General features: G+C 40.8%; 3 protein-coding genes and 2 long non-coding RNA genes across 14 annotated transcripts in view; 3 read left to right on the plus strand and 2 right to left on the minus strand.

The window, feature by feature from the left end:
- Positions 1-6089: 6089 nt before the first annotated feature.
- On the plus strand, positions 6090-13992 carry LOC306809311. Of its 4 annotated transcripts, XR_013776209.1 has the most exons (4): positions 6090-6325; positions 6428-8534; positions 11243-11386; positions 11753-13992. It is a non-coding gene; the product is annotated as an uncharacterized lncRNA (long non-coding RNA). The 4 variants fall into 4 exon arrangements; XR_013776210.1 differs by lacking the exon at positions 6090-6325 and having other exon boundaries at positions 6333-8534; XR_013776211.1 differs by lacking the exon at positions 6090-6325 and having other exon boundaries at positions 6333-8534; positions 12081-13992.
- A 4719-nt stretch (positions 13993-18711) lies between these two features.
- LOC306810540 lies at positions 18712-23958 on the minus strand. The gene is made up of 3 exons (XR_013776479.1): positions 23848-23958; positions 22323-22413; positions 18712-21461 (listed from the first exon to the last, which is right to left on the minus strand). It is a non-coding gene; the product is annotated as an uncharacterized lncRNA (long non-coding RNA).
- Positions 23959-24458: 500 nt separating this feature from the next.
- Positions 24459-75115, plus strand: PDK3 (pyruvate dehydrogenase kinase 3). The gene is made up of 11 exons (XM_079323242.1): positions 24459-24676; positions 43159-43300; positions 49909-49980; positions 57432-57616; positions 59712-59801; positions 63079-63156; positions 65256-65332; positions 66539-66640; positions 67246-67356; positions 72331-72444; positions 73484-75115. The coding sequence occupies exons 1-11, from the start codon at positions 24571-24573 to the stop codon at positions 73625-73627; spliced, it is 1221 nt and encodes a 406-aa protein (XP_079179368.1). The 5' UTR covers positions 24459-24570; the 3' UTR covers positions 73628-75115.
- Positions 75116-86389: 11274 nt separating this feature from the next.
- PCYT1B (phosphate cytidylyltransferase 1B, choline) lies at positions 86390-115064 on the minus strand. 5 transcript variants are annotated; one of them, XR_013775490.1, is made up of 9 exons: positions 114856-115063; positions 102525-102624; positions 101109-101225; positions 97845-97996; positions 96872-96950; positions 93925-94067; positions 91630-91818; positions 88457-88610; positions 87373-87496 (listed from the first exon to the last, which is right to left on the minus strand). XR_013775490.1 is itself a non-coding variant. In XM_079315361.1 (8 exons), the coding sequence occupies exons 1-8, from the start codon at positions 114955-114957 to the stop codon at positions 86413-86415; spliced, it is 1089 nt and encodes a 362-aa protein (XP_079171487.1). In that variant the 5' UTR covers positions 114958-115061; the 3' UTR covers positions 86390-86412. The 5 variants fall into 5 exon arrangements, 3 of the variants coding, with proteins under 3 accessions (XP_079171487.1, XP_079171488.1, XP_079171489.1); XR_013775491.1 differs by lacking the exon at positions 87373-87496 and adding an exon at positions 87591-87726; XM_079315361.1 differs by lacking the exons at positions 87373-87496; positions 88457-88610 and adding an exon at positions 86390-86619 and having other exon boundaries at positions 114856-115061.
- Positions 115065-127456: 12392 nt separating this feature from the next.
- The window catches only part of POLA1 (DNA polymerase alpha 1, catalytic subunit), a 187448-nt gene continuing 171697 nt past the window's right edge, over positions 127457-143207 (plus strand). Inside the window, exons 1-12 of one of the 3 annotated variants that reach the window (XM_079311094.1) lie at positions 127457-127661; positions 129079-129203; positions 130172-130268; positions 130707-130787; positions 131554-131669; positions 131920-131982; positions 133414-133512; positions 134310-134505; positions 134718-134907; positions 135810-135985; positions 139342-139454; positions 139907-140023. In XM_079311094.1, the coding sequence (XP_079167220.1) occupies positions 127631-127661; positions 129079-129203; positions 130172-130268; positions 130707-130787; positions 131554-131669; positions 131920-131982; positions 133414-133512; positions 134310-134505; positions 134718-134907; positions 135810-135985; positions 139342-139454; positions 139907-140023 (1404 nt within the window). In that variant the 5' untranslated portion in view covers positions 127457-127630. The remainder of the gene's footprint in view (positions 127662-129078; positions 129204-130171; positions 130269-130706; positions 130788-131553; positions 131670-131919; positions 131983-133413; positions 133513-134309; positions 134506-134717; positions 134908-135809; positions 135986-139341; positions 139455-139906; positions 140024-143207) is intronic. The other 2 variants (XM_079311095.1, XM_079311096.1) reach the window with 2 other exon arrangements.

Consider the following 143207-nt stretch of genomic DNA (forward strand, 5'->3'; position numbering starts at 1 on the left):
GCTTGATGCGATTTTTATATTTAATCTTTTTTTCTAAGTAGGCAGTCTGGGAAATTAATACAGACTCTTGAACTGCAGTAATTTGAGAGAATCTGCACTTTTCCCTTGAAAAATAATATATATGAAAATTTTTACTCTGCATTAGAGTGCATTAGAATTAACTGGGATCAGCTAACTTATTCTCAACATGAGAATTCTTCTTAATGTATTTTAACATTATGACTATTAGCATATTCCTGATGTTGCTTTATATCAGTGTAATCTAGGTCACAGGTACATACACAGGTTTGAAGAGCAATACTGAATTTCATGTAACAGCTTTGGGGTGGTTGTCTGCTAGTTAAATCAACTTCAAAATTGGAAAATAAAATATTTTGCATTAATAAAGCATCTTTGTGTTTTCTGTAGCAGTTCTGCAAGGGAATGCTTTGATGGGTGGGATCTGTGGCATGGAAAAGCAGATCCATGTGCTGTAGCATGGGGAGTGCCTGTGAAAACAGATGGAGTGTGTAAGAAGTGGTGTCTGAAGGTCCAGAGGAGGCTGCTGGGGCACAGCAAGTCTTCACTCATCTCTGCTGGGCTGGTACCTGTCATGTCTCTGCAGTACCCTTTAAATATCTCTTGTGAATATCAGTGTGGGTCTGATTTAGCCACAGGTATCACTAGCTGTTGTGTTTTGGATAGTTATTTAATACTTGTTGTGACCTTCATCTGACATATTTCAGCAATAAGGTGCTGTGGTGATTGTCAGGCAGACTTTGGTTTTGGGAGCAAATCTGTTTACTGAGACCACTTACTTACACAGAAGCCTTTTCAGAGCAAAATTAGACATACATTTTCTTAAATACATGCCTGAGAGCTTTCATGAGTAACAGTTTATGTGACTGTAGCATAATGTGTGGGCCTTATTGTTGCAAATTTTGTTTTTTCTTTTCATTTTTTTCCTAATTATTTTTTTTTTAATTTAATTAAGACTTTCTCTGTCTCAGACCAATAGCTGTGTCCTGGCTGGACAGGACAGAGGCAGGTGGCCTGCATTGCAGAGCCTTCATTCATTCAGGTACTGTTGAAATGAAAACAATCCACCTCTGAGCTGGACCTTAATCAGTCTGGGGATGGAAAAACAAAACAGAGCCGGAAATTCCTCTAGTCTCAGTTCTGATAACCATCCCTTTCAGGTCACTTTCAACTCTGTGTTTGTGGTTGAAGTATTTGAAAACAGTTGACAAGAGCTAGAAGATAAATTTCACAACTTGTTTTATACATCCGTAATAAAGTAATAAATGTTCGGGTGAGTGCATAACCTTTATGCTGTGTTTGCCTGGGATTATTGTGTGAGGAAGGGTAAAGGTAATATTATCAGTGTTTTCTGTGGTTAACACATGAAACAGAGATAAGCATACACAGAGGCGTGTGATTGAGGTTGAGAGACTTCAAGCACGTGGAAGTAATTCATTGGAACATGGGAAAGGATGAGTCATATTCTTTGGGTGTCCATGTGCTAAAGATGCAGGCAGGAGGGTGAACAATGGCCATAAAGTCTCCTGGAGGGTCATGTAGGGGCACACAGCCCACACTCAAGGGGGGAAGTCTCTGACACCTTGTAATGCTGCAGGGGTGGGCTGGTGAACAGAATCTGCTCCGTGCTCTGCTTTTCCACCTGTCCTTCAAGCTGTTAATTCTAAAGCAGTGCTGAATCCCTCCTGTTTCAGAAGACTGGGCTCCTGTTGGCTGCAGCACAGGCAGTGCTGGAACCTCTCAAGGGTTCCCTCAGCAGACCTCCTTAAATGGCAACGTTTGCCATGACTTAATACCCCAAGGATGTGTTTCAGGAGTTAAGAGGGTGCTCTGCTGGCTATAGATCTTCTCATCCCTACCCTGCAATTGTCCTGTCTGCTCCTTCACACTTGCCTCTGCCTTGTTCTCCCCGGCTTGAGAAACAATCCTGTGGGTACCCATCAGGAAGGATGTGCAAGGGTGTAGGTTTGTGCCAGGACAGCTAGAGCCTATTTCCTATGCAATGTGTTTCCAAAGAAAAGCCAAGGAAAAATACCCACAGCAATAGTTGTGATCCTATGGATCCCAGAACTGGAGCAGGAGGAATTTGGGTAACAACATTAAGGTGTTAGAGAGAGTCCAAAGGAGGCCATGGGAGTGGTGAAGGGCCTTGAGGGGAAGCTGTGAGGAGGGGCTGAGGGTGCTGGGTTTGTTCAGCCTGGAGGAGACTGAGGGGAGACTTCACTGCAGTCACAAATTCCTTGCAAGGAGAGGAAGAGGAGCAGACAGTAATGTCTTCTTCTGGTGACAGTGACAGACCAAGGGAATGCCTGAAGTGTGTTAGGAGAGGCTTTTTGGATATCAGGAAAAGGTTCTTGACCCAGAGGGTGGCTGAGCACTGGAACAGCCCCCAGGGAAGTGGTCACAGCACCAGCCTGACAGAGCTCAAGCAGCTTTTGGACAATGCTCTCAGCACAGGATGTAATTTTGGGGATGTCCTGTCCAGGGCCAGGAGTTGGACTTGATTGTGGGTAGATAGGTTGAAAGGACAGTACAGGAGGGAATCTTTGCCAATTGCAGCTGAACTGATTACCAAGGAGTGAAAACATCTGTACCTGCCCAATCAGTTTGGGGGCTATAAAAGAGTGGGTTAGATAGTCACCACTTACAGGCACTTGCAGTTGAAGTTTGGGACTCAGAGTCTGCTGGAGTAAGAGCAGGAGGCTGCTGGCTATGCTGAGAGCAGGTAAGGGATATGGGGTTGTGCAAGGGGCAGATATGGTGAGAAGATGCTGTGTGAGGGACAGACAGGGTTAGGCAGCTGGGAAAGGGACAGCTTGGGTTTAACCAGCTGGGCAGAATGAAAGAAGGAATCAGTACTGTGTGAAGCTGCCTATAAGAAAAGGAGTTAGTTACCTGAGAGAGGTCTATGAAAGAAGGAGTGAGAGTTCAAAGGAAAGAAGTTTGTTAAGAGAAGGCATATAGTGATGCCTTAGTAGAGTTTGCTACTGAAGGACTGGTGGTGATACCAGCCATGTCCATCTCAACATAATTGCAACACTTGATGATCCCTTCCACCCCAGCCTATTCTGTGATTCTGTTGGAATACAACCAATGGCAAATAGGACAAGTTAGGGCATAGGTAGATTTAGTGTAAGTGGTAGAGAGGCCCTGAAGCCTCACAGATAACACAGGAGACAGCAGGCACTTGCTACACACCTAAGGCAAATGCTAGAATAGGTCTGTTGCAACAACTCCACTTATTCAATAATTTGAATAATTTGAGGCATTTGGCTTCCTTACCCTTTCAAAAAAAGTCTGCTGCTTTTGCTGACAGCTGTTCACATGTTCCTTCAGGATAGCTCATGAATCTACTTGCACCTCCTTAGCTCTCAGGTAAAATGGATGACTATTTTTAAGACTCAGTTTTTGGGGGAAGAGGATTATATAATAATACTGACCTCTTAACTGCTTTAGATCCCTTACAAAGTGTTAGCTAAGTAATTCTAATAATTGTCTGAACCAGCACGATCATCCCTGTTTTGGCAACAGGGAACCAAAACAAGGAAATCTAGAGGACTATGTCTCTACATTGTGCTGTTTGACAATATGAAGACAATCAAAGCAGTAGATTGAAAGGGCTCAAAACCTATTTTTGCAAAATTTTCTTTCCCTTTCTCCCCATTTCTCTATTTGTTGCCATTTCTTTGCATGTAAAAGAAGTTCGTTGTACCTATACTGATACCACTTCCTGAGAAATAATTGAGCAGTTGGTGTGCTGCTTAAGTCTCAGAATAGCCTTTGTCCTTCAAACAAGGAGAAGAAATCCCTGCTGTGGAAAGTGAACTGAAAATCAGGAAGGTTTTATTCAATAGCCTTTATATTTTCGTAGGAGAAATCAGACAAAGTTTTGCAATATTTTGAAGAGTTTTGAGCAGGTCTGAGGAAAGAGAATCATCCAAAGGCAACTTCCTTTTCATTTGCAGGTGTCTTTTCCCTTCACAACTACACCTTGGCCCCAATCTCTAAGACCTAACTGCCCAACATCCCTTGTCCAGGTAGGATCACAGCACATGTAGAGAACTGGTGGCAGGATAAGATTACTTTTGTTTCCTTCCATACAATTTAGCAGCTGAGAAGTGTCAGCTCTAGAGATTCAGGCATCAGGTCACAGATGCTATCTGGGACTAAGGAACAGTTTCCAGACAAGCTGAAGCTGGTGCAGACACCTTGGAGAACTGCTAAGCTCTGAGAGAGTGCTGCCAGACATTCTGCAGAGCCATAGGGAGAAAGGGAAGGCTGCAGCCAAGGGGCAGAGTATTGACACAGAGACAGTCAGCAGCTCAAGGGCTCTCAATGAGGAAAAAACAACGCAAAAAGCACTCAAAATTCTGTAGAAGCAAAACCAGGTAGCCCAATAATAGCAGCTGAGCAATATCAAGGCTCAGCCCTTCCCAAGCAGCTACAGAACCAGCCCTTACCCTGTTGGCTGAAGCAGCCCAGGCTACTCCTGCCTTATCAAGGGTGGCAAGCACCTTAGCTTGTTAGCTCCACCCACGTGTTGTGCATATTGACTGATAAATCAGGAGTTTAACTCTCTTAAGCTGTGAAATCCATTTTGCTGAGGCTTGGTACCTAGCAAATGGGAGAGCTGCTCAGTACAGGCAGCACCTCCTCATCTATCCCCCTTGGCACATCCCTGCCTTAAGAGCCAAAGCAGGAACTAGAAGAAGCATGGTAACAGTTTTTTAATTTATATTAATTCTGTATTGCCAGTTACTGAAAAATGTGAGTTTTTCGGTGTCTTCTTGCAACCTTGTCATACCCAGCCAGCAAAGGGTGTGAGCTAATTGTTAAATTCAGTTCAACAAGTTCCTCATTAGGGTGAAATTACCTGAGTTTGAAATCTGCTAATTTTCCAATCAGGGTGAGTGTTTGCACTTGTGTTTTGGAAATAATTAACACATGGTACAACATCAGAACCTATGTAAAGGCTAATGGTAGGAGAACTAATTTCCTTGGCATGAAAGTGACCTGTTTGGTTTCCCCAGAATTCTATTACTCTTCTTTCAGCATTAATATTTACTGTGTAAGGTATTCTTTTATTTACTTAGACTGTTTCTTCCCAGAGTTATACTTTTCAATGATAACTTTGAAAAATTAAACCATTATCTTCCAGGATCGTGGATATTTTTAAAAATTTGAAATGTGTTATATTTCTTTCTTCCTCCTGTTAAATGCAGACTTTTCTACAATGAGATGTTGCTGTTTTCCCTAAAAGAAGACAATAAGCTGATTAGGACTTCAGTCTTAGTTCTGCAAACTTTCAGATGCACCTTCTTAGGACACCCATGTTCTGATCCTTCAGAGCATTCCTAGGAGTGTAAATACCCTGTAGTATTTAGAAATAAAGAATGTCTAGGTAGGACAATTAATTAGAAAAGCAGATGTGTACATGGATGAAACAAATGTAGTTGGAAAACACAAATTTTCCGCCTTTTTTCCACAACCCTGAATTCTAACATCTTGACATAACTCAGTTGTTTAGAGCATGGTGCTAATAATGCCAAGGTTGTGGCTTTGATCCCTGTGTGGGCTGTTCACATAAGAGTTGGACTTGATGTTTGTGGATCCTTTTCAACTCAATATATTCTGTGGTTCTGTATTATTGGATAACAGTAGCTGATATAAACCAGGTATTATTTTCTGGCAAGTGATGCTACCCTTGTAGCTCAGAGGATGGCACTAGGACAACATTAGTGACCTTGTCAGCACAGGGCTTGAAAAGGAGAGGAACGGCTTTAATCTCTGGTAGCCAACTCCACCCAAGTGTTAGTCCTGCTGTTAGCATGCTGTGGCATTTGACAAGCAGGGTGTGACCTGGCAGGTACTGACAAGGACAAGAGCGCTCTCCGTGTGAGCAGGCAGCGGCAGAGGTGCAGTGTCAGCCAGGGCAGCAGTGGCACAGAGCGTGGTGTGTAAGCTCTGCTTGCCTGCGACTGCCACGTGGGCCTTTTCTTGGCTTTTTCTCACAGCATTGCCTTTACACTCCTAAGACTTCCAAGCAGAGCCTTCTGCAAAAAGGGAAAGCCATCGAAGCTTTAAAAGGCATCTGATTTCCCAAAGCTTTGTCAAGCAGTTTGCTTTAGCAGAAGGGCTGCCTTGAGAAGCCCTGGGATAGAAATGTGGTTCTTTCTGGGCAGCTCTGTCTTCTTGCTTGTCCACAGATATCTATGGCAACTGTTTGTCCTGAGATAGGAATTGTGTTCCAGGTACTTGTGAGTCAGTTCTTGGGAATTCCCTAACTGGCATACTGTCGCTGACTTAGGTAACGTATTTTGAACATTTCCAGTACCATAATTGTTTGGAGCATTCTCTTCTCAATGCATTTTTTAATTAATGTAAATAGTTTGCTTTTCTTCTTTCACAGAGGAAGCATTTGTGATTTGTGCCCAATCCCATTCACACTGCCAGAACTGACACACAGAGGTGGTAGGGATTTGCATTTTCATGCAAGCAGACGACTCCTTTTCTTGGTCAGTTTTGTTTTTATAGCTCATTGCTTATGAACTACTATTGCTTGTGAAATTCTGGGCTGCAAGTCCCTTTTTCTATTGCTCTGTTTCTGTTCAGCTGCCTAATTTTGTTCATGACATCAGCTGCTGTGGCTTCTGTGCTTCAAAAGAAATTGTTCACCTCTGATCTGGTTGCTTTGGTTATGGGCAATATCTCCTAAATCAAACATCCAGAGCAGTGAGATCACCTTCTTTTCCCCCCTCTTGTGTGGAGCATCCCCCCAACACTGCTTATATTTAATGTGGTAAAAAGAGCATGGTTAACTGAGTGAGAGGGGCTAATATGTTAACACTCATGATTTAGATAGGAAATGATTGCTTATTTTCCTGAAGCTATTTGTTTTCCCTATGTACCTTAGCTTCTACTTTTAAAAAAGATTGAATTTCAAGTTCTGGTGAAGTAATGTTGGCCATTTCACTCTGGTTCCTACTGTACAGCTACTGTCTTACAAAAGACACACCTGGCAACTTGGGGATAATTTTTCCTGCAGTGCCAGCTGCCTTGGGAGTTGCTGAAGAACCCACACTGCACAACTAAGGAAGATCAAAGCCTTTAGATCACCTGGCAGAATAAGTCCTGCCTGTTGTCTGCCTGGGAATGATATTAAGCAGATAAAACTCAACCAATAGTTTTCTTTTTCTCATCCTTTTGGTTACATGCTGCTTTCTACTAGGCAACGTCTTCTTTCATGCTTCTTCCTCCCTTTGAAGTTCTCTTATGGGAGGCCCAAATATCTGGGCAGTCTCCTGCCCCAGACTACCTGGGGAAAATGGCCCTTACTGAAATGAGGGATGTATGACAAAGTGCCCTTGTGAGATGCTACCTTGTTTGTCTGCCTGCAGCTCTGGGCCCCCAGGTAAGTGGCTGTGAGTTTATGATGGTCTTTGCTATCAGTATAATTATATGTAAGAATACCAAATGGCTTCTGGAAGCTGATAGTGGTCTCAAGCTTTTCATATAAACAGCCCTGTTGTTTAGTGCTGGCCCAGCAGACAGCATCCCCTGGAAGAACACAGAGAGGTGTATGCTTTGTTCAGACCCTGAACAGCCCAAGAGGCTCGTTGTGTTGCAAGGCAGCAACCAGGTGCCACAAAGAAGCAGCTCTCAGGTGAGCCTCACTTTTGTCTTGTGCTAGAACTTCTTTAGCAAAGCTGCATTCATGAATCCATTTCAAAGGAATGAATTAAAATTGTTCTTGTAGTGATTTTAGTGGGATTTTTGAATTGCTTTTGTAACATTAAAAGAGACAATGCTAGTCTTTGCCAGGAACCCCTCAAAAGTTTTAGCCCGTCTCTCACTGAAGGAAAATAGTGCTAATAAATGGAGAGAGATTAAAGGACTTATTTTGGATTTATCGTTCTTATTTTTCTAGAATTAAACCTTCTCTTTGAATGGCTCTTTTTGAGGAAATGGTCTTGGTCCTTCATTAGTTTAATTGGATTTGGCTAATATTACTGACCTTATCCCATCCTCAAACAGGATTTCCACTATCAGACTAAACAGATTTCCCTGACACTACAGCAAATCCTCTCTGTAAACAGTTGTAGCTGAGACTTGCTATCAGTGCTTTTCCTCCACATGACTCAGCAATCCTGTTGAAACTCTCTCCTAAAGAGACGTGAGACAATGTGATTAAGTGTCAGCTGGCTGCTTGTTTCTTTAAAATCATGTGATTAATTACTTTCAAGTTTTCTTATCTTCTTTTTGTACTCTTCTGCTACCTGAAGCTGGATGAAGAAACCCCTTCAATTGTGCTACACTAAAAAATTGCAGTGAGAGATGATTAGTATCATTAGCCTCTGAGGTTCCAGCACACTGTCACCAGGATAGCAAAAGAAGCTGAACTTTGTTTGTGCCATGATGGAAAATACAGTTCATCCCCATTTAACTTCTTTTTATTCCACAGTCTCCAGGGGGTTTCAGTACCATACCATGAAAAGAAACTTAATTCTGATAATGAGGTAAAAATCGCTGTATTTGAGAATTCCCTGCTCCTGTTGGTGGGGAGCTGGGGACGGAAAGAATACGATCAGGTAATTTTGTCACATTTCTACCCAGCGTCTCTTTGTTTCCACATTTCAGGTGAGAAATTCACTGTAGCAGCCTATGTTAGTTATGTCCCAGGTTGGAGTGACTCTCCCCGCAGAATGCTCAGGGGCTCCACCCAAGGATAAGTGGTCTCTACAGGCTGAACCCCCTCCCTTTTAGCTTCTCCAACAGCAGATTGCCAGCAGCTCGGGCTGGCGCGCCCGGCCGCACATCTGGGGCGCAGCTGGCGAGGGATGCGCGCCCGCAGTCCCTGCATCACTAGATGGCACACTGAGAGCGCTCCACGGGACAGGCTCCTCCTCAGCCGCCTGCCTCTGGCCCTGCTGGGCTCCTCTTGCTGCTCCCTGCCTCCACTGGCAGCCTCACAGCTTATTATTAGCATGCAACGCTCAGCTTCTTTGCCTTTGGTTAGAATGAAGTAATATTGCTGTCCTGGATTTTGGAGGAATGTCTGCAAGAGTGATACGACCCTGGCTGCCACTCCTGCAGCATCATATCTGGAAGGTTAGGGGAATCTGTGACTTATCTGGGGGGAAATAATGTGTGGTGCAGCCCCTCCTGAGTACTGATTTGAAAGAACAGTTTTTATAGAATATTTTTACTACTTCCATCCTTTCACTTGCAATACCCAATAGGACTTAAGTTTGCTGTCAGCAATACTATAATCAGTAAGAATTAAGGCTTATTTGCCTCTTAACCATCCCTGTAGATGAAAAATGTAAATCAAAGCAGGCAAGAGGGTGCCATTCTCAGTTCTTGCTCAGATCCTACTCTACTAGTCCTGCCAGGTGGACTCTGCATCTCCTCCAGCACACAGTCCTCCTGGGTGTTGCAATAATCACAAATTCGGTGAAATTACTCCTATTATACCTTTTGCTTTGAATTTTATCCTTATCAGCACAAGAAAGTTAATGGCATGTGAGGCTATACACAGGCAGCTCTTGAACCCTGCCCTCCACATGGAGACACCGTGCCAGGACCTTGGGCTGGCTCTCCAGCTTGTGTTCAAGTCCACTCCCTGCCTGGTACAAAGCAAACAGCTCCTCAGGGATGCATTTTTACAGCTTGTCAGGCTGATTGTGTCTACAGTAACGGTTTAATTGGATTAGTGGGTGTGAAGCAAATCTCCTAATCTTGTTTCTAATGATGCCTTGGGCTGCCCAGGGGGGCTGACCTCCAAGCAGGATGCCTGCTGTGGGAAACTACAGGGGGAGAAGGGTCTAGGAGAACACCTACAGCTTACCCCAGCTGCCAGCAGGCTGTTCCTGCCCACTGAATTTGTCTAGAGCTGGTCCAAAATATGAACAACTAGAAATATCACCCCCAAAGCAAATCCCTGCACTCTACAGGCATAGCCCTATGGTGCAACCCAAGTGGTCAAATGCATGTGGAGATGCTGTTTCTGATATTTATTGTGAAATTTATCTCAGTCTTCATGTAGGAGCAGCTCTTGAATTTGTCTGTCGGTGATATCTATACTGTATGTTGTTTCCTTTAAATTAAAGCTTGTGGAGAATTTTGCCACTGATCAGTAAGAACATGCCTGCTGTATGATACTTTTCTTCCCTCCTTTCTCCTTGTGTCTCTATGAAGTACCAGTCAGGACTGCCCCATGGATTTGTTCTGCACTGTTGATGGACAGGGTACCAGACCCAAGGGAAATTCTATTTCACAGAGAGAAGCAACATAACCCCCTAACCTACCCTATAGTCTATGATGCTAAGGGGATGAAGCATTTTAAAGGCATGTTGCAATTTGGCTTTAGGAGAATTCAGTCACACAGGGTAGCTGTTTTCAACCTTGCTGGTTTTCATCTGTCCCCTTATTTTAATTTGAAACAGGATGTATAAAATCCAAGCTCAATGTGCCCTCTAGTGAGAGCTGATTCCTTCATTCTGATTAAAGAACCACTGTTAGAATTAATGCCCTGGTTTAATCTCTCTTTGAATTTGGATATAAGGCCTGTTGATACCACTTAGTCATGGAAAAAGGTTCTTCACAGCAACCCCTTCTGTTAGACAGCAATACAAGTGATGCATGTTATCCATCTCTGTTTTAGTTGGTGGTATCTGGCATCTTTAGCCCTTGCAGTGTGACTGTGTGGCAAGAAGTGAAGCAGGGGCAGAGTGAGAGGAGGGAGAGAGCCAGGATTAGTGCTCACACCTGCAATCTTTCCAGATCTTTTCAATGAATCATTTTTTTCCAGGGCACCTTCTTCTATGCTAAAAGACTTCAAGGTTTAGAAACACACAGCAAGTATTTATATCAACTAAGGCATACATTTCACAGGTCCAACTAAGAGGCTACTCAGCTAAGCAGTACTCAGATATTAACTATGACTTAAGTTCTTAATACAGACTACTTCAGGTACTTATTACAAGCATTACCAAACAAGGAGGAAGCTGTTAGGGGGGAGTTTTCATCTCAGTGACTCTTTGGAGAGGACCATGATCCCTTGTCTGGCCAAGCTGCTGTATGTTGAGTCTCTGCCTTCTTTCTGAGGATATTGCACTTTTTGCCCCTCCTTAGTATTTTCCAGTTAACTGTTACTGCCTTTACAATTTCACTTCTGCCTGTGAACTTACTTTCATGTGGCATTAGCTTACATTCTTTCTTGCAGCTGGACAAGAATATTCTAAGCAAGACTCAGCCAAGTCATCACAGCTGTGCTACAGCACAAGCAAGCCTTGGATCGCAGGCAGCTGAACATCTGGGCTGCTGTTCAGCATCTGAAAGTTAGCTGCACATTCACAGCAGAACAAAGGTAAAGGCATAATATTGCTCTTTGTTGTGGCACCTAGACTGGTGTCATACTGACCCTCAACATGGTGGGGGGGGATGTGTTAAATTATGATTAGGGCAAGTTAGAACACAGTTCTGGACATTTTGGTATGATCACAAAGTTCAGGCAGGACAGCTCATCATGACACCAGCAGCAGAGTCCTTGAAGTAACTACTGACTGTATCATAGGTGGTCTATCAGATAAACATGCTGTTTTGATTTCTGAAAAAAGTCTAGTGATAAAGTTTCCCACCAGCTCAGACATATTGTCTTGCTGGTTGTGTTAACACCTTAAGAAGGAGCAAATGCACCAGAATGCTTTCAGCAAGACCACTGGTTTTGAAACAGGCTGTAACAGATCTGAACAACAAATTTTGTGGTAGGATCTTTTGAGGAGAACAAAGTAGATATTAGAATCTACCTCTTGAAAGTTCAGACAGAAAGGAAGAAAACCATGCTGTTTGGACAGCAGAGCAGAAAATCCCTCGGATAATCTGATAACTGAGAGAATCACTTATATACCAGAAGCTACACATGCAGAGAAGGAAGAGTGTGATCTTTATGGAGCAGCTGGAAAAAAAAGTCTTTGATTTGCTGGTTAATCAGAGTATACTGCAGAGAAATCAATTTAAGGATAATCTCGTTTGCTATTTATTTCTGGCTCATATTTCCACAGGCCTGGATATATGCATTTCATCAGTCATCTACTCTGGAGAGGAATGGCATAAATTTCAACACATCTGCTATTTTTGCCTGCAAAATATTCAAAATTGTTTCTGCAGAAGTTATGAGCAGCAGTGGGGGACATTTATTTAAAGAAACTTGGAACAATGGATCACTAGCGATTAAAATAAAAATGGAAATTACATTCTGGATGCAGGAGGCAAATGAGTATTGCATTTACAATACTCTGGCATTTAGCATGTATGAACCATTGTTGAATAGTTGCATTTTGGAAATTTTGAAATCTGGTTGTCTTTTGAAAAATGCAGATTCAAGCTTCTCATTTTATGCTAATGTGAAGAGGTGAAGTAGAATACCAGTTTGTTGAAACAAGTGAATTAGCATGTGAATGGGGCATATTGGACATGTCCCTCTTGAAACTGCAGTTTTCAAAGTACAAAGTAGGATTTAAATCTCATACTGTGATTTTTCTCTTTTCAGATCCCCAAATCATGTTACTTTTAGTGCATTAATAGGCTTTGAGCCTGTACCTCATTGACTAGAGGTGCTGTCATTTTTACTAATAGCCATAATCTACAAATCTTGCAATCAATGAAACAACCTGTTTTCTCTCCCCTTTCGTAATTCTTCTTTTGGATCTCACTTTCAGTTTTCAGGACTGATGGTTATGTAAACATTTGCAAAGTAAGAATGTGAATGGCAGACCAGCCTGGACTGTCTTCTTGCTCATCAAATCCTTTTTTTCAGAGGACTGCACTGTCAGACTTGTCAGAGAGGTTAGCCTTTAGTGCTGATGTACACCTTGCAAATAAGACAGGCTTGCAGCAGTGTATTGCATCTAGAGGATGCTAGACTGCAGTGACAGAGGAGAATTAGTGCTGTTAGAGGGAGGAGACTTGGTGAGCTAGTTTCAGGAATGTTTCCAGCACGTGGGTGACTAAAATCTCATAGCTCAAACAGCCTAACCCCATTCTGTAACAAGCCACTTTCAGCAGACTGATATTTTTTGCTCACGTGAAGCAAAAACTCAGGAATCTCTGCTGTGAATGAAATTCCTCAAAGTAAGCAAATTTTTGCCTTCCAAAGTCCTCTCCTCCCTCTTCCCTACCTCCATTCCCCCGAATTAGTCATGGTAACCTGCCCTGCTTTTCAAATACCTGCTTGTATTTGTGCGACGGAGTGCATGTTTGCTTTCCTTCATGCATTTTACTTGCCTCTAATTAATGATTACAGCAAAGCAAAACCATTGTAGCTGGTTCTAAGTGCCTCTGTTAGCAAAGAAGGATGCTTGCATTAAGTCTGGACCACTCTGGGCTGCTCTCAAGCCAAGTCCTGCAAACATCACTTGGCAAGATATTCCCTGCCTCACCCAGCCTTCTTTTATCTGCAATTGCATTCACATTATTTTTAATACAATATCATATTTGACAATAAGATGGAGATGCTTTGTTTTTAGTTCTCTTAGTTTTGGGGGGTAATTGCTATTTTCCTCTTATGAAGTAACACTAGTTCAAGCTCTGTAGCAACTGGATGTGCCCACTGCAATATCTGAGAGTAGTGGCCAACATCCACTTGTGCTGCACTGCCACTTGGAAAGGCAGCAGGAGGTGCAGTTATATCAGGCCTGCTTTAAAGACTGTAAAACTGTTCTTTCTCTTGGCAATGCCAGTGTTTGCCTTTCTGACTAAATGACTGACTCTTTGATGCAATAGCTGCTTTGGTCCATAGGGGAAGATAAGTCACTCAGTAAAACAAGCGTCTAAGTCATAAGATTACAAAGGTTGTTTAATTTTTGTTTGTTTGTTTTTAAAATGGACATGTACTTGTCTTATTGCTCTACTGGTCAGTAAAGGTTTTCTAATCAGTTCAGTGAAAACCTTGATTCATACAGGATTGGTGTTGGTGCTGCCATGTATTGAGATGTAGTGACTCCCAAAAGGATTTATTATAAGACACCTGTAATCTTCTCAAGAGAAGACAATTTAGGTGGCAGCTGGTGGAAAAGATCATGCCATTTTTCAGTTGAAGTCACCCTCACTGTCCTTCGATAGTAACTGGTGTCACACTGCTAAACCTGCTTTACAGCTTGCTGATTTCAATGAACTCAATGTCTGCAATGAAGAATCGCAGAGTTTCTGCTGCATTTACAGTAGATGAGATCCTATAACATGGCTGAACATGTCTCATGCTGAAAGGAGTGGCTCTACAACCCCTCTGGTTCCTTTGCAGCTCAAGAGGATCTGTAATTTAATGAGCAGGAAGTAGGACCACTTCTCTGCTTCTGCAGATTAACTCCCTGAGGTGGCACAGCCTGAGGCTGGGCTTGTGCCCTCAGCTGGGCAAGGAAACAGTGCCTGGAAAAAGGATGGGGGGAGGTTGAGCTGCCCCTTGCTGCAGCTGAAGTGCTTGTGGCAGGGTGTGAGCCTGATAGAGACATCAGGTGTACTTTCCACTTGCTGGACTAGAGGTTCAAAATTAGCCAGCATTGCAAAGTCCAGCCATTGCAGACAACACACCATAAAAACTCAGGATTGGCTTATCCAGAGCCATTAACTGCTGGGTGCCCTTCAATTTTTAAACGTGAGCATTAGCAAGACAGCTGAGTGATCTTTTGGCTAGGATCAGGATGCAGACTCTTCATCAGAGCTGTCTCAGCTTCTTAGCTTCCTTGACATAGCGTCCCAAGAGATGTATTAATCTGTTTTTATATACCATGAATGCTATTCTTAGGAGTTACCTTTGATTTTTTTTCAGTGTGGCAAAGCAGGATACAGAGCTGTATTGAGCCAAAAGTTTTATTCCTCCACACACTGCAAGCACACATCCTTATACAGACATGCCTCACATTTCTCTTTGTCTCCATAAGAACTTACATCAAGTCATAAAGATTGAATGGAATGTCTGTGTTTTACTAAAACAAAAAGAAGCCTCAGTGATATTGTATACATGGTCAGTGTATTGGGTTTACATGGTGAGAATTTTGTATTGGGAGGGCTACTGTGATCTTCTGTGAAAGGCTATGAGAAGTTTTCCCCATGTCCAGCAGAGCCAAGGCCAACTGGCTCCAGGATGGACCTGCTGCTGGCCAAGGCTGAGCCCATCAGCAGTGCTGCTAGTGTCACTGAGGTAACATTTTTAAAAACAGGAAAAAACCTGCTCTGGGAGCAGCAGCAATTGCAGATGGAGGAAGCAGTGAGAGTGTATGAGAGAAACAGCCCTGCACACACACCAAGGTCAGTGAAGGAGGGAAAGCAGGTGCTCTGCAGACCATGGTGGGTCAGCTATCCTATAGATAGCCCAAGGAACACCACGGTGGAACAGAGATCCACCTGCAGGATCCCTTGCTGGAGCAGGTGGGTGCCAAAGAAGGCTGTGACCCTGTGGAAAGCTGGCCCTGGAGCAGGCTCCTGGCAGGACCTGTGAAGAGCAAAACCCACACTGGAGCAGGTTTGCTGTCAGGATTTCTGACCCCATGGGACCCACACTGGAGCAGCCTGTTCCTGAGGGACTGCACCTTGTGGAAGGGACTCATGCTGGAGCAGCTGGTGAGGCACTGGAACCCATAGGAAAGACTCACATTGGAGAAATTAATGGAGAATTGTTTCCTATGGGAGTGACCCCAAAGTGGAGAAGGGGAAGAGTGTGAGGAGCAAGGAGTGACAGAGATAAGGTGTGATGAACTGACTGCAGCCCCCGTCACTGACTCTGCAATTTGGAGAGGAGAGTAGAGAATTTGGGAGTAAAGATAATATCAACAAGAGGAGAGTGTTTGTGGGGTGCAGGAGTTTCAAGTCCAGCTCAAATTTGATCTTATCTTACGAGGAAATGTGAGGCTCAATAGTTGTGCGCCAACATGGGTACAGCCGTAGCACACACAGGACAGAGTCCCTTTGAGCTATAGGGTAGAGATATCTGGGCTTGATTATGATGCAAGTTCAGCCATGAGTGTACCTGCAGGGGAATCTCTGCACTCCTTTCCTCTCACTTAGAAAAGTTATCTAGTATTTAATTGCCATTCATTTTGCATGTGTAAGATCAAACTACCAGAAGTCAATACTTGTCAAGTGGTTAAGAGCTGGCAAACTTCTCCTGAACACAACTGGAAATTGCTTCTAAAGGCAAACATTCAGCAGTCTTAATAATGAAAATGATCTGTGTCCTTCATTCTGCTTTTCAGTGTGTCCATCACACACCACTCCAAGCTTCAGCTGAGATAAAAGGCATTGAACTACACAAATGTGGTAATGTTGTTGCTCATTCGAGTGTGACAACCTCTTGTTTAGCATTCAGTTGCTTAATGAAGTGTAAAGATGACTTTGGATCATCAGTATTCCATTCTTATCCACATCTATGTCCATATCCTTATCTAATCTTTCAAAGCTAATCCATTTTACCACCAACTTGTAGGCCTGAGTAATGTTGCAACATGGAGAAAGTAAAACTTCCAGGTTGTCAGGAATCTGCCTGGAATCCATTTTACACCTAAGAAGGGCGTTTTATTACTCCTGTTATCTCAAAGCAGTCATCTGCAAGCAAACACCACAGAAAAAGTTTTCTTCCCATCCATGAAACTGTTGCACATGCTTTCACAGGGATCATCAAAATAATTTGCATAAAATTTGCATAATAAGATGCATGTTATGTTTTGTAGGTAGAACAGTTGAAAAAACTATTTATTTGTTTATCTTGCTAAATTACAGTATTTTCCAGTCAGCACCTTCAAGGAGTCTCTGTATAGAGACACAGGATATATTTCCAAATGGTGCTTCTGGAGAAGTCACCAGCTGTTGGCAGAGGGTCTTCAAGGATACTTGAAAAAGCCTGAATGGAGGCTACTACATTTACCAGGATCTGGTGCATGGAAATGGCACAAGAACATGATGTATGTAACTCTCCCTTGGACTGTGTACTTGAAGACAAATTAAAATAGATTTTTGTTTGGCATCAGTATTGAGCTGCACTATATGCACGGATTTGAGCAATTCCAATTGCATCCTGATGGGATTCCACCTATTATGAGGAATTGGATGGGTCATGACACAAGAACTCCTGTACAATACCTGCCAGAAAAGCTTATCTCTAACCCCAAACTAGTGCTATTATAACTCTGACAAGTTTTCTGTTTAGCTTAGAGCCAATTTCCTATATCAGTGTACATAGACATAATGCTGTGTTTACCTATTTTCTCATCTAGAGCAGTCTATGAGCTAGTCTGTACACTATTACAGAAAATCAAGCAAAATATATATTGCTATTTACAGGCAAGAGAAACTCCAGAATCCAGCAAAAAACAGTATCAGCAAGACGTATATATTTGAAGTCCAGGATGTCACAAAAAGGTTAAATACAATGTTTAACTTGAGTTATGTAAACTAGTTCAGTTTCCTTACTGTACATTTTCAAATCAGTGTCAAATAAAAGGTGTACGTGAAAATGGGAATAATAAAAGTTTATTGGCTGAACAAGTGCAGAAAAATGTTTTTAACAGAAAAAAAATGGAGAATTTATAATAATTTGTTTAAACTTTACATGATCTTAAATAAAGACTAAAATACCCACCAATTCATGTGTAAATCTATAGGATGGAAAAGCCCAATGGACAGTAACATCTGTAGGTTAACAAAACATAACAGGTCAGACAACTGTGATACCCAAACCCACTGCAATTGCATATGTGTTTATATAAAAGTATTCTAGTGCATGTATTCCTTATTTATTTCAGAAAGGCACTTGATATGAATTATAAATGAATTATATATGAATTATATACTGAATTATAAAACTTCTAGCATTTGGTGCATGAGATGCAAGGAAATGTAATGGGGTAAAAAGGAGGTTGATCAATGCAGAGGAACAAAGTGATGCATCACTGTTCTCTAAAGGAAGAGTTGCTATTGGAACAGGGACTCTTCTCAACACGTTTTCTACTGCCAAGATTTGGAAGAGGAGGCAATCTGAAAATGCACTTATGCTTCCCTAATATTGTTTGGTTGGTTGATTTTTGAGAGGAAAATGGCTGATGTTTCATTACAAAGTGTGTATTTGGGCTCAGATTCTTTTTTTATTAACTTGTCTCTTGGCACAGAGGCTCCTCTAGAAAGTGCAGCTCAGGAGCAGGAATGACACTCTGAAAGATTTTTGACATTCAGAAAGCTCCACAATGACAAGCATGACAGCTCTTCTTCCTGGTTTTTATGGGAGTTGAATTTTTATGCTGTTTTACTTAAGTAATCCAATGAAATTTGTGGATTCTCAAAGAAGAATGTTTTGATGCTTCTATAAAAACTGTGGTGTTTCCTGGAGGCTTTAATTCTCACCTCATGGGTTGCAGTGAAATAAAAAAAAACTCGGTTTCAGGACAGTTTATATGGCAGAGCTGTGAAAGTCCTGAAAAACCTGCTTATCCAAGCTTTCAGCCGGCTAGATAGAGTGTCAAGTACCAGCAGAGATGGGAACAACTTTCTGTGAGATTATGGTGTTTTTCAAACAAAAAGGGCAGTATCTTCTTGAAGATTTGAGTGCATGGAAAACAAATCTGCTATGCAAAATTAACAAAAAGTGCATTTCTATTTCCATGTTAAAATTTTCAGAGCCAAGGCAATTCAACTGTGCTCCCCTAGATATCTATTTAGCTGAGGATATGAGAACTCCTCCTCCTGCATGGTAAACTTCATGGACCAAGATACCTGCTTTACAGCTTTTTCCTCACAAGACTACTACAGGTTTCGATTCTGCAAACAAAAAGGTGCTGAGATTATATCTGTCAAAGATAAAGGCATGGCAGGGAGTGGTTACAGCAACTCAATCTGAAATAAATTTTTGAGTTTCCTCCTGGGAGACTCCCTAGCAAGGGAAGAGAAACCATTTACTTCAGAGGCACTCCTCTCCAACTACTGCCAAACTGTCTTCCTTCTCAAAGTATGTTGTCAATCCCATTCTACAGGATCTAGTACAATATCCAAAGTTGTATTTCTTATGTACTAGTGACTCTTCCTCAGCTGGTGTTTTTCAAGCTGTTTCTGGAAAAGAAGATTAAATGTAAATCCTTAGTACAAATGCAGTGACTGCTGGTTAGATTCAGTTTTGCACATTTTAGGTGCAAGTTAGGACCTTTCTGTGGGGTTTTTGGTATATTTGAATGGCAAAAGAAGCACCAAGACAGTTTTATAGGGAAGGGGCTATTCTGGTGTGGTTCTGTGCCACTCAGTCATAGCTCTGTCTCACTGGTTCCAGTTGTTCCTTTATGGCAAAGGCAGGATAAAATACCATGGCAGTAAGGATACAAATGAATTCTTTTTCTCTGCATTTACTCTCAGTTATCTCAATGGCAAGAATTCTCTCTTCTGTGTGTATTAAATATTTCAAAAGAATATTTTTTTTTTCCTTTAGACATGAAATGGTTTTTTGCTATTAAAGAGTAATGTAGGTCTGTCCATTAATGCTGGACACACAGATGGTGTCTGACAGATCTGACAGAGCCAATATCACCTCCATGGTGGCACCAGCTTTACTTTAAAGCAAGTTACAGAGCACAGCTCTGTAATTGAAGAAATTGTGGAGTGCATCTCTAAAAAACCCTAACACATCTGAATCAGGAATTATAAACAATTTGACAAGTCATGGCAGTTTAGGTTGCAAAGAGAGTAAAGACTTTCTCCAACTTCCCAGCTCTTAGATTTGCAAAGTGCAATCTTTGATAGTGCCAGATGGTTCCTTTAGAAAAACTGCAAGTAAGGAACACTAAGAGCAGTAACTATCAGTATTTTCTGGCAAAAAAACACTTGGTAAAACCACCTTTTTTCTTTGGTATCAGACAAGAATGGCTGAAAATGTAGACTGTGGTAGCAACAAGAGATAATACTACATGCCCATTCCCAATGCAGTAACTATCAATCTTCTGAACATTGTGGGTAACACTTCTTCCAAAGTTACCCACTGGAGTGCACAAATACTAGGAAGTAAAAAATTATTAAACATAAAACCAGTCTTTTTTGAAGTTCAGGAAAGCTTCAGTAAGGAACCTTATCCCTTTCTCACTCTGTGTGTTCCCAGTGTGGCTTTGATCCACTGCTTGAAACTACCCTTGAGTGCATATAATGGCAGGTAGGAAAATACAGTGGGGTTATTGACAAATATTAGTACCATGAAGAGCAGGAATTTGTGTGAAACATCACCCTATACTAGTATTTGTGCTGATTTTTCTGTCATCTTGTAAGAATTACTTTGGGGCTATAATTTTCTGTGTAAATTTTCTCCAAATAGCTGTTATCAATTATTTTTATTGTTCATGTTTCAATTATATTATCCCCATTCTCAATGAGTGCTTCTGAACTTTAAGAATTAGGGGTTATATTAACTTCAATACAGGTTTCTTTTTTTGGCAAAAAAAGAATTACTATGAATTCCACAAAGTTAATGTGTCTAGAAAACACTAATACTGTGTTTTCTTGGTTTATAGTTTAGCATTCCTTTTCCCTTCCTCTGACATTCACACAAAGAAGTTCATTATGCTGAATCCCCTGCAGCTAGTTTATAGACTTACTACAGTGTATCCTGCAGTGAAATAAATCAAGCTTTGTTAAGGAGATTATGGCTCTAGTGTTTCAAAGGTCTGAAATTTTTACTGTGAATAAATGTTAATTGGGTGAAATACTACATGCAAAAGGCTTTGATCCCTGAAAACAAGTGCATGTAATATAAAGGTCCAGAAAGAACAAGATCTGAAAATGTAACAAAAATGCAACTTTTAAAATCTCCATGCCAAGTTTGGCTACAAATTTCTGTAGGAGTGATTTCTAATTTTAACTAATCACTAAGAAACTTACGGTGAATTTTATTTTCTGGTAACTTAATTTTCTGGTTACTAGTCATAGAAGGATCTCTTATTTATCGCCCTGGCTCCACTGAATTAACATATGATGACAAGTTCCATAGAAGGAGCATTAAAGGCTCTTCATTTACACTCTATTATTAGGTACACAGTCCCTCCCTCCCATCATAGCTAAAACACAAACCCAGGGGAGGCCAATTTTTAAGTACTGGCACTGAATCCAGTGGCCAACAGTCAGTGCTTGAAATTTCTGAGGCTAGGAAATACCAAAAAGCAGGTCATCTTTGACCTTTTGGTTAATTCTAGTTATCCCAGATTTAAATCTAACTGGAAAATATGAAAATAATACCCTCAGTAAAAGAGAGATGAGAAAAACAGCAGAGAAATTCAGCAGTGTTAGGCATTATCAATGGTAAAATTAAATTTTCTTAAGGGGTAAATAATTTTTTTCCTGTACACCTGTAGAAGCTTTTTAGCATATAAACAAAGACACAGGGGGTCTCACACAATGAGTTCAGGAAGCTTTTCTGCACCAGATATGTTCTGAGATACATAAAGAAGGCAGGTATTAGGTATGAGAAATCCGACTGGCCCAAAAAGCAAAACTCAGCTTATCATTTAAACCAACTGAACCCAGTGACATTTTGTATTTTGCATGGTTTATGCCACCAACTTCTCTTTATTTAGGCAGAATCTTTAAGAACTAGGTTTATGGGTGTGTTTGCTGCTGCCTTGCATTGGTAAAACCATATCCTTTCCCATAGGCATTTTATATTCTCTCAAGCAAATCTTGCAGTCTTAAGCCATGAAGAGCTGCTGGGTGGGTCTGGAATTTGAATGTCTCTAAAGTGTGTGTTTGAACAGTTTTTGGAGAATTCTGTTGGTCATCAGTTTCTCCAGAGTTGAGAGAAGCTATTGGGAGTGTGTTTGATGAGAAGAGCACACCTCTGTTTTGCAGAGACTTTGTGCATGTCCTCATTGTGGTTTTAGTCTGTATCACTATAGACAAAAACAATTCAAATTTTTTACATGGGTTGGCTAACATAGGTTTAAGAAATTTCCAAAAAAGAGACGCTGTGATGCTTTATACTGCGAAAATTATTTTGTGTTTAGAAAGATAACTCAATAGTTAACTCTTGTCTTACTACTTATTGAAGCTGAAATCACACTAGAATTACTTAGAATGTGAAAGATACATAAGATAAAGAGGCTTAAGTGTTGATAATGAATCATCCTTTTAAGTTGCTAATTTAATCTTAATTTGGGAAATGTTCTGTCTTTAAAAAAAAAGGATATTGTTTTCTGCCAGATAATTCTGCAGATGATTTCAGAGTTATGCTGTAAATGAATCACAATCAAATCCTGATGAGTATATAACAAAAGTTTTAAAACATTTTTCCTCACCTGCCAAAAAAGCTTCAGAATTACAGTGAACATTTCATTTTGTCAGTCTTGATTACATGGCATGCCTCTTCAAGCTAGTCATTCCTATAAGCTGCAGTTGAAGTGATTTTAAAATGCTTTCCTGTTATTTTGTACATTAGGTCAGGATTTCTCTGTCTCAAATTCTGTAAGGGCAATCACGATAGAAAGGATGGAGAGAGACTTCCAGTAACTGAAGAGTACTGGTTTCCTTAGCAAGTCAGTTATAAAATTAGAGTAATACTATCTTGTATCTGCTGAAGTTTGTATTGAATTCACTTGAGAAAAATAAGGAATTGGTCACCAGTTATTTGTCTAAAAATGTACCTAAACCACATCACAGCAAAAAACAGTCAGTGACCATTTTGATTCCTCAATACCTGGCTTCACTTTTTACTCTAGTCATCAAAATTAATTTAATTGCATTCAGATGCTTTCTCAGATAAAAATGGGACTTTTAAAGAAAATTTCAACTATTATCAGACGCAGTGAACTTTGTTCTGCCAGCCTCACACCTGCAGGATACCCCAGGGCTGTATTTTGGCTGGAAGCCAGCTGGGCAGATGCTGTCTTATGGACCAGCTGAGATATGCAAACTGCTCCATATGAGACCTGAGCAGAGGGTGCAGCCAGGACAGGATCGAGCTCTTCTGGCAGCCAGCAACAGGACATAGTCTTAAACTGCCAGGGGAGGGTTAGGTTGGGCATCAGGAGGAATTTTTTCACAGAAGGAGTGATTAGATAATGGAGTAGACTGCAAAAGGTGTCACAAAATGTGTCATATTAAAAATTTGCTCAAGAAAGGATGTTCTTTGATGTTTGGTCTTGGTATGTGTTCAAGCTTAATCAACAAGAGGGAGATTCAATCTGTGAAATAGATAGCAGCAAGCAAGCAAGCTCTAAGCGATGTCCGGCTGTCAGAAAAACAACTTATTGCTAGAATTGCCTTGTTAAAGGTTTAGGGTTTGCCTGCCCATGCTGTCACGATCTCAGATGCAGAGGGAGGTTAACAAGGCTTGCGGAAGAAGGATGCCCCCTGACAGTGGACACAAAAAATGCAGAATTATGGGCCACAAGGACATCTGGCAGCACTCCCAACATTAAGAAGAAACTAATAAAACCAACTATTGGGCTGAAATCAGCTCCTGCTGGGTCAGAGGTAATTCTGGCCAGGGAAGATTGGGACCCTGACCACCGAGCCAGGAAACCCAGAGTACTAAGGAGAGCTAATTAGCATGACAGGCAAGAGAATCATTAACCAATAGAATACTGATTCATAAGGGAGATATGTAACTTGTAGCCAATGACCACTAATTCTTTTGTTCGCTAAAATCTATCATTAGTAAAAAGTTTTGATAGTTGGTGTGTGATTCATGGAATATAACCTAGCACTCAAGCTTGTGCGACCCTGAAATAAAATAACATCTCCTTCGGCAGTATTATTATTGGCATGTCACACAGCAGGTCATGAATCCCATTTTTGTGGACAACACAGCGGTGGAGTCACCGTCCTTGGAGGCGTTTAAGGAAAGACTGGACGTGCCACTCAGCGCCGGAGGTGACACGGTGGTGTTCGGTCACAGGCTGGACTCTTTGAGCCCAGAGACCCTTTCCAACCCGGCCGAAGGCAGCGATTGTGACCCCTCGGCGGGTGACCCCATGACGGGTGACCCCTCGGCGGGTGACCCCATGACGGGTGATCCCCATGACGGGTGATCCCCATGACGGGTGACCCCATGACGGTGACCCTTCGGCGGATGACCCCATGACGGGTGACCCCCATGACGGGTGACCCCTCGGCAGGTGACCCCATGACGGGTGACCCCATGACGGGTGATCCCCATGACGGGTGACCCCTCGGCGGGTGACCCCATGACGGGTGACCCCCATGACGGGTGACCCCCATGACGGGTGACCCCTCGGCGGGTGATCCCCATGACGGGTGACCCCATGACGGTGACCCCCATGACGGGTGACCCCCATGACGGGTGACCCCATGACGGGTGACCCCTCGGCGTCCCCGGCGCTGCCCTCACGGACCGCACTCCCCTCACGCGCCCGCCCCGCCCCGTCCCCCTCGCGCCGACGTGCGCGTGCGCGGCGCGGGCGCGGCGCTCGCCCCTCCCGCCGGGCCGGGCCGGGCCGCGGAGCGCGACGGGCAGCGCGGAGCGGCCGCGCCCGGGAGGAGCCGCCGCCGGCGGGAGCGCAGCGGAGGCGGGCGGGCCGCGCCATGCGGCTGTGCGGGGCGCTGCTCAAGAACCCCATCCCCAAGCAGATCGAGTACTACTCGCGCTTCTCCCCCTCTCCCCTCTCCATCAAGCAGTTCCTCGACTTCGGTGAGTGCCGGGGCCGCGGGGTGAGGTGTGTGGGGGTCGCCGCGGCTCTCCCGGGGAGCGGCGGCAGGGCGGGCGCGTAGGCCCCGGTGCTCGGGCGCGGCTCCTGGGCCCGCACGGGGAGCGCGGCCGGGCCCGGCCCGCAGGCCCGCGCCGGCAGCCCCGGGCCCGGCGCCGTGCGGGAGCCGGTACCCGGCAAACAGCCGCCGCTCGCCTCGCCGGGGGCCGGGGCGGCGGGCTTGCCTCTCCTTGCCTCATCCCCTGACACGGGTACCATGCGGATGGGGTTCAAAATGAGGGTTCCTGACCTGACGTTTTATGAGCTTAGTGAGTGAAGGGAAGAGTAAGTTAATGGTCGTGAGCGTGAAAATTTAAATCTGCCGTGCCGAGATCGGCTTACTTAAAGCTCGGGCATGAATTCCTAATCGCACTTGTATGGGAGACCTGTTTGTGTAAAATTCAGGAGTACTTCAGGAAATGCTGCTGGTGGTAAATAGCATTTTTCTTTTCAGAAGCCCTGGAAGGAAATCCAGGAGTGGCTCGTGTTGCTGTTAAAAAACATGCTTCCATCTAGATAACGATAAACCCATATCTGTGTTGGAGGTTATTTGCCTCTTGCTCTCTGACACGAGAGTTGTTGAGATTTTATTATCATACAAATATTGCTGGTAGAATGATTTTAAAGGCCGTGTGTAATATCGTGAAGCTTAACAGTGTGTTCCTTCATTCCACTCTTACTGCAGGGGTACAAAAGGACAAAAATGAGGCAGTGTTCAGCTATAAAGTGATTAAATGTGGATACAATTGCACAATTATAGCAATGGTATTAGTGAAAGAATGCTGGAAGTGCAGAAAGCCAGTAGTGGGCTTGATATGTTGTCTCAGTGAAGCAGGATTTTGTACCATTAAAAAAACCCAACAAAACTCCTTGTTTCCACTTAAAGGAGAGCCTGACTAGAAGCTGTGCTTTCTTTTTCTGGTCTCCACTCACCCGAGTTTGTTACCTCTTCTCCACCCCTCTGTGTTTTGCTGGGCTTCTTTAGCATCGGTGCTTCTTACATTGTGTCTTTCTGTAATGGCAAGAGCAATGGCCTAAAATTTAGAATATCTTTATTTTAGCCCCGGCACTGAACAAATTGTGTCGCCTTTGCCTATTTGGAAGTTGGATTTGTAAATTGCTGCTGGGGAAGTGCTGGTGTTTGTGAGCCTTTTCTGTTATGACTAAAGATGTGTAAAGGTTTCAGAATTTGCTTTAATGCCTTGGATGTTTGGACAAAGCTTTGCTTTTTGGTAAGGATTTCTACAGTTCCATGTTGCCCTGCATTACTATTTGCCTTTGGACATCTTCTTTGCCAGTCTTTTCATAATGCTGCGTTTATTTTAACATTATTGTTCCTGTATTAGTTTATTTTCTTGTGATTCTCCAGAAGAAGTAGTTTTATTTTGCAATTCTAAACGTGGCTTATGTTACTGGAAACGAACAGAGTGAGAACAGGATGTCACAGCCTGGCCAGCCTTATTCTTTAGACGTGCTCCTGTTGTCACTGGATGTGTCATTGGAATCTCCTCTGCATATGGCTGTGTATTTAAGAGTCTTCATGTCTTAAGACTGATGGGAAGCTATCTAGTCGTTGACATTTAAAACCTCTGAAGAAAAAAAAAGTCCATGGTTTAGTCTTGGAAGGTCACCAGGAGTTTCTAAAATTAGTAGGTTTATGTTGTATCAACTTTGCTAAACCTATCACTTTGATCTTAATAAGTTTTATGGGCCACTTAACATCTCAACTTACTCTTTAGTGCCTGTATTTATTTGAGAAAACTCAAGTAGGAAGATTACAGCAGTTTAAGGAAATAGATTAAACCTGATGTAGTTACTTAACTTATGTGATCATAAATGTTTACAGCTTTGGGTAATTTCAAGTTCAGATGAAGTCTTCATAGGCCTAGAGGAAAAATTTACACAAAAATAAAAGTGGTAGTGCAAAAGTTTTCCCACTTGAGGTGTGGAAGGGCTAGACAGTATGCACCATGTCAGGAAGCTTTGTTACTTATATCTGAGTTAGCCAAAAAGGAATTTGCTGGTGCCACAGGACACAAGTATTCAAGAGAGTAAATATGCCAAACATAAAGAGCACAATACTCAAGGTGCAGTTGTGTTTGCTTATTTGTAAGAATATTTGATGGGAAGAAGACACTGTTTTGTGGTCACTTACAGTTTATTTAGTGTCTCACTTCAAAAGAAATGGTTTTTTAAATTGAGCTACGTGAATGTAGTACTTGTTTTACAAAAGCGTGATTGAATTTTCAACAAATGTTGAAGAAGAGTAAGCCCAAAGAAATTTGTCAATAAGCCTCTTGTGGCTATCTGATTTTGTTGTCTGATGTACATTTCTCATATGGAATTTGCACTTACTGTGGTTTGGATTTATGTAAAGAAAGTTTTTTGGCTTAATTTCTGACAATAGTGAAGCTACAATGTGTTCCTTATCTAGTTTTTTTATATTGGTTTTATTGGTTTAGACTAAGTTGATTTGCCAGTTTGTAAAGTTCTGGTGAGCTGGGGAAGAGAAACTTTGTATTTCTTGTGAGCTGAAGAGTCTCTTCAAAGATAGTTGGCGGCAATCTATATTGAGGTACAGCTTGGTCTTTTTTTAATTACTGACTAGCAGTGTGGGTTGTATGGAACACAATTGTGTGCATAGTGAGGTTGTACAGTCTCTATTCCTTTCCAGTGATATAAATTAATGATGTTTATTTTAAAACTTTCTGTGCTTAATTCAGCTGTTTTAACCACTAAGAGAGATAGTTTGTTTAAAGTAGCTTGCAAGTACTAAAAACCGGTGAAGCAAACCAGAAGGCAGCAGTGAAAGCAGGGACACTCGCTTGTTTTTGTGGCTGAGTCCTGTTTGTGTCCGTGTTCTGTTGAGCTTGCAGCTGTCTTTGTAGCTGCCGTGAGTGTGTCAGAGGTGACTGTGCCGTGTGCTTGGGACCTCTGTGTCAGATAGTCTGAGCATTCACTCTGTGCAGCTTTTCTCTTTCTTTCTGTGTGTACACTTTCTATTTGCACACTCCTGAACTCTGTCCAGGCAGTTTCTTTTGTTGCGAAGTGCATTTCCCAAGGTTCTTGTGCAATCTCATTCCTTTGCAAAAGAGTGACCTTCTGTAAGTGAGTTTCAATATAAACAAATTTTGACCTTGTTTATTGCTAGCATGTCACTCCAGGTTTATCCAGGCCTCCATAATTATTCTGCTCTGGAAAAAAAATACAAAATCTACCAACTGGATACACCTATGTGGTTCCTCTGGAAGTTGTTTTGGTAGATTTCCAAGTGCCGGTATACCTTAATGACCCAGGCTAAAATAATTACTAAAATATCTTTTCTGAAATGAATTTGTAAGTAGAGATGTCATCTAACATTCAGGTCCATGGATCTTTGTACATTTTGGGAGTAGACTGTTTGAGAAAAAAAAAGCCCATTGTGGAGATTCATGTTGATGGAGCATCTCTATTTTGTCTTGTTTCAGCATGTAAGGTGAGCCTTAGACAGTGACAGGTTAATCCAAAATAGCCAATACCTAATCAGCACCCACACACGAGTAACCTATCAGTCAGTCCTTTGCCTGAGGAAATAATAAGCTGTCTGTTTGAGGAAACTAGAGTTGCTTTTCTAGGAGTGTGTCAGCATTTTAAAAAGACACCCAGAGACGTGAGCTCCTGGTTCCTGCACTGCAGCCTGTTCTTGGCATGAGCCAGCCTGGGAGAGCTGCACGAGTGCTGAACTCTGCCCCAGCTGGCAAACTCCACACAGCTGCTTGCTCACGTCGGGGTGCTTCAGTTGTAAAGTTACTGACAAACGTTTTGTCAAATGAATGGTTGTACTGCAAAGTTACATATAATTAAGCACAAATGATGAGATGGGTGAAGTATAAATGGTGTAATCCTTTGATGGTGCGTGGAAGAGTCATTTGAAGCTGTGCTGGTGCTGTGTTGTGAACGTGTACTGTACTCATGTAATCCTCTCATTGCTGCTGCTCAGCTGAACAAGTGTCTGAGCCCTGAGTCTGAGGTGTGTTTTGTCAGAAACACAAACCATCTGCTTTTGGGGCTTGTTTACTACTGAAGCTGTCTTGGCCAATTTTACCTATCTGTATTTTAGCCCTTTTTGTTTTATGTTTCAAATGAAATGCTTTGGATGAATTGTGTACCTAAAGGGTTAAACTTGTTTTATGTTAACTCTTTGAACATGTCATATATTAGTGTTCATGTACTAGAGTCACTGATGAGTTTGGATTAAAAAAGCTAAGCTTGTGCTGAAGACAAAAGATTGTGAATCACAGTGAATTCTTGTGGAATGTGGCTTAGGAGACCCTGATTTTGTAGGTTATAATCAAAATATTTGTGGTGAGTGCTGCAGTTTGTGGCATTGAAAAATATCATGAAGGTTGTAATTTAGTAATTTTACTGTACTGAGAACAGCTGAGCATGCAGCAGATAATCATAATGAGTGCATGGAACTGTTGTGCCCTGGGGCATATCTGGAGGAAAAAATGATCAATAGATCCTTCTCATTTTTAAATATAGTTTTTGGTATGAAATTGTTTGGTTTATGTAGTACCTATTAAACTTACAAGTCTTGGGGAAACATGTAGGCTTCTCCCAAAATGATTTGAAGAGCAAACCAGGTATCAGTACTGCTGTTGTTGGTTGCTGCCATTTGTACAAGACTGGGGTTTTGCAAGTGTGTTTATGTTTCATGTTGCCTTGTTGGTAGAGGCATGGATCTGAGCTGAAAGGCTGCCACTGGAGAGGTAGCTGGCAGATACAATTTGAACAACATGTGGGGGTAGGAAAGCAGAGATCAAAACCTGCTTTATGTCTCCAAATATAATTATTAATCTTCTTATAGAATATGATTGTTGGAGGATCTTTCTACACAAAAAGATACTGGAAGATTTCTATTTTTTTTTTTAAATAGAACATTAGTGGGAGACTGTGCATCTACAGCACTTGCAAAGTTAAGGGCTAAAAGGTATTGTATAATTACCTGCTATTTATTGGTTGCAGCTGTGCTTTTTTTGCTTGTCTCTGTGCATTTTTCATGCATCTTCAAATGAAAAATGTCCTCTTAGCACGAATGTTAACCATTGGTATGCTGACCATTGAGTGGAATCAGGAAGATGAATCCTAGTCAGACATTACTGTCTTTTATCTTCATCTAACTGGCTTCAGCTTCCATCCAGCAGTTTCATTAGAGCTTTTGTTGGTGGATTGAAATCCTTTGATGCCTGGAATATTTTCACTATGTGGTATATGTACATTGTGGTGGAGTTATCTTCCTTGATTTTGTAAAAATCAGTACATGAAATGAACTATTTACAGCCTGTTATGGGTTGATGATACCATGGAATTAACTTTTGTGGCTTTTCCAGAATTTTTGGTATAGTTCTTCAAATATGTTGTTTAAAGCTTTAAATAGAATCCCTTTAGGAATTTTGTGGAATATTGGAATAAAATTGGTTTGCTGCTGTTTAGTTTTACCTTGAAAGGCTACCAGTGACAGCTGGGTTTGCAAGCTGGATTGTTTTGTTCTTGAATTCTTTTGCAGTTATCACTTTTCCATGTCCAGTCCTTCATTCTCTAGGTCTGGGCATGAATAAAGTTTGCATTTCAGAACATTGAAAAGGTTTTTCTTTGATTGGGCTGTAGCACAGCAAGTAAGCTGGAAGCGTTTTTGATGCAAGTATTATTTATAACCTGTTCCTGTTGACAACTGCCAGTTGCTGGCAGGCAGTGATGTTCCAATACTATATATAATATTGAAGGGGTTTACAAGGCCTAATATTGATTGTTTTGAAGGTCTGGAAGAGTCATTGTGGTTAGGTAACTTTGTTCAGCTGTCACTCTTGAACTGTGATATTTGTGTGTGGGAGTGCTGTGTAATACTAGAATGTGATGCATTTCATTTACAGAATTATCTGTTACTTTACCAGGCTGTTTATTCAATAAAGGAATATGTAATTTCTGTGAATAATTGATACTTTATATATTCCAAATTCAGCATTTAGTATAGTTATAGTACAAATTCCATAAATTGCTGTGGATGATCAAACTGGATCACCAAGGTAATTTTTTTTTCTTCCTCATAAAGTCTGAGCATTGAAAATTCTGCCTTCACTAGGTGGTTTGGCTGATCACTCCTGCCTGTAAGCACAGGCTGGTAGTCTACAAGTGAACATCCTTCAGCTGATGGAATTGTGTGAGTTTTGTTTCCCAAAACAGCAGAAAATGTCTCAGTCTGTGTTGTGTTTATCTGTGGACTAAGCAGAGGAGCTGTGCAGTCCTCTACCTTGAGGTGCTGGGAAGGGATGGTCTTTCCCCACAAATGGACATATCTGCATGCTTGAGCCTTGTTTTGTATTCCCTAAAGATGGTATGGTGTGTAAGCACACAGCTGAATGTCTTGGGTGAAAGAGAGAGAACAAGAACTCCCTATCTGCATGAAGCAATAAACAATGTCTTTGGGTTTGGTTTTTTTCTTTTTAGTAAGTAGCAGAAGCAATGGAGAATGCTGCTTGACAGAATTTGAGCACTTGGGAAGCTTCTTTCTAGAGGGACAAAAAGATAGGATTTGTAGCTCTCAAAGATCTGAGAATGTTTGGGACAGTTTTTTTCCAGTAACTGGTGGAAATGGTTGAAATGCCTTCTTCAGAATACATTTAAGCTAATAAGGAGGCGCTTGAAAATCTGAAATTAAATTTTGATTAAAATGAATGTGAATTTGGTAACATTCCTTCTCTGGAATAGAAGCCAGTGAATTAAAAACAGCATAACTTCTACAAGCCAATAAAACAGGCTGTTAGGGTCTCTCATAAGACATAAGGAGGAGTATAAGATGATCTGTCAATTTGAGAAAGAGCAATTCTGATGCAGACAAAAGATAGGAAAGCAGTAGAGCAGCGTTAGAATTTTCAGAAATACTGTTGATTAAAAAACATATGAAAGCTGGAAGCAAGGACATCTCTCTTGGGTTGCAGTACAAATAACAGCCAAGGTGAAAAGTCATGGGATAGAAAAGCAGATAAAAAGATGTTGAGATAATTTATAGTAATTGGGGAGAATGCTGAAACATTTACTTGATGAAAGTTAAGTACCTAATGATAAAGACTGTTGAATTCATCTTTGCTTTGGTCTTCAGAAAAAGATGAATTGTGTCCAGAAACATAAAACAAATCACAACTCTCCCTGACCCAAGTTTTAGATAAGCTGCAATATGTCTTGATCATCTTGGCTTACTGGGTTCCAGTGGAAGTAAATCAGTTCTGTGTGTTGTGAGTAGCTGAACACTTCCTTCTGCAAATGTGTGTGGCCTGGTGCAGCACAGCTCATGCTTATGGGCTCAAATGGAAATAACAAATGGTGATGGCCCTGGGGTTTTGGAAGTGGGAAAATACACTGCTTGTCTTTCAGAGAAAAGGAAGAGGAGGATTTCAGAGTTAAATCAGATTGACTGAAGTAGCTGAAAAAGAGATGGAGCTAATAATGAAGTAATACATAGATAAGCACCAGGAGATAATAAGGTAGTAAAGAGACAATAGATTGTGTTATCCTGGTCTAATTACCAAGTTAATTTGGTGTGTGCTAAGGCAATAGCAATAGGTGCTGTACGAAGTTCGGCACAGCTGCATGTGACATTCTTAATTACAAACAAACAAAACTCAATGTACAAAATAACAGAATAACTTCGAAGTGAGGTTGTTATATCAGATGTTCAGTGTTATGGTGGGTTGACCCAATCCAGCAGCTGAGTACCCACTCAGCTGCTTGTTCCCTTCCTTCTATTCCCCACTGGCATGGAAAGTGAAATGGGAGGGCAAAAATGGGAAAACTTATGGGTTGAGAGCAAGACAGTTTAAGAAATAAAGCAAAGAGGAAGAGAAACAAGTGGGGCACAGGCAGTTACTCACCACCTGCCAGAAGCAGAGCAGTGCCCACCCAGTCACTGTGTGATGGACATCTTGGGGGACAAGGCCAACCAGTTTGTTATTGCTGGGCATGGTGTCATGTTGAATAGAACATCCCTTTGTCCAGGTCTATCTCCATCCAGTCTGTTACCCATCCCCAGCCCTGTTTGCTGGGGTAGGGACTGAGTGCAGGAGAGAGGGAGCCCCTTGATGCTATGCAGGTGCTGTGCAGCCAAACACGGCTGTGTCACCAACACTTGCAGTGGCAGCTCCAAGACACAGCCCCTTTGGGGCACTGTGAGCAGAACTGGCTCCAGCCAGCCCACACCAGTGTGGTTGAAGAACAATCCATAAATACTCTACATTGCACTAGCAGTCATTGATCTTCACAAGACTGTGTTGTGAAGAGTGAATGCTAAGTCCCCAGTCCCCTTGAACTCAAATCAACATAATCCATCATAAAATCAGATTTAGGAATTGGTTTGTCTGATTCCACAGTTACTATATTAGAACAGCTTTTCTTGTTGCCAGTTATGCTCAATATAATGGCCTGTATTAAAAGTCACCTTTTTCTCAAAACTGCTGAAATATTTTACAGGCTGCTATTTATCCTTTTAAAAATGTTTGGATTTTTGTGTTTTTCTGCAGTCAGTTAAATGTGATTTTGCTTTTTGGAAATATTAGGTTGAAAGAATGAATTGGAGCACCGATCTGTGACTCTTGAGTTATAGTTCTCTTTTTTCTGATGCTTTGTGTGTTATAAGAGACAATTTATTGGCTCTTTTTTCCTTTCAACCTTTCTATGTAAATGTGACATTCTCTCATGTTTCTTTGTTCTGTGTAAAGTATTTTCTGTTAGTTTCAAGTCAACGTGAAAGAAGTTCACACTATTATAAATATTTTCACTGATTTAATCAATTAAATAGTAGGCTGGTGCAAATTACAATTGCTGTTTTTCAGAATTAGGCTTAAGACTGAATAGAGAGGCAAATTTTTTTTGCTAAAAATAATTTACATTTTTTCTGCTTTTTTTTTTGATTTAGTGCTCGCTTATGCTTTTCTGAAAAATTTTTATAGACTGCAAAAATACCTTTGAACTCTGATAACAATGACGTAGAGAAATCCTCTAATCTTTTTGTAATGTGGTTTGTTAATTATCAAAAGTGTTTTCAAACAAGATATTTGACAGGCTAATGCATTTCACTTCAGTGAGGCTGAAGGGAAACTGGAGCATGTGGTATTGGCAGTATTTTTATGTAATTGGTTTTAACTGTGTGAGTCTTTGCTCATAAACATTAATTTTATTTATGCTGGGGATTTGAAATAGCTTTTTCTTTGGCAGGTTGTCAGGAACTAGAGGATAAAACAGGGATTTGTATTTTTTTGGAATGGTTAGAGAATTATGGAAGTTTTTCGTAAGGGTTAGGAAGGAAGTTCTCAATTGTGAGAGCTTAGGGAAAGTGTTAAAAATTTGGAACATCTAATTACAATATTCAGTGTGAAAGAGATTTTTACCTCTTATGGGAGATAAAGGTGATTATACGACCCAAGAAACACAACTCAGTCTTTCCTAGTCAGTTTGTTGTAACAGAAACTGATCAGATCATCAAAAGGGGAATAAGGTTTCTTTACTGTGTGCTTTAAGCCTCATTCTACATCTACCAAAAAAAAAAAAAAAAGAAAAAAAAAAGTTTTAAATTTGTTTTAAAATTTTGTCTCACCTGAGCAAAACACAAAATTTGTTTTGTGCAGGGTCTCCTGTTTGAAAGGCCCAGAGCCCCTTGACAGAGGCCAGGGCTGCTGTGCCCCTCTGCTGCTCAGACTGGCTGCTCCCTGCTTGGGGCTGGGAGTGCTGCTGGAAGAGGAGCTGATACAGCCTGCAGAGCCACTTGGTTTGGTTTGGTTTGGTTTGTCTGCTTCAGAAGCCCCTGCCTGGCTCAGGAGTCTGGCTTGCACAGATCAGGGCCATGGTTTCTCCTGAGAGTGTTTTGGCTCTTGGCCTGTCATTTTCTGTGGGGAGTGCCTGTGATACTGGCGAGACAGAGCTTTGCTGCTGAAATGATTCACCTGACTTTCAGCCTACTCCCAAATTGCTCAAAGGAAATACAGCCTTAGGTCTGTATGTCTAAAAATAATACAGCCTTTGGGTAACTAGTTGATTACTTCTGCTTTAAACTTTATAGATACTTTTGATTACTGTGCTGTCTCTTGGCAAATGCATTAACATACTCAAAAAATTATTTTGTTAGAACTGAATGGTAAGCATCTAAACATTAGTTTTAGATCAAGGAAGCTTATTTTAAAATTCATGCTTTTATTTTAATTTGGGTTGTTCTGTTTAACAGTACACAGTGCTGGTTTACAGCTTTGACAAGTGGTTATCTGATAATCCATTCCTCTTGAGAGGGACAGACGTGTCTTCACTTGGGTCTTTTCTGTTACAGAAAGGCTGTGGCTGTAGGAGTTAAAATTAATGATTACAGAGTATTGTGCATCTGTTAATTCCTCCTGTTGATCTGTTCCAGATCAGCAGTAAGTTAAGCTGCTTTCCAGCACAATCATTTTCATACAGAGCACCATTTGCTTGAAATAGGCTTACTGGAGTTGACAAGTTATATATTATTGTTATTATTATTTATTATTAAATTAATTCATAGCTAATATGATAGTAAATGTAATGATTCAATGATTCAATGAGCTGTCCTGATGTGCTAAGGACAGCTAGCTGACATTTTTTCTCTAGCTGTGTTTATATGAAAATATGAGCTGACTTTTTCTCAGTGCCAGTGGTATTCCTTAACACAATAATTAATGCACATAAGACGTGACACCAGCTCACTATTAGGGGTTTTGGAGATAAGTATTTTTTCCTGTACACAAATTCAAGAGTAGTTGTATTTATTTTTAACTTCTGAAGTTCAAAGGTCTAGACCTTGATTATGAATGAGATTTAGTCTGGTCATTCAGACAATGGGATATAGGCTAATATATACTCCTGACTGTATGCTCTGCTGAAATTTTCCTTTGGAGCAGAAAGCAAGTATTGCAGCTGCCCTGCCAGTCAAAGAGTTCTTGAATGTTGTATTTGAATTGCATAAATTGGAAATGGTTTTTTCAGCTCAACTGTTTCAGTACTTCAGCCCTTATTTTATCCCAACGTGACTGTTGGAGATTTAACTGGAAAGCTAAATAACATGTGAGCTTCCTAGTTTGAATTGCACTTAGCAGTGAAATGGCACAGGGTGCAGATCAAAGGCCATAATCTGTGAACATAAACTGTGTAGATTAAGAAGACTCAAGCCCCCTGTTGGTGTGCTTTTCCCTAGGCTGAAAAGGCCCAGCTAATCATGGGATTTGTGCTGAAGAAGAGAAACAAGTATCTGGGCAAGATTACTTGCTGACTTCAGTTCCTCTGGCTTTAGGTTTCCTGGCAGTAGTTTTTGGACAGAACTTAATTGACTTCATAAAAGTGATATGTTTATTATAGTTCAGTAAGATCTAAAAATACTTTTTGTTTTTAATTCTTCTTCTGGAACTTTGGAATTTATCTGGTTTCCGTACTGACATAGAAACAATCTCTTAATGTGCCATGTGAAAACGTGCCCTTAAACAAGGACACTTGCATGAAACAATTACAAGGGTTGGTGGAAGTAGCCTTAGAGACCAGTAATGGAATTTGTGCTAAATCTTAATCCTGAGATGACTAAAAAGTCTGAGTACCTGAGGTTGTGTGGTTTGGATCCTTAAATTTCAGATCCTGCATCTGCAGGCTACCTATGTCAGAACAGCTGTGTAGGGTGTGGTTGCTATTCTGTAGCACAGCATGGTAGGTCCAGTTTCAAAATACAGGTTTTTTAGATGCAGTCTGTGGTAGGGAGTGAGGGTCAACAAGATTCAACATCTCTTGTTATATTCTATGGGTTCCTTTTCCACTTGCTTCATTATCTTCATTGGGTTTTTCAAAGCCCTGTCTGGTAGCAAGCAAACAAGCCCTGTATACTTTCTGTGGCATTGGTATTTTTAGTGCTGGGTAAGATAAATATCTAGAGAGTGTGCTGAAAATATAAGAATTCCCATTGGGAAAAGGAATGATTTTGAACTCGACTTGTTTTGCTGGGTTTTGTTTTGTAGCCACATTTATTGGGACTGTGCAAGCATAGCTTGTTTGTCTTTCAGTAAATAGCCCATGTTCCAGAAATGGTGTGTAATCACTGAAATTCAACTATTCTTCTTAAGTTCTGTTTACCTACCTTCAGCAGCAAGTTTTAGCTTTTGCTCAGTCTACTCTGATGCACTGTTATTTTTGCATATTCTTTTGAAGATTTATTCATACTTCACTTTGTTTTGTTTGCCTATACAGGAGCCATGAAATATTCTGGAAGTTCAAGAGAAGAGAGTTGATATGGTTGATCACTCCTGCTTTCCTGTCTTTCTTCCTTAATTTTGCCCTATCTGAAAGCTACAGTAGTAGTTTCCAATCTTGTTTTTGTGGGCCCTGGTTGAAGTCCCTTGTCTCTGGCATACAACAGGTGGGACTTCTCCTTTTGAGTCTTAAAGTAGTACACTGTTTGTCTCTGCTGTTCAGTACACAGTTAATGGAGAGAACTAGACCTCTGCCTGCAGTGCAAAGACTGAAAAGAGTGCTTTGTTTCTTCTTTTCCTGCCTCCTCTGACAGATGAGTTAATATTTAGAAACTACTGATGCTTTTATAATGTGACCTTGGCAGTCCAGTGACAGCCTGGGGATGTGGCAACTGTATTAGGTTTTTGAACTAGGTGACTTTGACCATCCTTGTGAAGGACTGTGGCTGGAGTCTGTTCTCAAGCAGGCACTCATGAATGTGGGAATCTGGCAGCTGAACGGAGAGTGCTGGAGCCAGAGTTCAGGGTCTCATTCTGCATTTCTGCCCTCTTCTGCAGCAAAGTGGAGGTTTGTGTTGAGCCTTCTGTGTGGAACTAACCCTTTTGTAATGTGAATCTTGGACAGTACAGTATTGCTCTGGCAGTTTGTAGAATTTGCCAGAATTGGATCAGGGCCTGCTGCATGTGTGTGAAAAGCCTCTGTATTGTTTGTGCCTCTTGTTGCAGGGACCAGAACAAAAGCTTTGTCTAAGTGAAGCTTTGCAAGAGTTGTCTGCTTTGTTTTCTATTTCTTAGCACTGTGGAATAAAAGGTAAAAGTGAGAAACAGAAGTGATGAGTAAATGTTCGAGAAGAGTTGAATCTGGAGAGGAGAAAGGAGAGCAGTAGAGAAAACTGAGAGTAGAATTCTGTTTCCTGAGTTGTCTTTGAATCAAAGGTCCATCAGTAATAACATAGATGTTATTCCCAAAACATTCCACTTTTAATCTTTTCCTTTCTGATGGCATTATATTGAGAAGTTCTAATACATTCAAGTCTGCTTTTGTGACCTGTGCTACCTCAAAGGTTTTGGGTCATGTTTTATTGAGATGTTTTTCTTAAGTTTTTTTCTCCCTCTGATATCTGTCTAGTTGAGTAAGTGGCATGATTCATTTTTGGTGGAAACATGTAGCACTTTTTTATGTCTGGAAAAACTGATTTAATATTAAATGTGATCTTCTGGGTGAACTTCTTTTTAAGTTTTGTAAAAAATTTAAAGTTTGTAAGTTTACTTATATTTTCAAGTTAAACTTGTTCTGTGGCAGTCACATCATTCTTCAGATATATTGTATTTCATTGCATGAGCAAGTCCATCAACATTCACTCTCATGAACAGTAACCATTCCAAGTGCAGCAGTGTTTGTACAGGTACCACTCCCACGGTATTTTTACAAACACTGTGTCTGTCATGTGTAAGGCTTTCTACACTGAAGGTTGTACATAGAATATTCTTCACTGACCTGAGTTTGATGTAAGGTCCAGGAGATTGCTGCTTAGATCTTTGACTGATGTATTTTCTTATTTTCACTATGTTGAAGGCTATATCTGTTGTCAGTCCATTACATTGACTTGTTTTTAAACAAAATAGTCTCAAGATTGGCATCACAGTTTGTCTTTGGTGCTAGTTTGGAGCTGAAGGTTTAAAAGTGGCAGAGAGGAGGCCACAAATACTATTTCCTGTGTGACTTTTATATTGGGTAACTGATGAGCCCAGACAGGTAAGATTGTTCAGAAGATTGAAGGTGATAGAACATTTATTTAAAACCTTTTTTTAAACCCATGGTGGTGCTTGGCATTTCTTTCAGTTTTTGTGCTAGCTATGCATGCAATAGTAATAACTTGAGGATTAGTTCCTTCACAAATACCTTGCTTTTCATTGTCATTTTTCTGTTAAGGTAGCTACTACTGTATAGCTTAATTTATGCAGTCTATGCTTTGCTTTTACAAACTTTGACTTGCTTCAGAATTTCCACTTTTTGCTTGCTTCCCTGTGCAAATTTGCACTTTTTTCTCTTTCCAAGTGGTTAACAAAATAAGAGGTGATCCTTTCTTCCTCTTGGGTCACGAGAGAATTAGACTTTCAAAGAATGTTAGGCTATGTTCAGCCTAATCTCATCTCAGAGACTGAATCAACTAATTTAGTGTAATTTTGGGCAGATATCTACCTTCACTAGTAAAAGACATGCCTAAAACAGATCAGATTGCACTCTTTTGCAGTGTTTACCATCAGGAAGTTTGTGCATATTAAGTGTTGAATCTTCTGCAGTTTGAGTCTAGTGCTTGTTCAGTTCTTGAGCACTGAGTTAGTGCTGCCTCCTCTGTAGTGAGCTGTGAGGCTGTGGAGAGCATTGCTGTGCTCTTTATTTATTTCTTCTTAGGTAAACCTATCAGTTTCACTCATTCCTGTGTCAGACACTTTTCTTGTTGTTATCTTGATTTCTGTTACATCCATCTACGCTTTTAGAAAATGTTCAAAAGTTCGTGTCATATCCAGTAGAGTAGGATATTTTATGTCTGCTTTTCCTTTATTCTGTTGGATCAAATTCTGGGTTAAGTTGCAGGCACTGTAGGTAGTAGCTAGGAGTTTTTTTAATCAGTTTGCAAGTGTAACATCACTAAGAGTAAAAATCTGAAGATAATCTGAGGGCCTCTTGATCTGAATTAACACCTAATCCCTTAGAAAATGTAATTACTTTATAGGGCTATTTTCTACGAGGAAGAATACTATGGGATCGCTTTGTTTCCTGCAGTAGGGGAGACCTGTAACAAAGAGATTGTATCCTGTCTGGTTTGTTCTTTTTGTTGCCTTAATGTGATACTTGTTGAAAGAAACTTGTTTCAGTGCCCGATTTACGAGTTTGGTCTGTGCTACTATTCCACTTTAAGCCACAAAGTTGAATTATTGTTCAATTGGAATCAAGAATCACTGTTTTGCAGATAGTGGGAAACAAATGACGGTGGTGGGTGTAACATTCTGTGCCCTATATACCATGAGATGCCTTAATTTGCTGTCTTCTTGGCTTTGTGGATAAGAAGTGTTTCACTTCGAGTCTTGTAGTATTTCCATTTTCAGTTTCTTAAAAGCATGCTTTTAAAGAGTTTGATTTTTTGTAAATAAAGCTAAGTACAGCCCTTGATGCCTAGTGCAGTGTAGTTTCCACTAGGGCGTAGAATGAGATTCTTTCAGCCATTTGAACAAAGTCAAGCATGTCATTGTTTCATATATTTGTGTTTTTGAGTAACTTGTTGAGGGTTCCAGTGTAAATCAAGGAGGGATTATTAAAAAACTTGCATTTTAACCCTGGGAGAATGATTTCAAATTCCTTTGAACTGAAACTGGTAGATTTAGACTGGCTTTAGCCTGTGCTGTTTAAGACAAAAGCCTGATGCTGGCAATGTGTGTTGACCCACCTGGAGTCAGAACAAAATCAAGAGAGATTGCTGTATATTTTGAAAAATAATTGGAATGACTAGATCAATATTAAAGCCAGGCTTTGAAAAAAAAAAATTAAACTGACTGTAGGCTAAACATGTAGAAGTGTCATTGTAGCTTATTAGAATGCTGTTTCTGGAAATATCTTTAGAACTTAAACTTACTTTATCATGCATGCAACTATCATATAATTGATAATAAATTACATTAAGAAAACACATAATATACAGATTAGGGGATTTTTTTTACTTAGTCTGATGACTCTTCTTTTGATGGAAGTGGTTGTACAGGTGTTGCTGTGAGGAAAGCAGCCAAGGAGCAGTGTTAGGACACAGTTTGCTTTTGCTTTGGAAGCTGGAGGGTATCTACTGCTGCTCCTAGTGGGCAGCCCTTCTCTCCTGCTGTCTGACAGCAGGTGACTGACCTGATGCCAAATTCTGAAGCAGCTCTGTGGAGGCTCTCAGATAAACTGCCTGCAGCTGAGGAGCTGATACAAGGACCATGTGCCACACACCAAACAGATGAGCTGAACTTATGCTGAAGCAAGTGTGTAAGCTGGGAAGCCTTAAACCTGAGCTTCCTTTCCTGCACTGAACATGCAAAGGGACCCCAAAGGGCTCTGTACCTAAAATGTAACTGTACAACAGGGCAAGGCAGCTCCTTCAAAAGAGATGGCTTAGAGCTGCTGGGGTGAGATAGGTTGAGCAGAGATGTGTCCTTTCATGTGGGAGGAGAGGATGTGGGTCACTTAAGCCAGCCCTGCTTGCCTGTAGCAGCTTTTTTTTGCCTCGAACAAACACATGAGCTGTAGGTTCTTGTTCCTAATTTTCTCTGTGGGCTGTCTTTCATTTCTTTTGCCTTTTTTTCACCTAGGGAATCACTGCACATGCTCTCAGTCACTCTTGGGACTAAGCAGTTGTTGTCTTTGTTTTGAGGGGTTTTTCAGCTCAGAAGGCTGAGCTGAGTCAGTCTTCCCTGCTGTCCAGCCTCAGTCTTTAAAGAGAACCTGTATTCAGTGACCTGTGAACAAACACATCTCTGTCCTCTGTTGTAGGTGCATCGGTATCTGATTTGCTTGAAGGATTGAACTCTGAAATCGTTGCTGTGCTTCACAGAAAACAATATGTCTCGTTTCCTTTGTCTAATTTTGACAGGATGTGTGTATTTGTAATTGAGATGTGAAAATGTGAGCAAGTAAAATAGGTCCAAATGTTTACTGGTAGAACTATAATGGAATTGGTAGCACTATCAGAATTTAATGAGCCCCAGATTGATGATACCTAAATGAGCAGGAAAGAAAGGAAATTCTAATCCTTCCTCCATATTCCCCAGGCTAATGTTAGGGTTTGGGAACTAATCCATCAATGCATGTTACCTATGCAAAGAGGGTGAAAACTCTGTGATTGTAATGGGACTGTCTTTAGAAGTATCTCCTTGATTGTGCTGGTTACATTGTACTTGAATCTTGCAAATTGCAAATCTCAGTGATTATGTGCCTAGCAGTGCTTTTAACACTTTCTGGTTTGCTTGAACATAATTTATAGCTCTTGTATTATGCCTTCACTCAGAAATTTTGCAGATGGTTGAGCTGGTTATCATCACAAAAGACAGGAAAGACCTGTCTTTCTAGATGAATGCAGAAACATGGCTGTTCATTACAAGTAAAACATGGGCTTTTAAAAAAAATTAATTTACCTGGATTCTTTAGAAATTAGTTATGATGAGACTTTCCCCACTTGTTTAATTATGCAAAATACAAAAAAACTAAGTTAAGTCTGATCTTCCATCTGAGCTACTTGGGCAAGTGGCTTAATATCTTGTGCTTTTAAATATTTGTAGTTAAAATTTTGTAGGTATCCTTAGTAACTACTTTAGCTTAAGTTTGCTGTTAGTCATGTCAGTGTTTCACTTTGTATAGGATGGCTTCAGAGAATGAATGCTGCTACCACTAGGTCTGCAGGAAGGTATTGTTATTTTGCTGGATCTGTTTATTTGCTTTCTGACTGGATGGTTGGGCAGTTTTTATGATTTATTTTTGAAATACTATCAGAGATAAAAATGTATTTTAAAAGTGGAAGTTAAAGATAATCTTAGCTGAGGCCTTTCCAGATGAGAATGTGCTGATAAGCACTGGACTGGTTCTTCCAGGTCTCTACTGAGAATCTTGTAGGCCAATCCTAGGAGGCACTGGCCTGTGCTGGTCTCACCAGATGCTGCTCCACTGTTAAAGTACTGAAGGTTGAAGAACTTGTGACATGAAACATCAGCAAACCATTGTCATTGTTTTGTACTTTTGTTTTCACTTCTTACCCTCTCTTGTGTGCAGCATTTACTTTTTAAAAGCTCACTTTAGTATAAAAGTTGTATGGATAAAAGCCAGCATCTTTGGGTCTTATTTCCAGGAAATATCAAATATTTGATATTTGATGGATTTTATTACTATGATGAGAGATTTTTGTCTATGGAGAGAAAATGAGATGGTGTGAAATGTGGAAGAATGTCAGACAAAAAGGGTTAAGCTCTAGGAAGGTAAAATGTATCTTGTGAGTGAGAGGAAAGTAAAGGCGAGTACTGAAATGGCTTTAAAACTTTATTTTCACAAGTTTTTTTATTTTAAAAGCTTCTAGCATTAGGAAGTCTAAAATTTGATCTGCTGCAATGGGAATCTGTTTTTTCCTTCCTTCTGACAGGTCGTGACAATGCCTGCGAGAAGACGTCGTACATGTTCCTGCGGAAGGAGCTTCCCGTGCGACTGGCCAACACCATGAGGGAAGTCAATTTGCTGCCTGATAATTTACTGAACAGGCCTTCGGTTGGGCTGGTACAGAGTTGGTAAGTGTAAAAAAAAAAAAAAAAAAAAAAAGTAGATTGACAGTTATTGTGAAACTGATATTGTATGTGTTGTTTTGCTTGCAGCAGAATTGCTGACTTTTTCTGACTCGATCAGTTTTCTACCTTGAATCATTTTATATTGTGTCTTTTCAAATGGAACCTCAACTTAATGTTGAGTGTATTCTCTAATCTGGATCCTAGCTAAGGATTTGTGAGTTAGTAAAAACATACTGTTGTCTCCCAGGTAATTAAAATGAGTCTATAACTTCCAAGGGCAAGTTTTTTAAGCATTCCTTTCTGTATTGCACTCGTGGCTTCTTGAAATGGCTGCTATTTCTCCTTATTCTTCCTTTATTAAAGATAATGAGAAAAAATTAAAACCTCATCTGTTTTTCTCACTGCTTAATCTTTAAAAGCATAACTTGTTATTCAGTGGAAGTTATGGAATGAGTCAAAAATTCAGTGTCATCCAGTAAACAACATTCTCCATTGTAATAAGTAGCATAGATCCAAAGTGATTCAAAGTCTTGCCAGCTTTTCCACAGTAATTAATTTCTAGCCTAGTTGCATGTACAGTGAGACTTAGAGACTGCTGCCTTGGCTGTATTAGCACCAAAAAAATCGTTGTTCCTGGGGTATTTATTGTCCATTTACCTGTCAGTACTTTTCCAAAGACTTCTTGTAAAAATATTTTTTGCAGCATACAACAGAAATCCCTTTGTGAGTAGCAGCTTATTTAACTGTAAAAGTAGCTAATGTTGTAGGCTTTGTTAAATTCAGTCATAGTCCTTGAGCCAAGAGCTTCTGTGCTGACTGTATGGTGACTGCTGGCTTTGGTCTCCTATTTATCAAGCTTCAGACTTGGAAAATATAAATTAAGATGTGTGGTATTGTGTTTGTCTTTGCAAGGTAACAGTGGATGTCTTGATGACCACTTCAAGTATAGTGAAGTGCTTCAAGTGAGTGTAAATGCTGTGGAGCCACAGTCACTTTGTGGCTAAGTGGCAGCTTGCAAGGTTTGAAGGCTTTTTGTGTCTGTCACAGGAAGTTGTTATGCTTGTAGAAAATCATTTGCAGGCCTTTTAGGCTTTTCTAATCTGGTTGACTTGTGAAGCTGTCTTTAATGAAATGGTGACTGAAAAAAAGGAAATAATTTTTATGTAGTGAGTGCAGCATAATACTTCCAGTCCAAATATCTGTGCTGTGGCTTGTGCTTTTGCCTTGCCTGTGCAGAGGTAAACAACATTTGGATCCTTCTGGCAAAGAAACTGAATGGGTGTTCAGAGTGGAGGGCTCCTTCAGAATTTTTGTTGAAGAGGTTGGGGGACTTGTGATGATTTCTATGGCTGCAATAGATACTACTGATTTAAAAAAGGAAAAAAAAAAAAACCAAAACTCCAAATGAAAAAAGCAGTATCAAGTGTTATATGACAACGTGATTCAAACTATCACAACTGTAGACCAATGGTTATCTGTTGGATAGGCTAAAATACCAGGTTGTAATGTGCTGATGGAAGTTTGATTTCAAAGTATTTTCCATAATTTTCTTGTAATTTTGATCCATAATTAACTAAGAGTTTTGTGGAAAGGAGTATCTTCATTATGTAAGAATGTTTTTATCTTATGTCAAAAGTAAGAAAAGTAATTGTAGCATTTTTTCCCTCTGATTATAGGTGTGGACTTCAAAGAGCTTAGTTCTGGTTTTTCTGTTCAGAGGTTTTTAATTGCTTAATTAAACATTTACAAAGTCCTGATGATGAACCTTGGGCAAAATTTACTTATAAATTTATCTTTCAAAAAGACCAAACCAAAGGTTTTATTGAGTATGAAAGACCTTGACTATAATGCAGTTATGGTCATAGCAGGTTTTGAAACATGTTTATAGTTTCTTAACCTATAACTGAGACACCCAGAATGAGATTCCTGAGTTTTATGTAGTAGAATAAACAAATACAAATTTAGTTGTTCAGCTGTTTTGTGAGCCTGTAAAATGAAAAAGCCTCTTCTTGATGCACTTCAAACCTACTTCAAGAAAATCTTTTTTTTGAGGGTCGAATTTCATGATCCTTTTTGTTATGCCATATGCCAAAAGCTTGGCAGTTCATTAATAGGCAAGCAGAAATCTGTTGTGCATTTGCCACAAGTGAGCAATTTAATAAAGCATTTAATGCTTTATTCATTTAAATATATTTATTTGCTAATATTCAATAATTTACATAGTCACAAGCATGTTTTGTTCACTTTTACTATGATTTTACACAGAAAACTTGTTTTTATGTGCTTTTGGTAAGACTCCAAATTAGCTGGAGCTTTAACATTTGAATTCCCAATCTATTCCTTAATGCCAGCATGCCAAAAATTAATACAAAAAGGTCCTAATCTTTAAGAAGGGTTTTGTTAGAATTTTAAATAAAAATAAAGGAAAAAAAAGAAATGTAAATATAGGAAAAAGAAATCAGCCTGTACTGTACTGCAGTACAGCATGGATCCTTTCCCATCAATCCTCTCTGCTTCCAGCCATCCAACATTGTGGATTGCCTGTGTTTCTCACCCCTTGTGGCTCCCTTGGGAGGCAGCCTGGTTTGTTGCTCCCTGCTGCAGGCAAGGCCTGTTCTCTCCTTCTCCAATCCATCTCCCTGGCCGTGCTGGAGGCACTTTGCTTCCTGTGCTTCACTGCCTATCAGATTTTACATCTGGTCGCTTGATTGCTCTTGGGAAAGGTGCTCTCTTGGTTTTTTCCTTTCTGGGCTCCTCAGCCTGATGTGTGCAGCACTGAGGAGAGGCAAGACCAATGTCCTTCCTTTGTACTGCTCAGATACACTTTACTGAAATGGTTTGCTGAGAGTTCACTCCCTGGGTAAAGCCAGCTTCATTCAGCAAAGGTAAAGCATCAGCTCTGTCCTAGTTTGAATTCATAGTTAAATTTATGTGTTATCTTTTGCAAAGGTTAGGGAAAGGAATAAAGTGACTCAAGACAGTTACACAGTTAATATGTTCTGGCTGGGAACTGCAATTGATTCCAAATAGCAGATAGATCAACAATCTTGTTTTCAACTGAAAACCTTGTTTTTAGCTTTTTGAAATCAATGGGCAACTTGCTTGATCCAAAGGAGTGGGCCTTTTCAAGGCCAGCTTTGAGAGGGCACTATAGCTAAAGTGCAGGTAGGATACTGAACATATGGCAGATTTGTTTAATAAGAGATATGGTCACTAATGTGATGAGGGAAAATAGTTACAATAAAACCTCACAATTGATAAGGTTAGAGCTTTTGAAATATCAAAAGTAAGCTTAAGGTTTGCATAGTATGTTACTCAGTTATATATGTAAAATTGACATTTTATTTAGCCCTGGACAAATTTTTGTATTTTTCTTTAGTGATTTTTCCTTACAAAATGCTATATATTTCCATTTCTCTCTTGGGAAAGACCCATTAGAGAAATATGTACAGTTTGGGGATTAATAATTGTTTTTTTCTCTATTTTCTTCATTGAGACTGTGTTAACAAGATTGTGTTACCATGGAGATTTGTTTTATCATTTTAGTGGTTTGGTATTAGAATGATTGTAAAGGAAAATCTAAATGAAATACACATCAGAGAAAAAGCAGAAGTATCTTGTATGAATTCTTTTAAGAAAACCCAGAGCTGGCATTATGGACTTTTGCAGTGCTTTCATATATGAAATGTGTCATTCTGAAATTATTGCATTTGGCAGACTAATGAGAATTCAGTCTATGTGGCAGTAATCAACAGAAAAACAAGGCAAAAAGGGTGCTTGAAAGCAAAGAGCTTGCCCAGTGAATTGTAGTGTATTGTGATAAAAAATTAAACACCAGAAAGACAATATGTTTGAAGGGCATAGACTTTGAGTTTTGCTTTTGATGACTCACCAAGTATAGCAAAATATAACTGGTGTTCTCTTTTTCTCATATGTGCTGGATTTTTTTTTTATTTATATTCTGTATAGTTGTATTGATTTATTAATGATACAGCAATTCATGCATTATTCTGGTACTTTTTTGTTCTTCCTGTCTGGTAATTATATGTGAATTATGTTTCAACATCACAAGGTCTTGCTTTTCATTGCTTGATAAATCCTGTAGTTACCACCTTCATTTATCCCTCTCAGCACCTACAATTTAAATTAAAAAAAAAAAAAAATGCAAGGAAGTAGATGGATTGTATGAAAAGGGAATGACTTTTTCACACACTCTTTCAGAGGAATGAACTGTATTGCTGGCTGTTCACTTGTCCTCAGAGTGTAATGGTGGTAGTCAGAGTTAAGACCAGAGTTAAGAATTTCCTTCTAAACACATTTTTTTTCTTAATTTTTTAAAATTTTGAGCTGTTTAGGAGAGAGGGAGTGGCATGGGGGCCTGAATTTGGTGTACAAACTGGAAATCACACCTGCATAAAAGAAAAAAGTGTACAACATTTGCAGCTCTGAGTTTCTGTTCAGAGACTTAGGACACAGGGTGTTACAACATTCAGATTGGGTGATGTACAGTGGTAGGCACTGAGCAGTGGGTTAGGGTTGTTTGACATGAAGTGACTTTTTTCTAGCTTGATTTAGTCACAGGCTTGGAAGAAATTTGAGTAACTTACATTTGAAGTTCCCCTTTTCTCTGAGCTAACTTGCTGGATACAGTGCTTTTGTTAATGAACTTGACTTCTAAAGTAGTATTTCCTTTACTTTAGAATCAGAGGAGAGACCTCTAAAGGAAAAGCTTTGCCTGTTTCCATAATTTCACCAGTAATGGCAGACAACCAGTCAAATCCACACAGTACAAAAATCAGCACCAGCAGCATTCATTGTTGTTTTATCCTGTGTCTGCACAGGATTGCTGATGTTTAACATTTATTGTAGGAGGTCTGTATTAAAAACAACCTGTTATGTTGTTTCTAAAGTGTGGTGGTGTCTTTCAGAAACAGGACTTTGCTAGTATTTTATGATGACAAGTGGGAGTTGAGGAACATGTACCTTTTTGAGTGAGCATGATCATAATTTAATTGTTGCATGTGAATCAGCCGAGTTCAGGAGTGTGACGGTTGTGAACTGCTGCCATCTCTTAGCAGCATAAAATAATATCTTTTAAAATAAGCAATACTAGAGGTATGAGCTTCATGCTCTACTTGCAAGTGACAAATATTTGGGGGATTTCTGTAATGGTTCCTGATGTTCGCAGGGGACACAAATGCACTGAGGGACAGGAGCTGGTGTTCCTCTGCTGACAATGTCAATGTATTGAAAATGTCAAGTGTCCCTGAGGAATGTCACAGTGACCTGTGGTTGCAGCTTGCAATGGGGGTGGAGTAAATGGCACGTGGTTCTGGAGGGAGTCACATAGACAACAGTGCTGTCCTAAGCTTCACTGTAGATTGAAGTTGCAGGGTGAACAGCCTTGTTAAGCTGGTCTTAACATAGAACTGCTACCAAATGAGCTTATGCACAGGTCATTTTGTTGAGCTGACCTAATCTACTGGGTAGCTGATACTATAAAGGGAGAGGCTTGGCTATTGTTTTATTTTTCCTTATGTAGGCTCTGTGGTTATCTTTTCTCTCTTCTGTTAGTTTTGCTGTTTAGACCTTTCAGTTAGTTGTTTTCATGTGCAAGAAAAGTTTGATTTTTCATCTATCTATTTCACCACTGCTGGGAGTTGGAGCTGTTGACATGAACATCTGAATAAATCTCATTCTTTGATATTGTAGTTTGAGTGGCAGTGCTTGACCAGAAGTGAAGAAGGAAGAGTAACATGAAAGCCCTCCTTTATGTGTGTGATTGATACCCTGTGTAATTTACTTCAGGAAACAGGTCCTGGTTCTGTAGTTCTTAAAGCTCTGTTGATGCTGCTGAATGCATCTTCTCCAGGGGAGATAGCTGCTGCTGGGCAGGGCTGTGTGTGAGGTGGCACAATTTATACTGGTGTTGGGCCAGTGTCCTACAGAGCAGGCTGGCCACCTTCATGTTGAGGGCTTGTGATTTGGGTCCTCTGTGCTGCTCTGAGGCTCTAAGCCTCAGCTAATCTTGAACTAAATATGAACAGGGGAGAGCTGTGTTGTGTAAGAGGGGTTTTTATGAAACCTCGTGTTGTGTCACACGCAGGAGCTGTGGGAGTGTGTGAATGGGTGTGCTCTCCTGGAGTGCTCTGGTAGGACCAGCTTGGTGCAGTCCTGTTATTGTGCCTTTTGGGGAGTGTTCCCTGAACTTTATTTTGGAGGAAAAGTTGGATTGCTCTCTGAGAAATATGGGAACTAACTAAATCTGTACAGAGTGGATGAATGGAACAATCAAAGTACAGGGACAAACTACATGAAATTACAGATGTACTTGTGCAGAAGTTTTGCTTCTGTTAACTTCAGTTTGATTTATATAGCAATTTTCCTGAATTGCAGACTGTAAGGTTATAAGTAATACTTTTAAACTTAATATAATATGTTGTAGTTGCTTTCTTTTCCTTTGTTGAAGCATCCCACTTACCTTTGCAGAGAACTGTGTTCTGTGCATCTATTACTTCTACGTGACATTGTTGTCTTAAAATTAAAGAAATTAAAAAGTATTTTGGGTTTAAGTATTCTAATTATCTTTTTATCATTTTTGCTTATTTCAGGTACATGCAGAGTTTCCTTGAGCTTTTAGAATACGAAAATAAAAGTCCTGAGGATCCTCATGTTCTGGATGAGTGAGTAATTAATTTTTTCTAACCGTCCATTTTAAAAAAATGTGTCTCAAATACCGAGTAGTTTTGTACTACAGGAAAACAGGTACCTTATTTGTAAGGTAGAATATGTATGGCAAAAGCCAAAATTGTAATCTGGAATAGAATGTAGGTATCCAAGTGCTTTTTTAACAATGTATTTTGTATTTATGCAGATTGGTAGTTTAAGAAAAGGCATTAAATGCTTCTTCCAAGGCTATTTGAGAAAACAACATGGATGTGAGACTATACCTCCATATCAGCTACTTAAAACTAAAATGTAATTTTAGTATGCATTGAGCTTAGTGTTCTGTTGTGTATAAAGTATGTTAACATATTAATAATTTGATTTTTTTTTCATTTGGAAATCATTCTAATGTATCAGTCATTGTTTTATCTAAAAAGTTTTTTTAATGGACTTGAATGAGTGGTGTTCATCTTCTTCACAGAATAACATGACTTGAGAAGAAAGGGAAACTTAACCAATTTTCTTTATCAACAGAATCATATTGAAATTGCCATTAGAGTATTTCCTTGAAATGTATATGCATAAAATGGAAAAGAGCCCCAGATGTGAGAGCAGCAGGTGCAACACATGCATCAAAGACTTGAAAATAAAACAATGAAAACACACACACTTGGACTCCTGTCCATCTCTAGGGTCTGTTGTTACCCTGTACCTACAGCAGTCAACTTTGTTTCAGAATATTACTTCTTGCTTTTTTTTTTTTGTTCCGTTAATTAGCTCTCTTAGGGTAGTTTGTTTTCCAGATTTCTTTTTAAGCTCTAAAATCCTGCATGATCAAGCACTGCTTTATAGTGAGTTTCATAAAACCTCTTGCTCTGTTTGTGCACCATGTGGCCTATGCTGTGCAAAAATGGTGTTTTGCCTTCAGCAAATTTCAGATACATTAACTGTCATGTTACATTAGGTTAAATAAGGGCTTTAGGAGGTGCTGCATTTCAAATGTTGTCCTCTTTTGGTTGAGGGCATGTTATCTGAGATCTTGACACTTCAGCTTTTGTTTCAACCAGTACAGGGGAAGCTCAAGTGCAGGAGTAGGAAGTTACCTGCATGGCAGAGGTAGAAGGAGCCATAAGGATTACAGGCTGACTGAATTGTAGTGCTATTGAACAAGGGGAAAGTAACCATTTACTCAGAGTGAGTACTATGCTGGAATGCTGCCTGCAGTTCTGGTACTACCTTTTAAGAAATTAAAACGCTCACTGGCAGTACTGATGTGTAAGGAGCAAGATTTAGAGACTTGGATAGTTCCACCTCTGAATAATGCTGAAGGCATTTGTTAAGACTGGCAAAAAGAGACACTGGAAGTCTGTGTGTGCCAGAAAAATAAGGTTGCTGTAAAAAAGGATAATTGGTTGCTCTAACGGAAGAATTGGAGAATTGAAAAATGTCTGGTTCTTAATAAAGTTGAAAATATGTGCAGGGTAAAAAGTAAAGATTGTCATTTTAATGAGAACAGACAGAAGGCTATAGATCATCCCATTTTAAAAGCTTAGATATAGTTTAGATAGTTTTTAGTGGCATGCTAAGCATGCTCATTTTTTAGAGGGTTAATCAAATCAATTTTTCAACCACTGCTAGCTGTTACATTTTGTGATTCTGTATTTACTGTTTGCTGCTGACACAGGAATTTCTGTTTGTGACTAGTTTATCATCAGGCTTTCATTTATTTGGATTAAGTTACCAAAACTTAGGTGTCTGTTGCCCTTTGAGATGACATGAACTGTCTGAAACACCTGACTGAGCTTGGCAATTTTAACACAGGTCCTCTTAAGCCTATAATGTCCTGGATGTGTGGGTTGAGACAAGGTGGTTATGTAGCTTCTGAAACCATCTTTGGTGTTCTGTATTTAGGTAACTGAATTTCAGCTTTTTATGAACTTCAGAGGTTCAAAGTAGATCACAGTATCATAAATATATATATTTATAAAGGCTAACGAGCAGTTCTCTTGGAGATCTGTTTTTAGAGTCTTATAATTAACTCATGAATTATCTGCTTCTACCATATGGATATGGCATTCTTGATATTGTTTCATGGCAACTGCAAATATTGTTTGTGATGATTTATATGAGTATGGCAGAACAAATATTTCATAATGAAGCAAATATCAATATAATTCAGGATAATTATCTCTTAAAAGCTTTGAAATCTTGCAATTGTTGTGTTCTGTATAATTAGGTACATATAATAAGGATGCATGGAATTTATTGCTACCTATTGAGGTGAAGTTCAGCTAGGGTCTTTGTTAGGATGAGTTGTCTTCTAGACTGCATCTGGCCTGTGAAAAGAGATTTAAAAATGTATTAGCTGATTAAAGAGTAGATTTGTTCTTTTTGGCAGTATTGGATAGGCTATCTAAGATTAGAAAATCAGATTTACTTTCCTGCTCTGGGATGTCATCTATTCCTAACTTACTGAAGGCTATGCTGTTTAATTGCATATTGACCTGTAATTAGAATTTTTTAAATATTCTTTACAAGCTGTTTTTCAAAAATACTCTTAACTATGTCCATATTTATCTTATAATAACCCACAGATAAATGTAACAAATTTCTCAACTCCTGTGTCAATATTCCATGTTGCTGCTGTCTAGTCCTTTTTTACTTTTGTGTTTTGTGGTCAGAATCATATCACTATGGTCAGAAAGTATCAGGAATGCTGGTAGTTAAATGAACTGCTTTTCAGTGGGGAAAACCCCCACATTTCTGAGTTCATTTAAGTTTGCATTAAAGTTTCTGTTCTTTTCTGACTGGATGTATCATTACATATGGAATTTGAGTAATTTATCTGGAACTTTAACTGTCTTGAGGGATGCATAAATAGGAATAGTTCTTCAGCCAGATTGGTTTGCTTAAAGAAACACCTGGAAGATTATAAGGTATGCCTGGTCCTTTGGAGCAAAGCCTTTCTCGTGCAGACAGTATCTGTGGAGTATCTGAGTACCTTGCCCAGAGCAGCCTATAATGAGGAGTTGGAGCAGCTTCATCTCTTGGCTCCTATCCACTGTCTGTTCCTCGTTGGACCAGGAACATTTTACATGTTAATGTTACAGAGTGTATGACTCGTATACAGAAGACCCAGCCTTGCATCCTTTGGCCATCAAATGCCCATCCTTGTCCGAGGCCTGTGGGGTATCAGGTGATTTAGGCATTTCATGATGGCCTCTATCTCTTCTTCCTTAAATAGTGTCACAAGATGTGAGTCTTGCCCAAGTGGAAGTACTTGCCCTTGTTCTTCCTGTACTATCCCAGCAGCTTCTGTTTGGAGCTCAACATGCTGTCCACCTCAGATACTTAAAGAACATGAAGAATAACCGAGCAGTTGGTTTTTGGAAATTAAAGAGTGCCTTGTTGGACTTCCTGTCAGCTGAGATGGACTTCAGTTTCTGTTCTGGCTAATCAGTGTAACAGTAGCAGAGGAGAGAAGGGGTGCTAAACTGATCCTTCAGTGAGGTTGGATATCCACACATGTGCTCTATCAGTGTTGGTAGTAGTTCTTACTGTTTTCTAAAATGGTGCAATGCTTTTATCAGTTGAACAGAAAACTGTCTCCTGACTATTTGTGGTTTTATTGCTGCTTGTCTGGGGAGCCTGCTCTGGTATTCTCAGAGTTTGGGCTCTCTTTCTGAGGAAACAATTTTCTGTATTAGTGTTAGAGATGTCATCCATGTACTGGCACAGCTGTGTGTGAGGCCACGCAGTGAAGTGAGTTGGGAAATGGATGCAGTGGAAGAATAGCCCACTCTGAGCTCTGTGTGGCCAGTTACAGTGTGTGGCAGCAAAGGAAGCAGTGCCCCTGCAATGGAGAGGATGAGTGCTTATAGGAGTAGGTGCAGAGACTAAACTAACATTTCAGAGTGGCTCAACTTCTCTCTGCTCCTAGTATATGAATTGGAGGGCAGATGGATGTTCTTGGGCATTACTTTTTTGTGAACTTTGGACAAAATCCTTTGAAAAGATTTTTTTTCCCCTTGGCATTGTTCTCGTGAAGTGTTTCAGTTTCTCTGTGTCCTTCCATTGGCTAGCAGACCTTATGAAGGCTCACTGCAGCATTACCACATTACTGTCACTGTCAGTGTGGGCATTTGTCAAACGGTAGGATACCTTTTTGGTAACACAAATATTTTTTTTGAGCAGTAGAGGTGTCAGGTGGAAGTTTTTCCGCAGTTCTGCCAAACAGTGTGATAACAGGAGCCCAAAGATAAGGTGTCCACGCTTGGTGAAGGGTGCAAGTGGGCAGAAGTGTTGGAAGTTTTCCAAGATGTCACTATCCAGTAAACACACAGAGGTTGAAGCTGTGTTTCAAAAATCGAAGGGTTTGTAAAACATGCTGTTCACTGTTCTCTCAAAGTACACTTAGTGCAGCCTCTACACCACTGAGTTTCTTTGCTGATTTTTCACTTTGTGACCCTCTCAAGGGAGGGTGTGCGAGGGAGTGTCCTGGAGCTGGGAGCCACTGAGGCCATCAGCTGCCAGCATGTCTGAGATAACACACAAGGAACTTGGTAAACAAGGAGCCTTCCTTTCTGCAATTAAAATAGTGGTTCTGTAAGCAGTCTGAGCTATGTAAATATTGGATTACCTCTGATTAAGAAGGTGCCATTTTGTTACTTTTACATAATGAAATGCTACTGTAATTAGTTTTGAACTTTGGAAGTAGATACACATTCTAGTACAGAAATCTTTCAGAGTGTGAACTTCTACCTCACTTTCTGTTGATACTCAGCTGCCAGCTAGCACTGATTCAAAACAGAGCAGCCGTTCAGAAAAACCCCAAACCATTGCATTTGTTGCATTTAAAGGAGTTTTTTACTCTACTCATCACATTTGTGTTTTTCATCTTTCAGATAATACTATACATAAGAGACACTAAAAACATTCCCTTTGTCTTTATATTGACTTTCTTATGCTTGTTTTCTTGCACTGAATGGTAGATCAAAATGGAATAATATATACAGGTTATTAGGAAGCTAATTAATGAATGTCACAACACAAGTTATTTCTTGTATTTGCATAATTTTTTAACCTTCCTTTATTTAACACTTGTGGTAATGCCTTAAGTATTCTTCTGTTAATACTTAGCTCACTTAACTAAAGTAGCTTCTTATTAATTATTTCTCATTTGTCAAACCAATTGCATTATTTATTCTTTGTGGTTTTGAAAATACACAGAATTGTGGACAAAAGAAAATGGTAAACAGAATTTTCAGAGCTGTTCCGGAGTATTCCCAGTAAATCCCATAAACAGTTTTAAAATTTCTTGATATTCCTTGAGTACAATGAAAGCTTTGTGGCTTTCAGGGGTGTAGCAGGTAGAGGGGCTGTAAGGAATGAGTGTTAGGTTAAGGAGATGTGTTCTGATTTGTGCTCTGCTACTTTGAAATGTGTCTATATTCTTCTTGTGTTTGCTCCTTTAAAATCATCTGCTTGATGAAAACACATGAGTGAACTGAGTTATCATGAAAGATGGAGCAAGAGGTTTGTCATATCAGTGCAATAATGGGGCATTCCTTTATTATATATTTAGTAATATGCTGACTAAGCTTCAGCTATGATTTTGCTGCAGCAGATAAACCTAAGCCCTTTGCCCTTTGGCACGCTCTGTGCATTTAAGCACTTTGGTAGTGGGATATCAGTGAGCAATTTGCCCTCTTGGCATTAGGTATGTATTGTGGATAGTGGAGGTATTTAAAAACAAATAGCAGAGCAAACAACAGGAGAGAATGTTGTCAGTTCTGTTTCAGATGTGACTGTAAACATTACTTCCAGCTCTGCTCTTTACTAGGATCTTGTTGCTCAGAAGCAGAGAAGCAGCACAAGTACAGTCAGGCACCAGTCTAACATCACCTCTCAGAGGTAACAGATCACAGTCAAAACTCAATAAACACTAAAAATGTATAAAACTTTTAGGCATTAAATGTTCCAAGCTGCCCAGTTGGCAAGACTGGTAAGAGAACAGTCATTTTGCACTGTGATAGTATTTAGAATGGGGAATTTGGCAGTTAAAACTTCCCCTTTTCTATGCAACAGAGTAGTGTTGAAAGACTGCTGAACTGTTTGTTAATACACAGGCAAAAATGTGTAGCAGTTTTAGGATCAGGAAAAAACTAGTAAAAAGGAATCCTACATTCCTTTGCAGCTGGCAGGTGTGGAATGAAAATTATTTTGAAAGTGTATCACTTGTTAAGAATGGTTTAGAACAAATTAACTGTCTTGACTAAGTGGTCCTGAAAAGGAAGGAAATATCTGATTTAAATGTGGTGACCAATGATTGGTCTTTTTTACTTTTTTTGTTCTTTCCCTTGCTCATTTGCTGGGGGATTGGACTAGAAGACCTTTCAGTGATTTCTGTGGTTCTTTCATTAGCTGGTGTATATTCTACTTTGGATAAAAATAATTAATAAATTTCTTTTCAGTATTCATTATAAATCTACAAATAATGTTCTGTTTATTTTTTGGAAAATGATCTGTAGAATTGCAGATACAGGCACATCTGAACAAGTCTTCCAGCTTTGCTTTCTTTGGAAAGTTGCATTTTACCATTTGTACTTTCTAAAACAGCATTATGTAAACATTGTAGTGTTAATATTAATTTAGTATTGGAGAATGTAGCAGAGTTGAGTAGTACTGATTTTCTGTGTTTCCACTTTAGATAGCTACTAATAATTGGCATTTCAAGTACATATGGGTTTATATGTGGGGGGAAAAAGGATGAGCACATTGAAGATCATAGGTGTTGAGCTGCCTTGGCAGGAGAAACAGAAATCCTCCAAGCTGTTTCAAAGGAAATTATCTTTAAAAGCTATGGGAGTGTAATGCTAAAAGTTGCCGAGATCCAAAGGAGAGCTCTGTTGTATTCACTCTGCCATCCAGTGGTGTCAGAGGAAACTGAACAGGAGTCACACAATTACACAATGTCTCACAATGTCCTGGGATTTTCACTTAGCCCAAGAGATACCAGGTGAAGGAAATGCATTCAGAGTTCACTGCATGGGTTGAGGTGTTGGGAAGAAAACACAGTTTTTTCTAAGGAAATTATAAAGGGTGGTCAGATATTTTCCTGAGTTTCCTTTTCAATCTCCCAGCTACTGTTAGATGTAGCAGAGGATGACAGTTACTGTAGTGCACATGATCTCAGTGAAAGAGGATCTTTTACTCTCCATCAATGTTGAAGAAAGATTGGTTTAATTTCAAGGAATATTTGGGGCTCTAAATGCTTTACAGGTCTTGTGAGTGAGAGGTTGATCAAATACTTCTCTTTAAATAGGCTTGTTTAGGTATTATATTTTTGTATTTTCCCTCTGTTATTTTTTTATTGACTGGGAGTCATAGTAAACAGATAATATGGTTATACTGTTGTTGAGTTTTAATTTTATTTCTAATAACCTCTTTCTGATTTTGTTTCCTCCAGCTTTTTAGATGTTTTAATTAAAGTCAGGAACAGACACAATGACGTGGTTCCAACCATGGCACAAGGGGTGATTGAATACAAGGAAAAATATGGCTTTGATCCATTTGTTAGCAGTAACATCCAGTATTTTCTAGATAGATTCTACACCAACCGCATCTCCTTCCGTATGCTTATTAACCAACACAGTAAGTAGTTGCTTTTCTCTTCCTTGAGAACTCATTGGTAATTGCTTGTACATCTGAAGATGATTTCTTTTGTATTTTTTTTTTTCATTCTCATGCCTATTCTGTGCTAATTATGGCAAAAGATATACTGGCAACTAGTTAATTTGATGCTTTGCAATGATAATGATAAGAAATGAATCCAAAACACCAGTGTGCTTTCTTTTAGAATTGTCAGTCTTTGTTTAGTGTGGCTGTCACTTTTTAGTCTTATTGACTGAGATGGCTTGTGAAGTGATACATTAAGTATTTTTGGGTAATAGTAAAGTAGCTGTATCTCCCTATTCACAAAGCTTTCAACATAGTTTGTAGAGCTTATATTTATTTCATAATGAAATGCAAAGATGCTTTAAATTTTGAATAGGTTAGGTGCTATACATGTTGTTTTTTTTTAGCAAGTTTTCTAGACTTTCTTGCCTTTTAAAGAGGTTAAGTGTTTCTAACTAAAGTTTTAAATTATGTCTCTTGCCTTCCCTTGCTTCCTATTTCCTATTGATGGATAAATGCTGGAATTAGTCATCCTTTGTCATTAGGTTCTGTTTCATTTGTTGTTACTAATAAACTCACTTTTTTATATTCGTATTACAGAGTGAAGGGAGTTACTTGCACAGCTCCTATTAACCAGTATGTGCAACCATGCAGAAAGTGATCTGTGTAAAGTTAAGGACAGTCTTCTGGTCTGCTTTAGTGTGTCTTGTGCCTTTTAGCTCTAGAGCTTCATTCTCTGCTCAGTATTCTGCTTTTCTGAGCTCTTAGAAATTGTTGTATGCTACAGGTGATGTGGATGCTGGAGTATGAGGTGTTTTACTACAAGTTGTGTGTCTTTCTAGTAACCTTTCATGTGACTAACAAATGCCTTCCTCTGTGTGTGTACAGATAACTTGAATGTGGCAAAGCATACAAAATGAGATGAATGTACAGCTTTTTCTTTACTTGCACCTGGGCAGAGAGCTGACAGACATAAAACCAAGTTAAAAGGCTTTCATCTAAGAGTTCTAGCAATAGAGTACAAACATTGTCCTAATAGAATTCTTGGGCTGAGTGCTAGCAAAATTTGCACTTATTCTAAAATATTAAACTTGATTAATTGAACTGAACTAGCTTTTCCTATGGATCCTCCTCTTTAATTGGAGCTTAAAACCGCTTGTAGATGCTTAAAGTTTGGTTAACCTTGTATAATGTCCGTGTGTTAGCAGTGTTAGTGGTCTGTCTGTGATGGCAAATATTAATCTTGAAGCACTGGAGAAAAAGATAATTGGAAAGCAGAATGCAAACCCAAGTTTTTATATAGTTTGCATTTCTGTTCCTACATTCTTGGCAGAGTGTTTCCTGCAGTGCTGTTCTGCAGGACACAGTGCCCAGTGTCTGAAAGAAAAGCTTTCAGGTCTAGACTTTTGCTCACCTGGTGCTGCACCTGCTTCATGTCAGAGCTCACTAACTTGCTAAAATGACAGAAAAAGACTCCTGAAATAAAGTACAAAACCTTTCTACTTCTTTGAGAGTCTTCTTTAAACTCTTGGTGAGGGGTCTAGTGAGTACCAGACCCTTCTACAAAGAGGGAGTAGGGATCAAACTGCTGAGATCCAGTGAGAAAGTCGAATGAGTGAGTGAGACCTCTGTGCCAGCTGTGAAATTGCAGCTTAGGTGAGTGTAAAAGGCTTTTGATGGTGCCTTACAGTTCCACAGTCCTTTTTACTGTAATGTTTTCATTGTTGTGAGTGCTTCTGTTCTGACATAACAGCACAAATGAAGTGTCTTACATTGTAATTTTATCTAATTTTTTATAATGTGCTTTGAAATTTAGGTTTTCACCTCAGTCCTCCCACATCACAAATTCTGTTTTAACTAGTCTTAAGTGTAAAAACTGAAATTAAAAAAAAAGGAGGGAAGATGAGCACTTAGAAAAGTAGTCTTCTTAAAGAGGATTCTGGCATTTTGCTGGAGTATCTTTTTACTAAATAATGCAGTATCCAGTAAATCTCAGATACCATCAGATTGAAACTTTCTGGCCTGCCTCAAGGGTAATAAATAATTTACTACCATTTCTTTTTTGTTTTAGCACTTCTGTTTGGTGGAGATATTAATCCTGCTCATCCCAAACATATTGGAAGTATTGATCCTAATTGTGATGTGGCAGAGGTGGTTAAAGGTAAGATGAAGTTAATATTTTTGTGACTGAAATCCCCCAATTTAAAATATTCAGAAGGATTTTATTGAGATACAAGAAACTGAAAGTGATTTAAATCCATTTCTTTTCTTGTTTTATTAAATGAAAATTCTGCTCACAATGAAGCCCTGGGCTTACTGAGACTTTCTAATGTCTTCATTATTGAGAAGAGAGAAATTTTTGGTCTGTTAACAGAACTAAAAAAGCAATTTGATTTTTAACAGTCTATAGTCTGTACTTTTAAATATCAGATGAAATGTCTAAATGTTTTATTAAACTTTAGATAATTTCTTCCTGAAATACTTAGAAACAGGTTCTCATGTCCTGTTTTTGTACCACATGCTGGTATTACAGAAAACTGAGAGTAAGTGAAATTTCCATTTTGTTTAGTTTTGTTTAGCTAGGCCTTTCATAAAAATGTCCTCAGGTGTACAGATATTCCAGTTAAACTCCACTTTGCTCTGATCATACCACAGCTTGTTTTGTCTCCTGCAGAAGACATGGATGTTGTGGTTGTACCTGACTGATCTGGCACAGTCACACTGGAAGCCCTGTTTGCTCTGTGTTGTGAAAGCTTTCAGAGTGTTAGCAAGGAGGCATGAGCCAATGCTGGCTGCTTCAAGAACTTCTCTATGGAAGGTTCACACTCTGGGAGTATCCATTTGCAAATGCAGGTCTTGCTGTAGGACAGGATTGCAGCCTCTGTCCTTTGCTGCTGTTTGTGCAGCTGCAAAGGATAGGCAGAATGTGCTTCTCCCCTTCACTTTCTGCCAGCCTTTGGTGAAGTGAGAGGGAAACCTTTCTTATCTCAAAGTCTGACCTGTGATAGCTCACTTTGTAATGCTTTTTGCAGCTCTCTTACAGCTTTTTTTCTAGCTCTTCTTGGCTCCTAAGGTGACCTTTTTCAGCAGCTTTTTTTTTTTTCTTTTAATTTACCTTACTCCATTTTGATCTCAACATTTTATATGTTACAGCTGTGTTGGTTGTTTAGCTTTGCCTTCTAATAGCAATATTTGAATCAATTTTGATTGTGAGACTCACAGTTGCTGCCTTGGACAGGGGAGTGCATAGTGTCAGAAGGTGCTAAGTCCAGTTTTCAAGCAAGTAGCTAAAATAGATCATACACAACACTGACTATAAAAGGGCAGAGCAAACAGTGTCCAGTGTTGCCTTTCAAAGAAACAAAATGTCCTTTAAGACAGGGGCTGTATAGTCCTGTCAAGGTGATTGTGGCCTTTTCCTTGTAGAATTGGTGGAGGGATTAATTTAAGTTCTGTATGCTGGCCTGGCTCCCAAATGTTCTGGTTCACAGGCAGCATTCTGAATAGTTTATCAGTTAAAAATGTTGATTTTGGTTCTGTGTATGGCAGCTATAAGCCCTGTATGCCCTTCAGACAATGAAGAAATGATTTAAACAGCCACTTCTTGCTTCAAGCAGCTACACCAAGTGTTGTGTCTGTGCTGCCTGAGATGGCTTTTTCTGTCTTGCTAACTGTCCTACAATAAGAATTTTGAGCTGATAACAAATTCAGGTTTTTTCCTGGAGCCAGGATTTTAGATTTACCAATAGATTTCTCACTGTTATTTCTTCTTAATCTCCATCCACACCATGAAGCATGCTTTGAACTTCACAGTCTCTTCCACAGTCTTAGGACTCTGCCAAAGAGTTGGCTTTTAGAGGAAGGTAAAATGTTAGACTGCATTCAGACTGTTTGACCTAGAGCTGCTAAGAAACCAGTAAGAAATCTTTGAAATACAGAATTGCAGAATGGGTCAGGTTGGAAGAGAGCACTGCAAGTCATCTGGTCCATCCTCCCTCCCTGCTCAAGCAGGGCCATCCCAGAGCCCAAGGCACAGGATTGTGTCCAGATGGTTCTTGAACATCTCCACTGAGGGAGACTCCACACCTTCTCTGGGCAATCTGTGCCAGTGCTCAGTCACTGCACAGGGAAGAGATTCTTCCTCATGTTCAGGTGGAACCTGCTGTGCATCAATTTCTGCCTCTGGTCCTATTGCTCAGCAGCACAGAAAAGAGCCTCCAAAAGGCTCCATCCTCTTGGCACCTCCTCCTCAGGTGTTCTTAGGCATTAATGAGGTCCTTGCTCAGTTTTCTCAGGGCTGTACAGGCTCACCTCCCTCAGTCTCTCCTCATCAGAGAGATGTTCCAGTCCCTTCATCATATTCCAGTGCTCCCCTGGTCCCCTCCAGGGTCTCCATGTCTCTCCTGTGCTGAGGAGCCCAGAGCTGGGCCCAGCACTGCAGGCTCCCCTCAGTGGGCAGAGTGGAGGGGCAGGATCCCCTCCCTGCCCTCTGGCAGTGCTCTCCCTGCTCACCCCAGGATCCCAGGGGCCCTCCTGGCCCCAGGGCACTGCTGGCTCAGGGACAGCTCCTTGTCCCCCGGGACCCCCAGGCCCTTCTCTGCAGAGCTGCTTCCCAGCAGGGCAGCCCCAGCCTGTGCTGTGCCTGGGGCTGTCCTTCCCCAGGGCAGGCCCTGCATTTGCCTTTGCTGCATTCCAGACCATTCCTCTGCCTCTCTCCAGCCTGTCCAGGCCCTTCTGAAGGGCTGCAGAGCTCTGGGGGTTTCAGCCTCCCCTCCAGCTCTGCCATCACTGAACTCACTGAGGAGCCCCTGCCCCTTCCTCCAAGGCACTGATGGACAAGTTAAACAATCCTGGGCCCAGTATTGAACCTTGGGGGGCACCACCAGTGACAAAGCATAACTTAAACTTGCTATCTGTGTCTGAACAATGTGTGATTTGAGCTATGGGGAAGTATTTCTCAATTCAGTGGGAAAGAATGAATAATCTTATCCAGCTTTTCCCCCAAAACACCTTGAAAATTAAGTACTGTAAACAGTATTGTGTTTGGAAAACCTGAATTTATAGCTACAGTGTCATCCTTTTTTATTGGAGATGGAAAAGAACAAATATTAAATTGTGATCAGGAAATAAAAAACAAGTAGATTTTGTGGTCAGCCTAAGATTATATCCTTCTGGTTTTCAAGCCCCAAACAAAGAAGAAAAATAGCTTCTCTCCAGCACTGTTCTTTTCTTTATAGAGCTTTAGATAGTTTTCCCTTTCCTGACAGCTGAGCTGTGAGTATACAGAGTAGAAGGGATTAGATTGAATACCAGCTTCATGCTTGTAAACTAGTGCTCAAAGTGAGTGTTCTGTTTATAGCCTTTCACAGTGAGGATGAACACTGCTGATCATTGCTAGAAGATTTTGATAAAACAGTATTTGTTCTGTTGTTTTGTAGATGCTTATGAAACAGCTAAAATGTTATGTGAACAGTACTATACAATGGCACCTGATCTGGAAGTTGAAGAATTCAATGGTAATTATGAAATGAATTTAACTGATGTATGTAAGAAAATACATTTCTGGTATCTGTGATTTCTGGTTTTGTTAATTGTAAATTATAATTTGAACTATGCAGTTACTTTTGTTCTAATGTGTCTACATGGGCACTGGAATTATAGTTTGTCATCATGATGCTTACTTCTTTATGCTGAAGGCAGACTTCTAGCTGCTAAATTCACTATGACTTTAAAGAAAATAAACCAAGACTCCTCATAACTGAGAAGGAAACATGCAGGCCTTCTTAATCTTCCAAAAGAATTGAAACTTGTTTCATTCCAAAATGTGCTTATAAACCCATGAATTCCATTGGCACTCTCAACAGAGTGGTGAGCCCTTCTATGTGAGATGGCAAAATTGGATTTTTTATTAGGTAGTCTGTTTTAAGTCCTATCATAAACTTCTCACATGAAAATCTGTTTCAAATTGATTGCAGACATGAAAATTGGATGACACAAAACTGATGAGACAGGCCTTGTCAGCATATTGACTGCTTTTTGTTTATTATTTTATTGACAAAAGGGAGCTTACCTTTTTTTTTAGTTAAAAAAAAATTTCCTCAGTGATCCTCTCCCAGATTTTGAACAGCAGCCAAACATAAGACTAAGATAGTTCCAAACTTCAGCAGAAGAATTGCAAAATCTCAGAAGTAGGTAACACTCAATGGGAGAGTGTGATATATGGAATTTGTGTTGCTCAAAGTCCTGAGTAGTGTAGAATTATTTCTGTGCACAAGGTGATACTGTCAGCAGTGATGCATTGCCACCCATTTCTACCAAATCCAGAGGACCTGACCTTCCCCTTTTAAACTGAGTGATTCTAGAGATAAAAGTACTGACTGTTGCAGCAGAGGAATCAATCAATGCAAAATTCATCTGAAGGCATAAGTTAAAAGATCCAACAGTAGAGAAGCAAGTTGCTGTGAATAAAGTGAATAAAGAATTACCTGTTTCCTTTAAGTCAGCTTGTTATCAATATGAGGAAAACAACTTTGCAAATTACCTCCCAAGAGCAACAATAACTCATATTCTACCTCTGTGCCTCAAACAAGCGTGAGTCAGTTTCTTTGGTTTTGGTGAAGCACAAGGGAATGGGACTGACAAAATTAACAAAATAAAGTATCAAGGTGTCTTGTAGAGCATTACTTTGGTCTTCTCCTTTTCCTAGCAGTTTTTACTGCCATGTCTCTGAAAATAATGGCTGGGATTATTACCAGCCCTCAGTGCCAGAAAGAATGAAGTTGACTCCAGCCATGTTTTTTGTGCATATTTATATCTTCCTGGAATTTATGAAACAGACAGTTTGAGACTTCCCTTCCATCTGAACTTCTGCTCAGTCTGACTCTGTTACTGCATAATTTAATGCCAGTAGATATTTGAATGTTCAGGGATGACTTCATCTTCAGCACCAGAACTGCCCTGGAATGTATTAAGTGCAGCTATATTATTTCCTGCCTAATTCATCAGTGAGCACTCCGGCATTCAGAGCTGTGCCAAGCCATACCCCTCTGCTGAAACACTCTCAGTGGAACAGCAGTGGACAAACAATCCAGTGATGGTTTGGAATATGGAAGCTGTGATATTGTTTGAAGTACATTTGAAAATTTTTATGAATACTTACATTTTGTGTGTTTTGATGAAGAGGAAATATGTAGTTGTTTTTAGAATAGTTAAACAGTGGGTTTTTCTTCCCTTTAAGAATCTCTTTGTGCAGCAAATATTATGCCTAAGTAGTATGTGAGCTTGTGAAAGTTTCCCACTTAAGTAGGCAAGTTTTCTTGGTTAGCATACACTGTTTTATGAAACCCACCACTACTTAGTGAAGCTTCATATCTAAACAAAGTCTGCTGACTGGATGGATTTGAAGATCATAATTACAATGTGTTCTTTCAGGTGATAGCAGTGACTAAAATTTCTATTTTTACTTCATGGAACTAATTTTGAGCTGGGAAAATTAGAACATGCTTACATATTTGTCTGTGCCTACATGTTCATGTTATTCTGGTAAAGGGCAATGCTGCAAAATACTGTTTTGAAGAAAAATGATTTGACATTTTTATTTCTTTTTTTTTTTTAGCTAAAGCTCCAAACAAGCCCATTCAAGTAGTCTATGTACCTTCTCATTTGTTTCATATGTTATTTGAATTATTCAAGGTAGGTTGCACTTGTTAACATTTGGGAGGGTTTTGTGATCCTGTTACTGTTGAAATTGAGATTCCTTTCATTACAGCTCTTAAAATAAGCTTTAGAAAGGAAAACTGAAAAAACCATTTGTTTCAAACACTCTTCACTTTTTTTTAAAAGCCAGACTTAAACCCCTCTCTTATGACCTTGCATATTTAAAAGCTCCTGGTTTCCCACTTTACCTGTTGTGCTTTTGTAGCTTTTTTAATTAACTTAAAACACTGATGACAGTCTAGTTTTGCAGTTATGGAATATTCATAACCTTGCAGTTTTTATGAGCTTGCTTCTTTATTGATTATTTGAGGACTGGTTAGGATCAGTGCCTTTATTGTGAAAACTGGCCCTGTATCTTTGAATAGTGTAGATGAATGGTTTGTTTTGGTTTTATGTTTTCTGAATAATTGGAATAAGAGTGAAAATGGAACATTTGAGAGCTGTTACATGGTTTGAAAGAAGAGAGGAGGTCTCGAACTGGTGCACTGAACACTAGAAATTGAGGGGAAAACTTGTATTTGGTCATAGAGAAACCTTTTCAAAGTACTGTTTTTTGGGATTTGATTTCTGACATTTGTCAACTATGTTAATTTAAGTCTTCTCCCATTTTGCCACTTGTAGCATTAATTTTTTGGCAGAACAGATGTGAATTTGTGTGGTAAATGTGAGTATGTTTTGAGTACAAGTCATGAAACAGGCTGAAGCCAGTAAGTTGTAGCTGTAAAGAACTGGGAGGGACTGGCAGTGGGAACTCTGTTGACATGAAGTCAGATTGACAGATGGCAACTTGAAAAATATGTGACCCAGGCTGAGAAAATGAAAACTAGCTTTCTGTGGTGAACATCACTGTTGGTGTGATACAGGATGGAGGTGAAGGATGTTCTCATCCTGAAGATATATTTACTTGATTTCACATGGGGGGGCGGGGGGAAGTCTTGCTTTCTTTTCCCTGACTATATCAAATAAATAAAAGTTATGTATAACAAATTGTAATGTAAAAGTTTACTGGGGAATTCATTGACGTGATGGCACTTGAATTTGTGTTAAATACAGCCTTTTCTATCTTCTACACAACTGTAGGACATAGTAGATGCTACAAAATAAATTCAAGTTCTAACTTGTCACAAAAAGCTTACATGTTAATGTTAGAATCAAAGAGACTGCATTTTCTTTTATTTTCAGAATTCAATGAGAGCTACAGTGGAATTGCATGAAGGTAAGAAAGAAGCCTGTCCATCGATCAAAACCTTAGTCACTCTGGGGAAAGAAGATCTATCTATTAAGGTAAATGCCTGAAAATAATACACAGCTTGCAAATCTGCTAGGTTTAGAGTAGTAAGACTTCTAATTTGAAAAAGAAAATTAATTATTGTATCACCTGCTTCATATTCATTAGAGCAGAATATTTTTGGTTGGCAAAGACCTACAAGGAACATCTTGTCCAACTGCCTGACCACTTCAGGACTGACCAGTAGCCAAAGCACATTTGTGAGGGGAACTGTCCAAATGCCTCTTGGTCACTGACAGACTTGGGCCATTGACCATCTCTCCAGGAAACCTGTTCTGCTTTTTCACTGCCCCTCCCATACAGAATTGCTTCCTGATGTCCACTCTAAATCCCTCCTGATGTTGCAACTTTGAACTGTTGGCACATGTCCCATCACTGGATCCAGGGAGATGAGATGAGCACCTCCCTCCCCAGTTCCCCTCCTCAGGAAGCTGCATGTGGCAAGGTCATGACCATGGCAAGGTCACTCCCAGCCCTCTTTCTCCAGACAGCCTAACTGCTCCTTTAGTATTTCTGAAGTAATTTAGATAATGCTTCTTGATGTTCTGTGGGTTTGTTTTCAAAACCAGATGTTTAAAGCTCTTCAATTTTCATTCCTTAGATAAGTGACCAAGGTGGAGGTGTACCTCTAAGGAAAATAGACAGATTGTTTAACTACATGTACTCAACAGCACCCAGGCCCAGTCTGGAGCCCTCAAGGGCTGTGCCTTTGGTAAGCATTTGCAATATGTATTTAAATGTCCCTTTGCACCACTCTGATTTTACATTTCTCTTCACTGCAATCTGCTAGGTCAGGTTTTCCACTGAGGTTTATCATTAGCAAGTCTATCCAGGTAGAACAGGAGAAAATGAATTCGGTTATCATCACTTAGTCTACGGAATAGAAAATTACATTCTTGGTAACAAGCATAAAAAACTTGCATAAGCACAGTATTTTCACAGGTTAATGGGCAGGATCTTTAGTGCTATATAACTGAGCAGGTGAATGACCTAACGAGCTTCTCTTTGGTGTATAAATTACTGTTAATCTAAGTTTCCTATCATAAACAGATTAAAAAGGTAGGCCGCATGCTCAGCACTTGAGAGGCACCTTCTGGCAATGCACAAGCTTTTTCTGAAGCTTGAAGATAATTTTTCTATATGTTGTGGATTGTAAAACACATCAAAAAACATTCCCAAACCTGCATGTGGTATGAACGTATTTTGGTATATTCCTATTTAATTGCAAATATCTTATGTGATACTCCTTTCTGAGATGCATCAAGGCCATATTTCAAATAAAAAAATAATTCCCCATAGTTTCTTTTAGGCAGGGAAATTATTTCAATGTTGAATGTGTAGACTCTTTCAGCAAGCATGATTTAAAAAAATATTAAAATACTATTTCTAAATTGTTTTATTAAATTGCGTATTGGCTCGTGATAAAAATTATATTGCTACTGTTCCATTTGACTGGTTTTCAGTAAGTGGATTAATACAGATGCTGTATTTTGCCTCTTTTTGTCTCTGCTTTTGCCTATTGAGAATTTGATTCTCTAAGAAATTTCCTTTCCCTGCTTAGGAGTATTCTCATCTCTCATGTTCCTAAGTGGTTGGTTTTTTCCTCCCCTGCTGATACTTCTGTGCTTCAGGTGCCTTCGGATGTATAATAGGATGTGGGGCAGAGCATGGAATCACAGGATTGTTAAGAGTGGAAATGACCTCCCAAGATCAAGTCCAACCTTTGACCAAACACCTCCATGTGAATTAAATCACAGCACTGAGTGCCTTGTCCAGTTGCTCCCTGGACACTTCCAGGCATGGTGACTGACTCCAGTACTTTCCTGGCCAGCCAGTTTCAATTCTTGCCAAATCTTTCAGTGAAGAGATTCTTCCTGATGTCAACCTAAACCTCTCTGGCACAGCCTGGGTTTGTTTCCCTCTTGTCCACATGACTATTTTGGATATAAAATATTTAACAGTAAACTGAGGGTAAAATCAGTTCAGAGTGACTCAGAGGTAATAAATTTCCTCTTAGCTTATGAGCAGAAAGTCTTTATGGTGCTGCCTTGGTCCACAGTGGTACCACTGTGGCATGGCAGTGCATTGCCCTGGCTTTACCCCTTTGCTCTGTGGGAGGTGAGCAACCCAGCCCTGTGTCTGCACTGCCTTGGTACTGATCCTTCTCAGCTCCTGCCTCTACAGCACATCTGAGTCTTATGTTTCAAACTTCTGCTTTTTCATAGAAAATCTCCTCAAATGTGATGAGTGAGAGGGAACAGGCCTTAATTCACATATAAGCTTTTTTCTTTGTCACAAATGGTAGAATCTCTCTTGATGCATAATCTGCCTTTGTTCTGTCTCACTTTTGATCAGCAATTTACCATATCAGGCTACAAGGATTTCCTGAAACTTGTTCTCAGGATAAACTTGCACCTTGATTACCAGTTGTATTCACTATTAAACTATCTCTTCCTTTGTAGCTCTGATTGTAAAATGTGTTCATCTTAGCATTGGCACTATATTTTTTTCTTTCTCCTGTGCATCTTTAGCAGTGCATTGCTCTGTTTACTTCCTCATCTTCAGAATTGCTTACTTTGATTCTGTGGCATTTATCCTTGGTATTCTTCTGTATCCCATTTTCAGACTTTTATTTTCCTTTCCCAGTCTATGCCACTGTAGTCAAACCTACAAAGGATCCTCTTCTCTTGTGAGTCTGGCAGCTTTTCCCTGTGAGTCTGACCAATACCTGCACAAGACTGAATGCTGAGAAAAACTGTTCAGCTCTGTTTTTTATATGTGAGTGCAGGTAGAAAGTCACAAACTGTGAGTCTGTGCCATATCTTGCCACTAACAGGAACAAGGACTTAGCAGTGAAGTTTGACAAGTTATGTATTATAGCCCAGATCCAGTTGTAAAAACAATTATGCAATGCTTTGTATGCCAGTCTGGAAATAAAAATCCTTCAGCAGAAATGTTCCACATAAATCCTCTTGGTTGTCCATACAGAAGGAATTTTTTTATTGTTTAGTGCTGAGGACCAAACCACCAAAGAATTACAGTGCAGCAGAAGGTTGGTAGTGTGTCATCCTTGAATTAGGTAGTATTCTAAGCTAAGCTGGGGTGCAGTGTAAATAGGCATATTTTTCTGTTCTAACATTTCTTCCCCTTGTTATATGATCCCCTGTCTAGTTTATGAAACATTAATGGAATTGGCCAGTAGAAGAGAGTTATCCTTCTGTTGATTGGGGAAGATTTTTGCTCTCTTGTCATTGCAAATGTTATTTAAATCCTGCTGAGAAAGTTTGTTACCATGGCAGCATTAGATTCTAGCAGGTCTTAGGTTCATCTGCACTGCATATAGAGTACACATTAAAACACATGGTCATGTTTAATGATAGTAGGTTTTCTTAGGAAATTTAATGGTTCTCTCTCTGACAGCATTTGTTTATAACAGGAGAAATGTGGCTTAAATTAGTTTTAATTTAAATCTGTTGATGCTAATAACACAGAAATGTAATAACTTTCTATTTGTTTAATGCATACTGTAACATTTACTGATAAATTTACTCTAAGGAGCTTTCCTTTCTCAAGGCAGATGTGCCATCACAGACTATTCTGTCCTCTAGGTCAAGCACAGATCTATGTAGTAAACACCTCTTGTTAATTGTCTTTTGCAAAATAGACCCTTTGCAAGGCCAGGGTTTAACAAGATACTCACCTGGGGTCTCTGTCTCTGTATTTCTTGTAGTTATCTGGTTTGGAAAGCACCCTAAAGGCAGTGCACAGAGAGGCTGACAGGAAATGTTTGAAAGAAGGTTGTATGAAATAATGATGTAGGCTATCACAGAGCATAAAGGAACAGGACACAAACAGAAGCTGGGTTTTAAGGGAGGGGTGGTTCTGGAGTGAGGAAAATGTAAAGTGTTTTCAGTATTGGTTGATAGTGCCCTTTACTTGAGCTGGGCCTTGGGGTATGGGCTGTATACAGGTTGCCTTTTGGTCACTGTGCTTTACAATTTCTGTAATCTAGTTATTGTGCAGTCTCCAGAAAAGCAAGTCAGCTTTGAACATTCTTTTAGTTCTTTCAAGATAGTCAAATCGATTTTTAAGAGGTTAAGAAAGAAATCTCTAAAGTTTTAAGGCCAGGTGTTTAAAAGTGATGCTTATGTGTCTAGTGGGAGGTGAAATTTCTCTTTGAGAAATTTAAAACATGATGTTGGGAAAAGTGCAGCTAAGCAACTGTTTTAACTCTGTTAATGGACACCAATAACTATGACAAGCAGTGTGAAAAAGGCATATTTGGCATTTCTGTTTCTCATTTTGCTCAGAAGGACTGAGTCAGCAACTATAAACCAATTTAATACTAAATTTAGAATTCTGTAAAAACAAGGCAGAAAAGGCCAGAAGATATGGTAGTAGATGACAGCAAAATAATTTGTGATGGATACTGTAGTACAAGTTCTTTAATGTTCACTTTTCCCTCAAGGGATTTCTTATAAGTGATACCACATATGAGCTGTACATAATGCTTGCAAACCCTTCTTCTTAGCATTCTCATTTTTGTATCATTTTAGGCCTTTGTTTAGAAAACTCAGGGCATGTTTATAACTTTTCTGACCAATTGCTTTTGTAGAAATATTTTTGTGGAACAAATTTATTGGTTTTCTGAAAGCTTCAAGTATCTAATTTTTCTTGTACTCCACCCATGCTACCTTGCCTTGTATATATTTGGGGTTTTTTTCCCAAATGCTTGTGTGTTTGGAATAGTTCCTTTATTGCACTGGATAGTCATGAAAAATTCAGGTGGGATTTGTGTGCATAACCAACCACTTTGGTTCTCAACACATAGCCAGTCATCTGAAGGAGTCATGTGTTGAGCAAGATCTTATTCCTGGCCCCAGTGAGAGAGACTTGGAGGGTTTTCTTACAACTTTTATGACAAGAGAGGGTTGGAAGAGGTACCAAGTGATTGATCTTGTTGCAGGCATGGTTATGAATACTAGTTTGGTCAATTTAAAATCTGGGCTTTGTACCCATGCAGCCCATTTTGCTTTGAAAATTGTGTGGGCTGTACTGTGTCTCAGTCCTCAGGAGAGCATTTAGTGCTGTGGAATCCTGGTCTTGTTAAACAGAGAGGGTAATTTGTCTTCTATTAGTCTGTGTGTTCCTCTGCAGGACTGTGGCACAGTGGCATCAGCAATCACTTAATAGTGTGACCTAGATGAAGTAGACAAGAGTTGTCTCTGGCTTTCTTGTGTAGTCTCCTGAGTGTGGAGACATTTGAGATAATAATCACAGGCTTGGGGGAGAAAAAAATATGCTGTCAAAACTCTGATTTTTACCAAAGAAAGAATGGAATACTGCAGCAATGGTGATCACAGAGAGGAAGCTGTGCAGAGCATTGGTTTGCTTTCCTGGTTGCAGGCAGCAGGTATGGTGTGCTGCACCTACTTGCCTCTGAGAAAATACAAATGGATGAGGGAGTTCTAGCAAAGGACTCAGCCCTTTTTGTACTAAAAACTAATGCACAAGGAAAAAAGAACTTGCTCAAAAGGATGAATATGGACTTAGAGTATAAGCTGAGAAATAAAGGAAAGCTTCAAGAATAATTTGATACAAATCTAATATTTAGGTATCCTCTCTTTTATAAACTAATGCTACAGAGATCTGTAGCACTTTTGAAACTGTTCTGTTGTTTTTGCAGGCTGGGTTTGGCTATGGGTTGCCAATTTCTCGTCTGTATGCAAGGTACTTTCAAGGTGACCTTAAACTCTACTCGATGGAAGGCGTGGGTTCAGATGCTGTTATTTATTTGAAGGTATGAATTTCACCCTTTGATAAATTAGTAATGCAGTGTAGGTTGTTTGTAGCAGGTTCTTTTCTCTCTTCAGCTTGTTTTCAAATTTTCTTTGTGCTATCTTTGACACTTTTACCTAAATCAGTTACATAAAATCCTAAACTCCAATGTTACGTATATATTAATTTGGCACTAATACTAGTTTGTTTGCCTTGATTTTTTTTTTTCCAATACCTGTGTTGGATTGTTGCATTTTATTAATCTGTCATAAATGGTGAATCTTCCAAAAACTGTGATAAGAGATCATTTTGGTTAATGCTTTTTCATTCTAAGTTTTGGCCACAGTGGAAATGAGAAGACTATTGACTGACTCCTGACTACTAAATATGTTCTTTTCTATGCAATTCTTGATGCAACAGACTGCATTGATGCTGTTGTTATTTTTTGGGAGAGCCCAGGCTACTAAAGGTTGAGGCTACTTGAATTCCATCAGAGAGCTGAAAAGAACAGAGTGTATAGCTTGTGCAGGTTGTTGGCTTTGCACTTTACTGTGCCTTGCTATATAAATCAAGTGAGTTGTGGACTCCTCTGCTTCTGATGGGTTTCACCCTCTGCATGTGTGTGTGGAGGAAAATGGTCTGGCCTTTCTCAGAGGACCAAGGTGATTGGGTGAGCCCCCACAGGTCAGTGTGCTGGCAGACCCAACTGCATTGGGGAGGGGAAGTATTGGAGTAGCTGTCAGCTCTATGTCAGTGACAAATCTCACTAAAATGTTTCTGACCAAAAATCTTTTTCTTGCTGTGTAGACACACCACTCCCTGTAAAAGAAGGGAAATATTTTTCAATGCTATTATTTTGTTTTAACTTTGACTGGGACTTTGAGTATAACTAGAGCTACTAGTCACAGCTCAAGTGTTTTCAAAGTAGTGCTGTGATGTGTGACACTGGGATAACTGTGACACTTGGTGGGTACAGAAGTTGTAACTGCAGGACTCCCCAGAGTATCACCTTGCTCTTGTATCTTCAGGGTTACCTAACCATTGCTTTTGTTTTTCCATAGGCCCTTTCAAGTGAATCATTTGAAAGACTTCCTGTATTTAATAAGTCAGCATGGCGGCACTACAAGACCACACCTGAAGCAGATGACTGGAGCAATCCTAGCAGTGAACCAAGGGATGCTTCTAAATATAAAGCTAATCGATAATTTGCCACCTTTTGTCTCTGTTGGAGATGACCTCTGCATTCAGTATAAAGTCTCTGCTTTGTTCCAAAATCCTTCAGACCACAGTAGCTAATTACTTCCAAACAAAGACCTAATCAGGGCATTGAAAAATACTAAGAACAAAGTGATGGTTGGGACTTAAAGGAAGGCACTGAGCACTGAGTTTGGTATGTGAATCCTGTGTACTTCACCAGAATATGCTTGGTTGCTTCAGTCATGCATTGATAAAAGGGATGGCACTGTGATTGCACTTAGGAACACAAAGTTGTAACAAAAAGATACTATTTGAAGTGGCCAATTCTTATTCCAACCTAAGGATTGATACGATGTGCAGAATCCCTTGAAGTGGTGAATAGTATCTTGCACAGCAATATGGTGTAAGAGAAGAATTCTAACGTAGTTAAGCGTGTGCTTCATGCAGCATTTTGTATTGCACAGTGTCACCCCTAAGAAAAAATCCCTTTGAGCTCTTCAGATCTTATTTCTAGTGAGTTTATAAATGCATAGTTCTAAAAAGGGTTGTGCAGCTTTAAACTGATGCTTTCTCCAAATTCCCAAACCCATTTGTCATGTGCATACAAAAGTTGTGTTGTTATAAGACGGTAGGACTTCCACTGCTTGGTATGCACCTTAATGATTTTCTTGACACAGAAATGCATTTCTATGCATTTTTCCTTGTTTTGAGGAAAGCTCCTAAGTAGTTAGATCATCTCTCCTTACAGGAAATTCTGTCAGTACAAGGGCAGGGGGTAATTCAGTTTCTTATTTGCCTGTCATTTTAGGGAAATTGGGGAGGGGAGAGAAATGCTGAGAAGCCAGACAGCCAGTCATACAAATGAATTTGCCTTAAGAGTGTTGTTTGATTGAAACCTGATTAGTTTAAAACCTGTAAATAGTTTGCAAAGTTATTTATACATTCAATGTCTGACTACAGTCTGGTTATCTGAATTTGTAGTGTATATAAAGATGTTGTACACCAGCTTTTGGAACGTGTCATTGGTCTAAGTACATGAAACTGGAAACACAGTAGAAATGGGAGGGACAAAATGTGGCCGGTACCTGGTTTAAGTTAAAAAATATCAAAGACGAAAAAAATCCAAGTATTTTCCCCTAAATTTATCGTAGGGTAATTGCTGACTATTTGAAAACTGTTCCTCACAAAGTCTTTGCCAAATGCTCTTTCTGATACTATGGCCTTTGAGAAAAACCTGTGAAATTTAGAAGTTCTGGTGATACATTAGCTGTGGCAATAAAGTAGATGAGTTGTAAGCAACTCTAATGCACCCTCAATTTCTCTTAGGTGTTTTGCTATTTTTTGGAAAGATAATAGAGATTTTAGCATGGAAAAATGAAACTTGTTTACTAAAATTGTGGGGGAACTGTCCCTTTTGTCCTCCCAGTATTTATTTTTATAAAGAACTGATTTATTGGGGAAATGCTGAGAAATTCCTAAGTATTTTAAAAAAAGAATCTTAGTTTGACTTAGCAATAGTACTTTGCACTTCATAGCACATTTCATTGAAGGATTATAAAGTGCTTTGAGCAATAAACTCTATCATAGAGCCCCATTTCTGAGGAGTTGGAAGTTCTTGCCTTGCCTGTTGCAGTGAGTTCCTGAACTGTGTGAGCAGTGGAGAGTCAGGGCTCGGGTTCCCACACACAGGGACTGGGTGATACAGCACTGGCTCCTTGTCTCCATGGGCTGCTGCCCTTCCCTGCAGATCAGGTGGCAGCAGGGCAGCTGCTGAAGGCTCTCCCTGCTGGGCAGCTGGGCAGTGCTGCCCTCAGAGCCCCTCTGCCAGCAGGCAGGAAGAGGAGGGGGCTTATGGGGCCCTCCTGTTCCCAAACAGGATTTGTTTGGCCCTGGCCAGAGGATCGTGGCAGGGCACAGTGAGGGTGTGACTCGTGTGGCCTCCAGAGCAGCAGCTTCCCAGCACTGCAGGCACTCTGCAGAGAAGGCAGGCTGCTGTTCAAGCAATACAGCTGTGCTGCTGGGCTGAAACCAGGGGAATGGTTTGACTGAAACACTGGTTGCAAGTCATATATACTAAAATTTAGTCATTTATCTTCTGCCTCCATCTGCAACTTCGTACTGTTTTTAAAATTATTTCAAGTTGTGTGTGTTTTATATTAATTGCAGAGGAGAGTTTGCTTAAAGACAGAAATTTGTGATGAAACTAATATTTCCTCAGTTGCATGTGATCAGTTTTTTATAGAACATCACCCAAAACATTCCAAGGAATAAGGTAGTCTGCATAAGAAACTTGAGTTTCAGTTTTTGTTAGAAATAGTATTTTGAAATAGTAAATCCTGACCTGGCACTTGTTTTTGGCTGTCTCTTTATACATGACAAGGAGAGGGAACAGAAAACAAAGGAAGGATGCTGACATATTGGACTTGTTTCATTAAGTGAATGTAGGCCATGGGAGCCATGGGATGTAAACCATGGAAGCTGTGAACAAAAGCTGAAGATACTGTGGAGGATGTTATGGTGTATTAGAGATTTCACTTCTTGATCCACAAAAACAACTGGCTGACTTTCAGGACTGAAGGGCTCCAGTACTTGATAACTGAATTCCCCTGAACTGACACCCATTTCCAAGAACCCTGAGCTTGTACAAACACCTCACAGCACCAGGATGGAGCACAAGGAATTAATTTTCTTTCCATTCTCCAGGGTCTTTATGGGGCCATTACAATGAATATGAGAGAGAAGCAACTTTTCTTCTCTCCAACCTTGTCAAGGCAGCCTGTGCTTTAGTGGCAATCCCAGGTGTGCTGTCCACTGTTCTCCACTCATTGTCCTTAATGCCATGTTTCTACACAGGGCTGTTAGTCTGAAAACTCTTTTAGGAAGCAGCAGCAGCAGACCTTCAATTAGGAGAGGGTTTTTCAATAGCTGTGCCTGAAAAATGAGCATGGGTGGGTTTTCAGTACGGTTGGTTTAACTACAGACACTGATTTTTTTTCAGTTACTTCTGCCTTTGATTGGAATCTCTTATAACTATGTTTCAATATCTTGGGGCTGTTAATTCCAAACTTTCTGATGATACAAAAGTATATTTCCTTTTGATGAATTTCAAAGTTATGGCCTGCTGGTGTCATTGCAGCCTGCTTGTCTTGACTTACAGGACACAGAAATACAAAAAAGTGTTTTCAGTGAAAATATTCCTTACCTGATGTGTTTAGTGATTAACAAACTGAACAAGAGATGTTTGCTCCTTGATTCTTCCTGAGAATTTACAAACAACTTCTGTATGTCATAGTGTAACAAATAGTTTATGTTTTGTCCATTGTGCATTTTTCTGGTATATGTGTCTTGAATGTAATTTTATTAATCCCCTGCCTAGTTTAATATTAATAGATATAGATGTCTCTCCAAATCATGTACATATTTGTGCCCCCTGCTTTTCTGGGCTTTGTTTTGAAGCAACAAGGGGTCTTTCAGAGTCTACACTTGATGAGAACTATTCAGAAGATATCAAAATGCTTCTTTTGCAACTCAGGTGCAGTCTTTGCCTGTGTAATTGACTGTGATGATCTAGGAGAGCACAGAGAAAGTTTTTGTCCTGCTGCAGTCAGTGTTACCTCTTGGGCAGTGTTTAAAGCAGATCCATTGGCACATGCTTAAAGAATATGGTTAATAATTGTAGTATTCTTGGAAAACTCAGGCTACTTTTTGGCTATGAAAGGCTACATTTACTGCTGCAGCTGGGTAGCATTCTTTTCTTTGTCCTCAGCAGCATTTGTTTTGAAACAGCTGTTCCCTTTCTCCAAGAAGTGAGCAAGAGTGATCTTTAGTGCAATCTCCTGTCCACCTCCACTCAGACAGTATTTAAGGTGGTATCTTGACATTGTTGATATGAAAGAGGTTTCCTCCCTCCTCACCTTATTAATAGGTACCTCTAGATCCTTATGTGTGAGGTGCTGCAAGTGGTCAAGATTCATGAAAATAGTTGTGTAGAAAACAGCCTAAATGTTTAGTGTTAGTATTTATCTTGAGGATAACCATGCCCATTGTACAGTGTTCTCTTTCCTTGTTTGTTTCCAGGTTGCCATGGTTGCTGGTAGCTCTTTCTTGCTTCTTCCTGGTATACACCCCTGTCTATGGATTAACATATGTAAATGTGGTTTTGCTACACATTTAGTTAAGAAAATATGATGGCACATGGCAGAACAACATGTTACTGACTTCAGAGGTTAAGTTTGCTCACAAATGGGGAACGTAGCTGTAATTGTGTAGTGAGTTCAGGGCTGGGTCTTGCAAATACTTGCACAAGTTAACAGTGTATGAGAGGAATGCCACTTAAATGAATCTGTTCTCAGGATCAGAACTCAGGTTGTTGATATTAATTTGAAACAATGAAGATTTGTGTAATTGAAGTGGCTTTTTAATTAAAAATAAATAAGAAAATTTAAAGTTCATGTGCTTTAATTGCAGTGTTACATTGCCTTAAAAGTTCTCAGAATCAGGACAGAGAACTTGTTTGCTTCTTAAATCTGGAGGGGTTTTCATTTGGTACTAGAAGGATTGATGAGTGTGTGATAATTCTGATGTTGTCACTCTCGTGTAAATTGCTTTATTGAACTTTTCCTTTGAATTGAATACTGCCAAGAGGTGTTGGACACAGTCCTTTGAAATCCCTGCCCTGTATAGATGCCATTAGGCAAAGGCAGTTTCCAGGCAGTGCCCTCGATGCTCTGGGCACTGCAGCAGGGATTGTCCTCAGGGAGCTGCAGGCTGGCTCACCTCACAGGGATGTGCTGACCCTGCACTGGGGCGTGATGAGTTTGTCATGTGGGTGGAAATGAAGTCCCTTTGTTCCAAGGTCAGGTATGGGACAGCTCTTCCTGGTGAGCTGCTCTGTGTTGCACTTGGCATCCATGAGGGAAAGTGGTCTAGTGGTGCCTTTCCTCTGAGCTGGCATTGTCTGAATCTCCTAAACTGTAATGGAGGAGTGAGAGGGTAATTTTTCATGAGATTACTTGGTGATATTTTAAATTTATTTTTGAATCTTCTGTAACTTGTCTTGTTCCTAGTGCATTGCCTGTGTATTTGACTTGTGTATACTCTTTTTCAGTGGTTGACAAATAAAATTACTTAAAAAAATACATGTTGACATTTTTAAGGAACTAGTTGGTTTCACACAATATGGAGCTCAGTTTGTGATTTAGCAGTCCAAGGTCAATTTCTCATGTGCCTACAGAGAGGCACCCTCAAAGAGATGCACTTGGGAGCTCAAGAGGAATTTTAGTGTATGAGCAGCTTTTGGGTTTGGGGTTTTTTCTGCTCTATAAACCTCCCAAAAGCTAATTCTGAGATTATTCTTGAAAGCCAAAATAGCTGTAAGAAACAGATATGTAACACCCGAGGCTTCTACAGTGAAATTTCTTCAGCATTCCATGAAGTTTTATATACATTCGTAAGTTATTCAAGAAAATGAAAGAAGTTTGTTACCAAGCAATTCCAGAGCAGGAAAATGCTTGGGGACCTGTCTTACTTGGCTCGTTAGCTTTCTTATTAAGTAATAAATGAGGCTCCAGATGGCCTGAATGTTGCTAGAACTGAGATAATTTTCTTCCAGACGAAAAATTTATTTTAAAACTTCAGCTGAGAAGAAATCTGTGTGTTGTACTTTCTCACTGCTTACCATTTGCCATGACGGGGTATTCACAGGAGCTGAGTAGTTAATTAAGTAGCTCAAAATTGCCAAATGTGTCAGCATGTACTGCATATTTGACAGTTGTTGCCTGTAGGAGATAAAGCAAACAGTTGCAGCAGCAGTATAATGAAGATTTATGGCTTTAGGACACAGGCATATGTGGGAGAACAATTTGTAAGAAGGGATCAGTTTCTTGTTATACAATTCATGCCTTTTGTAGATGGCTGTAGATTTGCTCAGTACTTCAGTTTGTTGTTTTCAGTGGAAAGGAGTCTTGCAGTAGGCACTTTGTAAATGAAGTGAGACATATAAAACATGTCAGCCATACTTGATAGGAAAAAATAAACTTTCTTTAATGTCAGATCAGTTTATATTCATGATCTAACTCAGAGGCTGTTTTTACTTTAAGCTTTGGTACCATCTTCTCTGGGAGTTACATGGAGTGTAGTAAATAATGCCTGCTGTGTGTTGTCTAAGAGCAGCAGCCATTTCAAAATTGTGTCATAGCAATCCCGAAGTCCTTTTCCATCCTGGTGACTTGCTTAATTTTTGCATTTCTTTGGCCCAAGCTACTCCCCTCATGTGTCTCCTAGTCCAAAGGCAGCAGGCACATCACTGTGCTTCTGCCAGTGTGCAGCTGGAACCAGCATTTGAACACTGTAAAACAATTTTCTGGTTTGATCTGCCACTGTGGATTCTTTTCCTGAAATTAATAAGTGTACAGGTACCTGCAATACAAGATTGAAAAATTCATTTGCAGAATAAAGCTTCAGTTCTGCCTGTTTTCAAGGACACATGACTTTCAGTATCTGGAAGATTTCAGAGGAGTTTCATCAACGTGCTCGTGGCTGTGGAAGCTGATGTTGCACATTGTGCCATGAGAGCTGTCCTGGCAGTCTTGGGCTTGTAGGTTTTGTGTGGCTGCTCCTGAGCACCTTCCTTGCCTGATCCAGTTGGCTCTTCACCCTTTGGTTAATGAGTCTCTTTGCAGACATGGAATGCTTGATAAGGGTGGTGGAGGTTCCCACACTCGAGATGTGGTCAGGTGTGCACTGAGGTAAAGGAACCTGGCTCTGTGTGCCATGTGAGTCATGGCTGTGTGGTAGTTTCTGTCTCTTGTTGCACTAAAGGTTAAGTTTTCCCCCCAGGGAAACAACTCTTCCTTCTTGGTTTTCAGATCCAGGTGTCCCTTCAGTGAATGGTGTCTGTGGTCAGTGTGATGCAGCACTTGAAAACTACCTGTGTAAAATTGCTGGGTGCTGCATTACAAACTATGTCACAAATACCATTTGTGATGGTGAAGAGGCTGGAGTTATGCTTTGTTCTGGTCTTTTGAAATGCATTTTGTCTTGCTGTTCTGTATTGTCTATGTCAAATATATAATGCATCTCAGCTTTTGGGTTCTTGGTAAACAGTTGGGTAAAACATGCAAGAAATAACTTGGGTAGTTCTCTGTGGGTGCAGTTTCATTCAGGTCAGAATGGCTGGAGTCAGTTCTGCTGATGGCATGGTACCACCACCACTCATTGCATAAAGGCTGGTTTTAATTAACTCCTGTGTGGTTTAGCTCCACATTCTTAATGAGAAATTGATTTGACTTTGCAAGTTTAAAGGTGTCAGAATTGAGGTGTTTGACCTCATAGCATTATATTTTCTCCAGTTTCTTTAAAACATACAGACTGTGAGCTTCATATTCTCTCTGTGGCAGTGATACAGGTTTGTGTTGTGGGGTCATTTGAAGAAAAGGTTCTTTTGAGGAGGAAAAAGGAAAATAAAACCACCCAAGATCTGTGATGCAGTTTGAATTATATTTAATTTGGAGCCATCTATTTGGGGGGCATTTTGTTAGTTCTTACATGGGATATGGCTTTATGCAGTTTTGTTTGCATGAGAACAATATGAATATTTAAAATGTTAGGTTGTTTTTTTTCTGAAATAAATGCACTTATTTGCAAGAGGCCCTTTAGATAACCAAGGGAGGATGAGTGGAAGAAATGAAAATTTCCCTCAAGGAATAATTTCCCATTTTGTTTTGGCATTTGGCTTTTAATGAAATACCATAGGAGTGCAAGATCAGGATATTGGTAAAAATGAAGCTCATTAACTTTTAAACTGATGATATAAACTATCTTAAGTATGGCCAAGTAGCAAAGTAACTGGATTCCTACTGGTTAATGTGTTAGTTTTGAAGTGAAAAAGCTGGAGCCCAGTATGGTGTGTAGAACATTAAAATAACATCCCCTGTTGGTAATCAGATCTGGTGACTTGCAAAGAGCAGGTTATAATTAATCTGCTCTTACTGAGCAGATGATGCCTTTGCAATTCACGGTCACTTTTATTTTATGGAAAACCAGTGTTTGTAGAGAACTATTATTAGAGAATCACAGGAATATGGTAAAAAAAAGTACCACAAAATGTGCTGGAGAGGACATAATTTATTCTATCAAAGCTGTTTCTAGAATTTGAAATATGTGTGAGACTTGATGTGCACATGCAGCCTGGTTGGTGCCACCAGGGAGGATCTTCCCTTTGAGTGTTCCTGCTGTCACGTGCTTAGGCACAGGAATAATTGCTTGGAGATAATGGAACATTTTTGTCTTAATTAATCCTGTTGAACACTTCAAAAATAAATTGTGTTTCTGTGAAAGGCAGAACTGCCTCACCTGGCTCAGAAGTTGCAGTTCCCCATTCCTCATTGAAGCAGGGATTGATGCTGTTGGAGAGAGTACCTAAAAGGGGATGGAGATACCAGGTGTGAAAGAACTGTTTGAACTGCTCATGAATAATTGCTGAAGCAAGGGAGTTCAGGTCTCTTATTTGTGGAACTGGTTGTGACATGGGAGCCTGCTGCATTCTGCAGGGAAATCTGGCAAATGCACTTGTCCAGGAAGCACCTCAGGTTTTGCTGGAGTCTCAGTCCCACATTCCCCAATTAGCACAGTGAAAGGGTATGTCTAAAAGCTTTCAGTTATTTTTATTTGTCTATATCTGCCTCCTCTTCTCTTAGGCTGAGCCATGAAGCCATGGCCTTCATTTCCATTTGGAGTAGAGATGTTAATGCTGCCCTTCCTTATACCAGGAAAGGGCCTTCCCTTTGGAAAGGGCAGAAAATACCTGTGTATGTGTGTGCTTGCAGGACACACATTGTGTTTTGAGAGGAAAGCAATCTCTTGTCAAAATCCAATCAGAACAGGTTAAGGTTCTTAAGATGTTTTGGTACTTGAAAAGATCTCTGTGCAAGAAGAAAAGCCCTGGCTCCATTTTCTGCCTCATTTTCAGCTGTGTTTTATGAGAAGGTTGGGGAGTTATGTGCTATCACAGAGGAGACTTTCTATGATGGTTTGGTACCCTTTTACAAGCAAATTTACTGTAGCACCAAACCCTTCCTTCCTGCTGAGCTGACAGGCCCAGTGCTGGTTCAGGGACTGCCTTGTTCCTGTGGCTTTGCCATGAACCAAAACCAGGCTCCCCTTTGGACTGGACTGGGCTGCACACTGTGAGCTCACTCCCAGGGATGTTCCTTATGTATCTCCCAAGTGGTACCAAGGAACTGCTGAAAACAGACCTAAATCCATCTCAGGTGATGCAGGTAACCTTGTATGATCTGGGAGCATTTTGGTGCAGACTCTGCCATTAAATGGTTTCTCTCCTATGCTCAATGACTTTGAAATTTGCTTATTCTGTAATTAAAAATATCGTGGCTAGGAAGTCCTGAGCCTCCATTTGCTGTTTTAATTTCACCCTGCCTGAGGCAGGACTGTTGAATAAATAATCTTTAGAGCTGCTGCAAGTACTGACTTCTTACAGAAAGGACAGATAGGAAAGAGCAAAGCAGAAATATTCATATACCAGACTGACTGGTTCAAGGAAGAGTCAAGTCCAAAAGCCAGTGTCAGGATTTGTCCCCGTGGCTCACGTTTGTCCCTGTGGCTCATGTTTTCCATCTGACACAGCATCTTGGCACTCACAAGGGCAACTCAGTTGATGCTGGGGATGGTTTTCAGCAGTGGAATCAGAATGGCTGCAAAAGCAGTTTCTTCTTCCACTTTGAAGTAAGAATAGTGGTTCCTGATTCCATTGTGCCAGGACAAGGTGAAGAAGGTATGAGACTTGTCTAATGCTGCACCTTTCCAGCTGGGACAACACTTCCCCACCTTCACCCACATTTTTCTGGCTGCAAGGTAAAGCAAGGACAGGTGATCCTGTTTGTGCAGAGAGCAGAACTCAAGCAGCAGCATTTTGGGCATATTGGCAGATCTGCTCTCATGGTTTTGTGGGGGTGTAAAGCCCTGGGCTACCAAGGATGGGGATGACAGGCACTGTGCCATCAGTGGGGTTTCCTCTGCAGCTTGTGTTCATGTGTCCAAACAAGCTGTAAAATGAAGGGGAGAGGCAGATGTGTCTGTCATACACTTTATTGTTCATGTGGAGCTTGGCTGATAAATAGGACTAAATTAAAGCAACACTTGTGAAAAGGAAAACCCAACCATGACTCAGAAGTGCAAAATTGCCTTCCACGTGTCCAGATACCATGAGGTTCTGGTTTGCTGGAGACAGCACATGAATGTACCAACAAGGCAAAGGCTTCAGCTTAGTGATATCCTAAATGCAAACAAGACACCTGGTACAGAATATGGCTTTGTTGCTGGGTAGCCACCTGTGACCCTGAGAAACAGCTTCTGTTAAGAACAGGTCACTGGTGAACAGTCACTAGTTCCCATTTACAAGTCATGGTGCTGTCTCACTTGAACCACTGAGCAAGGGCTGCTGAACAGTACCTGCTAGGGAAGTAAAAAGAACAAAAAACAAGTAAAAGTCAAGAACAACAAATCCTTGCCCACCTCCATTGCATTTGGACATGTCTCATCTATCAACAGCACCAGTAGAAGCAGGCAGTTCCTGTGGTGGAGGAGTGGTTTGTGATGGGAAGACTTAAGACTTGCAAAGGATCAGAAAAACTAACAAGTGCATCCCAGGTATGAAATTACAGTAACACATTGCCTAAGGCTGAGAAAGGTCTTAATTGCATCGTCCCATTGGGCACACAGCTGGCGGCAGCTGAAGTAGCTGTGGCTGTCCCTTTGCACATTCCACCCTATTTCCTGCTCACCTGTTTTTGCAGCTCTGTGAAGGAACTAGCTGGACTCCAGAGGACAAAGTGCACGAGATGCTGCATACTTGGTCTTGTGGTACTTTGAGAAATGTCTGGCAAAATGTTCCCAAAGTATTGGTTACCTTGTAGTGGAGAAGGGATGAAAGCTGTAGGGAGTGAGCAGTGTGTGGAGCTAATTTGGTACCTGGTACCAAGGTCTGTAATTTACTTGCCCAGGAGAGTATCTGGAAAGGAGTCAATCTACCAACCAGGTCACCCAGCAAGGTAAGGACAGCATCTGGGGTGGTGCTGCTGCCAGCAAGCACAACCACCCCACAAGCTCAGGCATCTTGGTGCCTCAGTATTTTACCAAGAGTGACGTGGAGCCCTCCCTCCCCCAGCATTTCCTGTGTTGTCTGTGCAGGGAACCAGCAAGTGCTGACTGGTGCTGCCTGCAGCAGCTGGTGTGTCCTGGTGGCTTTGCAGTTCCAGGCAGCAGTGGCACAGGAGTGATTCTATGGCTGCAGCCCCGTTCCTGTGAGAGAGGGGCAGTGGCAGCCTTTACCTGCTGGCCTGGCACCAAAGCTGCTGCTGGGCTGGAGAGCCTCAGACGTGCCTGGGTGCTGAGGCAGCTGTGCCAGGCAAGCTTGCAGCCAAATGCCATCAGTGGCACAGCCCCACCACAGTGCTGGAGGTTCCTGCAGCTCTGGGGCAGAGCAGCCCCAGGACTCAGGAATCCTGCCAGCTCCTGCAGGAGAGACTGAGGGACTGAACATGGGACCAGATGTCAGGTAGGACTAGCTTTGCCAGCTAGGAAGATCAGCATTGAGGGGAGAGCTGTGCTATTCTGTGTTGCTGCTTGGGGCTGTAAAGGTGTCATTGATGGAGAAAAAAAAAATAGTTGTACCTAATCCTGTTCAAAAAGTTTCCTTTGTTTTTTTCCATTTTTTTCTTCCATATTAGTGTAGAGGGGTAGCCTTGGGATCCTCTGCAGGGGCAGTGTGTCTGTGAACACATCTTTTTTAGAGTTTGATGAGAAGATTGTTTAACTGGCTAAGTATCATGTGACAACAGCACTGTTTGCTTATCATTTTCTGATACACAGCTGGGAGTAGCAGGTTCTCCTAGGAGGCCATGTCCCAAGGCCTTGGGATATTTTTATATTTCACCAGTAAAAGCCATCAGCATCTTCAAACTCTCTTATTTCCTACACCACCACATTCCAGCTAGGGCTGTCTTTTCATTTACTTTCTTGCCTTCAAAGTGCAAAGCCAAGGAGCAAACCAGAAGTGATTAGGCAGCTGTTCAGGCACTAGGAACATGGACAGTGATTTGATAAAGCAAAAAGCCCAATTCTTTAGACACACCTCACACAGAGGCTTGGTCAACAAGCAGCACTGAATATGTTAAATAGATTTCCACTCACTTGCCTGGAGAGCTCTTCATTTCAGTGCATGATTTGGGCTCTGGGGCAGATGTTATTCAAAAGGAAAGGAAAACCCCAATTTTGTTCCCTGTTTCTCAACATATTTGCTGTGGCAATGCCATTCCTTCATGTGCCAGAAGAGGTCAAGGCCAGCACGGTACAACTGCATCTTCTCTCTCAGCAGGCTGCAGCCAGCACTTCCCTGTGTGCTGGGTCCAGATCAGGAGCCAGCTGGGCTCCTCCTTCCAGCCCCACTTGGTGCAGAGCTCCCACAGGCCTGGCCTGGAGCAGCAGCTGGAAAGCAGCAAGGCAGGAGCAGGAACTTGCACATGGGTGTGTTTTTCTGTCAGTCCCTGGGGTTGTGCCTGGCAAGTGCTGCTGGCTGGGACTCCAGCACCTTGAGGGAGTTGGGGATGGGATAAGCTCTTCCTGAGATCTCCCTTGCTGTGCTCCAGTTCATTTTTGACATCTCCCAGAGCACGATCCCTGCTGTCAGAGAAACCCCTGGTGTTCCTCATGCTTCTCCCCATCCAGTGGTTGAGTTCATATCTTGTTCTTCTGTCTCATGGTTAAAAAAATATATATTTTATTTTTCATCCTCATCTCCCTCGCTCATGCTGCTGAGGGAGGCAGAGGCAGCTTTTGGAGAAGAGGGAGGGGAGGTCTTATTGATGAGCCAGGGTGGAGATGGAGAACGGGACGGAGAGCGGCCTCGTGTAGGACTGCTGTTTGGGCTCTGCCGGGGAGAAAAAGCCTGGAGCATTCGGCCGCTTCGTTCCTGGAACATCTGCTTCTGCAAAAGCAAAGTGAAAAGATGCTCTTTGAGTAGTGCACAGAGGGGAAGGCTGTGGGCAGGCAGGGGTTGCACTGTGCCTCTCACTGGGGAGTGAGCAGAGAGCCAGAGCCCTGGAGCATGGCTGGTTTTCCTCTGCTGTGCTCATGATAACCTGGTCCCTGCATGCATGTTTTTACCTCAGCTGGGCCATCCCCAGCATGAGAACACTCTATGGACTGGCCCAAGCCACACATGGGGGACTTCCTTTGTGGTTTTTGTATGTGTTGGTCATGCCCTTGCCTCCAAAGGTTAGTTTTCTGCCTGAACACCCAACATTCCTAGTTCCCACAGCCTTTTCTTTCCAGAATGTTGGGAAGGACCACCCCTTTCCTCCTGAGCTTCCTGACTTTCCCAGCCTTTATTCCTCTGTCCCTTTTCAAGGGAAACAGCAAGGTGCCTGCAAATACTGGCACCCACTTCCCCAGCTCCCTGGAGCAGGCACAATCCAAACTCATAAACTGAGGGTGGGAATGCCAGTATTTGGATGTCTGTTGCAAAGAGAAAACACTTGCAGGCTCTATGTTCTGCTTGGAGCTTTATTGTCACTTTTGCTTTGTAAAGCTGAGTGGAGGCCTGCCAGAGCTGGTGAGGTGGAAGAAACAACTCTGCAGTCAAGCAATCTGCTACACTAAGGCACGTGCCTCTACTCGTTAGCAGCAATGTGGCCTTGGATCATGCTGGGGGTACGGAAGACGTGGTATGTGCTGTGCAGCTGCTGCAGGCTTCATGTGGAAAACCCCAAATCCGAGTGCCCTGCTGCTCCTCCTGGGGGTGGGGAGCAAGAAGCCTCAACCTTGGCTGAAGAACTGGGAGTCGAGTCACAGGCGATGCTCGGCTGAAAGGAAGATCCAGCCCCGACAAAGTTAAGTTACCACTCAGGCCTGAGAGGAAAAGACTTGTGCAGAATGTATGGGTTTGCTATTTTGGGTAACTGCAGGCTTGATCTCAGCTGGGTTTTTATCTTGTTCCTATTCCCCTTCTCTCTGCAGTGACTCTGCTCTGTGCTGACACAGTATCTGGCTGCCCATCTTGCTCTTTCTCCTCCTCTTTGAAACTCAGTATTCCCTGCCAGCAAAGAGGCAGATGTTGGTTTCCCTCTTGGGTTTCTGGGTGTTTGCTAAATCCCAGGGCTTAAAAAATCAAGCTTAAAAATGAGCTATTCCTCTGTGAGCTCCCTCTCCTCATTTACATCTTTACCACATTAGCCTTTATTGACTTAGTTTTAGAGCCTGAATGTTGCCGCAGTGCAGAACAGCAGAACAGTTCCTGCCTGGAGCTGCACTTACCAAGGCTCTCGTGCATAAAACCCCATGGTGTGTAACCTACCCCTGCACTAGGTCCAAATTAGTCAAGACTTCCTAAAATGTCAACAGTTAGCAGATGGTGGTTGCTCCTGATAAATGGTGCCAGGAAACATTTCTGTAGCTGAGAGCTGCAGGGATGTCACCACAGCTGACAAAGCCCCAGACCCGTTTGGAATTCAGTGGTAGGGGTGCAAAATTTCTCTTTAGATCACAGAAGTGTGAGGCTTGTTTCACCCTCTCACTGAAGATAATCTCCAACAAAAACCCTGTGTTTGATATGAAATATCTTTTTCCCAGCCAATCAGAATCCTTGGACTTCCTTCTGTCACTTCAGCCAACTCAGTGGCACAGTGGTGCTTCCTGGTGGTGTGGCAGCAGTGCTGGAGGACAGCCAAGTGCCCCACCCTGGCCTGGCCTGCACCATCCCATGTGGCAGGGAGTACTCAACTGTGCCTCAGTCACAGAGGCCAGGGATGGTAAGGGGATCCCACCTTCCTGTGAAGTCCTTCAGTCAGGCTGTAGGACACCTGCTTCCCAGGCCTTCAGTGGAGAGTTTGTTGCTTGAACAAACTGATGCACTCACACCTTCAGCGTTGCCTCCTGCATTAGTGCTGGAACCACCAGGCTGCTGGCTGTAACACAGCTCTGCAGGAGAAGGAGGTGGTGTCACTCACCAGCCTCAGAACACCTCCTGCTCTCCAGCTGTGCCCTAGCAGGGTCAGTAGGCCATGCCCTTTGCAGGCAAGGAGCCACCTGGGCCATTGGGTGCTGAAGAAGTAGAACAAGTGTTAATGGCTTCCTTGAAGTGCTGCAGAGTTAGACAAGGCTGGAGGCACTGTGGTCCTTTACCAGAGGTAGGGAAATAATTTCAAAGCCTTGATTCAAGCAAGTTCAGGTACACCAAACCAGTTTAGGGTTAGTTTTGGGAATCTCATTGCCAGGAAAAAGTATTTTGCCTGTTTCTGAATTTTACTGCCTGTATGTTGATACCCCTTTGCTTCACAAACAAGTGCCAGGTAGGTATTAGAGAAGGCTTCTGCTTTTGAGCTGCTGATTGTTCCAAGGCCATTTTAGCTCCAGGCTGCAGACAGGTGGTATGGCCTAAACACCAGCCCCAGGTTCCAGTTGCAGCCTGTCTTATCTGATGCCCTGCTGATGTCTGATTTAGCTGTTTGGAAGGCAACCTTCCCCAAGTGCCTCTTTGTGCTGAGCAGGAGAAGCCAGCTCCTTGCAGGGACACCTTATCTGAAGGGACATTTCTGAGAGGGACTGGCACAAAACCCCTGTCCTGTGAGCTGTGCTTTCTCTCCACTGACCTCAGTTGTAGGTGGCTGCTTGTACATGTCTGAGAGGAGCTGGAATGGACACGTGCACCCTGGAGTCTCTGCCATGAGGCCCTGTGCCAGGCTGTGTGGTGGTCCTGTCTCACATCACAGCAAAGTTTCATACCACACTAATCATTGTTTCTGACCTCTCTGTGACTCTTACAGAAAATGTGCACACAGGGGATTGCACAGGTGGGCAAAATTGCCAATGAATTACAGACATCTAGACATTTGAAAACTGACATTTGGACCTCTTTCACAAATAGACATTTTTTTTGTGGGTTACATGGCCCTTACTTTTAGAAAATTGATGCTAGCATAAAGTATATTATAATAATTATTTGTGAAATAATAATAGCATATTAATGGCATGCAAATTACTGATCTAGGAATCCAGCATGCCCATAATGATTCCTGTACTTTTAATGTCAACATTAAAAGCAACTTCTAACTAACAGTGATAAGGCAAATTAACATTAATAACAGTTTTGACACTAATACTAAGTTATCATTATTTTAAAAGTCTTTCCTATTGCCAAGGCTCAAACTGATTCTAAAAAAGCTACACCACCTCTCAGCTTGCTGTCACTGATGCTTTTCCTACAACACTGAAGAGATTTTACTCCTCTTGTTCTTAGCAAAGGTCCCGGTGATTGCACCAGACTTCCTACTCTGTGGTCAAACAATGAGTTTCTAGATTTTAAAAGCCCTTTGCAGAGCACCTTTTCCTTAATTGAATTTGGTAAAATGTTTTATCAGCAAAGGTTTTTAAAAATGCCATCAGCATGCAGTGTTGAGTGGATAGAGCCAGGAAATAGAACCAGTGCTTTTTGAATTCTTTTCCTCTCTCTATGCAGTAAACTCATCTCACCTCCTGTGGATTTCACATGCTCTGTTAGCATCAGCTTTAGTTATTCAGCATGTAGGCCAAGGGACCATCCCAAAAGGGGAACACGCACCAAGCTCTTTGGGCTCAGAAGAGGCTTCATGTGGATGTGGACAATGCAGGTAGACCTGGGCATTTCATCAGAAGAGTTACCTTCTTGCCCCTCTCCCAGGAATATAACAGTGTCAATGAACAAACTGCTAAATAAAAAGCTCATGTTCATGTGGCTGGGGCCTGTGTTGTTCAGTGATCACTGCCTTTGCATGGACAGAAGTAGCTGTAAGATGACACAGTCTCTGTTCTGAAGCCTTCACAGCCTAATTTCAGGTTTTTCTCAACTGAGTGGTAATCAACACAGCCAGTCAGTGTAAAGATGAGAACTCCAGTAAGGCAGGCACTGCATGACTTGGTAGCACTGAGTTGTGACACAGCACTGATGTGAGCTATTTAATTCACAGAAGCTCTGTGACTCTTCCTCTGTATTTGCTTACAAACAAAATATCTGCTGAGCTCCTTCCAACAGAAGGTGCCTTTTTCATTCAGTGTTTGCAACCAGAGCAGCGTGTCTGAGATGGTGCCTGCGCTGGAGGGTCTGGGCTTTCATCCCAACACAGATGAATTCCACATTCAATTTAAGCTTCGTTACTGGTTTCAATGCAGCCAAGCAAAGTCATACAAGTAAACAGCTTCTTGAGGTTTGGCAAGCTATCAGAACTGACAGATGAGGACCAAGATACTTTGTGGGCTCTGAAGTATCACCAACTCACCACTCAGTGCATGAGTTTGGTTTGAGCAGGTTTCTCTCCAGAAATGTGCTACTGTAGATTCTGAACTGCCTTTCCAAGGCACTTGAGGACCTTTAGTAAGGTGAAGCCAACTGTGAAGCCAGCACATACCAAGTAGAACTTTTCAAGTGCTTGAATCCCACCTGAGCCTTCCCTGCTATCAGTTAGATGGGCCTGAACTTGACACGTAAAATAATTTCTTGGAACTTTTTATCAGTAGTTTTTGAAGCTAAAAAATTATAATCTTCTACTGCTGAATACAGAGCATGAAGAAAACTACTGAAAACCTTTTCAATGGTCCTGTTTTTCCTCACTACCTCCAGTGTACATCCCTGATGTGTGAGTGGTTGCATTTAATGCTAATGGGGCCAATAGACTGTACTGGCCTGTTTGTTCATGTGGTGCTGTAATGCAGCTCTGCTGCATCCAGTATTATGTTCAGCATCACATCTTCACAAAATACAGATATCATCCCAAGCAAGCAACTGCCAGAAGCACTAAATCTTTCTGCTGCAGTATTAGTATGCATTAATGGCTTCAGCAGCCAGGTTTGCCATTATCCTGCTGTGCTGGCTTTCAAGACAAAGTCTGCAGTAAAAGCATCTGCTCTTGACCTGTGTTGAAAGAAATAAAAGCACTCAGACTTCCTGGGATGGCAGAATACCTACCCAAGCTCCATCAGGTCCAAACAGCTCTAAAAAGTTGCCAATAAATTCCCTGGACTTTTCTTCCCATTTCTGAATGAGGTCATGGCTCTTCTCTTCCACCTTGTAAACAAATTCTTTTGACTTTTCCTCCACATTCTTGACTTTTTCTTTCATTTTGTCCACTTGGTTTTGAAAGCGGTATTTCTTCTCCTGTTTTGAAAGTGTGGTCAAAGATTAATTAAAAAAACTTGGAAATAATTAGCTCAAACAGTTGAAAAGAAGAAAAAAAACTGCATTAATGCATCCTAATACATATGGCCTTGGTTAGCTATTCCCATGTTATTTTTATAAATGCAAGTGTAACATTTGTGGAATGAAGTGCAGAAGGTACATATTGAAAAGACTTCTTGTGTGATTACTGTGTTCAATCCACTACATGAATCTTTCTATTTTCAAACTGAATGCAATTTGAAATTGATGTGAATCTTGTGAAGGATAGGAGTTGAGAAATAAACAGCTCAAATTTAATAATAGGCAAATGGCAAATTTCCCTATGTTTCCAAGCAAATGCTGCTGACTTGCCAGCCTGGATATTAACTTGTACCAAAATGTCTCTTTGGGTGGATTTCTGCAGAGCAGAAGGAGAACTCTCATCAGTTCTGAGCCTGGCTAATACAGGAGCTTCTGGCTGCAATACAGATGTGTGTAGGTCAGTGGCTTGTGGACAGCAAATTTCACTCCTAATTGCTAAGCCACACAGAAAAAGAGAGAGAGAAAAGGGAGCTCCTGGGAAAAGCTTCTGAAATACTTCAGGATTAAAGGACTTTTGTCTTGAAATGCTTATGTGCTCCACAAATTTTTGGTACAAGGAAATAAGCAAGGTTATCCTCCTGAAGGTGTGGTAGTCTGTGTAGAAGCACAGATCACTACTGGCTTTTCATTTTCTGTTAACTCCATGTAATGGACACGTCAATTGACTTTAAAAACAAGCACTGAAGTGTGGTTTATTGTAGCTCACAGTAGAACTGTCTTTGCAAGCCACGATCACAAACAAAATCCCCAAGGTCCATAGAAACCCAACTCCCTCTGTACCTAAAGGGTGATCAGCCCTTTAATGAGGAAACCAGTGCTCTTGAAAATCTTGGGGATTTAATTTTGAGACAAACAGCCTCTGGTGCAAATCAGTATTTCTGCATTTAAATTACTGTAAGCTAAACAATCAGATGTCAGGAAGTTCTTCAGGAGACATCATTGTCTGAGATGGGGGAAAGTATAACTTAAGCAACAGTGTCTTAACCTCACAGCTGCTAAAGGATAAATTTGAGACTCTCCAAAGTATCCAGCATGTCTCATTTTAACGGATATTTTTAATTGTGGGTGGAGAACTTACAAGCAGCAATTTTTAAAGGTGCACAAGACTTAAAAAAAAAGCACAGTGAAATAAATATTTATGCCCCTGATCTGGGGTTTATCTTCTAGACTTCAAAATAAGAAAGAGATAAACTAATGAAATGACACAATTCAGTCCTTCACAAGGGGGTTTCCAAGCTCCAGGGAGGGAGTTGAGGAGTCCTGCTGTGAGCCATCTCAGTCACAACAGAGATTTCAGTTATGTGGGTTATCTTGAGGTTTTAAGTCTTGAGACAGAAAATGAAGGAAGGTAAAGTCTAATTTTCACCTCATTGGAGGGGCAAATCTGTATGGGGAAGATTAATAAACTGAGCCATCCTTTCACATGGCTCTCTTGCCATTTTGGCTTCTGAGCTTTACAGCAGCATCATTTATGTATCAGCTTCCTAGCATACTCCCTTGTCTTGAAAACCATTGTAGCTTTCCCTAGTAATCTCACTGCTCTACAGTTAGCTTTGTGGGGTTTTTTGTTTGTTTTTTTTGTTTGCTTTTTTTTTTGTTTGGTTGTTTTTGTTTTTTGTTTTTGTTTGTTTGTTCTTTAATTCTATCACATTGTAGAGAAATTTTGGATCTCCATGCTCTCTCAGCTGGCTTCTTGGAATAGGAATATAGAAAGAAATCATGTGTTGGGTGAATGGTTGAGCAGCCTCTGGTGGGAGGGTGGGCTCCTTCCTAGTGTGTCATTGTCACCTACAGCTCAAGGAGGAACGGGGAGCTGCAGCTTTGTTAAAGGCATAAGATGGAAGCAAAGCTGCTAATTAATAGAAGTAATTAAAACTACCCTCAGCTTACCAGTTTCTTTTAAATTAAGTTCTTTCCAGCTCTTTTAAAGGCAGCAGGAGGAAGATACAGTTTCTTAACCTTGACTTTCCATTCAGGATGCCAGGAGTGTCTGAGGGTACTCACATTGATGAAACTGACATTCAGCTCTTTGGCGGTGTATCCCCGCTGCAGGTTGCGCCGGGCGTACACGTCGTAGTCCCGGACGATCCGCGTGATGATATCCGACGTGGAGATACCTTCGGTTCTCTGCGTAGGTACAAACATTCCTGAGCAAAGTGGGAAAAGAAAGCCTACTGATAAAGCTTGGCAGGACCAGGCACTGCAGCAGGTAGCTGAGGAGGAACACAAAAATACCTAACAAAGGTTAGAGAAGTGCAGTTCTGCCTTATTGCTAGTTCTCTCCTGTTGTTTCTGTGTGAGTTTTGGGAAGGCAAGGGTCTATACTACTTGTTTTTTTCTCAAGTGTTTAGAAATACTAAAAATTGCCCTTTGTACAGTGTCAGCTGTAATGTGGAAATTATTAGACTGGCAGAGGCTCCTGAGCCAGGAAGGCCAAGCTTCAAGCTGTGGCCAATTCACTGAGCAGTTCTTTCCATAAGCAAGGCCCTTATTTTATGTTATATAAAGGTGCAGGGAGGTTTGCTGCTCTTCTTCATTTCCACTCCTGTGCTGCACCATCTCTGTTCTGCTGATAGAACAGACCAGCCTCTGGCCTTGAAAAAAGCCAGGAAAAAGATGCATTACCATAACTGGAAAACAACCTTGAGGTGTTAGTGGTTTGTAACAGGAAGATGAAGTGTAATGCTAGTGTTTCATGTCCATCCAGCCACGCCAGTGGCTACACAACCTTCCTCCCTGCTCTGACAAATCAGTCCCCAAAAAAACTGGCCATTTATCAATACTGCTTGTACTTTCCTCAATGCAATTGAAATATATGTGGTTTTCTAACTGCTCCTCACCAAGGCAGGAGCACCTAAACTGTTAATGTAATCCACAAATGCAATAGTAGCAGAGTGCAGGCACATCTTTTAGTAGTTATTTAGGGCTACAAAAAATTACTACTCTCCCTTATACGTAATTGCAACATGAAGCTGTTGATGAACAAGAGAGAGAAAACGGGAGATGGTCTGGGAAAAAAAAGTAGTGCTTTGTCTTAAAATAGTGCTATAGTTCCTGGTAAATTAATCTTCACACATTCACTTAGAGTAAGCAGGCATTGGTACCTAATTTTACAGGGCTGGAAAAAGACTCAGAAAAGGAATCAAGAAGCTTAGCAGCCTTTTGTGACTAAATGCTATGTGGTATTTTTTCTTTCTGATCTCTAATTAATACTTTGCTAACAAACAGATTACTTTTATCACGAGCAGACATGTTTCCCTGATTGCTGCTTTTCAGGCTTGCAGCAGTCACTCAGGAAACTATTTTTGGAAGCAGTGAAAACCGCTTTGAGCCAGAAACCTTTATAGATAGGAGTTACAGGAATACATGGACAAAATCCAAACTCCACCTTTGGTAAGCTGAAAGTGGAATTGTAGATGGACGTTACCCTTAGTCACTGACTTTGCTTTCATCTGCTTCATGTGTTGGACTAATCCATATTTTCCAAGCTAATTGTTCACAGATGTGCACAGTTTTAAGTCAGTGCACTGTTACCCAGCTCACTGTTGCCCATATGCCCTCCCATCCACTGGAGAGAGTGGGGAATTGGGAGCCCATGGGAATCTAATGAAGGAACTTCCCAGCTCCCATCCATTTTTCTGCTCTCCAACAAGCTGATGTGGGAGAATGGGAGTACTGGAACAACCTTGTAGTGACAGACACAATGGACCACAAGTCCCTGAAGCTGCAAGTCTCTTCTGCAAAGTTTGAGTTTCTCACTGGTTTGTGTGTGCACCATGCCTGTACTCAATGACAGCAGAGAAGGGTATGATGGATTTGGGCACTCACACCAAGCCTGGTAATGATCCAGTGACACCAAGAGCTCCTGTCATGTTGTCCTGTGCACTCATCACCTTGCAGAATAAAAGCAAAATAGCTGCCTGTCCAACAGGTGTGCAGTATGTTCCTTGGTGACTCATTCTTACCAGAGGGGCCTTTTTTCACTCCCTACAAGCTGGCATTGGCTCTGAAACTATAGAACGGTCAATCCCAAAGGAGGGTTGTGAGTCTGATATCAAGGGAGGCTCACAAGTGGAAAAAGATCAAGAACTGCTGCTATAAAAAGCTTATTCCTTCAGCTCAGGTCAATACCTGGTCTATAGATGTCATTGTATAGTTTGAGAAGGTCACTTTGCATGGCATACTACCATCAGGCAGATTGCTCTGGAATTTTTTCAAGCCTCCAGTATACATGTTTATGCAGAACAGAGAGGCTGGATTTGCCAGGAGTCAAAGCAGCATCTCCAGGGCACAGCAGCAGGAAGATATGATTTATTCCTCCTCCTTGCACTGTGCATTGTGTTAGGATAGGTACCACAGGCAAACAGTGGCTCAATGTTATCTCCTCAAACTTGATTCGTCTTCCTTGAACTGAAGAGACACAAACTCCTAATGAGTTCAGCATCGTCATGCTCAGTGTAATATGGTAGTCAACCAAACTGCTAAACAATCATGACAAACTAATTACTCTGATACTGATTTAAACCCTCTGCCAGTGTAATGAAAAGAAGATTGCCTGTGCTTGCCCATATTCAGGACTGGTATGTATCAAAGAGGTGTCAGTTTGTCGTTATCAAAAACTGACTAAATTTGGCTGGGCTCCTGTGGGAATTGAACTTATTTTGATCCATTCAAAAGTCTTAGTCAAGCACTATAAAATTGTTTTAAAAACACAGATGGGACTATTTTGTGCTAGATCTGAATGGTTTCCTTGGGGTTATGGCAGGAATTCAGCCAAGGATGTCCTTCAAGGTTTTCTTTCTGCTCAAGTCAGCAGTACCTACCACTAAGGTGTAAGACAATGTGGTATTATCTCTACTGCTTCTCTCCCAGCAGTTGTGGTTAAAAGATAGTACAAGAATTTGAGCTGAGACTGAAAAGGAAGGTGCTAGAAATGCAAAGTTGCCCTTACCTGCCTCCTTTATGTGTTTGTATACGTCATCCGATCCAGCGGAAGAGTACGGGATGTCATCGTGGGCTACGAAGTCAATCTGCCAGTGAACAGAAGAATCACATCCTACCATCACCAAATTTTGGTTCACTGGGGGATTGTTATGGAAAGTTACCTCTTTTCTTGACTTCAGCTAACTGCTTTTGACATTCTCATTCTAAAGCCACCACCTAGTGTATTGTATTAGATTTGGGCCTGCAACTGCTGTGTTGTATGATCAATTATGATAAAACAGAAACCTTCTCTCCAAAAGCACTGCCACTACTGTCTCACTCTGACTGGCTCAATGTGATATGAAGTACAAAACACAAGACACAGGCTCCTGTTTTTATTCCTACTGCAAAAGCAAGTGGTGAAGCCTTGGCTTTCAAAACCATGGAGGCAGGATAATTGATTTTGGGTCCTTAAGCTGTGCATATATACAAATACACCTATCACTGTCATGCTGTCATTTTGTTACTCAGTGATGTAGACATTAAAATACACCCTACTTAATTATGCTTTTGTTAGGATTCATATGTGCTGTAAGGCAATCAATAGCATGTGAAACACTCCATCCTGCCTTTTAGAGGGCACATGGCATTTTTATATATTGCAACTATTGCCATTAATGAGAAACACGTCTTTAATTCAGGACTTCAGTCACTAGGTGACAACTTTTCTGGTTTACCATCTCCTTTTCTGAATTTTTCCAGTGTTATTTTGCCCTTCAAAAGTCTCAGCAGAGAAATCATCTGAGCATATTGAGGAAAAAAAAGGCAAAATAAATATATGTTTTCTGACAGAGATGGAGGCAGGGAATGCTATGTATCTAATTTCAGTAACTGGAATTAACTGAATTAAATAATTTGCTCCATGTAATAGAATTTCAGACTTGCTCATTCTCAACTGCCTGTCTACAAGAGGGAAGGGAGAGAGAAGGGGAGAATTGTACCTTGTGTTTTTCAAGGAACTCAGGTGTCAGTGTCCAGGGTGCATCTCTGATGACCTCATCCACATAACGACAGTGTCTGAGGGCTTCATATCGCTCAGTTTCATTCATCACAGTGAAGCCTTTGAATTTATGGGTTAAATCATCACTGCAAACTAAAATATAGAAGTATGAGCAAAATGGCTCCACATTCGAAATCAGCATAACCAGGAGCTGATTATTCCTAGATAAATCCATTAAGCACATAGTTATTAGCTTAGCAATTTTTGGGGGGTTTCAGGGCTCCTAAGAGTTCTGCTTGGAGTTAGCAGATACAACTTTGTGATAATGAGAGAACCTTCTCTTTCTGCAACTGCAGCCAGAGGCCAAGAGGGATATTGTAAGACACCTCAGGTTGGAATCCTTTACATACTAAGGTAAATCAGTGCAACTCTTAAGTGGGGATTTCATGGGCTGTGATATTTCAGGGGCAATGGCCAATGCTTTGAAACCAACTGAAGAACACAGCATGGACAATCACAGAGTGCTCACTAACTTCAGGTATCACAAAATGGTCCAGGCAGGACCATTTGACATCACCTAATCCAAACCCCCTCCACAGTCAGCTGCAGGTTGCTCAGGGCCATGTCCAGTTGGGTTTCCAGACATGGAGACCCCTCAGACTCTTTGAGCCTCCACTTCCTACATTTTATTTTTATATAAACAACACTCTAAAAGGTGAATTTGCCAACAAAGCTCAAAATCACAGTGGGAGAGTTTCTCATTAAATAAACCTTGATGGAAAACAAGTAATAGAAAACTTTATAGAAATCTGTCTCTAAGCTTAGCATTGAGAAAGAGAAGTAAGGTTTGTGTCACATTCAGATGGAAAGTTGCTGAAGGAAGCTCCAAAGAAAGGACTGGGAGAAACCATATGCTCTAGTGAAATGAGCAGAGTTGAAGATCCAGAAATCCTGCATCTTTAACTCTGGATATACCAATATTTTGTCACATTGCTTTAAAATGAGGAGCAGCAGCATCCACATTACCAGAGGACAGGGAAAGTTAGGTATCATCTTTCTACCCACATAACATTGTGTAAAAACCAGTGACCTTCTCCACAACCATCTCTGTCCAACATTACAGCTACAACAGTCATTTGACACCCCACATGGAATAACGTGATACCCTTTTATAGCTGGGCTGCCAGTGGTTGTCCTTCCCCACAGGTCAAACCTGTGCCCTTGGATCGTTGTCTGTAAATGTACTTGACAAATGATAAATGCAACATTACCAGTGCCGCAGTGAAGTGTGAGAGCAGCCCTGCAGCTGCTGCTTCTTTCTAATCTGAAAACATCCACCTATCAGGCAAGGTGCCAGCAAAGATGCAGGCTTTTTTGAGATCTGAAATGGATGTTCTTGCTGTGATGATCATTAAGGACTTTCAAAGTAGGAAAAATGTAGAAAGGCTTATATAGCCCTGAAACTTGTGCAAAATTCAAAGCCAGATAATAACATATGTATGAATTTCAGCAAGCAAAATGCTACTCTGTCCTATTATGTCAGTTTTGATGCCTTCTGACAAGAAATTTAATGGTGATCAAAGCATTTTCAGGAGGAAGTTCCCTTCAGAGTCTGTATCTGTATTTATTTACAGCCTTTATGACATCTTTAGGCTACCCACTCCTGGAAGAAAAGGTCTACTAAAATCATTGGAAAATAGTAATTTTTGTTTGAATTGTGAAGAAAGGTTTGATTTCATTTTCTGATTACTATTTGTTCATATACAGTACAGACACAATACCTTTCCTTGTACTTCTTTTGAATCTGTCATCCTGCTCTAATGACTGACTTAGAAAGGTATAAATGTCTATTTTAAAAAGAAATGTGATCTTAGGTCCAAGTAATTGTCTTCACAAGAAGAAATAGCAGGTGTTGGTTGTGATGCCCACAAAGACATAAGACACTGGTGCTTTTGCAGCACAAATTGTATGTGGGTGTGGGAAGGTGTCCATTTTTTAAACATGCTAACACACAGGGCCTTGCTGGGAGAGGGTGCTAATGAGTGCTTTGTCCTTCACACCAAAAATAAGGGCAAAATGAAGCTATGCATGAATTTCAAAGGAGCCAGGCTTTTTTTCCCCAAAGCTCCTTCCCTTATCTGGGGCAACACTTAATCCTTTAAAAACAACAGGATATACATAACTTGCATTTTTTAAAAAAATCTCACAGTCTTGTGCCCCACTTGCTTCTTCTGCAAATTGTCCAGCTCAGCAGGAGACCAGAGAATCCTTAATGTTTTCTTCCTCATAACAGCACTTGTCCTTCACCTCACTGGAAGATCCATGGGAACTGCCACATTTCATAAACTTGAGTAAAACTAAAAAATGTGTTTATAAAGAGATTTTTATTTTCCTCTGTGTTGGGTCTTTTCCCCCCACCTCAAATGTTTGGGACAAATATACAAAATAATTCACCTTATAGTACCTGAAGGCTGCAACATGTTCACTGTAAAGCATTTGAGCACTGAATGAAGGTTGCTGTGAAATGTTTCTGTGAGGAGTATCTCAGCCCTGGAGGTACAAGGAAAATGGAACCAAACTGCACATTTATGAGGCTTTATGGAAGCAGGGCTTGCACAGCCATCTAGGTAGTAAAAAGCCACCCTCCAGTGACTCCTCTGGCCAATTGCTGAACAGTTGTTAGCCAGGCACAGCAAGAGAAGAAGATATTCATACCAAAAAAAGAAAAATTAAGAAAGCAACCTGCCTGGGGACACCTGTGAATTGGAATTACATTCCACTCATGACCTACATTTGGGTCTTCAGTGACAATAGGCCAGACTTAGCTTCTGTGATGATGCCCAAGGCTGGGTCTGGACCTGGCAGGCAGAGTTTATGGTCTGTGCCTAGTGGGCAAAGGGACCAATAGCCAGAAATAAGTAATTGTTGTTCTCATTCACTCATCTCCATCTTTGAACAATTTTGAGCAAATAACTGAAAAAGGTAAATTATTCATATGGAGCTATTTTAAGCTCAGAGCCATGCAGGCACCTGCTTTAACAAGAATGGGAATTGTGCCTGTGCTGCTGAGGGCAGAATTTGACTTTTACTTTAATTGATGCAATTTCAAGATGTAATTCAAGGCAAATCACCTATAGAAAGCCCCTGAGTGAAAGTAGAATTCAGTCATAGTGTACAAACAGCTGGGGGTAGGAGCACAGCAATAACTCTCTGATAGTGAAGCACAGAAGCAAAAATCCAGTGCAATAAATAACTCTGATCTTACCTCCTACTAATAAGTAGCTATTTGGGAATAGAGTTTTGGCTTGCATAAGAGCTCTAGCATGGCCGGCGTGGAAGAGGTCAAATATTCCATCTGCATACACTCTGACAGGTCTGTCAACTGTGGAGAAAGAAACACAACTGTGATTTTTCAGATCCCAAACAAGTTGCACTTAATTCTAGTGGATGGCATTTTGTCCCCAGATCAGATGATTGCAGAGATTTAACCCAGTTCTGATATTTAAAAGCATCACAAGTGAACCTGCAGTTTTTGATACTGCACATCACTGTTCTTTGTACTCTATGCTGTTTTCCCTCAGACTTACCCTATTTATTATCATCCATCATCCCCATATTCTAATTTAGCAAAAATGTCATCCTCCTGCCTCATTCAGAGTTCCACCATATGTCTTGTTCTTTTTTCTCTGCCTTTCTAATCAGATATACCTCATGGATTTTTTCCTATCATCTCCTTTTCCTCCTCTCTTTCCTTGACTTTTTTCACAGCTTACTGCTGTAAAAACCTATTGCTCTTTTAAGTAAACATTTTACTTCACTTTTTCCTGACCTTCCCTAAGTTCTTCTCTCTAATGAGCCTCTAACTTCTTTTTTTTTTTTTTATGCCATCACCCTTATAACTCTTCCTGTACAGCATCTTCAGCAGCAGCCTACAGACTTGCCTTTTCAAGTGACATGCTTTGCCATGTCCAAGCAAAACTACAGTGGAGATGAAAGCAACAGAGCTCAAACCTCCACAGACTGTGTTTTTGTGGCAGCAAAGAGATGTCTGCAGCCAGGACACCCAAAGTCTATGGGAGAACACTGTTCCTTGCACAGCTGAATGGAAAGCTGCAGCTTGCTCGTGTAATGTGTACGTACTTTAAAAGCTTATTTTAAATAAGTAGAGTAAGTAAACAGATACTTTTTAAAAATAACCTCTTGAAATATGGCACAGATGAAGGATACATTTTGGACTTCATGTGAAATCATCCTGCTTCCCCAGTTCAGACGCCCAGATCAAGAAATTGGCAAGTAACCTTTAAGGCCACTGAAGGTCTGATGTGACCAACAGGAATATCAGTGAAAGAAGACTTTCCAGCATACAGAGGTAGTATGAGATGAGAATGCAGAAGGTACATAACACAATTTTCAGGTTGGCTGGAGTGGGGTAGCAAGCCTTCCTTCCAACCAGCATCCACAAAAACATCAAACTCTAAATGTTTTCTCTTGCTGTTTCTCTAATAGAACATAACAGCTCTGTAGTTGCTGGCTTCTTCTCCATTACTCGACAGCACCAGACATTAGACTTTTGCTTTCACTTTTGACTAGAAGGCACAAGTCAGCATTGACTGATGTTTGCATGGAAAAGCAGTCCTTTGGGAGTGTCCACGATCCTGTGGATGTGGCTCTCTCCACATACCTGGCGTTCCCAGGCGGGCTTGTGCAATGGTTAACTTCTCATGGGGTGCTTGGCACTGACAGCTTGTTTCATCTGCGAATGGAGCAGGTGCCGTCAGAGTCTGGAAGGAGGAAAAAGCACAAAGAAAGTAAATTTATTTTCACCACCAAGTAGTTATAGAAGAACCCCTTAATTGTGGCAGAATGCCGTAAGCAGACTTCATGCCGGTTTGTTCTCTGGGGATTTTTTTTTTCTGGTCACTGCTGAACACACGCAATTAACACAAGGTAGAATGGTGAAGAAAATAAAGCTTTTAAAACATGTCATGTAACTGAATTCTTTGTCTCCATTAGAAAAACTTGGTTATCTTTGAGGTAGGTGAAGGCACACAATTTTTCTGTTTGCAGAACTAAGTCAGGTTGGATGGTGTGAGCAGCTTAACCCTTCTCAGTGACTCCAAAGGCCCAAGGAAAAACGTATTCTGATACCTGTAAGTAACAGCTGTAAAACTAATTGGGACTTAGAAAGTTGCAAATGAGCTATCTCTTACAAGTGCCCTTTCCTGCCACTGGCATTAGTAAAGATAATTAGGAGAACAGGTGGTTTTGTTGTGGTTTTAGTCAGAATCTCCTGTAATTTTCAGGAGCCATTCAAAACAAAGGCAAGGATGCAATCTTAAATCCCAATTAACAACAGCTGACTGAGCTGCAACTCCTTTCTGGTCTGACACATTCTGTAATAGTACTAAAATACTCTTAACTGTGATCAGAGCACCACAAGGGTACTTGCTCTGAGGAGCTTATAACCTAAAGATACATGAGACAGTGTGAGGATGTGTGAAGACTGATGTGGCATTATCTGTCAGAAAACTTGATTACTGAATTTGTATTTTCTGCCTGTGTCTATGTAGGAAGTTATCAGCCATCAGACCCTTAGATATTTATTATCTGCCATATGGTCTGATAGGAAAAAAACATGCTTCTATAGCTTTTGACTTGAAATCTTTACAAAAACATATCTGAGTTATGGTTTGCTTTGTTTTTGAGATGAAGTGATGGTTAAGAAAAGCTGAAGGAAACCTGTAACTTTGCCTCCACATGATTTCACTGGGATTCATGGCCATGCAGCTGTGCCTTGGCTGGGTTTTGACAGTGACCATTTGATGTACAGCTCTCACACTAGTTTGTGTACCCATGGATTATCATAATAGGACCCCTTTTTGCCTTCACACTTTTTTTTCAGATTTTTAATGCTGAATGATTAATCACTGAGCATTTAGCATTCTTTAGCATCCCTGAGACATTTTAGGGCATGTTATACCTAATTGCTGCTAATCTCTTGAGCTTACTGCTTTGTTGTGTGGAAAGCTCAAAGGACAGAGTGAAACAACAAAGACTTAAAGATTCATATCCAGTTCTTTCTGATTTGCTATTAATTTTGTTTACTGCAAGAAATGCAGTTTTATGTTTCTTTCCTTTCAATTTTTCTTTTTTTATTTTTTTTCCATACTCTCAAATGTTAAAGGAAATCATCATCATTAGCATCTTCATGATGAAAATCACAGCATCTCTGCACAGGGAAGGTTAAAAATGGAGAAATTATGACCAAGTCCAAGTTTCTGTCTGGGTTTCATAGAGGGGAAGTGTTCATCAGGCCACCCACGCTGCACAGTGTAGAACATTACACATAATCATACAGTGCCAGCTCTTTCCTTTATTTTCTAAATACTGTCTTTTTGCTTCTGGCTTTGCTATTGCTGGGTGCTAATCTGTCTTTTTATCTCCAAGCAAGGTCAAGTTACACAGCAGCCCATACAGCCTGGTTCCTGCTGAGATAAAGAGGAAGGCAGAAATGCTAAAACAATAATGGCTATGGTCTGAGGCCTGCAACTGGTAATCAGCTCCTAGCTTGGCAGAGGTTGTTTCCTTGGAGGTTATTTGAAGAAAATAGGCCTGGTTTGCAGGAAGATATCTCTTTTTCCCCCCAGGCAAACACAGTGGTGCTTTTCATCCATGTAACCACCTTTGCAACACTGAGATTTTTCTTTCAGTCTCTGCTTGCTCAATGAAGAACAACCTCTATTAGCTTCCCATCGGTCCAGCTTCTATAAATGTTTGTCATTAAAGCTCACTTTACAGATCAGGGCTTAGAACCAGACCTGTCAATATTCCCTCTCACTTACTGGATATGAAAATACATCAAATGCAATAGATTAAAATCAGCCATATTCTGTCAAAGCCACACAGAGAAAAGCATAAACACCATATGCTGACAGATCAAAGGAAATCTATAGTAATAGCTTCCAAATGACTACTCACTACTATTTTCTTTTATCTGTCCTAGAAAAATTATTGCTAAGCTTAACAAAAACATGAGTAAAATGAGACCATTTGGTTGTATGTAAGCCCATAAGAAAAAATTTGTCAAGAAATTATTAAAACCCAGAAATAATGTATCAAGTCTTTTCAGTTTGTATACAATTACTTCTATTCTTTACAGTTTCTTGACAGTAATAATTAGAATTGTGAGAAAACAGCAAGTAATTAATACAGCAGCTTTTCCATTTTGGTAAAGTATTTTCAGAAGTTTGCTATAGTTTTCCAACAATCAGATGGTTAGACAAAGACTTTGTACTTCTGTCCTTCCCTCAGAGATTTTTCCCTTCATCTCTGCCTTCTTTGTATTCAAGGCATTTACATTTTACATTAATCAAGCAAGTGAAATTAGACTTGTATTTTGGACCAAGGTAAGCTCCTGAGACCTGCACCATCCTGTACTAATATGTGAGAGAAAGCTTATCACATGTCACAAATGGAGAAGTCATTGTAATACTAGAACTTATTAAGGATATTTACTTCAGAAGATGATAAAAAGTTCTTGCAATAAGAGTCCTGTTTCCTGGAAATGAAAACACAGCATTCAGTAAAATGAAAGTATGGGAAACCATCATTTTTAGTAACCCTTGTATTAGAAGCTGTTCATTCTATGAGAAGTTTAAATACTGTCTTACTTGCTTTCTAGGAAATTTGCAAAAGAACTGAATGGTGTTCAATAGGCTCCAGGACATTAAAAGATAGAAGGTAGACAATGGGGCTCTCTCAGCAAGCACCTCACAGCTCCATATGCACCAGCAGCATCTTTGTAACCCACAGCTCTATTTGCTGAGACAGTTGCCCAGAGATGAGTCTGGTCAGTAGCCCTGAGCTGGTTCTGGGGCCACAACATTCCATGAAGAAACCCTACATGACAGCTAGAAGCACCTTATTTTCATCTTGATGCTGCCTTTTTATTATCACCCTTTACAGTCTCTTAGGCTACTGTAGCCATTTAACTTAGCTCCTAGGCATAAGATAAACACTCATACTTGTGTTTCTAGTGATTAAAAGGAAAGTAGTTGGGGATTTGTAGAGTCCTACCACTGAAAAAACAGGTCAAGAACACAGGCACACCCACACCTTCTCTTTTGTTCAGACCCTGTTGTGTTGTTGTTTGCTTGGTTTCTGTATGTTTGATAGTTGGGCTGGGTTTTTTACACAGCAGCAAGGAAGGCAGCAACATTCTAATAGCAGGCAAATGTAGATCCATCCCAGCCATAGTGCACCTGACTTTGTAACTCTGCCTGCAGGGTGACTGTAGGAAACACAGCTAATGGAAGGAGCTACTGCTTTTTTTCTTAAATTCATGCAACAATACCTTCTTTCCTCCTATTGGTAAAGTTGTATTGTCATCTAAGATTTTTCTATCCACAAAGGTCAATGAAATTTAGGTCATGAACCAGTACAGCTACAGAGGCAACACTTGATAAAGCAGGCTGGGCCTGTGCTTCTGAAAAAATGAAACTGGAAGGAAATTCTGTGGGAAGTCTGATGCTGTAGGCACCTTTTGTCTCAAAGGCAGTATTTTAAACAGATAAGTGATTTTACTGGAACAAATCATGTGGATAAGGTCTACTCATATGAGGAACAATTATTTTGGCAACTTGCTCCTGATATTGGGAAACAATAATTACAAAGCAGGAAACACTGACAACAGTTTCAAGGAATATTTAAGAAAAAAAACCTATCAAAACTATCGCAAAGTGAATATGTGCCAAGTTTCTGAGGCATGAACACTTTTTGTAATTTGGTGTTAAGGACTACCAAGGTCTTCTCTTAGATGTTCAGGGAGCAAACAATGAAAAAAAGAAAAACCATGCTGTCTCCTACCTGTTTGGGCCAGTAACCTTGACCCAAACAGGTAAATGTATGAGCAATTAGGTTGTCATTGAAAGTTACTGGTGGTTGTTTCCTAGTAAACTTTTTACAAACAGTTCTAATATCAATGCCAGTATCAAAAAAAGTCTAGTGTGTTGTCTCACAGTTCTGCTGACCCAGAGAGGTGGATGTAAACTAAAAATATGGCAAACTAACCTTATAAGAACAGTAACTTCAGCATTCTGTTTGCAAGCATTTCAAATTACCTTTATTACTCTTTCTGGGCTTTACCTTCAATTAAATATACCTTGTTCACCATTAGTATTAAGTCTAATAATTGTTAAGTACAAGACACAACTACAAATTGAAGATACTGCAGAAGAAAAGCAGCTTCCACTGCCTTTTCAAGAAGCATAATCATATATATATGCAGAGATCCATAGACTATGAAAGTAGAACAACTATTATGTAAACAAGTCTAATATTTGCAAAAGGCCAAATAATTTTGTGACAAGATTCCTGCATGACAGCCATGACTTCTGACTGAACCGGAACACATTACTTAGAAAACAAAATCATCCTAGAGGTAGGATGGGCCCCAAGTCAAGCAGAGTTCAAGTGAAAGAGTTGCCAAAGAAGCACCTCAACTGCATGAACACCAGCTGGAAGTGAAATACAACCCTTGGCAACTTATCCACCTGAGCCTGCTCCTCTGGTACGGCTGGAAGGAGCTCTGCATGCCAGTGGCCAGGAAGGACTCACTGAAAGCAAGGCACTGTGCAGCCCATGGAGCGTGATGTTCTCTGGTCCTGATGGCTACAGACAGGAAAGCTGCCAGATATCCCAGCACTGAGGAGTGATACATGGTATTCCTAGATAAAGAAGCTTTATCTAGGCTCCTTCAAAGGTGCACCGGTTGCCACTCATCAGCCTGCAGCCATCACCAAGAACCAAACTGACTGTGGGGCATTTGCAACTCAATGCCCAGTGGCAAGTGCTTGCTGGCCCAGGAGTAGTGCTGAAGGTTGCCCATGGTCAACAGACTAAAAATCCATAACCAGTGCTCTAATGCCACTCTGTGTTTTATTGATCAATTCAGTGGTGATTAACACCGGCTCCTGCATTTGGAACATCTATTACGTGTTTCTTTTACTTGTACATTACTGTTTAGCATCACAGAATCATGAAGGTTGGAAAAGAGCTTTAAGATCATCCAGTCCAAATGTCAACCCAGCACTAGCACTGTAACCCCAAAACCACCAAAACACATCACCCAGTGCCAGATCCAGATGCCTCTTGAGCACCTCCAGGGATGCTGACTCCACATATACCATGGCAACCTATTCCAATATCTGACTACTCTAACACTGAAAAAAAAAATTTCTAACATCTAATCTGAATCTCCTCTGTCTCAGCTTAAGGCCATTTCCTCTGGTCCACCCACTGCAGGCACAGCAGAAGAGACCAGCCCCCACCTCACTACACCCTCCTTTCAGGCAGTTGTAGAGAGCAATGAGCTTCTCTCTGAACCTTGGCAAGACTACACAAATCCAGCTCCCTCAACCATTCCTCACAGGACATGTTCCAGACCCTTCACAACCCTTGCTGCCCTTCTCTGGATACACCCCAGCTCTCCAGTATCTTTTTTAGAAGTGAGGGGCCCAGAACTGGACACAGTACTCGAGGTGTGGCCTCACCAGTGTTGAGTAAGGGTGACAATCACTGCCCTGGTCCTGCTGGCCACACTGTTGCTCATACAGGCTAGATGCCATTGAATTTCTTAGTCACCTGGCTCATGGTCAGCTGGCTGGTGACCAGCAACCCCAGTTTCCTTCCTGCTGGACAGCTCTCAAGCAACTCCTCCCCCAGCCTGTAATGTTGCATGGGGTTGTTGTGATCCAAGGGCAGGACAGGGCACCTTCCCTTATTGAGCTCCTGCAACTGTCCTCAGCCCATTGATGAGTCTGTCCAGATATCTCTGTAGATCCTTCTACCCTTAAGCAGATCAACACTCCCACCCCACTTAGTGTCATCTGCAAATTCACCTGATATATAGAGGGTGAAAGAACCAAACTTTGCTTTAACACAGGTAAGGGTTAATATTCTGAAAGCAACTCTGTATCAGTTATATACAGTTATATATCACCTCAGCTAAACTATTGGGTGAATTTGGCCAAATAATCAATCTCTACTTGTACATCTTTACAGAGATACGTTACACTTATCAATTATTTCATGTTGGACATAGGACAGCATTTTGTATAAACCATTACTCAGAAACAGAGCTATGAAGAAGCAAAAAAAACCCCAACCTTTTTTTTCCTCCTGCACAGGAGATACATATTCTGCAGTCCCTCAGCTGTCAGCAGGAAAACTCTGGGAAGATCAATTTTCCCATAGGGAGGGCGATGGGCTTCTTTAGAAGATCCCTGATTCATCCAGTGCATTTCTCAAGAGGTTTTCACTTTATACCATCTGTTTATATGTGTGTAAAACATGAAAGCAGATTACATGGAAACAAATGACACACTGGGATCGACAGTTATGGCTGTCTATCTGTTTGTGCAGGATTGTGGATGTGTGAGTATACACTACACATATTATTGCCTGTTTAGTCAGTACTTGCCTCCTAATTTTGTATTTCTTCTGCTCCATATCCACATACATGCTGAGTTGTTTTTATATTTTATACATATATTATGTTATAATGTTGTCCATGTTCCTGAGGAGGGAGCAGAGAAAATCTATTTACAATGTTTTTCCACTCCTTTTTAAAGATATGATACAAATCTTTGTAGTAATGGCAACAGCACAGTTTAAGAAGTTGGTAATATTCTCCTAATAAAATCTGTTTCTAAAATACAGTGCATTTGCAAGCACAGAATGCAATATATAGAATGTAATGTTTTCTCCCTGTGTTTATGGGTCATTTCTGATTCCTGAAAAGATATCTCTGGTTCTGTGTATCTGATAAATGTGTATTGCAATTAGTTTTTGCAGAAACTGTATGTCCTGGGGTGACATTTCAGAACATATATAAGCTGCATGTCTTCTGATGCAAGAAGGGGAAATCTTACCAGATTTTTCATGTCTATGGGCAATTTCTTTTTTTTTAAGTGCAGAAAAATTGCTCAATGTCCCCAAGCACAAACCTTACTTGGCATGTTTTTATGGGTTTGTGGTTTTATATAGTAGCCAACATTGATGAAAACGAAAATTAATTCAGAGCAAAACCTGAACTTCTAAAGGACCAAATAAATATTTAGGCAAATAAAGTAATTTTGGGTTCCTTAAATGTAAGGCTATTTACAAATTTACTGATGCTTAATTTCACACTGAAGTAAACAGATGGCAGACCCCCTGTCATAACATCACGTGAGAGAGAAACAGATGCATGAGATACTTCTTAACCACAATAAAATCCCCCCAACATTAATCATTGGTTCCTCCAATTAAAATTGCCTTCCAGTGATATAGGAAAGATGAATATGAAGATCTGTGAAAGCTCATGGAAATAAAATACCGAAATTATTCCAGGGGTTGCATCAGAACCTCTTAAAATATTCTCTGTAAATATGAAGGGATGAAAATACAGGAATCCAAGGCATGCATACCTTCCTTGCAATTATTTTGAATTTTGTGTTTGAATTCATTGCTTAACAGCAGCAACAAGAAATTGTCTAAAGAAGTAGAGTGACTCCTTGAACCATTATAAAGCTCCAGTGTATGCAAACACTAAAATATGCTCCTCTACTCTTCAACAAAATAAAAAAAACAAGTGTTTTCCAAATGTACTTGAGGAACTGGGAAAAAATTGAATTAATGTACTCTCATTTTTTATAAAATATCAAGAAAATAAACAAAATGGCTAAAGCACCAGATACCTAAAATTATGTGAGATCTGTCATATTCAGTTGTACTTGAGTCTCATTCTCCAACTACTGTAGATCCAGTGCCCCAAGATACTTAATACCTAATTCCTATTGACCTGTAAAAGCCTGTAGCCTCTGAATCTCACAGCACTACAGCAGTAAATCTGGGCTTTGGAGCAGGGCTGGGATTGCAAGGGGGAACCTCAAATGGCCACAACACTTGCAGTGCCTTGGCAGAACATGTTTTATCTGCCATATGGATAGACAAAGTATCCAGCTAGTCTGTCCTTACAATGATTATGGAAAAAGGTCCCAGATAAACTATTTGGGTACTTCCACACAGGACCCTGACATCACTTTCTGTACAAGAAATGAGATCTGGCCACTGCTGCAGCTGCCTGGGAACAGACATCCAAGGGTAGCATGGATGTCACACCCTTGAACAGCCCAGTATTTTGGGAATAGCATAAGGGCAGAGCAGACAGAACAAAAAGCACTTCTTGCTTCTTCACATCATCTTAAAGATAGATTCACTTTAAATTAATGAAAACAGCTGCCTAATTTCTCCAGCCTTGCCCTGTACCCACTGATGTGCCTGTGAGCACAGGCCAAACCAACCACATATCTACCTATCTACTCCCTCTCCTGCCCTGTAGATCATCCCAGATAATTCAGGTGGGTTATCTTACCTGGTTCCTTAAATTAAGTACTGTGATGGAAAGGTATGTTGCATTGCCCTGCATGACAGAGCCATGAAATACAATGAAATACAATAAAAAGAAGCTCTCAGTGTGTTCAAGGGAAAGATGAAGTACAATGCCAAGCAGTACATTCTGAAGTTTGTTTTCAAGTAACTTTCAGTGTATATTTGGGTTTCTTTAATCTGCAGCACAGTCCTTAAAAACTGCCATTGTTTTCTTTTATGAAAGGTGTTGCATGGAATTGTCTTCCTGAACAAAGTGTGTTGAAATGCCTGTTTGTTTCTCTCAGGTGATGACTGCTAATTTTCAAAGGACACACTGGTCCTTCAAGGAGCTACACACATGGGACTAAAGTCAAACTCTTGATCCCAAGTGACATAAATATATTATAAAAAAATAAGCAATTAATCTCACAAGGTTTTGCATTTCCTCTTTGGTATTTCCTGCTACAGTATTTCTTGGTTAAACTAAGAGCTTTCCTTTTTAGTAGTGATGCATATGGGCAAGCCCTAAGGGCAGGATTCCCAGGCTGAGATCCACAGCCCAGCAGCACTCTGCAGCTTACTGAAAGTTATCCAGGGACAACTGCCATACCATCAATGTGTGGCATGATATGACCAGAGGTCATGTTTATCCCAAACATGACCAAACCATGGGTATTCCAAGGCTCAAAAATATGAATGGGACCGCAGCAGATGAGAAAGTGACCTAACACTATAGTTTGGTCCAGATAAGAAAAGAGATAAATGCAAAAGGATGCAAACCAGAATTGGAGAAATGCTATTTGTGAGGGTTTTTTCCTTGACTACAAAACTCCTAAAATCACCACTGTGGATAAAAGCTGTGACTCTGATGTGTTTATTTCACTGTTGTGTATTGAGACCAAGATACATGGGGTCACTCAGAGAGGCATTTTCCTGGCATTGAGATACAAGGAAGTTGAGAACATAAAGAAGGCAAAGATTAAGTCAGAGATGGAGCAGAGGAATTGACTGAAGCCACACAAACCCTCATTAATGCTTCGGCTGGTTAAGAAAACGCGCAGAGTGTACTGGGAAAAAATAATGGCAATTTATAATTACAACAGTACCAGGCACTGGAAAACATCAGGTTTCAATACACATTGAAACTTTCCCTAGAATTGCCTTCAATGTCCCCTAATTTCCTGATATTTGAAGGACACAGGTTCTTTAGTCCTAATGTGACAGTTCCTGACAAGCTAGGAGACTTCATAGCCTAAAATCAGAGGTCCAATGGCACATATCCATCTAAAATATTCACAGTTTTAAGGCTTTACAGAAATAAATCCTGTTTCAATTAAAAGGACGACAACAGTTTCAGAAAAGAACCAACTCCTTTTCACCTTCTAAAATTTGAGGTGATTTCTCAAGTAAAACTGCTCCCTACAACTTAGCCTTAAATAACCTGAAAGCCCAAATAATTAATTTTAGACGTGAGAACTAATGAACAGCATTAAAAAGTCATCTGTAAATATCACAAACTTGCTACCAGTCATATCATTCTGAGGTACCAAAGCCATCCTGAGGTCCAAACGATACTACAATGTTACCTGAGACACCCTCTTCCCTTTACACCAATAATCTAGGTGACAAGGTTACTGGCTCACCACTGCACATGCTGCCTTCAAAAAATGAGATCAGACCAAGTACTGAAGATCTTAAAAAAAGATCTCATAGGAACCTGATGACCATGTTATTAGACCATTTGTCAAGGGGTGATTCACTTTAACTCTTCAGAATACCTGCCCTTAATTTTTCTCAATACAGACACTGCTTCACTACACTTGTTTGCCTCACTCCCTGTGCTCTTGAGTTTGGTGTATTGCATTATACTTCACCAGACAATTTTCTTTTTAGCCTGAAGATAACACAGATCTGACAACTGATGATGTATCACTTCATAAGGGCACACTTTACACAAATACTTATTTAAAATGTCTCCATTGTCCGTTATTGGTAGTTAGGAAGATGTAAAACATTGTAATGAATTCCTGTTTCTTTCATGTACTCTGTCACCTTAATTTCCACAGGAATTATACTAGAATGCATGATATTGTAAATACTGGTATCATATTGTCACTCCTTTCTTTAAAATCTTTTAAAATGTCAGACTACCCAGAGTAATATATTCAAACAGGTTGTTATATCTGAGCTTTTGTCAGAGAAATCTTAGACAGCCTGTACCAACACCCTGCAGTAACTACACCTGAGCTAACTTTCCCTATTAAAACAGTTCCAAAAGTTTTCCGTGAACAAATTAACAGTCTTCTTTAAAGCTGAATCTAATTATAACATGAGCAAGAAGAAAACATTAATTTAGGTCAGCTCCAATGACCGTTGCTATTTCTTGTCATATTAGAACAATGTTTCAACTATAGTGTTGAATTTAATTACTGAAGTTTGATGTTTAAATATGTTTTAATTAGCACTGCGACTGAATTCTGGTGTTAAATGATCTAATTTCCAGGACTAAACTGTTGCATACATCATGAATTTTTACATCTTGACACTGCCTCCACAATTGTGTGACTGCATTTTTGTACTGCTGTTATTAACTTTTTACCACCTTGCCAATGGTGTATACCATGCTGGGGTAAGGAGAGATCTTTCCTGGTGGGAATAATAACAGATTCAAACAAGAAGGAAGGAAACACTCAAAACATTTCAAATGAGCATATAAAAAGAAGGACAACTCTCAGAACCTCTACTCTTGGAGTACTGCAGCCTTGTAAAGTTGTTTCACGGTCTGAGGGAGTCTTTGAGCAAAGAACATCAGAGGAGTTATTTTAAGTACCATTCTCCCGGCCCTCCCTCATTGTCCTGTCCCCCCAAAACCCGCAGCTCTCCGAAACTCTCTTCTTCATTACACATCCCGAATCGAACGGGCAATTCCTCACCGGACTCTGAAAGTTGAGAAAAGCGGGATTTGCCATTCCTGGGCTCAGTAACCCGACCGAGAGCCGGCCCGCCGGGCAGAGCGGGGCCGGGCGGTCACTGAGGAGCCGCCGGGGGCTGCGGTTCCCGGTGGGGGCGGCACCGGGAGAGGCTGGCACCGGGAGAGGCTGGCACCGGGAGAGGCTGGCACCGGCCATCGCTGCCCGCCGCCGGCTCCTTGGGGCGCAAGCCGCTCCTCTGCCTTCACTACTGTGTTACCGCGGGAAGCTTTTTAGATCGTAACGCGGCTTGGCCACCACACGCCTCCCGCCGCCGCTCCCGCCACCCGCATACATGCAGCACCAGCGCCGGTGCCGGGCGCGCCCGGACCCGTCGGGAGCGCGGGGGAACCGGGTTTCTAACGGGTGGACCAGGAATCCTGCCTGGCTGTCACCGCACCGCCCCGAGCTCCGGCACGGCACGGCACGGCACGGCACGGCACGGCACGGCACGGCACGGCCCACCTCTGACAGCCTTCGCTCGCCCTTTCCCTGGCATTGCACAAAGGGACCCGCAGTGAGGCGGCATCGGCCGCCCGGGGGCTCGCTCGCTCCCTCCCTCGCCCCCGGCCCAGCGGCCCCGCAGCACCCGGGGCGGTTCGAACGGGCGGGCCGCGGCCGGGCCCGACTCACCAGGCGCGGCTGTGGGCAGGTGTGTTCCAGCTCCTCCATGGTGTCGAAGGGGGATTTGGGTATGCCCGTTCCTGACTCAGCACCGGCCGCACGCACTGGCATGGCCGCCACCCGGGCCCGCCCGGCGCGGGGGGTCTCCCCGGGAGCCGCCCGGGGGCTCGGCCGCTCGCGTCGCCACGGCAACCGGCGGGCCCCGCCCCGCTCCGCGCGCGGGGGGCGGAGCCGAACATTGGCATGCGGGCTCCTGGTTGGCTGCTGCCCCGCCGCGCCACCGCGCGCTGCCCACGGCGGCTCCGCGGGCGGGCCCCGCCCCCGCCAGTCCCAGGAGGCCGGAATGGGCCGGGCTGGACGGGACCGCGGGGGCAGCGGCTGCGAAACCCCGGCTCGAGCAGGGCCGGCCCACAGCACACGGCGCAGGAGCGCGTCCAGAAGGTTCTTGAACATCTCCAGGGGGGGAAACTGCACAACTTCTCTGGGCAGTCTGTTCCACTGACCGGCCACCTGCACGGTGAAGTTCCTCCTCATGTTGAGGGAGAACTTCCTGTGCATCAGTTTCTGCCCATTGCTTCTTGTCCTAAGCTTGGCAACCCCGAAAGGAGCCTCCAAAAGGCTCCGTCCTTTTGGCGTCCCCCTTTTAGATATGTATACACATTCATTAATGAGGTTGCTTCCCAGTCCTCTCTTGTAGACGCTGAACAGGCCCAACTTCCTCAGCTTTTTATTGTCAGAGAGATGCTCCAGTCCCTTAATCATATTTGTTACCATCCACTGGACCCACTCCAGGATCTCCCTGTCTCTTGTCCTGAGGAACCCAGATCAGGACACAGCACTGCAGATACACTCATCTCTCCAGGGCTGAGTGGATCTGCCCTGCTGGCAATGCCTTCCCTAATGCACCCCAGGATCCCATGGCCCCTCCTGGCCCCCAGGGCACTGCTGGCCCAAGCCCCGGACCGTGTTCGAGCACGGCAGGCGCGCTCGGTACCGGATCGGTGCCGGAGCGGTGCCGGAGCCTTCGGGAGGCAGCGGGAGCCGCATCGCTGTGCCCGCCCCGGCCCCGGGGGTCCCTCACAGCGACCCGCGGCGAGGCTTGGCTGGCTCGGCAGCAGCCGAAGGCGGGGCGGTGCTGACCGGACAGCTCCCGCCTGCACCGCCGGGCTGCCCGGAGCCACTGCCCGCTCCTCCCCGGCGAGGAGCACGGTGCTGCGAGCACCAAATTCTTGGTGCCGAAGAAATTAATTGTCTTTTAGTGAAAGCCGTTGCAACAGTTTTGGCAAAAGCGTAGTTCTGTTCTGCTGAGAGATAGAAAGGGAACATGGCTGTAACGGTAGCAGCTTTCTCTAATGATACCTTAAGTTTTAGCTTTCATATTTTTCCTATTCTCTACTGTATATAACTCTGAATTTCATATAAAGTGTTACCAAGTTCTCTTCACAGTTTAGTTAGACAAAACAATCCTTTTCCAGCCTGAGAACCAAGGACACCGTTGCAGCTTCAGGCACAAAAAGTACAAACAACAGTGAATTGAGGAGAGCAATCTGGGAAGATGGGACTTCGTAACTTGAAGGTGTAGTTGCACAATTAACCCCAGTGTGAAAATGGACCAAAACTTATAAAAGTGTGAAAACGTGGGGTCCGTCATCCATCCTGGGTGTAGCCTTGGCTGGGCTCTTGTACTGGCCAAGATGTATCCTTTGAAGGCCTTGTTAATAAATACCTACGTTATTCCTTTAACCCTGTCTAGCCTCTGTTCTAGGTAGCCTCTCCAGGCATCACTAAATGCAGGAAAATGCTTCTAATCATAGACAGATTGAGAGTTCCCAGGCCCTTTCACATGGAACCTGGCTGACATCTGCCCAGGAGCCACAACTACATCTTCAGTTATGCTGTACAGCTGCTTCAACACAAACAACAGTAGCTTCCTACACTGCTGAAGTGACATTACCATACTTCTTACTATAAAATAGCATGGCAATACGACCAAGATAATATAAAGCCAAAAATTTATAGAACAGAGAGGATCCATTCTCTATTGTTAACCTTGATGGAATCAAAAAAGCGAATTTCATTAGTACTTAGCTTCAGTGGGCACTATCAGTGTTATTTTTAAAAATCAGACTTCAGGACACGAGTACCTAAGGTCATCCAGACCCATGAGGAGTTATAAGAGAATTGTGCCTCAGGGTCTTTCCCCTTGAGACCTGAACATCAAATGTATTTATCTTTTGCACATCTTCAAAGAAAACCAAGTGTAATACAAAAATGTATGAACTAGGTGAAAGGGAAAGGGGTAGATAAGTAAATAAGAGGAGATGAGAAAGAAAGTAGAAAGAGAATGTCAAAAGAAAAAATTAGTCAGCTGTCAGGAAAAAAGGAAAATACATGTCAAAAAGGTGACTAAGCAAGAATAACATCTAGCCAAACTAAGTGAATCTCACAGCTGAATCTTTTGCTTATTAACCAAGTTCCTTTATCAGTGATTCTGCAAGAGCTACTTACACATTATGGAAAGCATACTCAAGGGAAATGATTAAACCATGATTAATGCAGCACTCGGCCTGAAATTTGTAGCTCATTTTCTTAGGAAAAATATTTGCAGGAGTGTTACGCTTTTAGAAGAATATTTGGACAGCACAGATGAGCAGTGCTAGGACTGAAGCAGCCATAGGTAGCAGGCAGCAATTTATAAACCCAACCACATATGCCAGCCCTTCAGAGATTGGTGCTGGTGTCCTGAAGGTGTAGCATCAGGTATGGACATATCCAGGGTGAGGGTCCAGCCCTCCCTGACCAGGCAGGTGCATGGGAATAGAGATGAAAGGAAAGCAGGCTTTCTTGAAGCTGGATGATTGCCAATATACTGGAAATGTAAATTCCCTTGCCTTCTATTTCTTTTGAGTATGAAAGGCCAAATTTCATCTTTGCTTTCATGCTGAGAGTGTGCTATTGACTGCAGGTACATTTTGATTCACCTTCCTTACAGATAGGTTTTTCCATATACATGTAACATTACAGAATGATGTCTCTCTTGCAGTAGTGCTATCACCTATCTAAGCTGGGCCAGAATTTCAAAGTGGAAGTGGAATACTTTTCATACTGCCTATTTAATTTGCATCTCTGGTAAATACTTCATGTATTCTGCCCTTCTGTTTGAAGTGCATGAAAAAAAGAATATCGTGTACCTCATTACAAGAGAGGTAAGAAGTTGAAATAATGACAGAGAGAAGAATGTAGGTTCTGTCATGTCTGTCCAAATGGAATTTGTGTAAAAATTTAATATATTGGATATCTTAAATAAGGTATCCTAAACTGCATCTTCTAGTTGGGGAGAAATGAGCTTTCAAAAGGATGGAGTGTGTCTTCTTAACTCTCTAAAAGAAAAAAATACAAATTAGGTTTAATTAGAAAAGCTCAACAGATGATCTTCTGTGAATCCTTACAAGCCAGCCAGCTTTTAAAAGAACAGTGGCGCAAGAGTTGTGGGTGGGGAGGTCCATGCATCTAATTTCTTTTCTGTAACCAATATCCTGTGCCAGGCTGATCATGGTCTCCTGGGCAGCCTCCTGCCATTTCTTCACAAGTAACAGGGACACATCACCATGGACTTTAATGACTGAGCTCTTTTCAACAGCTGCTTGGGTTGAATAGACATCTGATCCATAAAAATCTTGTCCAAAGGTGTACAAATTACAGGCAAACAAGCCAGGAAACCATTATCCCAACCCTCCTACCACTAATTTCAAGGTCTGAATTGAATAGGCATCAAACAGGGAAAGACCTCACTTGTTAGGAAGGTTCCACCTGATACTTAGTGGTTTGGGTTTTTTAATACAGAACTTCAGTTCTCAAACTGCAACAATTAATTACAAAAGGCTAAAAAATACATTTAGATGTTACACTTAAATCCTTTCATTTCTCAAACTGAAAATATGATCCCTCTCTGAGCTTCATGGGTCTCAAGCACCAGTTAGCACAGCAGAAGTTGCATTTAAAATGGTCTTTACCTGAAAGAGGCTGCAGAAGTCTTTTGACTAATAACTGAGTCAAAATGAAGACAAACAGACCCTCACATAATTTCTGTTCAAAATTCATCAGGAAACTCTGAAAAAACCTCTGTGCTTAAATAGTGTTTGACATCAAAGCCAAGCATCTACAAGAAAATGTAACAGAGTAAATTACTTAATATTTAACTGATTAGCTTTAATAAATTTTGCTTCAATGGATATATTTAGGATATTGAATGTTTTAGCTGCAAGACTTCGTAAGGTCAACTGCAAGGCTCTAAGACAAAGGAATGGTTTATGCCTGGAACAGATTTGTTAAAATACTGTTTCTAGGTATGTATATATGTATGCATGAATCCCTGCATTTATGTGTCTCTGTACCTATTAATGTCATGTTAATTCTATACAGGCTAGAATTAATAGTCAAAAATAGCAGAAAAAGATACCTTATTTCTGAGATGATCAATTAGCTAAATCACATATTTTTAGACTGAGTTTAAAACCCCACAATGACTGGTATTTGTTTTCCCTCTTGTGTAGGTGGGAGAAAATGTAGAGAATGAAAGGTATGAATTAAACTACATCCTATAGGTTTTCATCCTCCAACACCAATCACTTTGCTGCTTCCATGTAATGTTGGCTGATACTGTAGCTTTAATTAAGAGCAGTTCATCATTCCAGGGGAATGCACGCTATCCTGTTTATGTCAGAATAGATAAACAATATTTGCTATTTATGAAATAGTCTTACAAGATGTATGCAGACTAAATCCACAAAGTTTTTCTATATGCAATGACAGTCCATAAATTATGAAATGTAAAAACACAGTTTGGTACAGCATGATTTTATACCTGGTTCTTTCCACAATTCTGTAGTGAAGATGCAATGTTTATTAAAATCTATGTTCTCAGGATACTTGTATAGAATCAAATTAGTCAGTCTTTATGTAAGAGTTTAACTAAAAATGTCATGTTAATTCTCATATGGTTTACAGGTAAATCATCTGAAATACACAAATTCTTAAAAATAGTGGCCTTTGGTGATGCCATTCATTGTGCTTTGTAGCACTGTTTTGAAAAAGTGGGATTACTTTGGGAGAAGTTCTTTGTATTCTTGCTCTTTCATGAACTACTTTTATAAGCACTTCTGAAAGAAAATGATGAGAAATAATGGTTTGGTTCTGACCAAGAGGATATCTGTCTTAATTTCATTCTTCCTGAGTCAGAGAGATGGTTACTTAGTGCAGGAAATATTAAGTTGGTCTGTCCCATTATTAGATTGTCATTGCTAATTTTAATAATCAAGTTTTACTTATTGAGTAAATGTTTTTACAGGAGGTTGAGGGATTCTCAGCAGTGACACTTTACTGATGGATGCACAGAGGTTAGAATGCACTTAGATTAGCTAACCTCTGTTGGTCCTTCCCTTCTCTTCCCAGAATCCAAATTATCTATTTAATCTACTCTAACACTATTCATCCAAACAGAAAGCTTTTCTGAATGTCTAATCTGAACCTCCATTGGTGCAAGCTACTGTCACTACTTGCTTTTGCTACAGAGAACAGATTTACTCTCCTTGGCTTTTGTATGACAACTGTGGTTAAGATTTTGAGACAATAGTTTGAGGATTTGGAGTAAAGAGCTGACATTCAGCAGGCAGGTTGGTACTTTTCTTACATGCCTCTTGACTTTTTCAGACTAAACTGTCCCAGCTGCAATAATTTCTCATAGGTCACGTATCTTTCCATTATCCTCCCTGCTCTATTTTGGGTTCTCTGTAGATTTCTTACAGAGTGGTGCAAGCACAGGACTACAGCTGCAACTTTACTGCTACCAAGAAATACAATGCTGAGTGCTACAGAACTCTCTACTTTATATATCTCAGTATAAACTCTGTCTGAATTATTCATATTCTCTTGCCTCCCTCTTATTCTTACAGATCAATATAATTTAAGAAAAATCTCTTTACTATTTACATTTAAACTGTGCCATTATCCCTTCTATATCTTTTTCTCTTCTTCTGGCTTTCCAGATAAGCACTCCAATCTCCTTAAATCCACACAAACCTAAGACTACTTCCTTGAACATATTTGTATTGCATTCACTTCTATCCATTTTCAATCTCCTGGTGCCTTCCTCTTCCGCCTGCTCAATTTCAAACTTCTTGGACTGATCATCAGTATTCTGTCACACTATCTTTTCCAGGATTACAAGTCTCCAATACTTTTTTTTTCTCTCCACTGCTCCTGTCAAGCTTTATCTTTCCATTTGTCAATGTTTCAGGCAAGTGCCACCACAGCTCTTTTCCCATACTATTCCAAATGCAAACCTGCCAAGTGAAACATAAGAAATTATACTGTAAACTGCATTTGAGTGATTGTTTGGGGTTCACATTAATATTTTTGATACCAAAAACTTAATAAGAGTGAATATGGAGAGTTTCATAATCTGGGTAAACATACACACTTTAGTTAAAGCAAAACACCTATTTTATGCACTGTAAAGATCAAATGCCACTGGAACAGTGACACACAAGGAGACACCACCAGCTGACTTATGTTTCTACCTTGCCTGTGGTGATGAGGCAGGTGCAAAATCTGGTATGATGATCTGGACTCTTGGCTGGGCCTGACAGCTCACCCTGCCTGGGTCTGTGGGACATAGCCCTGGGTGTCAAGTCCTCCTCCTCCACCAGCCATACCATGTCATTGTCCCCTTGTCCTCATGGAGCAGCTGCTCCCTGCCACACCCTGACAGCTAAATTGAGCCTTCCTAAGTCCTGAGATGAGCACAATGGGGCCTGGCCCATGGCTGTGTAGGATCTTCTGCAACTCCTCCTGTGCCATCAGCCTGACTGGCTTTGGTGTCCTCATTGTACTGCCCCCTGTCCAGCCCCAGTTCCTGAGAGAAACTCCTCTCAGAACCCACCTGGCAGCCCCTTGGGGCTGCTCTATATGGTTTCTGCCACCCTTTATTTCATCTGCTGTGGCCCCTTTCCAGGCATTGGTTGAGCATCCATAGAGTTATCAGCTGACAACATGGCACCAACTAAATCCTTCTCCTCCTTCTGAGTTCTCAGGTGTGAGGACACAGCTTGTTTGTGGGGAATGGGAGTTGCTGTCAAGGCTGTGAGGGCACTGACAGTCCTGACCAAGCCTCACCTGGGTCCCTGCCCTCTGTTTGTGAGCTCTGAGTTCTGGCCTGTGCTGTTGGTGCTTGCTGGAGCTGAGCTGTAGGAGTGCTGCTCTCCATCCAGCCCAGCCACAGCCGTGCCCTGGCTCCCTAGCCTGAGCTGGAACCTGCCTTCCTGGACCTGGTGATTCCCCAGGGGAAGTATTCAAGGCCAGACTGAATTGGGCTTTGAGCAATCTGCTCCCGTGGAAGGTGTCCCTGCCTGTGACACAAGGGCTGAAGTAGATCACCTGTAAGGTCCTTTCAAACCCAGCTCATTCTACAACTTGCCTGGTGATCACTGGGCTGCATCTGGCCCAGGTTACCATCACCAGACCTGACCCTTAGTCGTGTTTCTGGTTTGTTCTGAGACCAGTCTCACCACCCTGGACTTGTCCTGGCTCATGCTGACTCCCATCTCCAGGCTGCCCTGCTCACACTCCCCAGGCTGGGGGAAAGGCCCCAGCTTCCTGCCAGGCTCCTCTGCTCAGGGGGCACCTGGCCCTTGTACCTTCCCCACGTGTGAGCACAGCCTTCCCCAGCACCAGCCATGCCAGGATTACAACAAGACTTTGCAGCATCTCATGATGCTGTCCTCTTTTCTGCCAATGGGATGTGAAATAGTGAATGCTGAGAGCATTCACCCATAGAAACACATTTGATCTTCAGCCAGGTCTTGAAATGTAACAGCCTCTCTGCAATAATGTTCTGCTTATACATTAATTGTTCATTTTTGTGCAATTATAAAGAGAGAGTGCTGAAAGTAGTTAAAACAGAGACTTTCATGCTGTGGCAATAACTGTATGCTCTTGAATACCACTGGCATCAGATTTAATTCTTAGACATTATAATTAAGTGAGGGCTCATTTTCTGTGAGTTTGCTCTCACTTGTCTTCCCTATTTAATGTACATTATAATATTTTGTACTTTTCTTCTAGGCTTGAATAGGAATATTGTATTAGGCAAGCAGGTGATGAGATTCTGCTCTCTGTTCCAGTTAGCATAATTCCACCAATTCTGGTCCAGTTACTAGGATTTGCTGTAATTTAACTGCAATCAAAATTGAATTGTATTTGTTTAAGAAAGAAAAAAAGTGTCTTTTTATGTTCATTCCATAGACTTTTTCTCTTGTAATGGAAATTAGTGTGTGTTCTTTTTCCTATGTCACGTTTTTATTTCAGAGCCCTAACATCCTAATAACAAATTTATTCTCTTCATCCTGTTGTTAGCAAGTAACTCAGCTAGGAAATTTAAAATAGATGTACAGTATAAAAAAGGCATTTAGAGGCCAGTTAAGCAAGGAATCTATCCATTTAACATAAATGTCTGTTATCATTATTGACAAACACAAGGAGAAGCATCTGTTTTTTCATATCTCTGTCAATTAACTACATGTGAAGAGTTTTGAAAGCAAAGATATCTTTTAAAGTAATAATTTGAGATTTCTTTTGTTTTTAATTTATGAAATCTGTGCTTCTTTAGGAGTTAAGCAGTTAAATAATTGTTGAAACATCACATGCATAGCACAGTTTAGTAAGCAGCTGCAGAAGTGGTCAGAGTTGCATGAAATTAGAGGGGAAAACTTGAAGTTAATTTAGTGATAATATGCATTAATTCAGACCAATGTAAGGATTAAAAGTAAGATAATTAAATACTCCGTGTTTGTAGGAAACATACACATAGAACACATACACTTATATCTTGAGTAGCATGCACACACACACAATTCTTCACAAAGACTGTACTTAACAGCAATACAATAATTTAAAGCATTTTGAAGTAGACATAGTACAGGTGAATTTGCAATCTTCTGTCATTCATGATTTACTGGCATTATTTTTATACAACCAGCCTTAGATTTAACAGATTTTTTTCCATCATCAAAAGCATTACCTACCATAAGTTTAATCTGTAGCATCTGAATCTGAGTTCTAACTTTTTGTCTTACTATTTTTGCAGCAGATCAAGCACACTATCGTCATTAAAGGGAAGAAAAAAATAATCCTCAATAGAGTAATTATTTTGTCCATTTAACTTAGTTTTGATACTATACTCCATTTGTACTATCCTATGCTAATGCAAAAAACTGTTTATATTACCTTGGAATGCTTGCAATGAGTTTACAGTATTTACTATAAATAACTTATATATTTACAGCTCTGAGAAAAGAAAACAAAAAATACATCTTTGTCACCTTTTGTTGAAATCTGGGAGTTTGCTGAGGTTCTTCTTCCATACTGTGTTTTTTGCTGCCTACCATCTTCGTTACTATGCTTGTCTTGCACTTTTCTCTGCAGCTATCACACTTGCCTCGAGGGACTCTTGTTGGCTCTGAACCATCAGAATTCCCACTTCTTGTTCTTAAAAGACAATTGAGCAAAGGTTGTTCTTGTTGGTTTTTCAAGCTGTTCTTGTATGGTTGTCCAAAGGGTGGTTAAAGATCAGCTCAAAGCTATGTGCTGTGATAAAGCCTTTAGCAGAACAAGTCCCAAATCTTGCTGGGTTATTTTCCTTCCCAAAGCAAAGCCCATCCCTTGCTCCCCCCACTTTTTATTTTTTTTTCCTCTGCAGTATTTAAATATGCTCGTTATGTAGTGCTTTGGGAAACAAATGCATTCTTGTTATGGCCAGAGATGAATGTCAGGATTGAACTAGCATCCATGAAAAAGTCTTTTGTTTGATCTGTGCTGTCCCACAGTGGAGCTATGGCAACAACTTCCGTTTGGGAAATTAACTGTATCACTGTGTACTGGCTCAAATCACGGCATCACCTGAATGACAAACATGCCACTGTTCACAGTTGACAAAGAGTATTGTTTAATTTTAATCAAAAGCATTAAAACCCATCCAATTCAAAAATCCAAAGCATGTGAAGGCTAGGTATCTGTGAAAGGCAGCGGCATTCTATTTTTATTCAAACTGAAGAATTTAGAGATATTGTTTTTCTATAAATGTTTATGTATTTCAGCTTAAAAATTGAGTAGCTTCTGATTTTGAATCCCATATCATTCTTGGTGACTGTGCACGTTTAAAAAAAGAAGTAAATCAAACAGTATCCCATTCCTGTGAAGGAGAGGTTGTATGTAGATGTTGTTGGTTTAACCTGGCAGGCAGCTAAACAGCTCACAGCCACTCATTCACTCTCCCACCTGTCCCCAAGTAGGATGTGGGAGAGAACTGGGAGAAAAAACCCAAAGTAAAGTAAGGGGGTTGAGACAAAAACAGTTTAATATGAGAAAAAAGGAAAAGAAAAGAAGAAGAACAATATTTAAAATATACAGAGTAAGTGATGCACAGTGCAATTGCTTACCACCCACTGACTCATGCTCAGGCAGTTTCTGAGCAGTGGCCTCTGGCCAGCTCCCCTCCAGTTTATATACTGGGCACAACATCTTATGGTATGGATATCAGCTGGGGTCAGCTGTCCTGACTGTGTCCCTCCCAGCTCCTTGTGCCCTGCAGCCTCCTTGCTGGCAGGGTGGGGTGAGAAGCTGAAAAGCCCTTGACTTAGTGCAAACACTGTTCAGCAACAACCAAAACATAGGTGTGTTATCAGCATGATTATTTCTAGAATCCATAACACAGCCCTGTACCAGTTACTAGGAAGAAAATGAACTCCATCACAGTGGAAACCAGGACAGCAGATCAGAGAGGCATTTTCCTGTGGCTGTCAGTGTTTCCAAGGATGCATGTTTGCTACAGCTAAACTGGCCTATTAACTAGGTATTGCTGAGAGGGGTCTCATTCTCCCTGGAAATGGGCACTGGCTGTCAGAGTATGCAGCCCCTTTCAGCACCAGGGAGTTGCCACAGGTGGCTGGGGTAATTCTGCTTCCACCTAAGACCAGGTCTAGCAGTGGGATAATGCTGTATTACATTGCTGTGTTATTGTAACCTGGGTATGCAAGTCTGGAGGACTGGGAGGTTTTTTATTTCTCTCTTACCAATGCAAAAGAGTCCTGGTGGAGAATGAAATAAAATAATTTTCATTTTCCGAACCATATAAATTATCTCCTCTAGATAGTTGAAAAACAATCAGTATATTCAGACCAAATAATATTAGTTCATGTTTCTGCAACAGCATAGCAGCTGTAAGGAGAGAACCCTGTGGTGCCACCTGCCATTGCAAGAAGCTGGAGTCAGTGCCTGCATATCTTCACGAGCAGTAAATGCTTCTCCACAAAATTCTACAAAAGATGGTGGAAGGTTTTTTGAGTAATGACTGGGAGCAATGATTTTTTTGGACAAAACATTGAGGTTAATATGTAGTGAAACAGCACAAACGCCATCCACTTCCCTGCATTTCTGAATGCACACACAGACAGATCTGAACCCTTTTAGAAAAGAGGACTTGTAAAGCTTCATGTGTCTTAACTGAAGCTTTTAAAACCTTCTCCCATCTATGCTTGAAACTGAAATATATAATTTTCTGGACACAGTCCTTGCTCCTCAGCTGAAGGCTATTATATAAGTACTCTTAACACATTTGAGTGAAGGTATCTCTGTGTCATCAAAATGAAGAGAATATACCCCACCTCCCCATCCTGGGGATGAAGCCAAGGCTATGCAAGGACAAAGGCGGGTCTTTCTCAGAGCCTTCCACACACTTGGCCTCTTCAGATATCAGAAATCCAGTCTGAATATTTTTTTATTATTTTTCCCACTGTAACAAAGAATAAAATAAAAAGAGGTTTGGAAAACAGCAGGACATCCAGTATATATAAACTGTATGTGCACATAATTGTAACTATATAAAATGCATTTATATTAAATGTATATACACACACACACACACACACACATACATACATATATATATATATATTGTCACTAAGCTGGTCAGCCACTACCTGCCTCTGAAAGACTATAGGGAGTCATTTAGTGAAGTTCCTGAAACTTGTAATAGATCATCGTACCTACTTGAAAGATGTAAAAAGAAGACGTGGCTCCTATATGTGTTAGTCCTGTCATGATCACTGTTCGACCGTCAGCGGTTCAGGTGGATGGAAACAGTGTGGGAAATCCCTCTTTCTCCCGCTGAGAACGCTGTTGCGGGATAGCTCACGCTCCAGCCTGGCTCCAACTCAGCCTCCTCCCAGCTCAGGGGCTATATTTTATACATGACATTTAAACGTGATGTATTTATGACAAGGCCTTTAAACATGGCATTGCCTCAGCTGCGGCACCCCTGCAGCAGATGGAGCCCTGCTCAGATCCCTCAGACGGAACTGGCGGGCCCTGGCGCCACACAAACGCCTGCAAGGCCGCCGCACCAGCGCCGGGCCCGGCGCGGGTCTCGGGCCGCGGTGCAGGCCTCTCGCAGGAGGCGGCTCCGCCCGGCTCGGAGCTCCGCTCCCGCCCAGGGCCCCGCGGAGCGGGACGCGGCCGGGCCCTTCCCGCGGGCCGCGCTCCCTGCGCTCCCGGCTGCGCTCCCGCCCAGGGCCCCGCGGGGGCGGGACGCGGCCGGGCCCTTCCCGCGGGCCGCGCTCCCTGCGCGCCCGGGGCGGCCCCGCCCCCGCGCTCGCTGATTGGATGCGGCCCCGGCGGCGGCGCGCGGGGCTCCCGTCTCGCGCCACTTTCGGGAGCCTTTGGCGCGAGCGCCATGGCCGAGAGCGGCGCTCGGGGCCGGGACGGTGAGACCCGGGGGCGGCGGGGCGGCCGGTGCCCCTGTCCTTGTCCTCCTGCCTATCCTCGTCCCTCGCAGGCGCCGGCGTTTCGCTGTCAGGCCGGGGACACCCGGCAGCGGCGCTGGCGGCGGCGAGCGCGCGCGCACCGGGCGCGGGAGCGCGCGTGCGCGGCGGGCGGGCGCGCGGGGGGCAGAGAGCGCCGCGCGAGGTCCCGCGCCCCTCGCGTGGGGCTCGGCGGGGCCGCGCCCGGCCGCCCTCACGGCGGGACCCTCTGCGGGGGCGCGGAGCGGGGGATCCGCCCGGCGGCGGGCTCGGGCCGCGCGGCCCCGCGCCGGCGGTGCAGCCCCGCAGAGGGTGAGGCGGCTCTCACGGGTCGCCGCTCCGGCGGGAGCACTCTGAGACCAGGGAACGGCGGCGGGTGCGGATGGTCCCGGCCGGGGCTGGGAACGCGCTTGTCCCAGAGGTGCGCGTTGCCTGAGGCGCTGGCGTACAGTAAAGGCGGAGGAGTGACGGGAGATAACCGCGCCCGAAGCGGTCCGCCTTTGGAGTTGTCCCCCATGGGGCAGCAGGCGGTGTAAAAGCCGCTTTGACCCCAGCCCTTAGCAATACAAATCCGGACAAATACAAATCCGGACGCCTCCAGGGTGCAGCTCTGGTCGCAGGCCGGTGTCCCGCTGCCGCCGGGAGCGGACTGTCCTGCCCCTCCGGCCCCTGGCCAGCCTCGGCTTCCTCTGCCTGCGCGGGGTGTTCAGCCGCTCACACTGAACCTGCAGCCTTGTCCTGGGCTGTTTGTTTGCTTTTGGAAGTTGGATTGGGTCCATTTGTTCCCTGTCGTCAAATAAGTGTTCCTCCTCCCAAATTAAGAGAAACAAAAAGGGTCAGGAGAAGTAGAAAGCATCTTGCAGGGGAAAATGTTTGGAAGGGAAGGAAGTGGAAGCAGAAAAGGGGCGTCAGCTGTCAAAAAATTACTAGTGTGTCTCAATCTGGTCGCACTCAAAGGTTGCGAAACCGCCTAAAACATCACTGCTTTGTAGCAGTGTAGGCCTTCTGTAAGTCTGGTATTCCTGAGTTGTCATGGAGACGTGCAAAATAAAAGGAGCTGGAAATTCCCAAGGAAGGGGTATGGGGGGAGCTCTTACAGGGAAAGGCGCATGAGATTTGAGAGGTGCTTTGGAAACCGAGCTGGTGGCTTCACACTGAATGTGAGCTGGCATGAGAGGGCTGTTTGAGCTCCCCATCAGGCCATGCCTTCAGTATCACTCCAGAATTGCCTTAGAAACAGCCATCTGTGGCTGTTTTTAGCCAGGTAGGTTTTGGTTTTTAGCAAAACTGCAGTCATCTATTAATGCATCACTGAACACTTAAGTACCAAAGCTAACAGCTCATTGTTAAACTGTTTTCTCTTGTTTTTAATTAATTACAGCTATGAGTGAGTCTGGAAGTTTTGCAGCATCACGTTCTAGACGTGAGAGGAAGAATAGAAGAGGCCAGCAAGAAGCACTTGAACGTCTGAAAAAAGCTAAAGCTGGGGAAAAATTAAAATATGAGGTGAAATTTCCTCATCTTCTTAATTAAAAGTGAATGTGAGCTGAGAAACTTCATCACCATTTGTAGATATGTAAAATTACAGGAAACAAGCCTTTCAGATCAGCTTTTGTGTTTTTAAAAGTGTATGTTTTTCTGAATGTATCTGTAGTTTTGTGCTTTCTAATATAATTTATTTCTAATATAATAATTTCTTTCAGTTTTCAAAACTAACTCAGTTTTGTTAACTGCAAGTCAAATATGCTTGCCATTGCTTGAGAACTATGTCACAGGGAAGGACCAATTTTTAAAATTCATTATTAATGTTATGATAGGAAGTACTTTTTTTTAAATTTCAGATGCTTTTAAACTTTAATTTCAGAGCTTTATGTGCCTGAATTCCATTAATATTGGTATGCTGTGTTTCCACAAAGAGACCAAAATTTAAGTGGTGGAACTGAAATCTGGCAGTGTAATATTGATACTGTAACATTGGCCAATCCTGATGCCAACAGGAAGTGACTTTCTCATTGAGGTGAATAAATGTAAAGAAACCAGAAGTCCGTAGATCATTAACATGCAAATTTTCTCTGAGCACTCTGCTTGGGTACATGAAATTCCTTTCCTATTCATTGAACTCAGATTGGTGTTTGAGAGTACAGCCAAGGCCAGAAGTCTCCACTGCTGTTTTTTCTTTGTAAACATTTTTTTTGGTAATATGAAATGAGCAATAAAGCAAGTAATTTTCAAATGAATTCTTTGCTAATGCTGAAGTAGATTTTGAGTTTCAGTATACTATAATTTAAAAAATTCATAACTTGATAACAGTCTTTTTTTACTGCCAAAAAAGAAACAATGAATAACTGCTTACTAGTTGTGAACAGTGTAGCAATGTAGAAACCCTGCATGCATTCCTGGGAACTTTTATATTCTGAGTATCTGCAGTATGGATGTTATGGAAACTGTTAATCCTCAGTTTACCTTAACTGTAGGTTGAGGAGTTCACGGGTGTTTATGATGAAATAGATGAGGATGAATACTCCAAGATGGTCAGGGACCGCCAGGATGATGACTGGATTGTTGATGATGGTAAGTTAAGATTTATTTGGACAGTTATTTTGGTTCTAGTGTTCTAACTCAGGCATCATAATGTTCGTGCTTTGAGGTAAGTTATTGTTAGTACATTCTTAAAATTTGTTTTAGGAGATAAGAGAAAGGCAGTCTTTTAATGGAAATTAATCTTTGCATTGTTCTCTTAGTAATTTGTTAGGATGGTAATGACAGTATTTTTGAAATTTTATTTCCAGTTATCAGTGTTACAATTTTACAAAAAAGTAGCTATTGATAATTTCTAAGTAAATATGTAAGAATATATTTAGTCAAATAGAAGATACAGCTGAGAGTGCTGTAGTTTTTAATACTTGCTTTTGTAACGTTTGCTGCATATTAAAGGGGGAAAAGTGTTTAAATATCAGGAATATCAGAAGACAGAATTTAAACTGCAATTTTTCAACTATTTTTCTACAGATGGGACAGGTTATATAGAAGATGGAAGGGAAATCTTTGATGAAGACCTGGATGATGATGCTCTTTGTTCCACTAAGAAAGGTAACTTGCATGTGACTGCTGAAAAATGTCTGCCAGGGTCTTTTAAAAGGTACCCAAAATGGGCAACTTCCTGTCATCAGTATGTGTGATAAATATGGCCAAATGACAGATTACTTGAAGCTCTGTCAATCTGTGCCTGTGGATTGTGTTCAGCCCCAGTGATGCAGAGGATGGAGGCTCACAAATTGAGGTCACATCACTGTTAACTGGCTTGGCAAGACGGGGCACTGCTGCTCACAGTCTTGTGTGGAATGGGAATTCACTTCTAGAACAAATGCATCTGGAAGGAGTCTTGCTTTTCAAAGCCAGTGCCTAAAAGATGTGTGGTCTTGACCACTAAAATACTTGGATGCTTGTAAGAATCTAGGATCATATGTTTTTTTTCTGAACTTTTTTATGGAATCTGGTGACAAACTGAGAAACTGAGTCTGATGTTGAGAATCCAAGGTTAGTGCCAAACTAGTGCCATTTTTTTTTTTTTCCTGGAGATGCTTCCATGTAAAGTATCTTTGTCAATTTTCTGGAGTATGTGAAATGCATCTCTGACATGACTAGAAAAGGGTGGTGAGAGGATTTTTTTCATTTCTTTGTGTGTGCAAGACAGCTGCTGCAAAACTGAAAGATGACTAGGCTTTATTACAGTCAGAAGTGTGAAGGTAGAATAATTAAACTACCTTGGCTATCTATCCCTGCTAATAACTGGACCTGTAAACATTGAACTTTTATTACGTAAAACTCACTATTTAAATTTTTTTTGTTTTGGTAGGAAAAGGTGGCAAAACATCTACAATTGATAAAAAGAATGTGAAAAAATCTGTGGTGTCAAAGCCAAACACAATTAAGTCTATGTTTATGGCCAGTGCTGGGAAGAAAAATACAGATGTAAGTTTTTACATTTTTGAATTTAAATATTTCTGACTTGTTCACAGTTGTAGTGGGAGTGGAGTAAATCAAAGGCTCATTTTAGTTCCTTGTATCTAGCAAGACAAACTTCTATTATGATCTCTTGTGTATGGAACATTTCTGAAAATGTTGTGTTTGTTTTGTGAAAATCCTCTAGTCATTTACTGCTGTTCTCCTGTTTGGATTTGCACATCTAACTGAGAACTGCTTGGCTAATCTTATCTTACAGAAAACTGTGGACCTGTCCAAGGATGATTTACTTGGGGATATTCTTCAAGATATTAGTGCTGAAGTAAGTATGTTATAAAATCTGTTGGAAACAACCTTAATCCATTAATTTGTTGTGGAACATACCAAGGAAATACATTTTTTTGTGAAACTAGACAATCTAAGACTGATTTCCTCTGTAGCACATCTCATTGGTGTATTCCATGTGTGGTTGCTATCTGCCTGTTGTCTTCACCATGCAGATGTTGCATGACTGCATTGCTTGGTAAGGCAATACCCCTCTGACCTGGTTACAGATGGGTTATATTAAGATGATGTGGAGCCTGTGTTAATGCAGCCTTCAAGGTTTTAGTCACAGTGGGGTAAAAGAGGACTTGGCTGCTCTGAATTGTGTGCTGTATATATGTGACCACACCTTAGCCAGGGAACTGTAGGACATCTCCATCTGATCTGTGTGGGTTCATGGGAGGAGCTGAGGGAGCAGTGTTTCAGCAGGTGATGTAACCTGGATCTCTGTCTGCCTCCTGCTTCCCCAAATTTGCTGCAGAGAACCAGGTTTACACTCACTTGGAGGCAGGAGTGCAGGATGCCTGTTGTGACAGGGTTGGACTGTCTCAAATACCTAATGCCCTTTTAGCAAGATTTATTAAAACCAAAAGGATTTCTCACATGTAGATGTTGAAACTGCTGGAGGTACTGGGGAGATACTGAGATGGAATATGTTGAACCATAATAAGCTTGTGTTTTTTCAGCACAGTAAAGGGTGTAGGATGTCTCAATGTGAAGTTATTCTCTTAGTTTTGTGCTCTTCTTACTTTACTCCTCCCTGTGGCATCTGATTGAGGCTATAAAACCTACCATGACTATAACCCCCCTGCCCACCCCCCTGGTATTGTTAAAGATGCATTCCAATGCTGTCAAATTTGTAGAACATTGATTAGGGAAAATAATAATTACACTATGGCTTCTATTTACTTAAATACTAGTTAGCTGCTGATTTTTTATGTTATTTGTTTTGCAAAATTTCTTTTGTTATTAGCTGTTGATAAGGTTAAGTATAAAATATCTGTACATGTAAATAAGTTAAAGTGTATTTTCCTGTAGCAGAACAGTGGAGCACTTCTGCCTTTCAAGAGGCATGTATGTTCAAAACTATTGCTTCAGCAGACATGAAAAATAGCATAAATTATTCTGATACTTGTGCAATAAAGGCAGGGTGAATTATTAAAATTTCCACTGTTTGAAAACTGTTTCACTTATTGATGGCAGTTTTTCTCAGATTGTTTCCTCCCCCAAAAAATCTAGTGTGTGTCTTCATGGGCTGATTGCTCTGGTAACATTGTTTTATGGGTCTGGTTTTCATATCAGGAGGTGTTTTCTTCATCAGCCAAAAGTATTGATGTGCCTCTTTGATGGAAAATGTTACTAACCAAGGCAGAAGAAAACACTAAACAACTCTTCCTTTTGTCACTTTCTCTGTTCTTTCAATATTCAGACAGTCCAGCTAAGTCCACCACCAGTTATAATGCTGAAAAGGAAAAGATCTGCTGGAGTACCACTCAATCCTTTCTCTGTGCAATCCCAAACTTCTAAGGTAAAGGGGAAAAGAAAAATGTTCTCATTATTAACAATCACTAATTTATGTTTTTATTGATTTTAGTACTGTTGACTTTTATGTCTCCTCCTGGAAATTAACTTTTTCCTTGGCTTTCATAGCAGTGTTACAGTGTAACTTTGTGCTTTTCTTTCTTCGTTGCCTTTCATGTGAACACATAAACAGTACAATTAGTTTTGTGTTTGTAGTATAGTAGGAATTTGTAGCTGTTGCACTTGACAGGTGAAACTGCATGAAGATGAGTTTCTGCTGGGTCTCTTTTCCAAAGAGTAGAAAAGACCCTTGGGGCAAGGAGAGAAGGATGGGAGGTGAAATAAGCAGGAGTGTGGAATAGGATAAGAAAACCAAGTGTTTGTAGAAATGGAAAGCAAATAGAAAATTAAAGCTATGGGTAGAAGTTTGCCCTAGTGGAAGATTTTGGAGTAAAAGGAGGATGGGCTGCTAAGAATTGAGGGTTAACATTTTGTTAGGAGTTCTGGTAAATGGAAAGGACTTCATAGCTGGAAATACAATTAGATAGTTGGTGATGGTCTGTAGAAGGAAAATGGAGTAGTCAGTTGTGAGTTGCCACTCATCTTAACAGTTGTGTTCAAAACTAGAAGCAATTGGGAAAAAAAGTGAAGAGGTAGTAAGAGAGGATCATGGTGCAAAATATGTGGAATTTTTCCTCCAGCCCTGGCCACTAGATCTGCAAATAGGAAGTGAAAGTTTTTGTTTTTTTTTTCTTCTTTGCTCTTACAAGATTATTTTTAACTCATGGTGGAAATGTTTTTCAGGTGATCACCCCTGTATCAAAGAAAGCTCCTGCTCATGTCAGAAAGGAAACTCCTCCTCCAGCTTCATTTCATCCTAAACATCCCAATTACACAGCAAAATCTGTCAGAGTCTCTGAAAATGAGGACACCAAGCATGTGCAAAAACCTTTAGAAAATGAGGGAATAGTGAAGGCGTTAGGAGAGAAAGCTACTAAAGGTATCAAAAGTAAATGAAAACCCAAATCTGGAAACTCTTTAAATATGATATAGTAGTGTTAAAACACTTGTTAAATTATGTTACCTTAAGCATGATATTTTGTTTCTATCTAAGCTATCTTAATACTGTATTTTATGGTCATACTTACAGTGTTCTATCTCTGCATACTGCTATAGTATGCAGTGTGTCATTTTAATGATTCAAACCTTTAGTTCTACTTGCAGCACTTCCAGATGATGATCAGGGAATGATGCACTTTGATGAGGAGGACTTTGATGAACCTATGGAAGCAGAGCATGTGGAAACTATACCTGAAACAGCAGAAAACTTGAAAAGAAACAATGAAATTGAGAAGAAAGAAACAGAACAGCTGGAATCCGGCAAGAAAGAGACATCAGTGTTGTAAGAATCTCTTTTTCCTCTTTTTTTTCTTCCACTAAGAAGCCTCTCAATTTCCATAAACCTTATATTTATCTTCATTTTTGTCAAAGAGATAATTGTGATATAGGCAAAATGGTAATAATTCTATGTAATGCTTTTTTTTTGTGGTTACATTAGGGATAATAATGTGCTGATAGCTACTTAATTGAAAAGTATTTAATGTTTTTGGGATCTAGCATGTGACTGTGTTTCAGCACACTGAGGTGACTCAATGTAGATGTTGAATAGTGAACTTTGATGTCAGTAAGCAAAACCAAAGAATTTCTAGCAATACTTATTCTAAGTGAATCTGAAAGTATTTCATAATAGATGTAGGTAAAAGTTATTGTTGCTAAAAGTAATGGTGAACAGCTATGTCTTTGGAAATAGGAAAAAAGGTGGGCTTTTCCCTGATTTTGTTTTTTTTTTAAATTGTTTAGAAAATCTTGAATCATATGTTTCCATAATAAAATATTTCAAACTGTAAAATGATTGAATGATGCAAAAGACCTAAGCATCTAATGACTGAAAAGGTAGTTTTGTTGAAATAATCTGTCGTTCCCACTAAGCAACTTGTATAGATGGATGGATATATTTGATAGGTAAAGACTTGAATTGACCAAGGCTGAAGTACCAGGTCACTGATTTTTTTAAAGCCTGTATGTGGTGTATCAAGAACCATATTTAAATCTGGGTTTCTGTTTTTGTCACTCCATCCCTCTTTTCAGAAGAAATCTGAGGAAACCAAAATATTGGGAATGTTGCTTGGTAGTGAAAGAAAAACAAAAGGCTGAGAATATAGGCCTGGAACAAAAGCAAAATGGTGATTATACCAAAGGCCGAATTTTGATTGTCTTTTTATTCTTCTGCAAAACCTGCAGAAGTTGTTCTCTCCCAGGTCTCTCGTGTTGGGACAGAATTGATGAGGATGAAGTTGATCTAGTAGCAGCAGAAGTTCAGCTGGACCCCAACCTCCTTCCACTTGTGAATGGGGAAAGTGATGATCAAGTCTTAAAATTTTATTGGCTGGATGCTTATGAAGATCAGTTCAGTCAGCCAGGTAACTGTTCAGTTAAAGGCAGAAAATGCTAATCTGATTATTTTTGTTCAGATTTTCCTTTTTTCAGACTTGACTAAGTTGCATCCAGTTACCCTTTGTCTCTGTGCTCTAAGATATTCATCTCTTGTTTTTCTGTACCTCTGTCTGCAGAGCAGGGCACTGTGGCTGGGAGAAGAATGTCATTTCTTGGCCTAGTATAGAGGTAGGGAAGTAAAAGGAACTTACTAGCACTCACTGTTCAGTGTTGGTGACCCATTGTCCCTCTTAAAATTTTATATGCTCCAGGAACAAGCTGAAGTTGTTAATTTCTTGCTCAGTGATACATCTGAGCATGCTTTCTTGTTTTTGGAACAGTAGCCCAAAATTCATGTGGTTGCACAAAGAGCCTGTGCAATAGCAGTTGCATGATTTTATACAAAGGAAGGGTATGTCTGTCAAGGGAAGAAGGTGGTCTGAAAAACATAAGGTCTGTCTTGTATTTCTTACCCCTCATTCAAACTCTCCAAACCATGAAGATTTGTCTTTGAATTAAGATTGGTAAGATACTCTGTGCAGCTGAAGTGTGAATCCTAGCTCTCATAGTCTTCAAATTGCATAATTCTGATCACAGCTCTGACAAAACTATTTGTGTTCATATCTGTTGTGGGGACTTCCCATCCATCCCCTCATTTCATCAGCAGCTTTAGAATCTTGGGTTTCTAGTTTGTGCTTCATGTGTGTTTACCAGAAGGTTCTTTCACATGTTGTTGGAGGTTTTTTTCAGTTGAAGCTGTAAGCATTGAGTCAGATACATTTCTTTGTTAACACCTTTTGTTGTGAGTTGGGTTGCCAAACTTAAATATGAGACTGTGCTGGGCTGAACAGCTTGGTGATGGGAGTGGTATAATCATAGATATCTTGATGAAATCAATGGCTCTAATATAAAATTGCTACTTTTAAAGAACACGCTATTGTTATTTTTCCTTTTTTTTGTCTTATAAGTCGGTGATTGCTGAATGGAACATAATTATGAAAAGATTTCTGTTCCTCGCATACAAGGAGTGTTCTTTTCTCATTATGACTTTTTCAGGATTGAATAATAAAGACTGCACCTGTTTTCAATTAGTAATGTAGAAGGGAAAATTTTGATATTGCTTTTTGTTTAACATGTTCATGATCTTTGTTTATGACTCATTTGCTGTGATGTCAAATGCATTGCCTGAAGAGTAAATACTATAGCATAATCATAAGACTCTTTCAAACTTAATGATTTTTTGGAGGCTTTCTTTTCATAATTCCCTTTATGGTCTTAGGCAGAGAACTCGAGAATTGTGATCCTATTAACATTTTAAAGAAATAACGAATAAAACCTGCCCTTATTTTTTTTTTTCCTCCTCTGCAAGACATTTTCCCTGGGTCTTGACTTTGCTTACCTTTTGGTTCATTTAGTAGCACACTCTTTCTTTTCAAAGGCTTTGATTTATAAGCTTTATTCGTATTTTTTCTTTCTTTATTCTTTCCATGGTCTTGCAGGGGATAGGGCCTGCTATCTCTAAGTTGATTTTTTTTTGTTGTTTTTTTGTATTGCATGAAGTGTCTCTGAAAACTCTTTGAAGTTAGTTCTGCTTTTACTGTCTGTGGGGGTGGTAGTGTGTGTCAGTGTTCAACTGGATTATCTCAAAAGGTTCCTTCCTTCCATTCTAAATTAATCTGACTCTGTGAAGTCTGGTTATTAAGACTACTTATTTGTCTGTGCTAGAGTTGATAGAAGTTTGTCTTTGCAATCCAGGCAGCTTTTTACCCTATCTTTGACTGGCTCATTTATCCTTCTTTCTACCTCGTCTGCTTATATGTGCTCTCTGACAGATTAACTACTCCATGCTCTTTAATATTTCCAGCTGTTCAAGCAGTCAGCTGCTGTTTTGTGGTCTCACAGTTTCATCTCTCTGTATGATACAAACCTGTCTTAGGTAGAGTTTTTTTCTATCCCTTAACAAAAAAGTGGAAGACTGCTGGGGACAAGAACTTCATCTTCCCTGTCACTTAGATCTGCAATTGGAGCTCTTTCTCGATACTTCTATTCAAACTGTCTAAATCTTCAAGATTGCCTCTGTATTAAAATTTCTTAAGATACTTTGTGCAGCTGAAACTTGTATCCTTGCTCTTATCATCTTCAAAACTGCTGCATTCTCTGTCCTTGACAAAAGTAGTCTTGTTCACATCTATTCCAAGCACTCAGAAAATGATTTTTTCATAGCCTGTCACTTTGACTTTGTCATCCATCTTAGTGCATCTTCACTGATTTTATCTTTGATCTAATGGAGTAAGAAAGGTACCTTTATGTCTGATAGATCTCTTGGCAAAGATAAATTATAGTTCTTAACCAAGGACTTGTTTGTGCATTGCCAGGCCAAGGAGAAATGCAGATGCCAAAATCTTCTATGCATGAAACCCTGTTTCTGAGACAGTCAGGTTATATGGAGCTTGAAGGGAAGCTGGTACAGCCAGGTTTCTGAGTTGTACTTGGAAGTTTTTTGTACTTGTAATTTGCAAACTGACAGTTGGGTGGCTTGTTACTATGTTATCTTGAAGTTTGACATAATTCAATTACCAGTTTGCAGCATTTTGTGCTATTGCCAAGTTCTCTGGGCTCAATGTCAATGTAATGACGTTGTCAACAGTCAGTTGCCACTAGTCCTGCTCTCTATAATATAATAATATAATGAGTGTCTCCCTTGGTTACAACTGCTGTCTTAGCACCCAGGATTCCTAGGAATGTCTGGCATCTTCTGGTGTTCTCATTTGTTAAAAATAGTCACTTGAAAGCTCATCTGCTTCTAGTTGTTGTCTTTAGGTGTGTTTCTACAGATTTTATTGTTATTAATACAGTCTTGATCTCATGATACTGAAGTGTAGGGGAAAGGAGTTAATTGCACTGGTCTAGCTGAAGAGTGAAAAACTATAGATAACACGTTAGAGGATTGATTGACAGGATAGACATTCTGATAATCTTCAGCTTTCACTGACATCTATCTCCTTCCTCCCTCTCCAGGGATTATCAAAGTAATACAGGCAGCAATGGAATATCAGAACAGAATTCTGAGACTGGCTGTGTAATGCCATTTTGAATTTTACATACCAGGTGTTACTATAGCAATCGAGGTAGAGACATGAAGAATGATAACAGGTGTCTGCTTGTAAAACTGATGTTTAAAACAGTTTTGAATGTGCTGATACATTGGAAAGATTTGTTGTTCAAGGACTTAACACAGAAATGGTTGTTTCAATGCAAAAAATCCATTGTAAGCTGCTTCAAGTAAGATTAGAAATTATTAATTTTAAACTTGCATATTGAATTCTTTGCCCTTCTCCCTTAGGTGTGGTATTTTTGTTTGGCAAAGTTTGGATTGAATCTGCAACCACCTATGTCAGCTGTTGTGTGACAGTGAAAAATATTGAGAGAACTGTTTATCTGCTGCCACGTGAAACAGTAAGTGTGACTTTTAAGCACGTCAGACATAAGTACCTTTCATTCTGCTTGTGGCAGGTTATGAGTTTAGCAGTGTTTATGGAAGCTGTTGGAAGCCAGTGTTGTCTGATGTAGGTGGTAAAGACAGTGTGTACACAATATATCACATGTGAGCTGCAGAGTAGAGCCCTGTGACTTCCCCTGAACCTAACTAATAACTGCAGACAAATTTTTACCCTTAGACTTGCTGCTTAGCAAATAAAGAGGTTGTGAAGTATTACTAGAAAGGATAGTGCTTTTTAAACATTTTGTTTCAAGTAATATTTTCTAAATTTGGGATTTCTTGGCTGATTGTATTTTAGTTTTTCCTTAAAAAAGAGATACATGATTCATAATAGCAAAGTAAAATTCAACTTATTGTCATGTCTGCTGGCATTTTTGTTAATTTGTAAAACCTCACTTCTGTTTTTGAGGAAATCGACCTATCAACTGGTAAAGAGACAGAGACTCCAGTAACTATAATGAGTGTTTTCAAGGAATTTAATGACAGCATTTCACCAAAGTACAAGATCATGAAGTTCAAATCCAAGGTTTGTTTGCAAGCATTGTATCTGGTCATTTTCTGTTCTGATTTGTAAGGTGGGGAGGCTGTTGAAACACTGGGCAGGGAGGGAAGTTGTGCCAAAATGCAAATATAAAATCCTGATGTGTAAATGGATCTGCTTGTAAAAACATTCAAAATAGCTATATTCCTTTAAGAATGGTCAATTTGCAGCATGGTTGTTCCACCAGAAATTTAAATGATGCTTTTGTAAATACTCACTCATTAACTTCTTTAAAACTGGGTTGAATGTCAAGACTGGCTTGCTGAGCTGTTTTTGAGAATACAGAACAGAAATTCTGATACCTAAAGCCTTAGTATCAGCTCATACTGTCAGAGTTAAAAAGGAAAGATTGTGTTGTCCAGTGGATAAGTCAGTACTCTCGGATTATACTGTCTTTACATTTGACCAGATATCTTACTGAACTTTATCTCTTGGCATTTCTCATCCTTCTTCTCACCTTCACAGATTGATCTTTTTAGAGTGCATGCTGTTCAGAGTGTGGATTGTCATAGTGTAGCTATGCAGGAGGTAACAAGTGAGGACTGCCATTCAGTCTTGAAAGCTGTTCTGTGCTTGGAGTTATGGGCAATAGTCTTAAAAGTGTTATTTTGCTGTGCTCTGTTAGCTCACCAAATCTTTAAAATGACATTGGAAAAATAAAATATTGCTATAATGGAAACTTCGTGCATAAATTAATATATAACTTGTCATGAGTTGTTGGGGAAAGAGCTGATACTGCTGATAATGTTGCAGATTTGGACTGAATTAGTTTGCTAGTGTCAGAGCTTTATTATTCACTTACATAGAGCATTTGCCTTTTACAGGAGAGGGGCATAGGGTAGGAGGGGAAATGTGGCAAACTTTCAGGTTAGGGGAAAAATCTGTTCTGACTGAGTGATCAGAAAAGTTTGTATTTCTTGAAATAACATATCATTAATCTGGCAAAGCTGATTTTCATTAGTTGTAACTTTCACCATCCTGGCAATCTTGTGATTTCACAGGATTCATTCCTGAATAGTTAATCAGTGAGATGACAAGTAAAAATGCAGGAAGAATGGAATTTAACAATATGTAAATGAGGGAAAATAAAAACAGTTTGTGTTGTTATTCAAGTTGGAAAGATTCAAGGAGGTCATCTTATCCAGAGCCAGCTAGAGTAATTCTGAAAGTTGTTAAAAGGAAAATGTGAGCAGTGTTTCTCAAATAGCAAAGTCATGCAAGACATGACATCTTTTCAGCAACTTGTAGCTTAGTGTGTTATTTACAGAGTTCAGGGTAAATGGATGTGACATTACTACTTTGTAAAAACCTTATTTTTTCTCTAGCTTATTTTCTCTCTCAAAACTCTGATGTAAATTTCAGTTTTTCAGTTTTCTGTTATTTCTCCTGTATTCTTGATTATAACATAATTGCATGTGGGATCAGGAGTAAATATACTCAGAATGGAGTAAATTAAGCTAGAGATAAAAACCAAGTTGCTGATAGCTCACTGTTCAAAAATCCTTTCAGAAATGAGGGAAAGAACTGAAAGAAACATTTTTTCATTAAAAGAGAGGATGAAAACACTTATATTCAAGAAAGTAAAGAGGGAGAAGGATCTCCAATAAGAGGGAGATCTGCTTACAGAAGCCTGGGAAACCTCCATCTTTTCCATGATGTGCCAAGTAAGAATACTGTGAATGAGGTAATAGAGTAATGTAGTTGAACGTTCAAAGATGGCTCTTAAAAATCAAGGTAGAGCCTGTCAAATTTTTACTGAGCTTACACAGAACTCAGGGCAAAAGACCCAACAGTCTTGTCTGGGTACCTGGCAATAGCACCCATGGGGTCCTTGGATGTAACACAAGAGTAGGAAAGTGGCAGCACTAAGACACTGTTGAAATTTTTCCTTAAATATTGTAACACTTGGTCACCCTCATGAGGAAAGATTAACTCAAGTGACTACAGGTACAAAAGATGGCAATTAGAAGGATGAGACAAAAGGAGCCTCAGCTATACCAGAGATGACTGTGAAAGAGCTTTAATTTTTTTTAGCTAGTAAAGTGAAGAATAATAAGACCTGTTTGCTCTCTAGAAACATTAAAAGGGAATGAGCAGCAAGAGAGCTATTTAAAGGACAGTTTTAGCAAAAGAGTGAATTTGTAGTTTTTAGTTCATGAATAAATTAGGCAGGATAGTTGGTGCAGGGAAGCTCTGAAATAACCGACCAGAATTGTTTTTGAACAGTAAGAATTCAACTTATGTTGAATTCTTAAGTAAACTGAGTTTTATTAAAAGGATAAAAGCTATCCAGCTTTATTTTTCTTGTGTAATTTTCTTCTAATTTTGATAGTTACTGCATCCTGGGAGGGTTTAATGAGAAATGGAGATAGTGGGAAGGTATGGCAGTAGGAATATGGAAGGTAAGAGAAAAGACAAAGATAATATTGCAGTTACTTAGATATTCCAGATTGCACAAAATTGACTCTGAACAAGTGGCACCAAATCTGGCCGAATCTCTGCAGCAGGGAGGCTTTGTGCTCTCTGCAAGATAACTAGAAGTAATAGGGTTGTCCCATTACTGTGCTCTCATTTCCTTCTGTTCCTCCCTGAGATACCTGAATTTGCCTGGTTATATACCTGAGTCTGTTTATCACAAGGAGTCATCAACCTCCTTTTCATGGTACTCATACCACCAGAGACAATGTGTTGTTACACAGCCCTTGCATCTGTGTGTCCATAGGGCAGTGCTGGGCTCTCAAATTGAAATGATTTGTGGGACTCATCTAAAGGAATACTCCAAAGAAGTGATCTTTACCCAGTTGTGACTCTGTGTGGTAAACAGCTAATGTGCTTTAGATTTCCTCTATGATGAGCAGCCAGGGGTTCAGAGCTGTGTTGTTAAGGGTTGGTGTTCTAAAAGATTTCAAACAAACTAATGGCTGTGTTGCTCAGGTCACAAGACTTGTGAGCAATGCATTCAGAGTAACATGAAGTCTTGGTGTTTACATAGTACTGTGAAACTGGAAACTGCTCTTCTCCATCATTAGCTGGAAATCAGGAAGGTTACTGACATCCCTGCCATGCAACCAGAGTGCTTTTATTCAGAATATGCTTTTTGTGATGATGTGGAGACATTGAGACAGGTTGTTCTCTGTGCATCTTGGCCTTGCCAGCACCCAACTTTGTC

The sequence above is a fragment of the Erithacus rubecula genome, assembly GCF_903797595.1.
Source record: "Erithacus rubecula genome assembly, chromosome: 1".
NCBI lineage: Eukaryota > Metazoa > Chordata > Aves > Passeriformes > Muscicapidae > Erithacus > Erithacus rubecula.

What these genes read in the sequence shown, in the direction of transcription:
- PDK3 (XM_079323242.1), top strand. Translation starts at nt 24,571, where the DNA reads ATGCGGCTGTGCGGGGCGCTGCTCAAGAACCCCATCCCCAAGCAGATC. An exon ending in GGAAGTTGAAGAATTCAATG is followed by an intron (nt 63,157 to 65,255) that starts GTAATTATGAAA and finishes TTTTTTTTTTAG; the next exon opens with CTAAAGCTCCAAACAAGCCC. An exon ending in CCTCAAGGGCTGTGCCTTTG is followed by an intron (nt 67,357 to 72,330) that starts GTAAGCATTTGC and finishes TTGTTTTTGCAG; the next exon opens with GCTGGGTTTGGCTATGGGTT.
- PCYT1B (XM_079315361.1), bottom strand. Translation starts at nt 114,957, where the DNA reads ATGCCAGTGCGTGCGGCCGGTGCTGAGTCAGGAACGGGCATACCCAAA. An exon ending in AGCCCGCCTGGGAACGCCAG is followed by an intron (nt 101,226 to 102,524) that starts GTATGTGGAGAG and finishes CTTTCTCCACAG; the next exon opens with TTGACAGACCTGTCAGAGTG. An exon ending in TAGCTACTTATTAGTAGGAG is followed by an intron (nt 97,997 to 101,108) that starts GTAAGATCAGAG and finishes TCTATATTTTAG; the next exon opens with TTTGCAGTGATGATTTAACC.